Here is a 132617-nt window from a genome sequence, read left to right as displayed (position 1 = left end):
TTCTTATAATAATTGTACACCGATGAGACGCGGGTCTTTTCTGGCATTAGGACAGCAATGTAAAAAAGGCAGGTACATAAAACAATGTGCCAGACTTAAAGGAACAGTTCACCAAAAATGAAAGCTCGGTCATCATTTACTCATCTCAACAGATTGACGGTAGCTGTTGACTTCCATAGCATTTTTTTCAAGTCAGTGGCTACCGTCAATTATTTGGTGACTAACGTTCTTCAAAATATCTTCTTTTGTGTTTAACATAAGAAAGAAACTCATACAGGTTTGAATGTGAGTGAATGATTTTTGGGTGAACTGTCCCTTTAAGAAGGGCGGTAAGGAAAGATATTGTTCAGGCTCATTTCTCTCTCTGCAGCCATACTGTTTGTTCAGAACCATTAGGGATTGACCGCAGGCGTGCAAACAGCTCCTGATCTTTAACCTGTCAGCCTCTCTCTCTTCCGTTTTATTCTCGCTTCGCTCTGCCCTTCCTCTTTCTCCTGCCGGTCTCGGCCGCTGCCGGTTTGTCGTCCATCTTGCCGGCGTTTCCGTTACTGGAGGTCAGGGCTCCATTAGAGACTCCGTTATGCAGGGCTTTGCCGGTTTTGGCCGTGGTCTCGCGGCGGGGCTGGCGACGGTACGTCTGGTAATAGAAATTCCCGAAGAGGATGATGAAGGTGAGGGCGTATCCGATCAGACACCAGTGCATCCACTTAGGGAACGGGCAGTCGGAGTACAGCGACAGGGCCGTGTGGCCGATGGTGACGTGAAACTGAATCTGTGGAAGACAATACAAGATAATTGATGATCTCTCAGAAGCTGGTCATTAGTTCAGTCGTTTTTACGACTGATTTTTCAATTAGGGGCACTTTTACCTACATAGAGTATTAAAAAATTAAACAAGTTTGGAACTGGTACATATTTTTTAATGCTCATCAAAAATACAGTATAAACAGTAATATTGTGAAATATTATTACAGTTTAAAATATCTGTTTTCTATGTGAATATTTGTTAAACTGTAATTGATTGCTGTGATCAGAGTTGAATTTTCAGCATCATTACTCCAGTTTTCAGTGTCACACGATCCTTCAGAAATCGTTCTAATATGCTGATTTGCTGCTTAATATTTTTGTGGAAACTGTGAAACAGTTGCTTTTTCAGGATTTACAGATGAATAGAAAGTTAGCATTAATTATATCTTTTTTGTTACATTATAAATGCCCTTATTATAATTTTTGATCAATTTAATGCATGCTTGCTGAATGAAAGTATTCATTTCTTTGAAAAAATCTTACTGATCCCAAACTTTTAAACAGAACAGTATGCCTTATTCATATTAAAATATTTGTATTTTAAATATTATATTAAATAAAATATTAGTCAGTCTTCTGAATTGAGTGATTAGTAACATGTCAGACATAATCAAGCTATTATGGTTAAATTCAATTACATTTCTGATGTTTAAAGTGTCACTCTGCATAAATGTTTCTGGAAAAACTGAATTGTTGCATAAAATGTTTTGTAGTATGATGGTAATGACACTAGTATTGAAGACAGCAGTTTTTTTTTATTATAAATTGTATGCAAACTGTAAATACCAAATAAATGGAAAATATGTATTTTATGTTGTGCAAAGAAGATTTTTTTTATAAATATATTGCAAAAGGACAAGTTATCTGGTTTGGAAAAACACAAAAATAGAGACATTTCTGGAAATTGAACCAAACAATTGCATAAAGCAATTCAAGAGACACTTTGATATAAAATGTTACTATAATCTGTATTTTACACCTGGAATGATATTTTTTCGGAGGTTCCCCTAACTGAAGAATCACCCTTGTATTCCACATCAATCTCAAATTTTCCTCAAATTTTTTTTCACACATGCTTGTAAAAAGTCGCCATTTACCATTTGGATGATGGTCAGATACTTCTTCCACCACAGATATTTCTGTATTTTCGGACCGAACGCGGCCAGCCCGTAATACAAGTACATCAGGACGTGGATGGCTGCATTCATATGAGCCCCGAAGAAAGCTGTGAAAGAGAGAAATAAAGTGGAAGATTCTCAGTAGATGTTACATTACAATCTGTCATTCACACATTTGTTGTATGAGAATGCATGAGTCATACGGTATTGACTACTCATGATGATGTTGTTCTTTTTTGGGGCTTGACAGATGTGATCTATCGGAATTGTGGTGTGGAAAACAGCTAGGTAAAGATACTTCTCATTTGCATAAAAGGCACAGTATGTTTTTCTAACGATTTGAGGATGTCTGTATCATTGTTCTATGTACGCTGCTTATGTATTTGATACTTACACTGTCCGCCCGCGACCCATTTGATGCCGATCCACCACAGAGTGAACATGGTGCAGTGGTGATAGACGTGCAGGAAGCTGATTTGGTTGAACTTCTTGCGTAAGATGAAGAACACAGTGTCGAGGTACTCCACACCTTTAGAAATAAAGTACCACCACAGAGCTGCTGCCACCTGCCAAACAAGAGGAGAACACGTGCATATCAGAAAAGAATTGAATTAATATTATTTAAACACTCAAAATGTTGTGTTTATGAAAACATCGTGATGGTTAATTCATACTGAGAAAGTACATCTTTCAAATTCAAATTACAATTCTGCCTCCTAACTTATTTCAAATTCAGTTCAAAATCAGGAATTGTAAACGCTGCTCAGTCTAGCTGTAATGAATCCGCTAGTATTTGAGTGTGAAAGTCAGATGGTGTGTGTGAGTGTGTTAAAGTGATGTCACAGAATGAAACCCAACTCCGTGGTTTTCCCGCTCTAATAACATGCTTTGGGCCAGTAACTGGAGAGCAGAATTACGGGTCTGGTTTCAGCGCACAGTCTGAGACAGAGACTCGGTGAGACTGTGATCGAATGCGGAAAGCACACTCACCCTCACTTCGTTGGGATCGTCTGAGTAGTCCACAGGCTGGCAGATGTAGCTGTAGTTGGCCGCTCGTGCTGCGAGGAAGAGCTGAAATACAACAGACGTTTGGATACGTTCATGTGTCTGGCATAAAGGACAATTCTTCATGATTAATTTACACCTTATGTATAGAAGAGACAGCAACTCTAGCAAGGTTACTATCACTAACAAATCAACTGCTGTATGAAAAAGACAAAAACTAGCACTGAATACTGTAGTTCACCTTTTACCTACATAGAGTATTAAAAAATTAAACTTCTTCAACATAGTTTGGAACTGGTACACATTTTTTAATGCTCATCAAAAATACAGTATAAACAGTAACACTGTGAAATATTATTACAGTTTAAAATATCTGTTTTCTATGTGAATATTTGTTAAACTGTAATTGATTGCTGTGATCAGAGTTGAATTTTCAGCATCATTACTCCAGTCTTCAGTGTCACATGATCCTTCAGAAATCATTCTAATATGCTGATTTGCTGCTTAATATTTTTGTGGAAACTGTGAAACAGTTGTTTTTTTCAGGATTTACAGATTAATAGAAAGTTAGCATTAATTATATATTTTTTTGTTACATTATAAATGCCCTTATTATAATTTTTGATCAATTTAATGCATCCTTACTGAATGAAAGTATTAGTTTCTTTGAAAAAATCTAACTGATCCCAAACTTTTGAACAGAACAGAAGAGAAAGCAGAATCATAGAAGAGAAAGCAACTCTAGCAAGGTTACTATCACTAACAAATCAACTGCTGTATGAAAAAGACAAAAACTACCATTGAATACTGTAGTTCACCCAAAAATGAAAATTTGCTGAAAATGTGCTCACCCTTAGGCCATCTGATATGTAGTTGAGTTTGTTTCTTCATCATATTTGTAGAAATGTGTCATTCTTTTACTTGCTCACCAATGGATCCTCTGTAGTGAATGGGTGCCGGCAGAATGAGAGTCCAAACAGCTGATAAAAATAATCCACAAGTAATCCACACCACTCCAGTCCATGGAGTTCCCAACATCTTGAGAAGCCTTGTGAAGGCACACAGTAAAAGTTGTGTGTTTGTAAGAAACAAACCCATCATTAGGGAACTTCATTTTTGCTTCTGTTACTGTTGCTTCCGGCAAAAATGTCCACAATCCATAATAACGCTTCCTCCAGTGACAAAGTACATCTCTTGTTGTCTCTCACATCAAAATCCAGCCATGTTTTTGTTTCAAGCTGTTTTGGCTTGTAAACGGTGCTTCATCTGTGCAGATTTCTCTCCTGATTCAGACCAAACATCTTTTTCACTGGAGGAAGCGGCATCATAGATTATAGATTTGTATTTAGCAACGATTTGAAGTTTAAATTGTCTTGATGGATTTGTTTCAGCTTTTGTCTTCTCAAGACATTAACTGATGGACTGGAGTGGTGTGGATTACTTGTGGATTATTCTGATGTTTTTATCAGTTGTTTGGACTCTCATTCTGACGGCACCCATTCACTGCAGAGGATCCAGTGAAGGAATGACACATTTCTACAAATATGATGAAGAAACAAACTCATCTACCCCTTGGAAGGATGAATACTTTTTCAGCAAATTATAATTTTTGGGCAAACTCTTCCTTTAATGAAAATAAAAATGTGAGTTTTCAAAGGAATGAGCAAAAAAAAAAAAAAAACTATGAATGTGCATCTGTGTTTCTGTCCAAATAAAGTTGATGTTGCTGAATCATAAATACCCGGAGTGGTAGCTACAATTTACTGCTAAATATAGCAGCAGCGGTACATTTATAGCACATTTAATGGACAGCACTGTACTGTGGTTATCTGCTCTTGATCAATATGTAGTTTCTAATTAAAGGCAGCTGTTTTGATTATAGGCATATATAAGAAATGAAAACATAAAAGCTACACTGAAAAAATGGTAACAACTAAATTAACTGGTTTATTCATATTGTTTAATATTGTTAAATAAACAAAACAAAACAAAAACATTCATTTATACCACCAAAAAAGTACTTTGTATGGGCTGAACCAAGTAGAAATATCCCTTTAAAGCAATAATTGCAGGTTACCACTTTTTGACTTTTTGCAGTGTATTGAAATGTAACAAGATTCTAAGTAATAATTTTTAAATATTTATGAAAAACCAAAATAAACAAACAAACAAAAAATACAAGAACCTTTACAAGACATTTTCTGGGAACCTGGTTTGGGTGAGCTCACCTCTTTGAATATGAAGAAGTTAAGGATGACCATGCTGAAGTTGTAGACGATGAGGGTCTTCCTCAGCTGGAAGGGCTCTCGGCCCTGCATGTACTTCGGCCCCAGCCAAAGGAACAGCAGGTATGAGGAGCTGATGGCCAGCGTGGGGAGCGGAGAATCCATCAACGGCCATTTCTCCACACGCTTGTCTACAAACACACATCAAAGCCCATCATTATGGATTCATTTAGCATCTCTAAATGTCCATTAATTGCACTGGGATCAGTATTTCCTGTTTCTTGGCAAAACATTTTAGATTTTTTTTTTTCTCAAGTAGGCGTAAACAACACAATTCTTGTTACATTTACATTGTAAGTTAATTTTTAAATGAGAAAAAAAAAAGCATAACCTTTCTATTTATTTAGAGACAAAACCAAAAAAGTCGCCCTTTCATATGTTGGAAGGAATAGGGGATCATTTAGCCTTTACTATAAAATTTGAATAATCGTTCTAATTCTAAAATCCCCAAATTTTTTGCTAGTGGTGCACAATAATAAAAAATAAATTAATAATTCATAACTGAAAAAAGACACTTTTGTCCAAAATGGAGTGTTCGGTAGTGTGAATTGTTTCCCCAGAATATTCTTTTTTGTGTTTACATTTCGAAAGTGCAACTATTGTGGTGTCACTGATTGTAAACTGTGCGTAGGATAAACAGCATTTAGATATTGGTCACACTTTATTTGAGGGTCCAATTCTCACTATTAACTAACTATTACGTATGACTTGTGCCTCAATAAACTCATATTTTGCAGCTTATAGTTACACTCTCAGAAATAAAGGTACAAAAGCTGTCACTGGGGCTGCACCTTTTCAAAAGGACACAATTTTTTGTACCTACACTCTTACAAATAAAGGTGTACAAATAAAGAACCTTTTTTTGTGTAAATAGTTTCATAAAGAACATTTAGCATTTGAAGAACCTTTGTTAGGTTCTAAAATGTACACTTTAAGTACTAATGTGTACATTTATACTAGTGTTGTCATGATACCAAAATTTTGACTTTGATACGATACCTGACTAAAATATCACGATACCACTACTGAACCGATACTGCTGAAATAAAACATAGATCAGGAAAAGTAATTGAATAATAGACGATCCAAATGGAGATCATAGTTATTTTATCTATTAAAACAAAAAAAAAGATAAATTAAAAAATAATAATCACATGCCAGTGCCACTACACAGGATTATGGTGAACAATTACCAAGCCAACAGGTATGTAGAGATCTTTGCTATATTGGTAAGTTTGCTTAAAAGATAAAGCCAAATCTTATTTCATAATTTAGTAATTTTATTTCACAACAACAACTTATATCATGACATAGTCATTTCTTGTTATCTTTATCTTTTATCTTTATAAAACAAAGACACAAATTAAAAAAAAAAAAAAAGGATCCTGTGAAATGTGTTTAATTTTTTCCTAAATTCCATTTTAATTTTAATGGTTACATTAAAAAAAATATATTAGAAAGCATGTCTAATTAATTGAAATCATGAAACTTGCAGAATTTAACAGCAATTTATTAAAAGTTTAACAAAAATTACATGTTTTTATGAAATACATTTTAATAATTTTTCTCAAATTCAGTTTTGTTCATGAATCTCAGTTTTCCATTAATTTTCTGGATTTTATCATTTTATTACATTTTAATAATCAAAAGAATGTCTAATGAATTCATAAAGGATAATTAGATTTGATAAACAGTTAATTTATTATAGGGTTTTTTTTTGTTTTTTGTTTTTTTTCCAGAAATACTATGTTGTGTATTTACAATTTTCTGGTAAATAAATTCTGGTAAATATTTTTTTCTGGTAAATATTCCTTAAAACATTGTTTTAATAATATTTTTATTAGTAGTAGTAGTACTGTCTTTACATTAAGTAATGTATTAATATATTTCTGACTGTCAAGAGAAACCAAACTTTTATTTTGACAGGTTGCTGTGAAGACCTTTAGGGTCTGCAAAAGAAACGGTAAAAGAGCGTCACCGTATGTGTGTTGTAAACAAAACACAGAAAAGCAGAAATACGGCTCTTATTAAAATGCATTCTTAAAGTACCGCTACTTGTAAAATGCGGAATTGTATCATTTTTAAAAGCAGGGTATCACGATACTTTTCATGTACCGGTTTATCGTGCAACACTATTAGGTACAAGCATATACCTTTTGAAAAGGTACCGCCCTAGTGACACCTTTTGTACCATTATTTTTGAGAGTTCTTACGTTTTAAGGGATCTAAAATATGGTCATGCAGAATAAGAAATTAATATGCGCTTTATAAGTACTAACAAACAGCCAACATTCTAGTAATTTACATGCTACACTGCAAAAAAATGCTTTTCTTACTTAGATATTTAGTCTTGTTTCCAGCCAAAATATCTAAAAATTCTAAAATCAAGAAGGATTTTCTAGACAAGCAAAAATTATTGTCTTGTTTTCAGAAAAAAACAAGCCAAAATGAAGTGAGTTTTTGCTTAAACAAGCGGAATAATCCGCCAATGGCGTAAGCAAAATAAGCTTGAAAAAAAGATTATTTTGCTTACCCCATTGGCAGATTATTTTGCTTGTTCTAAGCAAAAACTCACTTAAATTTGGTGTCTTTTTTCTGAAAACAAGACAATAATTTTTGCTTGTCTAGAAAATCCTTCTTGGTTTAAAAATGTTTAGATATTTTGCAGTGTAATAAGCATCTAATTAATAATGAGACCCGGTCCCTAAAGTGTTACCAAATATCTATTCTACTTACACAATTTAAAATTAAAGCTTGCGAATGTTTTTTTTTTTTTTTTGCAGTGATGTCATAGAATAACCTTTTGGGTTTTTTTTCAAAGAACCAGTTGTTAAAACAACCATTTTTTTAGTGTGAAGAAGATATTACTCATCTAAAGATCATTTTTTCCATTATAAAGAAAATTTTGTGGACAGAAAAGGTTAAATGGATGTTAAAGGTTCTTCACAGAACCATCAATGTCAATACAGTATTCAAATCAGTAATTGCCAGTGTTGTATAGTTTCTAACATTTACATTCGTTTGAATAGTCTGGTGAGTGAAAATCTGCTCTTGTTCACCAAAAGTGAAGCCTGCAGTATCTGTCTCAAGGGAAAATCTAATAACACGCCAGAGCTGGAGACTTTTCTGCTCCCGGCTTTATTTAATCGGAGCGCTGCCATGGATATCGCGTATCACATTCAGGTCACAGAGTCAAGACCAGTTACCTGCGATGGTGAGACTCCATTTGTAGAACTCGACTGTGTCGTTGATTATATGCTTTATGATATCCATCGCTGAGACTCAAATCCTAATTGTCTGAGGACAAAAAAAGAGAGATAAGTTGGTGCAGTGTTGAAACACAGTGGAAGGCCATGTGGCGATGCTTTAATACCATGATGGTGGGGATGAGGAGGTGGGGTTGGGAAAGGGTTTATTATGATGGGGAGGCTGGGGAGGTGGGGGTGTAATTCAGCACAAAGACCAGAACAGCACGTGTCAGCACATATCTGCTAAACACCATCTGAATTATAATGGTAATCAGCAAATTATTGATGAAGAGATGCGCTTGCATCAACTGAAGTGCAACTATGACAGATTCGGTCAAATATCAAACGCCATACATGACCATCCCTATTTGGCAGACCCCCATCACAGCCTCTCCCAAACCCACCACTGGAAAAACCGAAAAGGCTTTTATTAGTTCAACTAAATGACGCCAGAACTGATGCGATGCAACAATCAGGGATCAATCGCGCAAACGAGCCGATGCGGCAAAATATTCCTGCGCGCACAGTCTTTCTTCTCTAATAGCCCTGAAACACATACAATCAAGACAATATCACAGATGCAGCCTTGAACTGACATTTAGTGTCGTAACCCCATGCGTTAACGATGATTTCCGTTCTTACCGTAGCGAGATTAAAACCCTTTTCTAATGACATTCAGCGCAAGGTCGTGCGCTCCCGTTATTCCGTGCTGTGGAAAACACCTTCGTCCCAGATTTGACCGGATCCGCTTAAAGGCCTGTGGCTGAAACAGACGGTAATAAAACCATCCGTGTGTCGAGCATCCTAGAGGGTTACTGGCATCACTGCGGCTCTCGGGTCGCTCCCCTACACTCAGACGGCGATGAATGAGGAACGATCGACTGCGCATGCGCCAAAACAGGTGCAATTCGCTTCGTTCGCAAACCTTGAGGAATCAAGTGAATTGCGTCTCTACGCAGCTGCAATGGGATGCTTTGATACAATGCTCGTTTATTTATTTATTTTTTCAATTATCATTTTATATTTTGATATTTATATTTTTTAATGTTTTAAAGTCTCTTCTGCTCACCAAGCCTGCAAAAATATTTAATATGAAATATTTAAAATAGCTATTTTCTATGTGGTTATCTTTTTTGTAACTGTAATTTATTTCTGTGATCAAAGCTGAATTTTCAGCATCTTTACTCCAGTCTTCAGTGTCACATGATCCTTCAGAAATCATTCTATGCTGATTTGCTGTTTAAGAAACATTTCTGATTATTATTATTATTATTATTATTTTAATCAATATTTAAAACAGTTGAGTACATTTTTCAGGATTCTGAATAAAAAGATCTAGAGATCAGCATTTATCTGAAAATACACTTTAGCATTCAAAAGCTTGGAGTCAGTATTTATTTTTTATTTGATTTGATTTGATTTTTTTTAAAGAAATTCTAGAAATTAATACTTTTATTTAGCAACGATGCTTTAAATTGATTAAAAGTGATGATAAAGACATTTGTAATGTAATATATATATATATATATATATATATATAATATTCTGATTTGCTGCTCATATATATATATAAGCAGCAAATCAGAATATTAGAATGATTTCTGAAGGATCATGTGACTGGAACTGGAGTAATGATGTTATTTTAAATAGTAAAAACTTCCCCAGTTTTACTGTTTTTGCTGTAATTTGGATAAAATAAATGCAGGATTGGTGAGCAGAAGAGACTTCATTAAAAAAAAGAAAAAAACATAAAAAATCAAGCATAACATACCCACATAAAACACACAAAAAAGTAGTTATTAGTAGTTATGCATTTTAAAATATTAGTATAACATTTAAAATAATTATTTATTTGTACTTTAAAAATCACTTCCCCAAAATGTAAAAGGAACCCTGTTCATAGAATAATTTTTCATTTGTTTCATTCATTCATTCATTCAACTTTAGCCACCAATTTCCTAATTTAGTTGAAAAATTAGTTGGTAGCAAGGCTGTAACCAAATATTTAGGATTGGAATAAGTAGCTATTACATAAGCAATGACTTAATAAATTCAAGGAAAGATTTTGTAGTTTCTGTAAAGGTGAGTCAGAAATTATTTTTATATTATTAGATTGTTTTCCACTCAATTAAAGATTCTTTCATTTCTATAAAGCTAAGAACAGTAAAGCTAAGAAGACATCTCTGTTACGGAGAAAGATTATTATGGCTGATTTTCGTCATAAGACGTGAGAGGCATATCTGTTACATGGATGTAGGACCTATATGTTGTTTTTTTTTTTTTTTGTAACTGTTCTCACTTTTGAAAACTCAATAAAAAGACTCATTCACTGAATTTTACCCTTACTGAAAAAAATAAAAACAAAAAAACATTCCTTTTGTGTACTTTCCTAACTTTTCACAGTATATTTATTTGCAGTAGGCTATTTTTAACAGTATATTTGATTGCAATTAGGTAATGTTACAATAAAACTTTTTAGAAACCACACCTAAAATGAAAAATTTACCAACCTGCATGCTAATCTGCACGTTAGAATAAGACGTTTAAAAAACGTTATAACAACACAAAAATACTACCAGGATAAATTTTCTGTGGCACCTTCTGTTTGTGTAGATAGATAGATAGATAGATAGATAGATAGATAGATAGATAGATAGACAGATGCATTGTCTCTCAACTATTTTAAGACAGTATTTACAATACTGTCACCATATTGGTCAAGCAGGTTGAGCTGGAGGACGGTGGCGGTGGCAGCAGTGGCGGCAAACGGCGTCGTGACCGCTGCTGGTGAAGCGCCGAAGAAGACGCTCTCCGAAGGCTCATTTCCGGTTTGGAGAAACGCAACCGGACAACAAAATGGAAGGGAAAAATAATGTTGACGACTTGGACGCTCGCCTTCAGGTTCTCGAAAAACGCGTTTATGGCGAAAGAGGAGGAAAAACCAATAAACCAGTGAAGGTGATTGGCCTCAGACACGAGTAAACCTTCTAACCGCTCTCTGTGTCAGCTGCAGCCGTACAGTGTTTATGGATGTGGATTTGACAGATGATATTTAGATCATAATATCAGTCATTCTTGTTGATGATAACACTGCTTTAGTATATGCATTAGTTGTGTCAGAAACTGAATTCTGGCATTTGGTAGATGTTTTGCTGCAGTAGTGAGAGCGGTTATGTCGCGGGTGTGGCAGCAGGACTCATGACATAAACAGGGCGGATTCTGCGTGATTACTCTGATCTAAAACACAGACTAGTGCACTTTAAACGTGTTCGAGTACCTTTAAAATCTCTCTATGAATCAAATATATTCGTATAAATGCGCAGTTCGCATGCCATGTGATTTCGTCATGTAAACAAGACTGTCAATAGTTATTGAGTGTTGTGGAGTGGTTCATAATTCAGTATTTGAAATTAAAATGTTAAACAGCTGGAGGTAAATCAGACATATGCAAGCTTGTAAACTGAATTTAATGCTTGTGTGCAACAACTTACTTCTGTGAATGAGAGTGTCAAAATAGAACAGTGTACCTAATAATACTTAATATTAATACAGTACCTATAAATTAGTATTGATTAATTATGCATTACATAAATACATTATTTTATTATTAAGTACAAAGTAATTGCAAATTAGAAATTGTAACTGTATGCACGATAATTTTCATGAGTTCATGCTAATTTAGAGATTACATGGAATTTTTGTGCTTAAAATAAAAATTGATTAAAAGTGGTATACTTAGAAATGGCTTAGAAACACTTCAGACTCATCCTGTTAAAATCCATAAAACTGTATACTAAATCTCTATTTTAGGAAATTGCATGTCCATTTGTAACTAATTTCTAATCTGTCTTTTCTTCCTTCAGTGTGCTGAATCACTCACAAGGATCAGTGCTGCGCTGGCAAACACAGCAAACAAGAGAGAGCGTGTCAAGATCCTTCACAAGAAAAGTGCGAACCTCCCAACTGAGATCAACATGTTTAAGTTGTTTTAATGTTTTAATATGTTGCATCATCTTTTTCTTCAATGTATCTTTCTATCAGTTGAAGATTTGCTGAAGTATCTGGACCCCCAGTTCACAGACTTCATTGCTGTGCCAGATGCAATGAAATTAGAGTTTATTCTGGCAGGTTAGTGCTATGATTTTTACATGTGATCACTGATTCCCAGCTGGTTTTGCTTCAGGACCCTGATTTTCAGAGGCCGTTGTTGTAACAGTATTACAGTTGCGAAATGTGTCAGCACAAATCAGATTAGTCCTTGTGATCAAATATCGACATTTAATAGCATTAGCGTTGACATTTAATAATAAATTCAATCATGCGTTCGATCAGCAAAAACATTATATATTTGGCACAAACTATGTGTATTCTACCATTATCTAATGTAGTCTGAATTGTATGTTTTCTTAAGTTGGGTAGTTTTGTTCATGGTTTGTAAGAATAAAAGCAAAGCTGGCTAATTTGACTAAATTCCACCAAGTAGCAGATGAATCTGCAAAAAAAATACAATTGCAATGTTTTATTTCACAATTCAGAGTTTTTCTTGCAATTACAAACTAGTTGTGAGTTTACATTTGACAATTCACATTTGTTTTTTTGTTTCTGTCACAGTATTAAAAGGTATTCTGAGCTAAGAGTTGCAAGATATTAATTTAGAATTGTGAGATAAATAGTCAAACAAATCAGAATAACATGTCTAGTAAAGAATTGCATGCAACCCATTATTTATTAATTAATTTATTTTTTGGTGAGTTGTGGTTCACCAGTTGAGAACCACTAAAATATATCACCTTTTTGAATGGACTGATCTAAACGGTCTGAACAGTGCATAAAGCTCCTCATTCTTTACCTACAGAGGAAGAGTTTTTGCGTTCCCAGGCCACATTATTGGAGCAGGTGCACAATCTGCAGCCTCTTCTGGACAGCAACCACATTAAAGGTCAAACACTGACTATTATTCAGTATTTGTCAGATATGTAAACAAATCTTTTCTTTAAATGTGGCTAAGGACATCTCGATTAATTAATAACACTGTTTTTTTTTCCTTTATATTTTTCTCTCTCACATCATGATATCACAGCGGTTCCAGAGCTGACCACGAAAGTGCAGCGTTTGTCACAAATTCACATTCAACAGCAGGTAACAATGTTTTTTTATTTTTGTTTTTTTCTTAAAAAAGGAACATGTCCTGAAACGTTGTGATTTATCTTTGTATGTAAACAAACATATATTATCCCTGATTGACTTCCACAGGACCAGAATGAAGTAGTATCTGCTGAAGTGAAGAAGCTGTTTGAAGAATACAACAAAATGGTATCCTTACTTGCGGTGAAAGACTCATGTTTGTACTGTTTGCTATGTGTTGAGAACTCCCTGCAGCTAAGGACAGCACACAATAAGCTCCTTCTTGTTTGAATTCTTTCGCACGAATGTCTTACAGTCCTTAACTTCTTCCACAGATGTTTCTTTTATCAAAACAGTTTTCACAGTGGGATGAAACTCTTCGGAAGCTGGAAGGACCCAAGCAAGTCCAACAGATAGACTAGGATGCTTATGCTTAGATTAATGGTTCATTGTAAAATGTTGCATTTTTTCCACACTTCATCACAGATATGATTACTAGAACAGCACTGTCATTCCTAAACATAACGTGTTGTAAGTGTTGTTTAAGGTCTTAGACCTACCCTTATCTAAATCTTGAGTCGTTATGCACGCATATGGTCATCTTACTGTATTATAAATAATTATATGCTCATTACATTTGTGTTTACAGAAACATTTCTCTGCTTGGAAAATGTATTCCAACCATTCTCCTCTATGTAAACTCGTTCTGCTCTTTATTTATTCTAGCAATTATAAGGAATGATGTGTGTATAAAGGCTGTTTTTTATGCTCACTACCTGAAATAATCATAAATAAAAGAAAGTGTCGCTGTAGTATTTCTGTTGTATTAGTTGTTTAAAAAATACATCTGGTTTTTACATCTTTACGAGTGGCTGCTAAACACAAACACACTTTCTTTAACAATATCACATATACAGTATTATTGGTGGTTGAAACAAAGAAACAAGTGAATGGACAATGATGTAATGAATGAACATTTAGCACTAGATTAGGTATTAAATCATTCTGTCAACTTCCACAAACGATAGCGGAGCTGAGTGATGTTTTGAATAACTTTATATTAATATACATTAATTACATAAATAACTTTTTAATAGCATTTATTAACATAAATTGTAATTTGCTCTAAACTAAATGTGACCCTGGACCACAAAACCATTCATAAGTGTCAATTTTTCAAAACTGAGCTTTATACATCATCTGAAAGCTGAATAAATATGCTTTCCATCGATGTATGGTTTGTTAGGATAGGACAATATTTGGCTGAGATACAACTATTTCAGTATATGGAATCTGAGGGTGCAAAAAATTCAAAATATTGAGAAAATCTTCTTTAATTTTCCAAATTAAGTTCTTAGCAATGCATATTACTAATCAAAAATTAAGTTTTGATATATTTACAGTAGGAAATTTACAAAATATCTTCATTGAACATGATCTTTACTTAATTTCCTAATGATTTTTGGCATAAAAGAAAAATCTATAATTTTGACCCATACAATGTATTTTTGGCTATTGCTACAAATAAACCCCAGCGACTTAAGACTGGTTTTGTGGTCCAGGGTCACAAATGTATCTTTTTGTGTGTTGCAGAAACTTTTTGCTTTTAAAAACACTAAAGAAATTAAGTGTTCATTCTGAACACCATTTTTTGCTAAGTTCTTATGGTAAATAATAAAATAAGTTTCATTTTATCAGTGTTTAAAACGGTTTTGTAATAAACACTATCCGCCGGTCTCAAATCTCCCCAAATCTCCCCAGAAGGAATGAAGAGTGAAAGTATGAAGCCGCAGAGAAGCCACGCCCCTTAGATGCGAACTGGTCACGTGAAATACAAACGGACCAATTGGAACGCGCGTTTTGGGGGACGTCGCGAATTTTGAAACGGTTGTTGAACAAAACATTTGATCAATCCTACCGTCAAATTTACCTCCTTACTCCGTCTCAGTGTAAGTAAACTGATTTAAAATACTATATAGTGTCGTCAGAAACGCAAACAGTGCGATTTAGTGCGTTAAGATGTTGATTGTCAATAACTGAAACGGTAATACACGATTGTCAACGAGAAATGTTCTGTTGTGAAGTGAGTTTATCAGGATGGCTAGTGAGCTAGTAAGCACCCGGAGCATTAATCTGTTAGTCAGCATTAATTTGTTAGGTTAGTAATCACGGCAAAGAATTCTGTCAAATAATACATCTGATGGCAGTTAAGATCTAACGTTAGTTAGATGGATAAAGAACTATCCCGGATGCTGAAAGGGCCCCAGACGTGGATGACGAACTTTATGTGTTGCTTTTAGTGGAATATCATCGAAACAAGCTTTGGATATTGTCTTAGTTATTTAGGTTTGTGCACTTTAAGATCCATTAAACATTAAGGATGGGATGAGACGTGATTGGAATGACACACATGCAGACATAGACTGAAGTATAGTGCCATCTTCCTGAATATGTCACTGCATCAGCCATTGTGTTGTATTAATGCGTTTTGTGTTGTTTAGTGTGCAGAGATGGATGAAGATGAGAGCACAGAGCGACAGAGACAGATGCAGATGCTGTGTCAACGGCTGGCCATGATGAAGAAGTTATACAATGATGGTAATACCTTTCAGATTTGGGTAATAAATTGCTAACTCATATCCCACACTTTAAAACATGGATATATCAGGGAATTCCAGGTCTGGAGGTGTTATGGAAATAAATACAATCCTAAAAGTCATGAACATTCTTGTAATTCCAATGTAAATGTTTGTAATTATGCTAGGGTCTGAAATATTTAATCTTTCAGAGAGCGATCTCTGAAATGTTGAACAATCCTGATCCAGTAATCTTGAAAGAATGCTAACGTCAAGGAAATTCATTGGCCAAAACATGAATCCTGGTTTGTAGTCAGAACATTTACAGCTTTTCTTCCATACAGATGACACAGATTACATCAACCAGGCCATCAGTTCAAACTCACCCGACACCTGCCGGACTCTTCTGACCAATCTGGAGAGGAAAGGCAATCCTCAAACAGATCCCAGCCTGCTCACTAAACTCATCGACTGCTACACGCGTGTGTTTTCCAGCATGCCGTTGGGCAAGTACAGTCAGATCGAGAGCTATGCCAAGATGCTGGTCAGATTTGCAGAGTTAAAAGCGTAAGTCGTCTCCCGTTAAAATGATAAATTATTGAAAACAACCTTTTATTATTGTAGAAATTCTTTACCTAATGATCTGTTTGATTAGAATAGTTCATCCAGATATATAAATTCATTATTTACTTGAATATTTTGTTCTGATCTATGAATTTCTTCATGTGTAACACAAAAAAGAATAAAGAACACTGATAATAGAGAACTGGATTGCTCATGACGTCATAGAAGTGAAGCCACTGCGCCGCCATATTGCTATTCCCTAGTACTCGCAAACATTCTATTGAATGAAAAGGGTATTATACGATATTAATGAGAAAACATCACCTAACAAGTCAGTGTTTTCATATCTGACGTCTCGCTGTACATTTTCACAACACAAACGTCCTAAGCATGTGAACGTTTATTTGTTTAATGTCGGGACTTCCCTCTGCTTATTAAAAAGTTACATACATATACATTACAGGAGCGAACATCGGATGAACATGATAAACATCAGACGTTCACCATGTTTACAAATGACAAAATGCTCATTCTGAAATCTGAATAAAAATGTATGCTTTGTATACATATACAGTACTGTGCAAAAGTTTTAGGCCACTAGTATTTTCACCAGCTTAAAAATGGTTTAAAATAAGTTATTTCTATCTTTTGCTGTAGTGTGTCAGTAAAAAATATCTGTTTACATTTCCAAACATTCTGTTTGCCATTAATTATAATCATCTAGTGAGATTTTTGTTTGCACAAAGAGTCTGACAACAGCCAGTGCTCCACACTGATCTGATCTCATCATCATCCAGTCTTCCTGGAATGACATGAAGACACAGAACAAACTCAGACAGACTAAATCCAGAAGAACTGTGACAAAGTCTCCAGGATGCTTCAAGAAACCTAGCTGCAAAGCTGCCTGAAAAATTTTGCGCAAGTGCACCTAGGGCAAAAGCTGCTGTAAACGCAAAGAATGGTCGCACCAAATGTTGATTTCATTTAGTTAATAGAAGGTAATTGATAAAGAAAATCTATTTATGACAGCATCCTCATTTTACAGCATTTTTACACAAGTGCCTACAACTTTTAACAGTGCTGCAGCTTTGCAGGTAGGTTTCTTGAAGCATCCTGGAGACTTTGTCACAGTTCTTCTGGATTTAGTCTGTCTGAGTTTGTTCTGTTTCTTCATGTCATTCCAGACAGGCTGGATGATGACGAAATCAGATCTCTGTGCAGAGCACTCGCTGTTGTCAGACTCCTTGTGCAAACAAAAATCTCACTGGATTATTACGGTTAATGGCAAAATGAATGTTTGGAAATGTAATCTGATATATCCTACTGACACACTACAGCAAAACACAGACTTTAACTGACTTTAAACCATTTTTTAGCTGATGAAAATGCTAGCGGCCTAAGACTTTTGCACAATACTGTAATTTGCCTTACAATCACGGTTTATGCTGTTCTGTTATAGTGTTTTTATTCATACAGGCTAAATGCATGTTTCAACAGTTATTTTGTTAACATTATTTTGAAGCAGGTAATGATTTAAACATTTGTTAATTCAGCCTACGTAACATTTGTGTTGAGATAAATGTTAATAATAAACGTTAATAATACAACAATGCCAAATATAGTATTCTGAATATAGAAATATCAAATTATTTAAATAAAATAAAAGATAAAATGAAAATGAAACTAAAACTGTCAGCAGATGGTGGTAAGTCACTGATTTTATCACTGAATCATTCAGTCAGGAATGAAGCAAGCGACTCTCTTAACAAATGTGTAATTGAATCAATGACTCAGATTCGTTTAAAAGCGCACGTTCATTTATAAACGGAACACAGCTGTGTTTGAATAGAGATGCGGCTCAGCTGTGACTTTGTTTCAGACTATTTTCATTGATGAAATTTAGCAAAATCAGGTAGTGTTATAGTCAGATAATGTAAGGCACTTAATATAATGGAATTTGCATGATCTTAAAGAGAAATTGATGTTGCTCAATTAGGGACATTAAAATATACACATCATAACTTGGAGAAATAATGCTGACTAATTACATATGGTACGGATTTAAATACATAAAGCTTTCCAAGATTTGAATTTCAATACAGCAGAGAGCAATATAGTAACAGAGGTGTCAGACACCAATACCAGATATATGTTCATGTTTAATATTTCCTGCATAATTCCTTGCGTAAAGAAATATATTTTGTGTTGGATCAGTTAACTGTGTCGGCAAGTGCGCAGCTGACACGCACCTGAACGACTTTAAAACTTTGCTTATCCTGCCCAAAAAGATGATAAACATCGCAGATAACATTTTAAGTAAAATTAATTTACATACACATATTATAAAAACTAGTCCTGTGATTTTTAGGTCAGTGGTTTGGCTGTGAGTCAATGATGCTCTCTGTCGGTAGGGAATAGTAAGATGGTGTATCGAACACCTCGGTTGGCTTCACTGCTTAACGACAGTTTAGAACGCAATGAACAATCCAGTCATTATATATAGATCAGCGTTAAAGAATTTTCACACAGCTTTTTTTTTATCATAACGCAATACTTCATATGATTCTAAAGTTTGCGTGGGTTAGAAAATAAAAACGGAATTTAAATTTTGGGTGAACTATTTTTATTTTTTTATTTTTTTTAATTAAATCAACAACAGCTTTGAACTGCCAGTATTTTAAGGCATTATTTAACTGAGTCTCTCTTTGTCAACAGCATCCAAGATGTAAATGATGCACAGGCTAGTTTTGACATAGCAAGATCGCACTGTAAGGATTTTGCCTTTGTTCACATTGCTTATGCTCAGTTTGAGCTTTTACAAGGTAAGTAGACTTTAAAAAAATATGAGGAAAGTAGTGAGCTTCTGCCTCTGTCTGAAATGTTTGCTAGTTGAGAAGAACATATGGTCATTAAGCTGCTTTCATTCTCCCCAGGCAACGTTAAGAAATGCACTTTGATTCTTCAGAAGGCTTTTGAAATGAATGCTAAACCCAGGCGCGTTCTGGAGGCTGCTGTGAAGAATCTAAACGCAGGCAAACGCCAGCTCCTGTCGCATGAAGATAAGGAGAACATATCAGGTTAGTTTGCATGAAGCCAGTTTTGACCATGAATAAAAACGTAAAGGCTGAAATACACTAGTTCAGTTCAAAATATGAAACATGCTTGATATCCTCTGACTGGATGGAATCATAATCTGAAGCTAAAAATCAGAGTCTGTGACTATCACACACTATGCGATAGTGTATTGCAGTCTTAATATAACCGTGTGTTTTTATCTCACAATTCTGGGAAACAGCCTTCCATACTTTTGTGTTCAGTTGTGAAATATTAAAAATTGGACAGAAGAAAGTCAGTAATTCAGGTTGGAACAACATGAGGGTGCTTAAATGATGAGAGAATTTTGAAGTTTATTTAAAGAAACGTTTATTTAAGTACTCACTTAAATCCTGTAATGTGTACTTTTGCTTTTTATGAATCAAGCATATCTTGTGAAATATCTGTAGTGTCTGCACATGACGATGCACATGAGTCTGTGAGAAGCAGCTCCAGAAGATCAGACGGAACATGTGACCTGCAGACCAGCAGCATGTTTCACCAGGGGTATGATATGTTCTGTTCTTTCATAGGAGATTCATCACAATTTTGCTGGCCATATTTAAAAAAAAAAAACGACATATTGAATATCATTAAAATGCTAAGAATAGCTACACATGGCTTTAAAAAAAAGTTTTACATAATGATAATACATACACTGATGCTTCAGAAATAAACACGATGCATTAAGAGTCCGGGGGTGAAAACTTTTTGAATTTGAAGATCAGATCTGGGTAAATTTAACTTATTTTGTCTTCTGGGAAACATGTAAGTATCTTCTAAAGGGCAGTACTAAATGGAAAAAATAGAAATAATATTTAAATAATATAAGAAAAATGAAAAAGAAATCTTCATTCTTTTCAAAAGTTTACACTTACAGGCTCTTAATGCGTTGTTTCCTTTCTGGAGCATCAGTGAGTGTTTGAACCTTCTGTAATAGTTGCATATGAGTCCCTCAGTTGTCCTCGGTGTGAAAAGATGCATCGCAAAATTATACAGTCATTGTTGGAAAGGGTTCAAATACACAAAAATGCTGAGAATCCACAGGATCGGTGGGAGCTGAAGGATTTTTCTGAAGAACAACGGGTGGGTTAACTGTTCAAGGGACTCATGAACAACTATCACTAAACAAAAACACACAGCTGTGGATCATTCAGGAAACAACACAGTATTAAAAATCAAAGGGATGTAAACTGTTGAAACGGGGTCATTGTTTTTTTGTTTTTTTTTTATAAATTCAATTTTTTTTTGCTTTTGTGGACTATGTAAACGTCTCTTATGTGAAATGTGTTATTCAAATCAGTACTAAATAAAAATATCATGCATTTTATATGATCCCTCTTATTTTGGTAAAATAATTAAGATTTTGCAGATTCTGCAAGGTTTATGTAGACTTTTGACGTCAACAGTATTGCTCAGGATGTGACAGTAAAGACATTTGTAATGTTACAAATGATTTCTGTTTCAAATAAATGTTCTTTTAAACTTCTTTTCATTAGAGAATCCTTAAAAACAAAGTGTATTACATTTTCACCAAAAATATTCAACAGCTCTTTTCACATTGATAATCAAAAATGTTTCTTGAGCAGCAAATCCTCGTATTAGAATGATTTCTGAAGGATCTGGAGTAATGATGCTGAAAATTCAGCTTTGATCACAGCAATAAATACATTTTAACATGTATTCACACAGAATACAGTAAAAAAAAAAAAATACTGTATTTTTGCTCAAATAATCCCAGGCAGAATCATTATATATAGCCCTAATGTACAAAATTCCAGCCTGTTGTGGTTAAGAAATATCTATTTCCTGTGACAGAATTTTTACTGTGAAAGATTTAATGTTGTTATTAAACATTCTGCATTCCAGGAGTGATCAGAAGTTTAGTCCACAAGATGAGAACATACCTGTGTGGAGAGCAGGGTCACAACAAAGAAGAATAGCCATGGTAAGATATGAGAGGATGTTATGCCATCAGCAAACAACACTTGAAAGTGAAAATGCATGTTCTTACCTTCTTTCCTTCCTATATGTTCCTTCCTACAGGCACAAAGAGTTCCCATGGTGCCTCTCTCTATCCCTGAAAACGATAGCAGTGATTCTGACAGTGCTCAGAAACCAGAAGCTCCTGCTGCGCACATCAGTGGTTTCTCCAGGTGAGAAATGTGAATCTGTGCAGTTGTGGTGGAAAAAAAAGCTGTACTGGGTTAGGCTAGCTGAGACTTGACATAGCACTTGCATATCATTGCTCTTTTGTTGATTTTGATTGCTTCCATTGTCCTCATTTGTAAGTCACTTTGGATAAAAGCATCTGCTAAATGTAAATGTGAAAGTAAATGTTTTGCTTTCAGATGTAAATAGCAAAATCTCTTCACATTTGTCATCACTGGTGTGTAGCATCACACTGCCAAGCCCTACTGTAAAAGTGTTAAACTGTCTCGTTTTACAGTCTCACTGGTTTAAATTTCTTTGATCTGCGTCAAGTTTAATGTTTGATTTTTCTGCAGGCAAACAAGCGGTTCAAATGTCCGCTCCGCATTCCCCATGTGTTCCTCAAAGAAAGGCACTCCAGATGGGGATTCCTACAGTTTATTAAACCTGAAGGTATAAGAGGCTTCGGGCCTTAAAGTAGACATAAACTTGCCAGTGCTGAGAGTTATGACTCACAGCAAGACAATTGAGAAAATAAATGTTTAGTATGCTGAATAGTGTTGTTCTGTTTTGTGCAGCCTCCTGTTATTAGTCCAGATCATCTGAGGGAAGACATTGAAGAGGGTGACACCATCACAGCGCTCCTGCAAAGAGCAGAAAGAAAAGAAACTGCTAGAATGGAAGGTAATGCTTACCAAATGTTATATCAATTTTACTTTGACTCATTGTTGACCCAGAATACTCCAATTGTAACCTGTTTCAAGTATCATAGTAGTGCTTAAGTTTTTCTTGCAGTGCACTCTTTTCATTTATATTTCTTCAACTGTCTTTCATTCATAGAAACAACTGACATCAACCAGCTCATCAGCACAAACTCTCCTGAAAGTTGTCAGATCTTCCTGAAAAACCTGGAGAAGAGAGGAGACCCTCATTCAGACCCGGCATTTCTCTCCAAACTCCTAGACTGCTATTCTAAAGTGTTTTCCAGGTTTCCTTTGGCAAAGCATTGCAAAACCGAAAGCTACGCTCGAATGTTGGTGCGATATGCAGAGCTGAAAGGGTGAGTCAGTGGTGGATTGCACTCATCATGTCTCATCATTTTAGCAGCTGATATCTTAATTTTTTTTCTTTGCCACCTCTACAGAATTGAAGATCCAGAAGATGCTCCAGATCATTTCAGTATTGCCAGATCGCACTCTAAAGCTTTTGCTTTCGTGCATATCGCACATGCTCAGTTTGAGCTCTCACAAGGTAAAACATTTCTTGGTTTAGAAAGAATATGGTGCTTTAAAAACCCTCTGCAATTAAAAATGGACTTCTGTAGCTTTTTGTCTAAATTCATTAGCTTTGAGGTCATTCATATGCAAGTGTTTGTCTAGAATAATCGCTTTCTGCAGGTACATGTTAAATGTAGCATCAGAGAAGATGGACCAAATATATTGATGACATCTTGTGCATTTAAGAGTTTATCTAAATTCTTATTTAGTCAAATGGCGTCTATTCTTTCCAACCACAAAACATGAATGTGACATGCTCAAAATGATGTCCTCAGAGGTGGAAAGGTACATGGTACTGCAATATGTTTAAAACCTGAATAATAACTTGTTCTTAAAATCTCTCAGGCAATTCTAGGAAGAGTAATTTGATTCTTCAGAAAGCACTGAGCTCAAACGCACAGCCGGCTGAACTGCTGCAGACTGCCATCAAAAATCTGAAGTCTGGTAAAACTCATCTGCTTTCTGCTGAGCGTGAGGAAAACGCTGCAGGTTAGTCTCATACTTTGTTGATGGACAGTGTTGTTCACACAAGACTCAGTGTTTGACACACAATGTTTTTATTCTGTCGTTAGGGGTCCAAGCACCAGAGGTTTGCATAGAAATCTGTGAGCTCCAAAATACTTGAAGATATATATGTGAATGCATTGCTGTTGAGTTCAAATGAAGAGAAAACATGATTAGTGTGTTTTAAAATAATGTATAAAATAATACTTCCATAACTTCCAAATTCACTGAAATCATGTTGTGTTGGAATAATAATTTGCAATTGTATTACAATATTGTCTACATGGTGCTTGGACTATGGTAATCACTGTTAGTGGCTACATATAAAAGTTCATTATTATGATTATTTATTATTATTATTATTTTTATTTTTTTTTTTTTTTTTTAAGTTGAATCTTCGTTTTTACATTTTTGTCTTAATCCAGTGGGAATTATTCTTTTTCTTTTTGTATAAAGTTAATTATAATTGTTACACATTGATGCAACCCTAATCCTGCATTTTCACAATATTAATTTCCTATTGAGTGTGTTCTATCTAGGGTTAATGTGGAAAAAACTTGTTAAAAAAACAATGATGCTAATGTTTTGGTTTTGCAGAAAATGTGGAAGCACTAAGTAACAGAAAGGAAGAAGAAAATCTGACAAAGGTTCCTGAGGAACAGCCGAAGTCTCATGCCAAGGAGACTTCATCAGAATGGAAGATTCCTGCTGTCATCAAACACACGTCTCCAGAGGTCTGATTACAGCTCACGCTTTTGTGTTTAATATTTGAGCTCAGAATGATTAGAGTGGACTCAGCTGGAACTGGTTCATGATCAATCTGTTTTGTGGCTGTATTTAGGATCGTAAACCTCCCGCATACTCCGTTTCCTCTTCATCCTCACTTCATGCTTTGAGAACACCTGCGCCCCCCAGATTACAGCCCTCTTTCAGCTGTCAGACTCCCAACCACAAAGACCCAAACGCAAACAGGTAAAAACACAACAGAACTCATGGATTTGACGTGGCCCTTATGTCTTTACCCTTACCATCTTTCCATCTCTTCCTTAATAGTTTTGTCACTCCTGTGGTGAAGCAGCGGCCAGTGGTTGTGTCAGTTCCGTCGACGGCTCAGAAAATGGGTCACACTCAGTTGCCCTGCACGCCTCAGAGCCGGGTGTCCTGCGCCCCACAGCCCTCACAGGTGAAGAGATCATCACTTACATCAGAAACATGAGCCAGACAGAGAAATGTATGATAGAGGGAACTAAAAAGAGAGAAGCCTTATTTTTATTTTGAATAGAAATAATGCAAAGTAGATTAGGGAGTATTTTATGTTTGTTTCTTTCTTTATGTATGTTCAAATATTTTTTTTCTTTCCTCAAAGCAGGGTTATTTTTAACTAAAACCATAAAAACATTTGGTCCCACTTTATATTAGGCGGCCTTAACTAATATGTACTTGCATCTAAAAATAAGTACAATGTACTTATTGTGTTCATATTGTTTTGCAAAACACTTTTGCTCCTATTGAGATGGGATACAGGTAAGGTTAGGGACAGGTTTGGTGGTATGGGTAGTTTTAAGGGTGGGTTAAGGTGAAAGGGATGGGTCAACAGTGTAATTGTAAATGTAATTGCAGAAATTAGTTACAGATGTAATTACATCCAGGTATTTTTTTTTAAATATAAGTACAATGTAAAAACATGTATGTACATAATAAGTGCACTGTGCAAAATTATTAAACGTAAGTACATAGTAGTTGAGGCCACCTAATCTAAAGTGGGACCAAACAGTTTCATTACAAAAAAACAAAAAACAAAAACAAGAACTGAATTGATATTAAATGTGAAAAACTTAAACTTATTTAAATTAGAATTTCTTAATTTAGTTTAATTTGATGTACTAAAACTAAATTTGTAAAACAACGAAAAATACTAAAACTTTAATTGAAATTAAACAAGAGAAAACAGAAAAAATGAATTAAAATCTAATTCAAAATATAAACAAAAACTAGTAGTTTATTCTTAATATCTCTAATAGCATCTTCACAAGTAAAATTTTGCAGTGATGTCATACATTTTTAAGATGATTGAATTTGCCTGCTCATTTGTCCGGATGTTAGTTTTTACTATCAGCAGTTCTGTTCTGTTTCATTTGGTAAAAATGGCTAATTCTTGAGATCAGAAATAGAATTTGCTTGTAATTTTTTACTTGCATGGATAAAATGAGCTTGTTAATACTGACAGAAACAATGACAGATATCAAAACTTGATGAGAACTGAAAAATTAGCATTTTCTCTCATAATTCTAGACTAAGAAATCTTGAGACTAGTAACTCGTAAGAAATGATAGTAATGCTTGTAATTGCATTTGAGTGGCAAATCTTTGATATTTAACTGGCAAAAACACAATTACAGGTATCAAAAATGACACTTTACTGTTTCAAATTTAGTTTTTGATAAAGAATTAATATTTCTGAGAAAGATTTGTATTTTTGATGTCAAGAATCCACATTTTTATTAGTGAAACTGCCATTTCTGATGCACAAAAATCATATTCTGGGAGTGATTAAAAATCAAATCTGACTTGATCCATCAAGAATTGATTTGATTATGAGAAGTGTGTACTTAATGTCAGTATAGAATGGATAAAGGGCTTGTGTGGTGTGTCATGTTGCTTTCTGCTTCATTTCTGCCTACAACAACAATCTGCTATCTTTCTCTCTCTCAGACCCCTGCCTCAGCTTTCTCAAATGAATCCATCACAATCAAGGGCAAACAGTTTTTCATTTTCAAGATGATCGGCCGAGGAGGCTCCAGTAAGGTATGAGGAGAAAGACGTCTTCTCTGTATCATTTTTCATTTATATATGATCCATTGTGTGTAAAAAAAAAAAAAAAAAAAAAAAAAAAAATTCTGTTTATTTCCAGGTCTATCAGGTGTTTGACCATAAGAAGCACGTGTACGCTTTAAAGTATGTGAATCTAGAAGAGGCAGATGCTCAGGCTGTGGAAAGCTATAAGAATGAAATTGAGCACTTGAATCATCTTCAACAGTACAGTGACCAGATCATTAAACTCTATGACTAGTAAGTGTACTGAGTTAACAGTGTACTAGCTGTAAATGGCTAGAGTTCTGGTGTGCTCCTGATCACATGACTGATGAGCTGATTCCTGTTTGCTTGCAGTGAGATCACCAACAGCTACATCTACATGCTGATGGAGTGTGGGCATCTGGATCTCAACACCTGGCTGCGCAACCGGAAATCTGTCAACCCGCTGGACAGAAAGTGTTACTGGAGGAACATGCTGGAGGCTGTGCACACCATCCACAAACACGGTGACTCTCTATTCATCATACATTTGAACATAGTGTTCAGGGTTATTCATGCAGAATGTCTTCTTTCGAAAAGGAAAAGAGCACAGGCTCTTGAGAAGATGAACTACTTTAACTTAAAACGCCATCTAAACATGAAAGATGTTTACAACTGTATTTTTAGTGTAGACAGTTTTATTGATTTTATAATAGGATATTTGTGTGAACTAGTTTTTCCGCCAGACTTTGTTTTTTGGTAACATCTAAAATAGAGACTTGTGTGTGCTTGGGCCCTAGCGTGTTCACACTCCAATATTCAACATTTTTTAGCTTGTACAAATATGTAAAAAATTGTAAGTCAAGTTACATTTATTTAAGACGCAAAATGACTAAGTCTTGCTTTCTGAGAGAGACAAAATATAAAAAATTAAGGGAGTTACTCTTAAAACAAGAAAAAAAAAAAATCTAGGGTAAGAAAAATTACCTTGTCCTCATCCTTTTGAATGAAGCTTTATTTTTCTTATCCCACTGTTTTATTTATTTATTTATTGTCCTTCTTTTTAAGCATAAACTTGCTTTTGATACATTTTAAATTTTGATCAATAAGGATGTTTAGATATTTGTACTGGAAAACAGGACTAAAATACTGAATAAGAAAATATTGCAGTGTGAAAAACTCACTGCACTACACTATAAAAAAATACATGTTTTTGTCTTGTTCACAAGTAAAAATATCTAAACACTCTTAAATCAAGATACATTCACTTAAGAAGCAAAATAACAAGATATGAAGTCTTGTTTTCTGAAAAAATATATAATTGAGTTTGTTTTTCTTTCCCCATTGGCAGACTTTTTTTTTTTTCCTCTTGTTTTAAGCATGAACTCACTTAAAGGAGAAGTCCACTTCCAGAACAACATTTCACAAATAATTTACTCACCCCCTTGTCTTCCAAGATGTTCATGTCTTTCTGTCTTCAGTCGTGAAGAAATTATGGTTTTTGAGGAAAACATTTCAGGATTTAGGAACCACAGACCCAGTGTTTGCGAACATGCAAACACTAAGAAAGTGCAAGTAAGTCAAACGCTGTTTACAAACAAAAAGGTACAACGATGTCAAACGATTCTGAAGTTGTAGGAGAAAATAACATGGGAGTTTTTCAACATACTCTACCTTTTTGAGCCGGAGTATACAGACGATGAACTTATGGTGATTCGAGGACGTGATTTGTAGTAGTGATGGGAAGTTTGGATCATTTTACCGACTCTGACCTTTGAGTCTCGTTCAGCAAAATGAACAAATCTTTTTTTGAGTCATTTCGTTCATTTTAGCAAAATCAGCATCACGTGACAGCCCCATAAGATGAACGAACGACTCGAAAAACCCGAAGACTCGAAACAGGTGAACTAATTCCTGTACACTCCCCGAGACGACTCGTTCTTCCCGAGTAATCAAAGATTCCTTCAAGAACAATCTGTGGACGCGCATCCCAGAGCCTGTGCTACATGAGGTTTTGTGCTTTAAAAGTTTTTTGAAAACAATGACCGACCGTTTCGCTAGATAAGACCCTTCTTCCTCGGCTGGGATCATTTAGAGCCTTTGAAGCTGCATTTAAACTACATTTTGGAAGTTCAAATTCGGGGCACCGATGAAGTCCATTATATGCAGAAAAATCCTGAAATGCTTTTCTCAAAAACCATCATTTCTTTACGACTGAAGACAGAAAGACATGAACATCTTGGATGACAAGGGGGTGAGAAGATTATTTGTAAATTGTTGTTGCAAGTGGACTTCTCTTTTAATTTTATTTAATTTTATTTATTTTATTTTTTTTTCAGAAAACAAGACTTAACATCATATGCCATTGTCCTTCTCCAGTTACATTTCTTGATTTAAGAGTTTTTTTTTTTATATTTTTAATGAAAAACAAGACAAAAATACTAAGTTAAGAACTTTTTTTGCAGTGTATAACGCTAAGTCTCTACACAGTCTGGGAAAACTATGAAAGTTATATCAGTTTATTTTTTGCAAAGAATGTTTAGATATTTGTACTGAAAAACCAAAAATAAAGTTGTTTTTGTAACACTTAACAATAAGGTTCATTAGTTAACTACATTAGTTAGTTGGGTACAAAACTTCTACAGCATTTATTAATCTTAGTTAATGGTAATTTTATCATTTACTAATGCATTATTAAAATCACAAGTTGTGTTTGTTAAAGTTAGTGTACTATGAGCTATGAATATTTTTATTGTAACATTAACAAAGATTAATAACTTGTCTAATAAATGTATTGTTCATTGTTCATTCGTGTTGTTTAATGCATGAAGTAATGTTAACAAATGACACCTTATTGTAAAATGTTACTTTTTTTGTATGTTTGTATTGTTTTGTGGTGTGTAGAAAAACACCAATTATATTTTCTGTTAAAGTAAAAAAAAAATCCAGTGTCTTTATGTACTTCTCCGTTTAATTAATTTCTTTGCATTTTTCATTTGAAGGTATCGTCCACAGTGATTTAAAGCCAGCTAATTTTGTGATTGTGGATGCTTCACTGAAACTGATAGACTTTGGAATCGCCAACCGTATTCAGCCCGACGTGACCAGCATCATGAAGGACTCGCAGGTTAGACCAAAACCGATCTAATATTATACAAGTCACATTTCTAGACTGTTCTGCGCTGATTTACGCATTCTTATAACGTCCGTTAGGTGGGGACTCTAAACTACATGCCACCGGAGGCCATTAAAGACACATCCTCCAATGGGAAGCCAGGGTCAAAGGTGAGAAAACTTCATTTTTTAGTGCCTGAAAAAAATGGCTCTCATGTTAATATATTCCTTGCAGGAAGCTTGTATGACGGTAGATTGCACAGTATGATCCCATCATTCTCTGCTGTCTTCAGATCAGTGCTAAAGGTGACGTGTGGTCTCTGGGGTGCATCCTGTACTGCATGACTTATGGGAAGACTCCATTCCAGAATATCACCAATCAGATCAGCAAAATCCACGCCATCATAGACCCGTCCCATGAGATCGACTTCCCCGATATTTCAGAGAAGGACCTGCTTGATGTGCTGAAGGTGCGCAGAATGTTTGGTTGTGCTGATCAGTTGTGTAATGACCCCTACTGTTTCATAGTTAGTGCTCACTGTCTGTCTGTGTGTCTGTTGTCCGTTTCAGAGGTGTTTAGTTCGCAATCCTAGAGAGAGGATTTCCATAGCAGAACTGCTCGATCATCCGTACCTGCAGCTGCAACCTGCACCAGAGCCAGGTACAAACAACAGTCTGCCTTTACTGAAAGCAATCACATATCTAAAGGTGTATGGAATCATTTTTGGTTTGTTTTTTGATACAACAGTGATCTTGAATTTCTCTGACATCATTTTTTTTTATTCAGAAAGCCCTTACATAATTTAATACACAACTTAAATCATAGCAGAAATTCTTACATTCCTAAAGTAATGACAAAAAAATGAATATCTTCCTCAGTATTTTTGTTTTCCAATACAAATATCAAGATACTTTTCTTTGAAATGCAGAATGAGGACTATGAGTCTTGCTTTCTGAGAAATTGAACAGAATTAAGTGATTTTATGCTTAAAACAAGAACAAACACTGTCAGTGGGGGCAGTAAAAACTTGTTTTCCCTTTGAATGACGTTGATTTTTCTGAGCCTGCTGACTGATATTTTTTTCTTGTTTATTCATAAATCACTTTATTTTGATCAGTTTCACTTTTCATTCATAAAACCTACAGAACCTTTTAATGTAATTAAATGTTTGTCATTTTAAGTGTGGATTGCATTACTTTTTTTGACGGAATATATTAATTTCAAACAATTTTCTTAAGAATGCTGTTAATTTCTTTATATATAAAACTTTTGACAGTGTTAAACACAGTGTTGGGAGTAACGCATTACAAAAATAATAATATTACAGTAGTATATTACTTTTTGCTGTAACGCAGTAATATAACGCATTACTAATCAAATTTGGGTAATAATATTACTCGTTACAATCTCAGTAACGCAAGTTACAACAACATATTTTAACTCAAAATTAAGTGGTGAGTTTACCAACACCGCAAAACAGCACCAGAGCAAAAAATCTGGGTGTAAAATAGTTTGTTTATTTCCTGTTGCTGGAATTCGATGTTTAAGATGACTGCTGAGACGGATTCTACATGCGTGAGATGGACACACTCCCATTTCATTCATTTCATCAGAGAAAAGAATAAGAATGCATAATCAGGTGTAATCTATGTGCGACACCAAACTCTCAACAAGGAGAAACGGCACGAATAACTCCTGGAAACACCTGGACTGGTGCCAGTAACACTAAACTAACGGAGAGAGAGAGATGCGGAGCCGGAGAAGAGAAAGAATGCGGCGGACGAGCGTAGACAAGCTACAAAAAATAAGTTAAACTAAAAATAACAAAATCTGTTTTATCAATTCATAGTCTGTATATAAAATGAACGAATACGCAAAATATATTGAACTTAAATAGCCTAATTAACAGATTAACAAAACAAAAGGAAAAGACTGAGTGACATGCTGCTGAGTTTGGTTCATGTTTGTGTGGCGCGGCGCTCTACGAAAGTTCACGGAAAGAAAAACGAGATGACAGAAATAAAAGTGAACACACTGCAGTTTCCAGTGATCTGTATGACCAAAAATGACTGTTGTTTGTTTTCGCTGTTCGATTGCGCTGGCGCCTCAAGCCACACAGTGTTGCAAACGTTGCAGCCTGTTCATTATCAGAATAAAATAGTCCACCAAACACATACACTGATTAATTAAAATAGTGCGTACTGTGTAGTACAACCCGTGCCGTTCAGCCTGAGGTCGGGCCAAACACATATTTGCTCATGTGAGGATGTTTTTACGTGCGTTAAATACAAAGCTTGGTTTGCTAATAAATAATAGTTATTTATTTACCGTATATTGAACAGCAATAAACTACATTTTGGTATTTTATAATGCCTAATCATGCTTCTGTGGAAATTTTGGTGAAAGTAACTCAAAAGTAGTCTAATGCATTACAGTTCAGAGACGGTAATATTGTAATGTAACTAATTACTTTTAAAAGACAGTAACTAGTAATATATAATGTCATACGTTTTGGAAGTAACTTGCCCAGCACTGGTTAAACATTACTTGGTGTACCTTTAAAAATGCATTTTTTAAAGCGATATTATATACTTTTTGCTAAATTTCTTAAAGTAATATATCTGAATACTCAACATGCTTAAAGCAAATTCTGTCTGTTTTAATGTGTTGATGATTGTTATATCACTGTCACTTACAGCAGAACCTAGTGCTGGTGATTTGAAGAAGATCCTCAATGAACTGGCGGCTCTTCAGTCTCCCAACAGCATCGCGAGAGCTGCTAGTGTAAGTGACGCTCAGGCCATCATTCATACTGAAACACCATCATACAGCATTGTAGGGCTGCACAATTAATCAAATTTATAATCGTGATTACAATTACAGATGCCACAATTATGTAATCGTTCAAAGGCACAATTACCAAAAAAAATCCACTAACATTATGTGTGTGTGTGTGTGTGTGAGAGAGAGCCCTACAGCATTGTGTGTGTGGTACTGCTGGACAATTTAAAAACAGAAGTAATTTTAAAATTAAAACAAAATAAAACACTAAAGAAGTATAGCAGATACTTACATAAAATGATCTAAATATCGGTGGTCACTCTGTATCTTCAATAATATGTCTTAGTAAGATGAGACTTGAGTGATCAAAACATAATGCAATGCAATCCAATGATGATTGAGAGATGAACAAATGCACGTTCCTCAAAAGATCCTGATGATCTGATTTGAGATTCACTAATTTTTCTAAAAAATGATTCTTAGAGAATCAAGTAAAACCAAGCTGCTTCAGTCCAATAAGTGTTCATCTCAAAATATTACTAACAAGATCAAAGTTACATTTATGGTATACAAATCAGTAAAGATTTGACAGCAAAAAAAACCTGTGATTATAAAAAAAAAAAAAAAAAAAATTGTATTTTTTTTTTTTTTATCTATATTACCGCTGCAGAACCTGGCCAAGATGTGCAACAGCGGGAGGAAGTTAGATGTTTCTGAATGTGTGAAAACGTCCAGTCAGACGCTGTGGAAATGAGGATGGAGATGATGAAGCCTGCAGGACTCAAAACCACTGTTCATAAACGCTCAGGAGCCGCTGAGACAAATGTCTCTCACATTAAACAGGCTGTTAGTCAACAGCTTTCACTAGCTGCCATCTGCACCACTTCTTTGTAGATGCGTTACACAAATGCATGTTTGTTGTCCATTTCTTCCAAACTGTTTCTGATTTTATTTGACTACATGACGTAATCTAAGAAAGTGTACATGACAGATAAACATACCTTGTCCGATATATTCCAAATGCACTTTTCTTTTGTAACATATAATGCTGTTTCCTTGGAAGTAAGTCTACTCTAATTTTGCAATATGATAAACGTTTTAAAGGTCATTTCATTCTTCTGTGCATTTATTGTCTTGACACCATTTTGTCAGAATGCATGATTACTTTTCTGTGTTCCTCAATAGATGAAATGCTTTCTACACTTTGCATTTCCCCTGGAATATTCCACCAAAAGAAATCACAACAAATGATGTCACTTCCTGTGTGAAGTCAACAAGGAATTGACTTTGGATTAAGATACTACTAAATAAATAAAAAGGAAAGGGAAATTGTAGTCACCAAAACCATATTCTCTCCCAAAATTGTGCAGTTTGAAACATTTTAGTTTGTGATATTATAATTAAAGAACACTTACAAATATGTTTGCATGTGTTATATTTTATAATATTTTAACACATATGTGACCCTGGACCACAAAACCAGTCGCTGGGGTATATTTGTAGCAATAGCCAAAACTAGATAGTATGGGTCAAAATTATTGATTTGCCAAAAATCATTAGGAAATTATGTAAAAATCATGTTCCATGAAGATATTTTGTAAAATTCCTGCTGTAAATATATCAAAACTTAATTTTTGATTAGTAATATCCATTATTAGGAACTTCATTTGCACAACTTTAAAGGCAATTTTCTCAATATTTTGATTTTTTTGCACCCTCAGATTCCACATATTCAAATATTTGTATCTCGACCAAATATTGTCCTATCTTAAGAAACCATACATCAATGGAAAGCTTATTTATTCAGCTTTCAGAATGTATGAATCGAAATATTGACCCTTATGACTGGTTTTGTGGTCCAGGGTCTTTAGTTCACCCAAAAGCATACAAGTTTCTTTCTTCTGTTGAACACAAAAGAAGATATTTTGAAGAATGTTGACGGTAGCCATTGACTCCCATAGTAGTCAATGAAAGAAATTCATACATGTTTGGAACAAGTGGAAGGCGCGTAAATGATAACAAAATTGAATTTTTAGGTGAACTGTCGCTTTAAGGGGTTAAAAAGTACTTACTAACATGAATGACCCAGGCATCGAATAAACGTAAGTTTTAGATAAAGACAAATATTCTTGATTTACTTATCAGGTAATTTCGAGAACTGTAATATTCCAAGCTCAAATTATGTTTAATAAACTGTAACGATAAAACAAATGGTTGTGTCTCAAAACCTAGTGAGAGGCCTACCTAGTCAGCATTCTTGTGCTAAAATAACGTTTGTTATGGCCACAAATGCGGTCTAGGTTGAAACACGGCCCGAACTTTACGTACGGTGTCAATCAAAACTCCTCCCACGCGTCCAGCCAATCAGAGCAGCGCTAGCCCATGTGAGCGCTGACGTCAGAGCGATTTTCCTGCTGGAGTTTCTTCGCAATGGCGGCGACGCGGCTCTTTCTGAGAAGTTCAAACGTTAAGACTTCGTTAACCGGGTTAACCGGTGGCGTGCACAGCAGTTTGGGCTTGACTCTGCTTAAACTGTCTCCTGACTGCACAGCCAAGCCGAAAACACAGAAGAGACATGCAGCGCACTTCACCTATCATCCTGACCCTGTGCCTACTCAGTATGGTAAATGCCCTTGTTTACACTTTACGATGGAGCTGCAGTACAGACGAGAGTGAGATATTCACGCGATTCATCTTTAAAATGATCAATCTTTAATACCATTCGTAATACGTAAGCCTGTCTTTGCTGTGGTGTTGTACACACCAAAAATAAATCTAAAAATATTACCGGCTGACGTGACATCTGTCACTCTTGTTTACAGTTGCTTGAAGACTTGCTGTCAAATACACTGAGGCTAAGTTCTGTCATTATGAACTTGAAAACTGTTATTGTATGAACTTGTGTTAGGATTCATCAATTTCATTTAAATCTGACTGGATGAAATGATTAGGTAAAATGGTCCAGATTAATATGTGATAACAGAAGGTAATATCTAATAGCTTTAAATCATTTTAAAAAGTGACCACAATAGTACTTGTTTGTTAAGGTGGAATGACCACATCTTTTCTTAGAGGCTGGATGGGAGAAAGAAAGAAACTAGGTTTACTGAGCAATTGTATCATGAATGTGTTTTGAGTAAAGTATCATTAATGTTCTGCATAAGAAAAGGTTATAAGATTTAATAACCTGAATAACAAACACAGCAAACAAAAAAGTTATTGAGTTATTTAAAAGTTATTTAGAAGTCTTTAAAGTTGAAGCTGTTTTACAAATAAGCAGTACACAGTACATAGTAAACAAGCTATGTGTGTATGAGTGCTGGGAATCAGCTGGGAAATATAAATGTTAAATGTTCTGAAATGTAAATGTTCAAAATTTAAAAGCAATTTTGTTTCAGTAGTTCTATTTTTGTGAGAATTATCCAGTAATGAGTCAAAAGAGAGCTGTAAAAATGTGCCCGAAAGAGGGTTGTTTATTGATAAATGTATTTATTTATAAATAAAACTACAACTCAAACCGTAAACATCATTTCTGTTACCTGAAATCAGGGTTGGGGCCATTCATGAATTGAATTGAGAATGAATGGTAAATTCCAATTCACTTCCTGGAATGGAATTGGAATTGCATGCAGCTGACAGGAAATGGAATTGGAATTGAATTGGAATGTCAGGAAACAGAACTGAAATCAAATAAATTCCACTAAATTTCACTTGAGATATTTAGCGATGCCAAATTTCAGGAAATGATGATAATTTGATGCAATAAAAAGTGAATGAAATATATGAATGAACATGACTCATTTTTTTTGTGAGTTGAAACATATACTATGTGGTAATCATATATTGAATGTATAGTACATCCAGAAACTTATCACCACTGTCATTCAATTATTAATTCATAATGTACAGTTTTATTTTTATTTACTTGCGTTTGATCAACTCTATTTCATAAATTTTCTTGGTATTTGTAAAGCATGATAAATAAAGTTCAAATGTATGTCTCTAAAAGCAATCACAAATAAATGCTCAGAAACAGCAATAAACGGAATTCAATGGAATTTCCCTGAATTGAATTCCACTTCCTGTAATTCCAATTCAATTCCAACTCTGTTTCCTGTCATTTTTGTTGAATTCCAATTCCAATTCCATTTCCTTCTTTGAATTGGAATTGTTGAGTTCATTCCTGAATTGACCCCAACCCTGCCTGAAATAAAATAAACATTAATTTAAATAAAATGTAAAAAAATAAAACATTTTTTTTTTTTCCTGCTAGTTGCCAAGGCAACATTTCTCATTTTAGTTTAGTATTTGAAGTACTAAGATATTTAAGACTAAATGTGTTATTATAAACGATGTAAACATATTTGAAAATAAACTAATGATGTAGTTGTATTAAAAGTTATTTAGAAGCCTTTAAAGTTGAAATGTTCTGTTTTAATAGGGGAACTATTAAATAATAATAATAAAAAAAGCGTAAAACTGTTATTTTTTTTGGCAGTTCGCTTTATTAAAACAGTTAAAATAATATGAAAAGAATCTATATTCATACTTGTATGTCATATTAGTATTATTTAGGTGCAGTATGCATAGACACATAATTGCTGCATATTATTATGACAGAAGTAGTTGAATTTTGTTACATGTTTTCAACATTAAATGACATTGACAAGAACTTCAGTGCATTTTTAAGCTTCTGTTCTACTTTTTTCATTCATTTTTAAATAATAGTTTAATAAAGAAAGGTGTTACAGTTAGTCAGGCTAAAATGTCCAAGTTAAAATAATCTCAAATGTCTAAATTATGCAAATAATCGTAATCAGAAAGCACACATTTGCATGTTATGCTGTTTAAATTCTGATATTGATCAAAATAACACAATTAGCATTTCTGTGATTGGTAATTTTCAGACCTTTCTGCTGTAAGATTATTTATTTATACAGGTCATCATGAACTGACTTATGTTGCTTAGTGTTTATATGTTTCTTGAGGTTCACTCGTTTTTCAGTGCCGTATATGCAGAAAAAGCAAGACAAAAAACTCTCCTCTGACATTTATAGCTGTTCTAGCTGAATTGTGAGACTACTGTATGATTGACATGAATGTCTCTGCAGGTCCAACACAGAAGATGAATTTATTCCAGTCTGTGACCAGTGCCTTGGACAACATGCTCGCCAGTGATCCCACCGCAGGTACGAGTGGATTTTAACCTCTCGTTTCATCTAACTAGTGCTTCAACCGGTGCAATATTAACATGTATTTCTTTCGCAGTGATTTTTGGTGAGGATGTGGCGTTTGGTGGAGTGTTTCGATGCACAGTCGGCCTCAGAGATAAATACGGTGAGTTTTCATGCTCGTAGGTCGTTTGAGGTGAAGTGTCCCAGTCTGTGTGTTCTGTGTGCTCACACTAGATGGCAGTACTGTCACACCTGCTATTCCTGCCTGAGGACCGACTTTACAGTACCTGCTTGCTATTCACTGTGTACTGCATACTTCAAAAATGTGACCCTGGAACACAAAACCAGTTTTAAGACTTAGCACAGGTATATTTGTAGCAATAGCCAAAAATGCATTGTATGGGTGGAAATGATCGATTTTTCTTTTATGCCAAAAATCATTAGGATTAAGTAAAGATCATGTTCCATAAAGATATTATGTATGTTTCCTACCGTAAATATATCAAAACTTTATTTTTGATTAGCAATATGCATTGCTAGGAACTTAATTCAGACAACATTAAAGATGATTTTTCCAGTATTTGGATTTTTTTGCATCCACAGATTCCAGATTTCAAATAATTGTGTCTTGGCCAAATATTGTCCTATCCTAACAAACCAAATGCAAATACATCAGTGGAAAGCTTATTTATTCAGCTCTTAAATCTAAATGTAAAAAAATTGACCCTTATGACTGGTTTTGCGGTCCAGGGTTACAAATAAGCAGTACACAGTAAACAGTAAACAAGCTATGTGTGTATAAGTGCTGGGAATCAGCTGGGAAATATAAATGTTAAATGTTCTGAAATGTAAATGTTCAAAATTTAAAAGCAGTTTTGTTTAAATAATTCTATTTTTGTGAGAATTATCCAGTAATGAGTCAAAAGAGAGCTGTAAAAAATGTGCCCAAAAGAGGGTTGTGTATTAATAAATGTATTTATTTATTAATAAAACTACAACTCAAACCGTAAACATCATTTATGTTACCTGAAATAAAATAATGTAAAATGTAAAATGTAAAAAAAAAAAAAAAACAACAACACTTTTTTATTCCTGCTAGTTGCCAAGGCAACATTTCTCATTTTAGTTTAGTATTTGAAGTACTAAGATATTTAAAACTAAATATGTTATTATAAACAATGTAAACATATTTTAAAATAAACTAATGAAAATGACAAACAGAGTTAATAAACCTCTAATTTTAATGAAAACGACAACAAAAAATGTAAAAATAAAATCTAATTCAAAATATTAACAAAAACGAGTAGTACATCTGATACTAAAATAACCGTGCTCACTGTGCTCGTCACACTTGAAGTGTAAAGTCAGGTTGAGTGCATTGCATTGTGGGATGCAGTAATTCATGCAGCGTATCTGTTGTATTCTGCACATTTGGCCATTCAATGTCTGTCTTGATGGTAATTAGTTGCTTTTATGTTAATCGGTCATATTAAGAGGTGTTCAGTGTGTTCGCATTTGCAACTAAAATGTTAAAGCTGCATAAATCAGCATAAACATAACCTACTTTGAGGTCAGGTCTTCATTTAAGTGCTGTATCTAAATAAAGGAACTAAATTAAAACAAATAACACAAAACTTGTAGATTTTCTTGTAGAATTTGTATATTAATAGTTTAAGCAGTCAATCAAGAACGAATGTCTTTGCTGAAAAAAGCATGTGACACTTTGCCTTGTTTATGTTTTGACTAACTTGAGTTTTTAAGCACAAATAACTATGATAAAAGATAAAAAAGATACAAATTTATAATGTCAGAAACGATTTCTGTTTTCTAGATTTTTATTCTACTTAATGTATGTTTTGCAAGATTCCCCTTTCTATCAAACATATTTTTTGGACTGTCCTGCTTTTAATGTATGTGGAAAACTCTTTTATGAATGAAGACACTTAAAGAGTTTTTTAGTATAATTTTGCTAGAAAAAGTTTTAGAATCTTTATCATATTCAAACAAACATCTTGTTTGTTTGCTGATTTTTATTGTTTTTGTAATACTTGTTTGTTTGAATTGTTTTTGCCATGAAAATAGCCTAAGATGCTGACAAGGCATTAAATAAAATATATACTACTAGTCTAGATTTTTATTTCTATCAAATAAATGCTGTTCTTTTCAACTTTCTAGCCATCAAAGAATTTTGATAATAATAATGGTTTCTCAAACATCAGAGTATTAACAAACCATAAATCAATGGAAGTAAAACTGGACTAATGATGCTGAAAAATTCATATATATATATATATATATATATATATATACAGTGCCCTCCACTAATATTGGCACCCTTGGTAAATATGAGCAAAGGTGGCTGTAAGAATAAATCTGCATTGTTTATCCTTTTAATCTTTCATTCAAAAAATTCAACAATATTCTAACCTATCATTTAAGTAAAACCATGGAAAGCAGGGGGAAAATCTCTTTATGAAATAAATGTTTTTTTGTAGTTCATGTTGACCACAATTATTGGCACCCAATTATTGCAATGTCCTTTATTCAAGATAACAGCTCTGAGTTTTCTTCTTTAATGCCTGAAGAGTTTGGAGAACACCTGACAAGAGATCAGAGACCATTCCTTCATACAGAAACTCTTCAGATCCTTTAGTTTCCCAGCTCTATGCTGGTGCTTCTTCTCTTCAGTTCACCTCACGCATTTTCTGTAGGGTTCAGGTCAGGCAACTGGGACGGCCGTGGCAGAAGCTTCATTTTATGCTCAGTGACACATTTTTGTGTTGATTTTGATGTTTGATTTGGATCATTGTCCTGATGGAGGATCCAACCACAGCTCATTATAGAACTTCTAACAGATGCAGTCAGGTTTACGTTTTTTATCTGTTGGTATTTGCTAGAATCCATGATGCCATGTATCTGAACAAGATGTCCAGGACCTCTGGCAGGAAAATAAGCCCACAACATTAAAGATCCAGCAGTATATTTAACCGTGGGCATGGGGTACTTTTTGTACCAAACCTATCTTGAGTGTTTGCTGTTGTGTCTGACAACTGAATATGCTGGAGTTTGTTTTTGGGTGAGCAAGGAGGAGTTTTCTTAAAACCTTCCTGAACACCATGTGGTGATGTAGGGGCTGTTTGAATTTTTTTTTTTTTAGTCTTTTGGTCCCCAAGACTCAACTAATCTCTGCAATTCTCCTGCTGTGATACTTGGAGAGTCTTTGGACACTTAAACTCTCCTCCTCACCATGCATTAGGACGATATAGACACACATCCTTTTCCAGGCAGATTTGTAACATCTTTAGTTGATTGGAATTCTTAATTATTGTCCTAATGATGGAAATTGGGATTTTCAATGCTTCGGCTTATTTCTTACAGCCACTTTCTATTTTGTGAAGCTCAACAATCTTGTTCTGCACATCAGAACTATATTATTTGGTTTTATTCCTTGTGATGGATGATTAAGGGAATTTGGCCTTTGTGCTCCTCATATTTATATTCCTGTGAAACAGGAAGTTATTGCTGGACAATATCATACTACTAGTCATTCTAGTGTGCTAAATAAATGCAAATATGAATGGGAATATACTTCAGAGATATTTTACTCATTATAATTTCTAAGGGTGCCAATAATTGTGCCCACCATGCATATGAGAAAAACATTTATTTCATAACGTAAGTTTCCCCCCACTTATAATTGTTTTACTTCAATGAAAGGTTAGCATTTTGTGAATTTTTTGAATGTAAGATCATAAAGATAAACAAAGCAGATTTATTTTCATAGCCGTCTTTGCTCATATTTACCAAGGGTGCCAATATTAGTGGAGGGCACTGTATATATACATACACTTTAAATATTAGATAATATTAGATAAGTTATTTTTAAACTGTACCAATATTTATTTGGTCAATTATAAATCCAGCCTTGGTGAGCAGAAGAGAGACTTTCAAAAACATTTAAAAATCTTTGAGAAAAAAAAAAAATAAATATAAAAATAAATAAATAAATAAATGATTAAATTTGTGTTTCCCTTTATCAGTATATTCACCAAAGGATTAATGAGATCATTCTGATAACATGTCTATAAATACGTTTACTGTATACAGTATTCACCATTTGAAGTGGATCAAAACGTTTCATCAAAGTTGTTCTGAAACCAAAACAATACCAGTTCTTGTCTTATTGGACAACTTCATAAACTTTTTTTGATCCACTTCAAATGTTGACTACTATGTACTGTTTAAATATTAAGCTGTTGTCTTGCATTTTGAGTCCTGGCAGTTTTAATGTTTTATCTAAAAATAAATCTGACTTGTTTAATATATAAACAACACTGAAACAGGTTCTTTTCATTGTTGTAACTAACTTGTTTTCTAGCAACATTTGACATTTTGATTTGCGTTTTCCTCTGTATGAATGCTCTGTTAAAGCTCCTCTAAACCAAATTTAAAATGCGCTTTCAGTAGAGCATCATAATGTTTGTGCATTTGAGCTCTTTGTCATTCATTTTGTTGCACTTCATCAATTATGCAAGAGTAAATGAAGTAGATTCAGATTGAACAGAACACCCTCTACAGGTTTCACAAGCCATAAATAGTTAAATTATGCTTCTGCAGAGAGGCAAAGAGGAGGAAAACAGACATTATGGTAATGATAAAAAAAAAACCCACATCTGCTGTTTGCCGCTCGTTTTGAACAGAAGCGCTATATATAGCGGCACTCTGTGATGTTTTGAAATAAACACAGATCCACGACTCCAATATGCCTCCCGCCGCGTGGGTGCCTTTTGTTTGTTATTGACGTCAGAGGTGTTGACCTTTGAGAGGGATCATTATTTTCCATGCCGTCTCGTTAGACGGGGAACAGGGTTTTCATGGCACTCATTTAAGAGAGCCTCTGCCCTCTTTCCCGCGCGGTGCCGATAAACCGCGCGCAGGTCAACGCGTGGAAGCGGCGTGCGAAAGGCTGACGCACACGCGGCCGTAATGCAGAGCTTCCGCTGACCGTCTGAACACGCAGCCCCTTCTGTCTGCAATCTGCTTTAAATTGCTTTCTGTGAAGTGGATTACGGACTTCAGCTGGTAAACACTGTATTATCTCTGAAATGCCCATCAGCAGCCTGTTGAATGCATACCTTATTCAACAAAGAAGCTTTTTCGTTTCAAGGACAGCGAGCGATTTCTGAGTCGACCAGAACTTTGAAATAACCTGCAAATTCCTCTTCTTTTGCATCATTTCTTAAAGAAGCATTTCAGGTTTAAAATAAGAAAAGCTTGATGGACCGCATCGATTACCACATAGAGTCATTTTGACTTGTTTCTAAGTAGAAACAAGCAAATAGTGCTTGCGATGTAGGTTTGTGGGTCAAGATGTTCTGGAGGGTTTAAAAGCAGAAATGTGCACCTTGAATTTTTGTTTAAGTGCTTATTTTATATGCAGATCTGTTATTTTGCAGTTGTTAAGTCTAAATCGTCCTTCTATTCCTTTTTTGATCATTGTATGAATATCTGAACATGCAATAAGTCAAAATACAGAACAAAGCCTCATCTTTTTTTTTTTTTAACTTATTCTAGCTTTGAGCATTCTTTTTTTATTAAATGTGGGTAAGATGTGGGTAAGATGTTTTTTCTGATCAAATCACATTTTTGTCAAACATCCAGGATTTTGAACAATTAACAAAACACTGATGCGTTAGATCGCTTCCATCTACACATCCAAAGTTTCACGATCCTAAAGCACTTACAGCTTTGACGTTTCATCCGGTAATGTTAGGCTGTTTGATCGCATTATTTTACTTATGCAATCGCTTTTTTCTTCAGTACTTCAGACATTCACTACTTTTTCAGAAGATAGTAATAGTGTAATAGCGCCTCCTAATTGTACACCGGTGAAAACATGGAAAGCTTAAAAATTGTCAGAGGTGGGCAAAGAGTTAATAATGAATTAAAACAATTGTGTTAAGAATTATAACCAGCTAAATATAGCTTCAAAACATACAAACTAATATAAACTATATATTACTGATAACATCACAGACAGCAGCAGGTCTAATAGGCTGCACTGACGTTAATGCACTGATCTGTTTTAACATATCAGATGTTTTGTCCTGTCCTTAAGACATGAGTGACTCTGTTTACATTAATTTTGCATCACAAAGGCATTTAAAAATGACAGTGCATTTTACTACTTACAAAGTCATGCAGAGTTGAGTGAGCACCTTTTACACAAAAATGCTGATGTCTGTCAGTAAGTTGGTTTTGTGCATCAAATTGATTTGCACTCCTAACAGCATAAATGATGCTTTCTTCGAGCATTTGGAAAGGAAAATACTGAAATACTGGCGGGTGAAAGTGCACATTGTCTATCAAACCACACATTTCTCACAGCGCATATAGTGTCAAAGAAGCATGCTGTTGTCCTTGTATTTCGCTTCAACCATGAAACCTTTTGTAAGTTTATATACTTATTCAGTGTTGAGTGTGTAATTGGCAGTAAGCAGAATAGCGCTGTTTTTAGTGCACAAAAGGGCGTATATGGATAAAAAACTAAGCTTAGAATCGATTCTAAATTTCTCAGAATCGCTGAAGAGAGAATCGCAATGCATCAGAGAATCTTTTTTTTTTCCACCCTTTGTGGATGAGTCATTCTGTATTAATGTTCTGAAGTTTAAGATGGCTGTCCAAAACAGTGAATCTAATCACCATACACACCAAAGTTCACTTCTAGAATGAACAAAGTAGTGTTGATGGATTTGAGTTTAGGTGTTTAAAAAAACAGTGCAGTCTGTATGATTGTTTCTCTCTATATAAAGCATAGACTTTATTCAAGCCTCCAAGGAACAAATGTGCTTAAAAATGCACAGCCTTCCAGCCTGGGTCGTTATAGGGATAGTAAGATTCACTGATTCGCATCAGTGCTTCGGCATTAAAAATTAATGATGTGATGCATTGATTTAAAGTGTCATCAGATAGTTGCCATTTTTATCATGATGCATAGTTTTTAACATTTTTGCACTGGTAAAAAACAGTTGATGTATAATTTTTAGTAGATGCACTATATTTTTATTATTTAGAAAGTGCACAATAATTTGTAACCAATATTTTATAGTGATTTTTTCCTCTCTAAGCTGTTTCTTAAGCGCGTTCTTTCATCCCCACTGCTGCTATGTGCGTATGATGTATCATTACGGAGACCGAAGCGTGACCTGAGAATCACATAGAATGTAGATTATCATGGCAGAGGTAAAGCTCCATCTTCCACCAAAGAAATAAATGTGAACTATCTGTACCATACTGAATTGCGTAGCATCATATTTTTTCCATTGCACCGTATTGCGTTGAATCACGTTGTGTTGAATCAAATCAAAATCAAATTACACTGCATCGTAATAGGGTTGAAACATATCACATTGCAATGATAGCTGCTTCATATGTATTTTTAATGTATAGTATCGTTGGCTATGCATCGAGATGCATATTGTATCTGCCTCAGTTATGGACATGCACATCCCTAGTACATTAAAAACAATTTATAATTTAGAGAAAGGGATGCATGATATTGGATTTTGCCGATATCCAATATGCAGTTATTTTTCAGCTCATGTTTCCTGGTAGCCGAAGATGATACAGATTATATTTTTATTTTAATTCATGTAAACTATAGCTTCTGACCATACTTATGGTTTTATGACAACAAATACTGCTTTATTTTAGTCAGAAATACAGTCTAAATGTTATTTGTGTGTTTTACTTTCATTTTATTATAAGTAGGCCAACAGCACCACCTACAGAATTGAAACTCCTTACTGAATTAGGACCAGGGTGAGGCTGCCGCTGCTGTTTACTCTATCACACACTGAATGCGTCATTTTGTATGTGCATTCTCAGATTAAATGCAGAGATCCAAAACAGTGAGTCTAATCATCATTCAGGCAAAACTTTGCTTCAAGAATGAGCCACATTGCTGACGATCTAATTGCTAGTACACCTTGAGCACATGAGTAGTTCTATGGGAGTGTGACACTGCCCGAACTTTGACTAAGAGTCGTCACAAAGACCATTAATTTACTGAGAAAGTGTCACACTATGCTATCACAAGACTCACAGTTTTATCCTATGACAACCAAAATCTTTTACCCTCTCAGAAATTAAGCTTCCAAAAGGGTGTTTCCACAGTGAGTCCATAGAACAACTATTTTGGGTTCCTCAAAGAACATTCCAGTCATCATTTCTTAAAACTGGGATGTCTAAACCTGCTCCTGGAGGACCAGTGTCCTGTAGACTTTAGCTCCAACTCCAAACAAACATAATCAAGTCTATTTTTTACCACTGTTTTGTGTTACAAATTATGTAGGAAAAGTAATAGATTAATTTATGACAAGAGAGCACCTCAAAAATCTACATCGTAACAGGAGTTCTGACCTGTCACAAAAAGACTTTCTTTGTTGCCTTTTTCCTTATCGCGCTTTAGATATTATCAGAAATTATATATCAGTTGAAAACTTAAAATCTCAAAATTCATCCATTGAAAACCTTTTTAAAATCAGACACTGCATTACCATGGAAAATGTACATCAAAATCTTATTGCAAAATGTTTTCGTTCATGAATTATAAAAAATTAAAGGGGGAAAGTCCACTTCCAGAACAACAATTTACAAATAATTTACTCACCCCCTTGTCATCCAAGATGTTCATGTCTTTCTGTCTTCCGTCATAAAGAAATGATGGTTTTTGAGAAAAGCATTTCAGGAATTTTCTTCATATAATGGACTTCAATTGTGCCCCGATTTTGAGCTTTCAAAATGTAGTTTAAATGCAGCTTCAAAGGCTCTAAATGATCCCAGCCGCATGCGCAACATCCTATTAGGTTCTGTACTGGAATTAGTTCACCTGTTTCGAGTCTTCGGGTTTTTCGAGTCGTTCATTAATCTTATGGGGCTGTCACGTGATGCTGATTTTGCTAAAATAAACGAAATGACTCTCAAAAAGATTTTGCTGAACGAGACTCAAAGATCCAAGTTGGTAAAATGATCCGAACTTCCCATCACTACTACGAATCACGTGTAAGTTCATCGTCTGTGTACTCCGGCTAAAAATGGTAGAGTATGGTGAAAAACTCCATCTTATTTTCTCCTACAACTTCAGAATCATCCGACATTGTTGTACCTTTTTGTTTGTAAACAGCGTTTGACTTTTGAATCATGTCGAATGGTCACGCCGAATGTAGGCAGAACCACAGACCCAGTGTTTACAAAGCGAACGCTTTGTAAACGCTTTGTGTTCGCTTTGTAAACACTGGGTCTGTGGTTCTGCCTACATTCGGCGTGACCTTTCGACATGATTCAATAGTACGTAGTGACGCGAACGTGCATGCCAGAACCTGTGCTACACCAGCTTTTGTGCTTAAAAAGTATACAAATTTTTATTTTCCGAAAAAAATGACCGATCATTTCACTAGATAAGACCCTTCTTCCTCGGCTGGAATCATTTAGAGCCCTAGAGCTCAAAATCGGGGGCGCAATTAAAGTTCATTATATGAAGAAAAATCCTGAAATGCTTTCCTCAAAAAACATATTTTCTCTAAGAATGAAGACAGAAAGACATGAACATCTTGGATGACAAGGGGGTAAGTAAGTTATTTGCGAATTGTTGTTCTGAAAGTGGACTTCTCCTTTAAGTTTGGATAGTGCATTTTCACGCACGTCTGTTTGAAAATGAGAATGACAGTTAAAGGGTCAAAAGAACCATTACTACCTGGTGTAAAGAACATTTTAATAATCTAAAGACAGAACCTTTTGTGGAATTCAAATGGAAAGATTCCATGGATGTTAAAGGTTCTTCATGGAATCATCAATGCCAGTAAAGGACATTTATTTTTGAAAGTAAAGGTCTCCAGAAATTTGTCTCAGATGGTGAAATTGTGTCCGGAATCGTACATTGTGCACTGAATCACGAAAGCTTGCCATTTTGACATTGTAACTTTATTACTGTGAAATTCAATTTTGTCTTGTTTTCATAAACTGAGAAAGGAGTGAGTGATTTTGTGGAAATCAGCAGCATGTGTCCATAGAGATGAACCTGAACTGAACCCAGAGCAATCCGTTAACTGCTCTTACTCTGTGCTGTATAGAAACGGTTTCATGCATAGTTTCAAAGAAGCATCAAGTTTTTAGATATTTCTCACGTTTTAGTGAAAGTTCAGCGGAGGAGACATGCATGTGCTCTGGTATGAATGAAAATAACTTTCCGCTCTAAATATAGTCTATTTCATGTGGTTCTTTACTGCATTAAAGGGGAGGTGGAAAACAGGCTTTGTTTTTGTGTTTCTCTGATCTTGTGTATGTTTATCCTGTTATGCTGTATAATTTGTTTATAAAAAAAAGGTTTTATGCAGCAGTTTTTTATGGTTTGAGGGTAACACTTCCTATAATATAAAAAACATAAAAAATCTATATATTAGAAACACGTGGTCTGTTGAAGCATCGTGGCAGTCATCAAAACTTCAGCTGCAGCTGCATCATGGCCCATGTCAGTGTTTGTGTGGAGAAATGACTTGTAGCTAACATCCTGTCACGTATGCCCTTGTTTTTCGGATGAACGTGTCAGAATTGATACCTGTTGTGAAGATGCTGATTAAAACCATGCTCATTTAGACTGATTTGAGTGCAGAGTAGGTTGACATTTTCTGGTTTTCTCCTCAGGTAAGGACCGTGTATTTAACACTCCGCTGTGCGAGCAAGGCATTGTGGGTTTTGGGATCGGCGCAGCTGCAGCTGGAGCCACCGCTATTGCAGAAATTCAGTTTTCTGACTACATTTACCCAGCTTTTGATCAGGTGAGCTTGTTTTCAAGAGTTTTTCTTTATAAGCATCTCCATGGACTTTTTTAAAATTATGTTTTTAACCTGTATTTTTGTAGTGTTGGATCACCCAAAAAAAAAAAAAAAAAATCCAAACTTGTATTTCCAAATCCATAATATTTTCATTTATCTTAAACACAAATTAAGATATTAAGATTAAGACTAGTCCTCCATTGAAGGACTAGTCTGCTACACCAAAAATGTAATGTTTCAGAAAGTTCACGAAGGCATTGTGAAGGTAATCCATGTGAATCAAGAGGTTTAATCCAAGTCTTTAATCCAAATCCTGCCACATTCTCATGAACGGCATTTTTCTTTTACAGATCATGTTTCATACCTGTTGAATGTGCGGTTTTAAATGAGTTCGACTGATAAACACTCTTACGAAAATTAACCATGGATTTACTATAGTGAGAGTGCCATGTTTTTTTTTCATTTTTACATATGTATAACAACACTTTTACTACAAATAGCTTACCATCGTTAAACTATGGTTAGTGTAGTAAAACCTGTGGTAATTTGTAGTTAAAATTGCAATTTTTTGGTTTTATTTTTATTTTATTTTTTATTTGTTTGTGTGCGTTTATTCCGAGCCCCCTACTCTTTGTTCCATTGTTTAAAATGTCTGAATGAATGTGCGGTAACTGCCTTATTTAACATTTAAACAGTTAAACATTTAAATAATTTGTATAAATAATTTGGCATTAGGCTACATACTTTGAAATGATGACAGAATATGACACAGAATAGAAGGTTCATTATGATCATATTCATCAGATCTCACAAACACTGCAGCTTTGCGATTAGGCCACTGTCGTAGGACACCCTGTGGTGAACAATCATGTATGATTACCAGCCACCACTTTCACAGATGAGTTTATGTTGGATTAAAACTTCACGTTCCGTTGAGTTTAGAAAATTCTGTACTCAGTAATCATCAGAATATGTCTTCTCCTGTCTCTGAAAATGTCCGTAATTTGAAATCATCCCCTGAACTCATTTTATTAGGTGTTTAAGTCAACTACATGATTGCAACAAACTGAAAATGTACATAACTGGAAATAACTGAGCCGTATCATTTCGAAACGGAAGTGCGTCATGAGGCTCAGTGCAAGTAGTCCATTGTTCTGTGAATATTGTTTTTTTTAATTACTTAATTAGGGTAAACTAAAGGGTTAAGTGGGCCACTTTTTGTAAAACGTGTAATTTAGATACCTAGATGTGTTTTTCTTTTCTTCTCTATTACTTTTGTTAACTTTAAGGTCCAGCTATAATATTTCAATTTTAATACAGTTCATATAAACTGTTATTTGCGAGATATATACAAATAAACATAAGCTATAAACATACTCAAGGCAAATTTCTTTTCAGGTAAAGTGGGTCATCCTTTATCAAAATGATTCTGCATCTTAATTAAAAACACATGATTTATTAACACATATTATCAGGCAAACATATTTAACAACCCCCAAAAATATTTAACCTACAGGTTAGGATTACAATAAATTCTGTAAATCCACATCTCAATTCATTTGTGGAATTCCAAACAACTGAAAGAACATCAGAAAATTCATAAATCAGAATACTGAGGGGGAAAATGAATTCTACAACATTTTGAACATGTGACTACAACACAAACAACAACCACTAGGCTACTAAATAATAATAGGAGGAAACTTTAACATGGCAACTACAAGTAAAAAAATTTTTTTGTATGCTCTCTAAGTGCTTTACACTATTTGTAATTATTCAATTTTTAAAGATTTATGTTCTGCATCTATATTTTTCTCCTCTCATCCTACGCTCCACAGATGAAACTTCATGCCTTGACCTCCTTTCTATTTTCTCTTTCCTTTTTTCCATCTCTGACTTAAATTCCTGACTACAGTCTCATTTTAAGTTAATTTTACATGTCAACTATAAAATAACCAGTGAATGTCAGTTTATTTAATAAATTTGGGTATAATTACTGAAGGTTAAAGATCACTTAACCTCAATCCCACTGGCCCACCTTATCTAACAAATTCAGCCAAAGTGGGCCGGCAATATTTAAACACTTTACAAGAAAACAAAACCAAAAACAAAGCAAAACAAACAAAAAAAAAAGTAAAAAAAAAAAAAATATATATATATATATATATATGTGTGTGTGTATATATATATATATATATATATATATATATATATATATATATACACACACACACACGCGCGACAAAATTGTTGCTATCCTTCGGTCAATTAAAGAAAAACTCACAATGGTCACAGAAATAACTTTAATCTGACAAAAGTAATAATAAATAAAAATTCTATGAATGTTAACCAATGAAAGTCAGACATTGCTTTTCAACCATGCTTCAACGGAATTATTTAAAAAAATAAACTCATGGAACAGGCCTAGACAAAAATGATGGTACCCCTAGAAAAGACTGAAAATAATGTGACCAAAGGGACGTGTTAATTTAAGGTGTGTCCACTAATTAGCATCACAGGTGTCTACAATCTTGTAATCAGTCAGTGGGCCTATATATAGGGCTCCAGGTCACTGTAGTCACTGTGTTGTTTGGTGACATGGTGTGTACCACACTCAACATGGACCAGAGGAAAGATTTGTCTCAGGAGATTAGAAAGAAAATTGTAGACAAGCATGTTAAAGGTAAAGGCTATAAGACCATCTCCAAGCAGCTTGATGTTCCTGTGACTACAGTTGCACATATTATTCAGAAATTTAAGATCCATGGGACTGTAGCCAACCTCCCTGGACGTGGCTGCAGGAGTAAATTTGATGACAAATCAAAGAGACGGATAATCCGAATGGTAACAAAAGAGCCCAGAAAGACTTCTAAAGAGATCCAAGGTGAACTTCATGCTCAAGGAACATCAGTGTCAGATCGCACCATCCGCCGTTGTTCGAGCCAAAGTGGACTACATGGGAGACGACCAAGGAGGACACCATTGTTGAAAACAAATCATAAAAAAGCCAGACTGAAATATGCCAAACTACATGTTGACAAGCCACAAAGCTTCTGGGAGAATGTCCTATGGACACATGAGACAAAAATGGAACTTTTTGCCAAGGCACATCAGCTCTATGTTCACAGACGGAAAAATGAAGCATATCAAGAAAAGAACACTGTCCCTACTGTGAAACATGGAGGAGGCTCGGTTATGTTCTGGGGCTGCTTTGCTGCATCTGGCACAGGGTGTCTTGAATCTGTGCAGGGTACAATGAAATCTCAAGACTATTAAGGGATTCTAGAGAGAAATGTGCTGGCCAGTGTCAGAAAGCTTGGTCTCAGTCGCAGGTCATGGGTCTTGCAACAGGACAATGACCCAAAACACACAGCTAAAAACACCCAAGAATGGCTAAGAGGAAAACATTGGACTATTCTAAAGTGGCCTTCTATGAGCCCTGACCTCAATCCTATTGAGCATCTTTGGAAGGAGCTGAAACATGCCGTCTGGAAAAGGCACCCTTCAAATCGGAAACAACTGGAGCAGTTTGCTCATGAGGAGTGGGCCAAAATACCTGCTGAGAGGTGCAGAAGTCTCATTGACAGTTACAGGAATCGTTTGATTGCAGTGGTTGCCTCAAAAGGTTGTGCAACAAAATATAAAGTTAGGGGTACCATCATATTTGTCTAGGCCTGTTTCATGAGTTTATTTTTTAAAATAATTCCGTTGAAGCATGGTTGAAAAGCAATGTCTGACTTTCATTGGTTAACATTCATAGAATTTTTATTTATTATTACTTCTGTCAGATTAAAGTTATTTCTGTGACCATTGAGAGTTTTTCTTTAATTGACCGAAGGGTACCAACAATTTTGTCCGTGTGTGTGTGTGTATATATATATATATATATATATATATATCACCAGGGGCGTCGCTAGGGCTAATCATTCGGCTCGAGCCCCGAAAGATACCTTTTTAAAGGTATTCACGACAACCCGTCAAAATAAAAGTTCGGTTTAGCTTGTAGACATTGTGCCAGAAATATATTATATTCAGCAGAATGTACGTGCCTACAGTACTACTACTACTGTTGAAAAATCAATAAAACTTTGTTACACAATATTTCTTCCATCTTTTAAATTTTAATAGTACATCCCCTTTATTTGCCAAAAATAAAGTTTAATTTTCAGTCATTAAAAGATAAATTAATATGTTAAGCCTTTCATAAGGCTGTTGTAGAAAACAAATAAAAGTTGTTGTATGCAGTCAAATAAACAGACATGCTAAAACAAATTTGGTAACAATAAAACATAAGGTCGAAAGCACAATATGACTTTGCTCACACGATCAGTTCATGATCCGATGTTTTCAGGTTCGATGTCATCAGAAGAGGGGTGAGTCAGGTCATCGACCTTTTTTCTTTGTTCAGTTTGCACACTGAACATGGGTTAACTTGGAGCTCTTTTTGAACTCTCAAAGTGCACCAGATTAATGAATTTAACTTTAAAACATATAAAATTTTCTCCCTAGAAGGATCCAGGTTTACCCACTATCCTCTGATGTTTTCAAATCCTAAAAACACCCCTGCCTTTCACCATGATATAGTCCTTCTTTGAGGTGCCAAAGTCAACCAAAATTACTTTATCATTTGGAGAAACAGTGTCCCTTTAGTTAAGAACCATTGTTATGCTCTGAAAGTGTAAACCCTTTGAGTACAGTGCAATCAAGCTTAAACTGCCCACTTTACCTGAATTCAGCCTAATTCTTTTTTAATCCAGGTTTGTTATGCTTCTGGAGCTACACAACTTGGCTAAAACTTTTCAATATGGCTACTTAATAATAATAACAATATTGCTAAATAAACAAAAATATATGAAAAAAATAGTATTAGTATTGTAATATTTCACTGTGAAATTTAAATATATAATTATTTATTTTTAATGGCAAACCTTATTAAAGCAGCTTGCATGATTAATTGATATACTCTCCTCCCATAATTGTTGCATCTGAAAGCTTTTTTGTTAGCTGTTAGTAAATCTGGCCCTGAATGTATATTTGTGGACTGGGGAGGAAACCTTGCTATATGACTTATATGCTATGACTCTTAATAATTTCTCCATTTAATGTATTTTCACATTAAGATACATTGATGTCAGTGTGAGGTTTGTTTGTCTGCAGTTTTGGGGTTTTTGTGAGACGCTGGCTGACTTTAAGACAAATGTAGGACGAACCATCCAGCTTCTTTCTTTCTGTCAGTCCACCGCTGTTGTTCTCTGGGTGTCCTTGCCTTGCTGAAGATGGATGAGCTTCCTTCCATTGTCAAGGCAACCGAATGCCAGACACAATAATAGGGGCATATTTTACAGGAACAGTTTGCACCATTATGAGTCACTCTGTCACTCTCTACATCCAAAACTGACCGTCCGGTGAGCAGAGGATTTGAGCCTTGATAATCTCTGATATTTCTGGAAGCTCTTTCACAAGTCTGCGCTTGGTTCTCTTCATTATCATACAATTATGCTGCCGTTAGAGTCTCTAAAACCCCATTTTACATAGTTCCTGCCAAGCAGTTGTTGTCAAGCGTTGTAAGAGAGTTTCCAGGCTCCACGTTTTGTTTATTTTAAAAAGCTTTGGCGACAATGGCAGGAAAAATCGCCTTTTAAACTAAAGGGCGTTTTATGAGAGGAGTTTTGGACGTGACCGCGTTAGCGTCGCGGAGTCCATCTTTTCTTGTACGCAGATGTGAGTTGTAAATGTTAAGTTCTTTTTCTGTTTCTAACTCTGATGCTGTTGAAGATCGTAAACGAAGCCGCCAAGTACCGGTACCGTTCGGGGAACATGTTCGACTGCGGGAAGCTGACCATCAGATCGCCGTGGGGCTGCGTGGGTCACGGCTCGCTCTATCACTCCCAGAGTCCAGAGGCCTTCTTCGTACACTGTCCTGGAATTAAGGTGAATCTCAACATGTTTAACTCACTTTTCAAAGAAAAAAATAATTAGAGGTCACACTTTAGTTTGGGGACCAATTCTCACTGTTACCTATGACTTTTTCTTTAATAAACTCCTAATTTTCTGTCTACTTCCAAAACAAAGATTTACAGATAATGTACTCACCTCCTTGTCATCCAAGATGTTCATGTCTTTTTCTGCAGTTGTTAAGAAATTGCTTTTTGAGGAAACCTTTCAGGATTTTTCTCCACATAATGGACTGATATGGTGCCCCGATTTTGAACTTGCAAAATGCAGTTTAAATGCGGCTTCAAACAACCACAAATGCGGTTGTAAACGATCCCAGCCGAGGAAGAAGGGTCTTATCTAGCAAAACTATTGGTTATTTTCATTAAAAAAATACAATTTATATACCTTTTAATGTCAAACCCTCGACTTGTCTTGCTCTGCCTGGACTGTTTTTGTTTCGGTTCATGACAGTTAGTGTATGTTGAAAAACTCCCATCTCATGTTCTCCCTCAACTTCAAAATCGTCCTATATCGCTGTTTTACTTTTTTTTTTTTTAAGGGTGTTTGTTCTTCTTTGCATGTTCACTTTGCAAAGACTGGGTCGGTACTTCTGCAGTGATTTAGGATGTATTTTAAAATGATTTTTATAGTTGAGGAAGAAAATACGATTGGAGTTTTTTAACATACCCTAACTGTCTTGAGCCAGAATACACAGAGTTCACGGAGAGCAAAGGAAGACAAGTGTTTGAGATTAAAAAGTATTTCAGTTGTATTATTTTTATGAAAATAGCCGATCGTTTCGCTAGATAAGACCCTTCTTCCTCGGCTGGGATCATTTACAACCACATTTGTGGTCGTTTGAAGCCGCATTTAAACTGCATTTTGGAAGTTCAAAATCGGGGCACCATATCAGTCCATTATATGGAGAAAAATCCTGAAACGTTTTCCTCAAAAAACAATTCCTTTACGACTGAAGAAAGACAGACAGACATTAACATCTTGGATGACAAGGGGCTGAGTACATTATCTGTAAAATGTTGTTCTGGAAGTGGACTTCTCCTTTAATGCCTAGTATGTAGTTATTAAATTTAGGTATAGGATTTAAGGATTAAGGGATTTAAAATATGTGACCCTGGACCACAAAACCAGTCATAAGGGTCAATTTATCATCTGAAAGTTGAATAAATAAGCTTTCCATTGATGTATGGTTTGTTAGTATAGGCCAATATTTGCCCAAGATACAACTCTTTAAAAATCTGGAATCTGAGGGTGCAAAAGAAATCAAAATATGGATAAAATCGCCTTTAAAATTGTCCAAATGAAGTTCTTAGCAATGCATATTACTAGTCAACAATTAAGTTTTGATATATTTACAGTAGGACATTTACAAAATATCTTCATGGAACATGATCTTTACTTAATGATCTTTATTTTTGGGATAAAAGAAAAATCGATAATTTTGACCCATCCATTTTTTTGGCTTTTGCTACAAATACAGGGTCACATATGGTTATCCATATAAACTGTTAATATGTGCTTTTTAATACTAATAAACAGCCGATATTCTAGTAATATACATGCTAATAAGCTACTAGTTAATAGTGATAATTGGTCCCTAAACTAAAGTGTTGACAAATAAGAAATTATATTTTGATGACAGAAAATGAAGCCTGTTTTTGGAAAATTGAGGTATTTTGCATTATTTGACTTTTAAATGATATTTTCATAACCAGTTCCTCCTCTTCCTCCAGAGTTCCTTATAAATATGATTTTAGACATTGGACATTTGTTTTTATTGAAGGAATATTCAACCAAGCCACTGAAATTAGTGTATTCAGTCAGTAATTGGGTTCAAAAGCACCGTGCAGATCGACTTTGCCAAATTGTATTTGTTAAAACTATGCTACTGTTCATAAGTTTGGAGTCTGTAACATGTTTAACATTTTGTTTTTGAAGGAAGTCTTCTGCTCATTTGTTTGATTAAAAATGAATAAAAAAACTGTAACTTAATGAACTATTATTGTGACTTATAATAACGGTTTTATATTTTAATACACTTTTAAAAATATTATTTATTTCTGTGGTCAAAGCTGAATTTTCAGCATCATTACTCCAGTCTTCAGTGTCACATGATCCTTCAGAAATCATTCTAATATGCTGATTTGCTGCTCAAAAAACATTTCTGATTATTATCAATGTCGAAAACAGTTGTGCTGCCCAATATTTTTTGTGGAAACGGTCATACATTTTATTTATTTATTTATTTAATTGGATTCTTTGCTATATAGAGAGTCTGATAACACTTTAGATTAGGGACCAGTTCTCACTATTAACTGTTAACTTGCTACAATTAACTTGCTTATTAACATGCATATTGCTGCCATATTGGCTATTCATTAGTACCTAGAAAGCACATATTAATACCTTATTCTACTTGACCATATTTTGGATGCACAATCATTAAACATATGATTATACCCCAACGTAACAACCACCTTACTAATCAGCAGCAAATTAGGAGTTTATTGAGGGAAAACGTTAAGTGAATATTTGTTCAATAATCTAAAGTATTACCGAAAGTTGAAAAAAAACAACAACAAAAAAAAAGCATTTATTTGAAATTTTGTAAGATTGTAAATGTCTTTGCTGTCACTTTTTGAGTAGTAATATGCATTGCTAAGAACTTCATTTGGACAACTTTAAAGGTGATTATCTTAATATTATGATTTTTTTGCACCCTCAGATTTCAGATTTTTAAACAGTTATATCTCGGCCAAATATTGTCCTATTCTAACAAACCATACATCATGATATATAAATCTCAATTTAAAAAAGTTTTGTGGTCCTGAGTCACGTACATGCACTAAAAACAATAAATGCAGCAGTGTGAGGTTGATTAAGCAGCACCTCTTTACTCGTCTCACTTGCACTACAGCACATATTTCTCAAGCTGCATCAAAACGCAGAGAAAAATTGGAGTTTGCATCAAATTTGAAGCAGATGGATGTTTGACTGTCTATGAAGTGACCTGCACCAGCTCTCGTCTGGATCAGTCTGTTGACTGCCGGCTTGACATTTAATGAGCCGACATACAGAGTGACTGAGCTGATTTAACCTCAGCGCCGCTTTTCACTCTTTACCGTCTGATTCTCTGTGCATCACCGGTCTTTGTTGTTGAGTGGCGGATCTTTTTTTCCCTCTTCATCTGTAATGGTCTATTCAGTTAGAATGGGTTGCTTCGAAAAATCAGTGTTCCTGCTGAGAACATGTGACTTTTGATAGTGAATCACTTTTTCCATCTCGAGGCATCTTTAAAATGAACCCAATGAGGAGACACAGCGTCACCTTTGGAGTCTTATGTATCCTTATAAATGTACAAACGACAAGTTTATTTGTTTTTTTTTTTACGAAACAAATAATAGCTTTCTTTCATCCTTTCTCTGGCTGTTAGATTGTTGTGCCGAGAGGTCCGGTCCAGGCCAAGGGTCTTCTTCTGTCCTGCATCACTGATCAAAACCCCTGTATCTTCTTTGAGCCCAAAATCCTTTACAGAGCAGCAGGTGAGTGATCATAAACAGTCACAATGGTATTATAAGTAGCTGGACCACAAAACCAGTCATAAGTAGCACGGGTATATTTGTTCCAATAGCCAAAATACATGGTATGGGTCAAAATGATCAATTTTTGTTTTATGACAAAAATCATTAGGATGTTAAAGGAGAAGTCCACTTCCAGAACAAAAATTTATAAATAATTTTGTCATCCAAGATGTTCATGTCTTTCTGTCTTCAGTCATAAGGAAATTATGGTTTTTGAGGAAAACATTTCAGGATTTTTTTTCCATATAATGGACTTCAATAGTGCCACGATTTTGAACTTCCAAATTGTAGTTTAAATGCAGCTTCAAAGGCTCTAAATGATCCCAGCCGAGGAAGAAGGGTCTTATCTAGTGAAACGATCAGCCGTTTTTTTTTGGAAAATAAAAATGAGTATACTTTTTAAGCACAAAAGCTTATGTAGCACGTCGAAAGGTCATGCGGAACGTAGGCGGAACTACAGACCCAGTGTTTACAAAGCGAACGCGCAAACACTAAGAAAGTGCAAGTAAGTCAAACGCTGTTTACAAACAAAAAGGTACAACGATGTCGGATGATTCTAAAGTTGTAGGAGAAAATGAGGAGTTTTTCGCCATACTCTACCTTTTTGAGCCGGAGCGCACAGACGATGAACTTAGACGTGATTCGTAGTGTCGTGGACTCAGCTTATAGATGATATGCACAAAAAAGTACCGTTATGACTGGTTTTGTGATCCAGGGTCACATATGAGCAGTTATGGACATCTTTTAAATTCATTAAACACACTTAAGCTAAAATAAATGGTGAGCTGGACATGCATTATTAGCCTAAATTCCTGATGTTGACTACAGAAGTCAGGGGACCTGTTATGTCACATACAGATATATTTTGAACGTCATCTGTGTTCTGATTACACTGAGCATATGATGCACTGAAATAAAAATATTAGTGAAAGCTTGAAAATTTTAACACAGTGGGATGAAACCCAAAACACAACAGTTTAAATGATCTTTCGTTTAAAATTACGAAAAAAAAAAAAAAGAAAAGAGCTTTTTAAGTGCTTACATTGGTTTACTTGGCTCTGCTAGAATAGACCAAAATAGAATACAAGTATATTGTATATTTAATGTTTTGGAACATAAGAAACCCTAGCGGACAAAATGCATGATGTTGCATTAAATAGCCTCACTGCAAGTGAAAATTGTTTATTAAAGCACTAATAACCAAAAGAGCAATCACTCCTGACAATGTGTTGTTGCAATTGATGCACAACTGGGAAATGCGTTTGATGATGAATTTCACGTTTTGAGATTGTGTGTGTCACATGAACACTGAATAGTTATTTTTATAGCATAGAATTATTTTCTGATGAAAATAAGTGGCTGAAATTTCAGTGCATCACTAGTTCTTGACAATTTATGTTCTGTATTATGACTTTTGCATTCCGCACTTTTAAATTGTGCTCAAAGAAAACTAGTGATAAACATACACACACACACAGGGAGACTGATCGGCCAATGTTGGTTTAGTCAGGCACAGTTGTTAGCCAAACTAGAAATACTTCTGCCTCGTGTCTGTTGAACTCTAGGGGAGTTGGACAATGAGCCTATTTTCAAAAAAAGCGGGGTGTTCCTTTAAACTGTAATGAATATTTGTCTTATGCTTGCCTCTGGAGACTACTCTCTATTTATATAAGCGTCATCGTTGGCCTTTAAAAATCTCAAATATTTCATCCGCTAATGAAAACATACTAATGAAAACTTTAAACAAAAATGAGATGCGATGTATAACACGAACAGCTACAGAGCTGTCAAATATGAAAATGAAGAATGAGCTGCAACTGATATTAACCAGAAAGATCTGGACTTTTTATACTGAAGAAATGTGCCATTTAAGAAAAACATTGTTAGTAGTATCGAATTACTTGTTCAGTCAGTCAGTCAGTGGTATTTATTCATCTCCTGAATGATCGATTCAGCTCCCATTTTACCTGCTCATAAATCAGTGTGGTCTGTTGAGTGTTTTGATCTTTCAGACAGATCATTGAGTATCTTGAATGAATGGTCTTAATATTGCTTGATGCTTTGCAGCTGTTGAATGAAGACATGCTGTTTCTCATTTCTCTCTCGTTCCTTACACTGTACATGTTTCACTGAGGTATGGCTCCGTTTCAGTCAAACAGTTTAGCACAGAATGGTTCTCCAGTTCAATCACAAGTCACACAAAAGGGGTTCATTAAAGTCAGTGCTTTGACCTCGTAATGTTTAATCATCCGATGAATGACAGACTTTTCCATTCATTAAGTCATCTTAAACTCCACCTCTTCAATCTCATCTTCATTTGCATACACTTTGGAGTGCCACACCCACATCTTAACATCCAATCAGTAACCAATGCGTAGACCCAAGTCCTGCCCTGCACCTTTTCTCTTTTTTGGTAATTCAATAGACTTAGAGGTACGTCACAGTATGGAAGAAAATATCTGACACTATTTTCACTGCATTATGACATTATCATCATTTTATTACCATAGTACAAGATATTACATTGGACTCAAGATGGTCTAACTGTAAATAAGTCAGATAAGACACCATCTCATTCTTATTCTCTTCAATGTATTCTTTTTTTTTAGTTGCTTTAAAAAAACGTTTTATTGTCTTTAAAATATGCATTTATGCAATTAAATTCCTCTTTTCTGTAGCTCAAACAGTGCATGGCATGAGCAAAATCAAGGTCATGGGTTTGATTCTCAGTGAATGCATGAACTGATTAAATGTTTAATGCAACAGAAGTTGCTTTGGATAAACATGTCTTCCAAATGCATAAGTGTAAACAGAGAAACACTCTTTTCTTTCATAAGTGGTGTAGTTGCAGCATCTCTCACCTGTGGCTAAACGGACCACTGCCAAAACTAACCAACCACACTTTGAGCTTTTGGTTATGAAAAGAATATTTGGTGCCGTTTAAAGCACGTGTTGAGCGCAATCCTTATAAAAGTGGTTTATTAATGAAATGAGTGAAGAATGGAAACGGAAATTTTAAGGAAGCCAATGCGAGTGTGGTTTTCCATGAGGATTAGCTGTGTTGGGCCGCTTTAGATCTCCTCTCTGTCTGTTGCTACTCTGACTTTTGTGTCTCAAGAATTTTGCTGAATGACTTTAATTTCCTGACTGAACATTGGAGCTTGTTTTAGGACCTTTGGCTCTTTATCGTTATTTGGTTTTAATTTTACAGTGGTGCTCTTCTTTTTTTATGAAATTATTCTTACAAGATGGGAATAAATCATTCAGCACTGAGTTTGTGTAATTCTTGATTTGGAAAACATTATACGTTTCTTTGATGGTAATGTGAAATTTTCCCATTTCCACTTTGTCTTTTTGGAATCTGCCATTGGAAGTATTGAAAGTCATGTCATAAATTATAAGGTTTAGTTGACCGTAAATATGGTGTTGATTTATTACATGGTATTTATAATGTTCACAGCACCTTCTTTGTGGAATTAGATTGAATTTTCTGAAGTACATGATGCAGCCTCTGCTGTGCTGGCATTTTGTTGGAAGTTGCTAAGGTGTTCTTAAAAGGACAGTAAGTGATTTTTGAGAAACGCAGTTGAAAGTGGATCAGACCGAGTAACAGAACACACTTCTAACCAATCATATGGAGATAAAATAATGCCGTAAAGATTTGCATGTGAAGAGTATGTGTTGTGCAAGTGTACAAGACTGTAAGCATAAATTAAATTTGCATGCGCAAGAGAAGCTTTGTAAAAGTAAGAAAAAATTATTTGCAGCATTTTACTGTTACTCGTAAGTGTAATTCATGTATTGTGAAACTGCAGCTTCATGCTTTCACAAAATAAATACGATCTGCATTCTTCCGACTTCCATTTCTCCGCGCTTACACTTTGGGAACGTTGTTTTCGCTAAAATACAGTCAAAAGTACTGCAAGCCTGTGAACAGTGATTTGCACACGAAAACAACAGTTTAAAGATCTGCAAAACGGATTGACTGCGTAGGACCAATCTGTATGTATAAAAAAAAAAAAAAAAAAATCTGTTGCAAATGTCTAAATGACTTGTTGTGTATGTAGGGCACAAAGTTGGCGAAATAATCCGATATGTACAGTTCCGTCTTTCTTTTATTTGCGCTTACACTTTTGTCACAATTCTCTCACTCACTGAGTTTGCGAGCGTGAGGGGGAGGGCGGGTCCACCACCTTTTTGTAGCCAATCAAATGAGACTCTCACAGACTCCATTTACTCTTATCTGATTGGTTCAATAAACACATCACATGCCAAAACATTTATCTTCATTTAGTTCTCGCTGCCGGTGGAATGGTACTTTTAATGTAGACATACATTAAAAATAAAATAAAATAAAAACACAATATAAGTTGTGTACCAGGCTATGTGTTCATACTGAGTTTCGAGCGGTGTCCTTTTCCTCCTCAACAGGCAGTATGTGATAGTTTATTGTAATATTGTAATGTTGATGATACTTAACACTAAAACTGCCACGGGGTATATTTTACCTGTGGCTGTTTTTTAAATGTAGCCTGCATAACAGACTTTGAATAAAACATTCAAGTCTCCCAGTCACTGACTTTTACCAAAATGGTGTAATTTACAATCCCCTAAAAAATGGTTTCGATAAAAAAAGATAAAAAAATGTGGCATTTATATTATGCCTGTATTTTCGTGCTGTCATTATCCTGCTACTTATGTTTTAACTGTAACTACATTGCTAGGCGGCACCTTTTGCTCACTGAATTAGCAGTTGAGGTTCATAAATAAAGTCAAAATTAGTAAAAGAAGATGATTTATGGATGCTGAAGAGGTTTGAAGCACTAAATGCCATTAGTGTGAGTCAGCATCTGACGGCTCATCTGACTGTGATCTCATATTTAAATGTTTTAGCCTAACATTACTTATATTTTTCAAACTTTAAAGTAATTATTTCATTTTTGTTTTGCCATTTCTATTGTTTATTGTTCGCTACTGTGCAGCTAGTCTGCTGTTTCCTGAAAAAAATAAATAAAAAGTAAATAAATAAAAATGGTTTAATAAATAAAACTTTTTTTTTTTTGATTACCCAAAGTTTATTTGGTGTTGTTCTCTTATTTAAATAATAAATTATATAATTTAAATAAATATATTTAAATTAGTAACTAATTAGGTGAAGCACTGCTTGAATTTATCATCGCATCATGAAGTGTTGAATCATTATCGCACATTATTGTCTATAGGCTATTTTAGTTATTTAAATAACATAAGTTATCTTATTATATTGATTAATGACACTGAATTATAATATTACTATAATATGTTGTTACTTCCTTTTAATTGTCTTTGTCAGTGCAGGCTTGTTTAGCTTATATTGACTGTTATGAAAAGTGACTGTAGCCGCATAAACAGCCTTGAACATAAAACAGGACCAAAATATAGTTGATGACTATACATAATTTTTATGACTCTAGACACTTCTTTATGAAAAGAGTGGCATAATACAGTGAAATTAAAATGTTTTTAGGCGTATCAAAAGGGTGGTCATGTGCTTGGGTAAAATTTACCCGCTGGAGGTTTTAGGTATACAGGCGACCCCTGGCGGTTCTAGTGTTAAAGATGGATATAATTTTTTTTTTTTTTTTTTTTTTTTTTTTCACTTTTTACAAAATATTTTCAAAATCTTCAAAAATTTTAAAGTATACAGCTGAGTGTTAAATACAATAAACAGAGACATGGTCTGGAAAATTGTCAAATTCAGATTTATGTAGCTTTATAGTTGTGAATTTCACGTTGAGCCATTCAGTTGGATTATTTCTCCAGCTAAAGGAAAGTAAGGCAAAAGGAGCACTGACACAGACCAATAAAATGTAGTTTCTCAGTATATCTCCTCCTTTCAGGTCTACATAGGGTGGTGAAATAATCCTTTGACATGGTTAAAAAATTATTGTTTCCTGTCCCTGATTGTTTCCCTCCAGTGGGAGTAGTTCTCATAGTAATATGACACGTTGCGCATTAATTTTGTGTCCTTATACACTCGTTTTTTGGGTCAACAGCTTATAAAAATGTAGTTCTGGGTTTTTTAGCTTGTTTACTGTACACCTTGTCACATAGCAGCTTTTAGACATTGTTCTGTTTTTTGTTCAGAAATGATGAGGAGGCAGCTTCCCGCAGTACAAAGACTGTAGAATAACCAAGACTTGTCACTCGTATAGCTTTGAATGGGGAAGATGCAACACTCATTATGGCCGCGAAGCCCCGCCTTCTTAATGAAGGAGCCAGTCGTTGATCGGTAAAGTCAGCGCGTCACTGCAGCTGCCATTAGAAGTGCCGGATGCTGTAGAAACAGTCAGCGTTCTGAGACGTGCACTCAGTACTGCGCATTGGCTGATCTAGCCTGAAAAATAAGAGGGTTTTTTATGCTATTGGAGCATAAGGAACAGTAATTATGAGGCAGTTCTTATCAGATTTACTTGGTGATTTAAAATCTGAAATTTAATCGTAAGCTTGGTGAACAGTTTTGGAGAATTTGATGTTTCCCCATTCAGAGATAGGAGCTGCACTTGTCTGCTCGAGAGGCGTTTCAAAGATGGCCGCTGAGTGAAATGACGCGTGTCAATCTGTCTCTATAGCATGTTCATGAATTTGGGGGGTGGGGCTATCAGGAAAAATGTGGGTGTGTTTGTTTTGGTGATTTCAAATATCAACAGTGTTTCTCAAATTGCTTACTGCACCTTTAAGGCTTTCAGCAAATCGCTACTGTGACAAGAGTCAAACACCAAGACTCCAGTAAGTTGATTAGTTGTCTGTAAAAACTCGCACCCGTTATAGTCAACACTATTATCTACACTGCATCAGATGTTGATAAATATGTTGTCAGTGTGAGGAATCTTTCATGTCTTTAGCAAAAACATGTAGAGGGACTGTCAAACACTAATAGGGATTGCATCTGAACAGCACAGAACTGCTGCGCATGTCAGTATCCACCTTGAAGATCCTGTTTTTCTACAAAAACCGAGCACAGAGAACTTCACAAAGCAGCATCCCTGAAAGCTAGAATAGCTAAAACGTCAATCACAGACATAACTGCTAAAATGAGAAAAAGATGGAGTCATGATTATAAAATCTGGACAGTTGGAGCACCAAGTTGTACTTCATCATCTGCCCTGGCAGACAAAACACATGACCTGAATATTATCAAACCACTGTGGACAGTTTTGGAGAGAAAAGTACGGAGCAGATTCCTGTCCTCTTCAACAATCTTTGAAACGACAAGCAGATGATGGATGACGTTCAGCTGGAGACTATTCAGAAGTTGTGTCAATTTGTTCTAAGAAGGCTGGAGGTTGTATTAAATGCAAATGGTGTTGAAACCCTTTAATTAAGAAAAACTGCCTTTTTCCCAGGTGCTTCTCAGGTTTTGTCCCACCCCTGCTTGTTTCCCCATCTCTGAATTAGCTGTGGTTTTATCATTAGATAAAGCAGTATTTTTAAATGACGGAGTGCATGTCAGCTGAAAACACACATCAGGCATCCAGCAATCTACCACTAGCAAAAGTCTGGACCATTAGTGATGCGTTTTTACTAGACTTCATCAATCACTCGAACCCTCGGGTGAAATCTCTGAACCGCAAACCAGTGAGCTCAGCCTGACCGCTTTCCATTATTATTTTTGTTTTTTGGCTGCAAGAATCTTTCTGGTGTTGGGATCTAAAAACGGGCTGTAAATGAACATTTGGTCACTGTGAGTAGAAAGAGTTCATTTGTTCTTTGCAGCTGAGCATCGACCTTAGATTGGACTGAGGTAGTTTTACTAGCGCTGCCCTCAAAATAGTAAACTAAATGTGTTAGTCCATGAGAAGAGGCCTAGGCTACCAAAATTGTAGTAGTTAGTCACAGATGATTAAAAAAAAAAAAAAAAAAAAAAAAAAAAAGAAGCTCTGTCCGTGTCCATTCTGTTCGGATCGTTAACGGCTGGTCCTTACAGGTAATTACAGTATACTGGGTAGGAAATCCAAACGTCTGCCTATCATTCGTGCACCTCAAATATAGGCTTATCATTTGAAAGTGAAATATGTAAGCATTGTCAGCTCAAAAATAAAATACCTCCTTGTTATTTTCGATACATTCATAGTCATTGCTTTTCCCAGTGCTTTGCGGCAAGCTTTGTGTCCACCTGAGTGCAAAATAGGCTATATATTAAAAGCTCATTTTGGTGTATATATTTAAGTAATTTAATACAAGCATGCAATTAGTTGACTAGTGGCTTAAATGAATGACTACTAGTTGACTAGAAAAATCTTTAGTTGGGGGCAACCCTATATTTTACACTCTAGATTTGTTGATGGCTGTAATGTTTTGTGCTGTGCAGGTTTGAGTCAGATGTTGTAGTAATTGAGCGCAGTAGTGAAGTTTAAGCAGACCTTTTAGTCTCCTCAATCATCTTGACAGTGTTTCACATCTGTTTAACTTCTTGATCTTGACCGGCATGTAAACTGTCTTATTTCTTTACTGGTTTTGTTATGTGGAGGTTATTATTATCAGATGTGCTGCAGACAGACTACAGCACCGAAATCCTGGAGCAGTTTGCTGTATGTATAGCTGATAAACGTTACTTCAGGGTTCAAAGTATTTGATGGTTTTCATGTGGGCCAAAATCCTATCCTAAGATTCAGTAAAAAACTCTAACCACAACACTATTATGACATTTTGAACTGAACTGCTGTTGAAGCAATGTGAAGAATAATTGTAAGGTAAATTGTTAAAATATTGCCCAAAAAAACCCACCTTTAATACTTTTCCAAAAAATTTCTTGACACTTTTATAGTTTTTATACATTTTTTTTTGTAGTTAGCTTTTTTCATGTTTTGTATTATTATTTTATTATTTTTTGTAATTGTTTATTTTATTTTTTATTTTATTTTATTAGTTAGTAATTTTCACGTTCATCTTAACCCCTATTTTTGAACTCTTGACTCTTTTTGCAGAAGACAATCTACAGATTATTGCAGAAGTGGAATCATTTCAAAATATTAAAGTAACTAAATATTTTTTAATTTAAAATTGCTATAAAATGAAAGCCTTATGTCTAAATAAGTCATGTTCCAAATTTGAAGTTTGAAAACACAAACAGCCACCGGGTGCCATTAAAAATCCATATAATTTATTTATTTATTTACTTTTAATGCATTTTTCTATCACAAATGTATAAATTTCTCAATATAGATATGGAATCTTGAGACTTTCTGACAATATGCATTTTGTCAAGATTATAAATAGTTTTGATTGTAATACATTTTGTAATGTGACACTTAAAAGATTTTAAAGTTTTATGTTTCCATGGCAACGCAACCCAATTTCAAAATGTTTTTCACAGGGTGAATTTTGAGTTTTTAAGCTTTCAAATGATCAATAATTTCTGTTGATTACGCCGACACTTAAGGGGTTAAACTAAATGAAAGTTAAAATCTTCCCTTGGCAATTAACTGAAGTAAATTTAATTTAATTCATCTAATCTTTGCATTTTATTTCAGCTTTTTGAATTAACAGTTTAAATGTAGTTAACGATAATAACCCTGCTATTACAAGTGCCAAAAAACAAATGTAACTGTTAGGATCATAAGATGCATTCAAAACTTTCTCAAGAAAACTGTGACCATCTGTATCTGATCTAGATGAGCTTTAGTTAAATATTTTTAGGAAAAACCAGCAGTTTTTATTTATTCAGATATGCTTTCAACAAATATCAAATATAACAAACAAACACTCAGTCTCGGCTCTTCCTTGTTTTCCGAAGAAAGTTTTTACTTAAAGTACAGGCAAATAATAAATGCGTACTGGTACAGAAAAGAATTTTTTTTTACAAGCTTCTGTTTCTAATTCTAAGCAAAAGTACATTCCTAACATCAACTTCAGTAATTTTCAGCTAAATGACTTAAACCTCATTGTCAGAACCGCAAGATTTCCCAGAAGACGGCAAAGACAATGACTTCACTGAGCGTCTAAAGTGGGATAAGGAAAATGGCTCTAATTAAACATAATTTAACCATAAAGATAATTCGGCTTTTCGAATCAAAAACAAAGACATGAGATACGACAGCTGTAAAAAGTTCTTTCTGTCCTCGTGCTGCAAAATGGGACGAAACCTTTCTGTAGCTAGTTTCTTTATCTTGTTTCTTCCAGCCATGCAAAACTCCTCCCGATGCACGCTTGCTGTTCATTACTTCTCAGTGCTGGGGAAGGGTTTCAACTGACTTATCACAAAAACATCATGCGTTCATTTGGTTTCATGTCCTTCAAGATATTCTCACCAGTATCAAACTACACAAGCCATAAAATCCTGATGTTCTCGACATAAAATGTTTTTATGTCTTTATAGGCTGAAGTGTGATGTGTGGTTTTGTTTTGCAGTGGAGCAGGTGCCCACAGAAGCCTATCAGATCCCGCTCTCACAGGCCGAGGTGCTGCAGGAGGGCAGCGATCTCACGCTGGTGGCCTGGGGAACACAGGTACGTCTGTGAGAACAACTACTCATCCTGTGTTCATCATCGGATTATGATTTCAAAAGCTCTCTGGGTGTCCTGAAGCTCAGCTCAGACACTCCACAGGTTTATCCTGCTGAATGGCTGATGGACCCTTTGACAGAGAGCAGAGATGAGTTTTACAGGTCAGGGGAAAACAAGGACTGTGCCAGCCATTCACAGATAGACAGTGCTCTCTTTTTTCTTTTCATTCATACTACTGAGACTCCTTACATGAGCGACACAAACCAGGCCTTCGGGATAAAGGAAATGTATGCTGTAATAAAGAAATGAGTACTTTTATTAATCATGGATGCATTAAATTGATCAAAAGTGACAGTGAAGACATTTATAATGTGACAAGATTTCTAGTTCAAGTAAATGCTGTTCTTTTGCACTTTCTAGCCATCTGTGAATCCTTAAAAATAAAATGCATCACAGTTTCCGCAAAAATGTTTATCAGCACAACTGTTTTCAACACCGGTCAGCATATTAGAATGATTTAGAATTAGAATGATTTCTGAAGGATCACTCGAGACTGGAGTAATGATGCTAAAAAATTCAGCTTTGATCACAGAAATAAATTACATTTTACAATATATTCACATAGACAACAGCTATTTTAAATTGTAATAATATTTAGCATTTTTACTGTTTTTACTATATTTTTGATCAAATAAATGCAGCCTTCAAAAAGCATAAATTCTTACCGACCCCAAACGTTTGAATGGTAGTGTATACACGCCATTATTGTTTTGCTATAAAATTTAATCCGTTCAAACATTGAGAAATGATACAACGAAGCAAACTGTTGAATCAAATGTTCATGGAAAAATGTACAACTAAATATTGTTTATTACTGATTGTTATATTTATGCATAGAAATTATGAATTTTATCTAGAGTTAGAAATAGTGTGGAAAATTATATCTTGGTATTTAATTGTATGTCATTTTAAACCATTTCATTCTACCTAATAATGAAAAATAACATTACAGGATCATATTAAGCCATGTTTGTTAGTCTGATCTGAATATCATCTCAAAACTCCAGACTGTGACTAAAACAAAAACGTTTTGGCTGAGGTCGCCACTGACAGCTATATTACTGTGTATGTTATGACTTAAAAAAAAAATTCCTGCTCCGATGCGCATCGGTGTTTTAGTGAAAAAAAGACTTTCAAGCAGTCCTCATCTTTGCCAGACAGCAGTGTTCACGGCATATGCAGCTCCAGCAGCATGAGAGAGATTGAAAATGGAGATGTGTGAAGTAAAAGTGCACAAAAACAATGTCGATTTCATGCACAGTTTGAACAAACTGCAAGAGGCAAAGCTGTCAGCTGTGTGGATACTGGCAGCATTGTTAACAATTCTCGTTTATAATCGATACTATAACTTCTTGTTATCAAGATCTTAGTCTAAATGCTGTGTTCCGTTAATGCGTGAACTTCATGTTATTTGTAGCGCACTTGCTGCCCAGTAATCGTAATACAATTTGTGCTTTGTTACTTTTTAATAAAGTATCAGCTTTAAAATTATGTCCAATTCATGATGAAATTTAAAAAATAAATACGGTTTTGGCACTCTTTAATGCGGCAGGAGCGTTCAGTTTAAATGACAGAAATAACACTTTCATTTAGCAAGGATTATTTAAATTGATCAAAAGTGATGATAAAGACATTTATAATGTTACAAAAGATTTCTGTTTCATCTAAATGCTGGTTTTCTGAACTTTTTATTCATCAAAGAAACCTGAAAAAAATCTTTCAAAAAATCTTTTTCAAATAATAATAACAATAATGATAGATGTTTTGAGCAGCAAATCAGAATATCAGAATGATTCCTGAAGGATAATGTGACTGGAGAAATTATGCTAAACATTCAGCTTTGAAATCATAGGATTAAATAAAAAAATAAACATTTTAAAATGTATTCAGATAGAAACCTTTTTTTATAGTAAAAATATTTCAAAATGGCACTGTTTTTTTGCGGTACTTTGGATCAAATAAATGCAGGCTTCTTTAAAAAACATTGCAAATCTTACTGTTCAAAAACTTTTGACTGATAGTGTATATATCTGTATATTTTTCATAACCTTTTGTTTACATGGTCAGAAAGAACGCATGGAGCTAAATATAAAATTCAACACCTACAAAATGTAATTTTACTAACAAAGAAAAACCGACTGGATGTGTGAAAGACGTATGACAACTTTTAACAGGATACATTGAGAAGGGAACCCAAACTACACTCATTGGCCAAGTGATGCTTGTGGTCAGATGGTCCGTAAAAAACAATTCTCTGTGACTGTATATAGTTTTCAAATTGAGAAAGATGTGTAGTTCCCACTTTTAGTAAAACTTAGTTCCCAGGACATAGACAAGGTGAATTAAAATGCTAATAAGTCAAGAAAATAATGTCATAACTTGGTCTTTACCTGTGAGTTGACCTTTGACCTTTGGCTTGCAGGTACATGTGCTGAGAGAAGTGGCTGCCATGGCACAGGAAAAGCTGGGTGTCTCCTGTGAGCTCATCGATCTACGGACCATTTTGCCTTGGGACAAAGAGACGGTTTGCAAGGTATGATGTGAACACACATGTTTGCTGGGTTATTTCAAACCGAAGAGATAGTTCAGACCAAAATATTATAGTAGTTTTCTTGTTGTACAAAAGTACGGCCTTCTTTCATGAAGCACGGAAGGAAATTTTCACTGGCTGCTCTTTTCTACACAATGGAAGTAAAAGATTATTCAGGCTCTTGAATTTTAAGAACTCTCATTCCTATTTATATTCAATATAGAAGAATACTTTTAGCTACTAATGACTAAAATAGTGTTTGTCCATTTTGTTAGTAATTTTAGTGTGCAGACATTTTCGGACAAGTAAACAATCAGTTTTATTTGTGTGAAAGACAAGCACTTTGTTAAAGAGATTAAGAGTTTGAGAATTTGCTGTTCATTTATGCACGCTCAGGACATCCAAGATGTGGATGAGTGTTTTTGTTCAGTGTAACAGTAAAGAAGATTTTTAGATGAAATCATGGTCCTTGGTGATTCATAAAGTGCAAGTGAGCAGCTGCTGGCACTTGAGAGTCAAAAAAGCATATACAGGCAAGCAAAAATGAGTACCCTTTGCTCCTGATGATATATTGAGGTCTTATGAAGCTAAACGGTCAGTTTGTGCAAGAAACTGAACAAGATTGTTCCCTGTAATCCAGAACCTCAGGTAAACGGTCTGGAGTGATGTCTGGTTCATGAATAAATTGTTGTTTTGAACTGGTTCTTTTTAGTGAATTAGTTGAACCAGTTGACCAACCAAAACTTGAAATGTCTTGAAATGAGACCAAATAGCTGTGTTTCTGATCCTATGATGAATGAACTGATACATCGCTCCAGTTTCACAGCAGTCACTGAACTGAGGAAATAGTTCGACTCGGACATGAAGACTAATGAGCCACTGATATGTGCATGCGTGAACCGAACGCTTAAATGAAGGAGCCAAATGAAAGTTTTTATGGTTTCTCATGGTCTATATAAAACGGTGAGTTGATGAAAACTAGTTTATTCACTTTATAAACTAGTTTATAGTTTTATAGTTTATAGGTTTTTTTCACATGCAAAACATCCATGTTCAACATCATTATTGGGTGCTTTAATAATATAATTGCGTATGCATTATGCCGTTGCGTGATTACATAAACTTGTGAATCAGTTGTTTGAACCATAAATGAACTGTCTGAAAGAGCCAGTTTGTGGAAAAGAATTGTATTTTCACGTTTGCCTGAGGCTCTCGTATTGTAAATAATGTTCTGTTTCTTGCACAAACCGATTGTTTCGCTTCATAAGAGGGAATATATCAATATATTGTTAGGAGCCATGGGTATTAATATTGTGTTGTCTGTATATGCTTTTTTGACTCTGAAAGTGTCAGTAGTCGTTTTTTAATTCACCAAGGACCACGTTTTGAGCTAAAAATCCTATTTGCTTTTCTGTTCAAGAAAATAAATCACGTTTCAGATGGCCTGAGGATGAGAGAGTCAATGACAAGTTTTTATTTTTGGGTGAACTATCCCTTTAAAGCCATGGCATGCAGAGCCCTACAAACTAGTGTTATGTCAGGAAATGTATTTATAAGTTGGCGTGTAATAGCGCTTTATAGTGGTGCTTTTCATTGTATGGTAATTTCCCAGATAGATCTGGTGATACAGACAGTAATTGTAGTGACAGGAGCAATGTAATAGAGTAACTGATCTTAGTCTTTGCCGTAGCTGATTGTTTTGGCAGTGTGTTCAGGGAGGAGATGTAGATTCTCATGGGTTGTTTGTTGGAAAGCAGCTTCTTAAATAAACATGAAAGCTATTAAACCGCCTGCATGAAACTCAATAGTGTGTTTACAGTAAAGCACTATGCAGTGTTCACCGGGCAGCTGGGAAACCACATGCTAGAAATTCACCCTTGTGAACCTTATCTCCTTCATTCACTCCACGCATGTGCGTCTGTGCATTTACATTCCTTGGAAATACGTTACGTGTAATATCTGAACGTCATTGCATTAGATTTACACTATGAATCGGTCTCAAATGCAGGATCTTTTAACTTTTACACTCTTATTAATTTTCAATTTGTACTTTCGTGGGGGGGGGTTATGGATGTATAAACTACATGTGTAAATCATCACATTAACTATACACATGATCTTCTAACAACAAACAAATGCAAAGTCACATGATACTGATCTCATTACAAACTGTTCCAACTTTGTTTAAAAGTCTGCTTTTTTATATGTTTGGTTTGCTTATCTAATGCAATGGTATTCATATGTGGCTTAACAAATGCATCCAAATGCAAATGACGCTGTATATCACACACACGTGTGCCATTATTAGGTAGCGGTGTAGAGTTACTTTGTAATTAAGCAATTTGCCCTGAACTGAAACGACTTAAACAATTGAGGAATATGGCGTTTGTTCACGACCCAAGAAAATGCAGTTGTGTTCTATTAACTTCTATAAAATCAGTATCAAAGTGCAGAGCAGAAACATTTTGGATCCAGATGTGTGTTGAGCTTTGGTGAACGAAGCAAACAAACATGCAGATCTCTGGATGCTCATAGAGTTTGTTGTTGTTGTTATGGGACCAAAAGATGAACACATTGACCATTTCAGTAAATAACAGGAGACATAAAACTCAGAGCAGCATTTGAAGATTGACGAGAAATTTAAAATGCACTTATAAAAGCAAAAAGGCACAAACAAAGCTTGTTTTGTACCATGTTTGTTCATTTGCTGTGTATGTCTGTGCACATAATGTGTCTGTGAATAGGATTAAAAAGGAAAAACGTTGTGAAATTGTTTACAAGCAATTCACTTAAGCTTTTTTCTCTGTTTTCTATTTTTTCCCCCTCTAGTCTTGTTATATCAGCTTAAATGCATTTAGTTTTGCCTTCTAGATGCTTTGTCATCTTTCCTCCCATGTCAAGATTGTCAGTAAACGGCAAATTAAAGACCTAAGACTTTTTACTTTCTGTCTGTTCCTGACACAAAGCTGATATGTTTTCAGACGACTTGAAATATGGCACATGTATTGACCAGTTTTATGATATTTTGTCATGTTGGTGTTTTGCAACCTATGTCCTCAATCACTGTCATTATACATTATACATTATACTTATACAAAATGTCCTTTAGTGAACAGAGGTCATGTGGCTTTGGAGCAAATAACTGTTCATTGAAGACCATTTAAATGAATTCCTACATTATGCTACCTCATAATATTATTGCAATAAATGCCTGTAGTTTTTTGCAGGAAGTAAAGGAAAAAGCCACATTTTATTTTAGTGGAGCACTAAATCAAATGCACTATGTGTGCTGATATAGTAGCAATAACGCTCAAATCAGTTTCCAACATGCATGTTTTTCTGTATATCCAGTTGTGGCCAATGAGAATCATTCATGCAATCTCAGAATAAAGTAAACTTCCTTTTTACTACATTGCCGTTTAAAAGTTGGGATCAGTAAGATTTTTTATGTTTTTTTATTGGAATCTCTTCTGCGGACCAAGACTGTATTTGTTTGAACAAAAGTACAGAAAAACTGATATATTGTTAAATATTGTTGCAATATTGGTTTCCTATTTTAATATACTTTATTTCTGTGATCAAAGCTAAATTTTCAGCAACATTGCTCCAGTCTTCAGTGTCACATGATCCTTCAGAAATCATTCTAATATGCTGATTGATTATCAGTGTTGAAACTGTTGTGCTGCTTAACATTTATTGGGACCTGATACTTTTTCTTTGATTCTTTGATGAATAAAAAGATAAAAAGAGCAGCATTTATTCAAAATCTTTTTATCCTTTTAACACATCCTTACTGGATGAAAGTATTAATTTCTTATACTTTTGAATAGTAGTGTATATTGTAACACATTTTTTGAAACTGCATTTATTACATCAGAAGTACACCAAAAACTGTAACATTCTAAAAACATTTTATTTCAGAATTTAAATTCACTGTTTTCTGTTTAAATATATTGTAAAATCTAATTTATTTCTGTGATCAAAACCGAATTTTTTCAGTTTTCAGTGTCACATGATCCTTCAGAAATCATTCTAATATGCTGATCTGATTCTTATCCATGTTGACAACAGTAGTTTTGTGCAAACTGTCATAAATTTTATATTTCATGATTCACAGACGATTCGAACGTTTAAAAGAAGATTGTTTATTTCAACTGGAAATCTTTTGTAACATTACAAATGTCTTTACTGTCACTTTTGATTAATTTAATGCATCCTTGCCGAACAAAAGTAGTAATTTCTTTCAAAAGAAAAAGAACAGACATAAAACTTTTGAACGGTTGTGTATATGACACAGATACCCATCAATACCACTAGATGTCCTAATAAGAGTTTCAGGTTTAAGTTTAGGACACGTAATAAGCTTTAGAAATCAGTGAAAGAGTCCAGAGCCTTTGGAATTGCTCTTGAATTGTGATTTATGTGTTGTTACTTCATGGTTAATGATGATCGATGCGCACTGTTTAGGTGAATCTCAGGAATAAGTACTTGGGTCTTATTTCAACTGACAAAAAAAAAAAATTCATTCTCTGTGCTGAAATGCAGTAATAAACTGGTTACGTTTAGAAGCAGTGGTTTAAAAAAAAATATATATATATATATATATATATATATATATATATATATGTATGTATGTATATATATATATATATATATATATATGTATATGTATATATATATATATATATATATATATATATATATATATATATATATATATATATATAATCAGCATCTTGACACATTCATTTAACGCAGACATAATGTGACACGTATTTTGTCTGTCCACACTGAGCATAAAACAGCTGTGTGACGTGACAGCCGCAGCCAATCATGTGTGATGTTTAACATATAGCTGTTTGATATTGATTTGAGACCAATCAGATTTCACGGTGGGTGGAGCTACCCAGCACGCTGGCCTCCTGTCACTTGTTTTTTCAGATGCAACTAGTTTGAACAAAGCATTTATAATGAAGAAAGTTTAGGCCTGATTATGATGATGATAAAAAAAGAAAAAGAAAATAAGAAAAAGAATGACTTGCCTAAAATAGGCTTTGTTTTCTTTGTGCAAAACTAATGTGCAGTGTGGGTGAATGTGTGGATTTAGCATGTTTTCCTAAAGTATTTGCTGTGATAACAGAGCATTGAGATGATAAAGTGGTAAGTGTGAGGTTTCTGTTTTGAGAGTAGATATCTGAGCTTTAATTTCATCTTGAACGCTCCTCCAGAGAGGAGCTCCATAAATCCTGTCACATTATAAACACTATTTTAAAAATGGAAATTGTAGCTTATTTCCTCCATTCCTGAAGCTTTGGTCCCGGTTTTCTTTCTCTGTGATCGCTGTTCTTGCATTCTTTCTTTCATTTGGGTCTGAAGTTGTTGTGAATGCTCTGTTTTGGACTCCTACATGCAGACAGACTATACAAACTATATGCTGTTTGAAGTTTTACTGACGGCTCTCACTTGATGTATGTCGTCTCAGAAAGGCCTAAATAAGAGGTCTAATTTCAGCTTGTCGGGAGTCTAGACTGGGCTGAAGCAGTCGCTCTCATAGAAGTCATACAGAACAGTTTCCCATAATGTGTGAACGATGAATTTCTTTGGATTGCAAATTAATTTTTAAAAATCATTATCTAGACAGCTATATTTAGGCAATAAAATATACATCTTATGTGACTTTATTCATTTGGATGACACCCAGGTCTGGAAATGACAGTTTTACATTCCTTTAATATACATTTCATAAATCCGTACATTTAGGATTTGTGTAATTGAATAGTAAATAAATTTTGCTTTCATTTGGAATACACAGTTAAACAAACTAATAGACTTTAAAAGGATGAATAAATGAAACGGGTAAGATTGCTGAACTAAAAAAAAAAAAAAAAAGGAATGGCATAGTTTCATGAGTTATTAATTAGATGATTATTAATTATTTGCATCTGTACTGTAAAAATGATTTTCCTAAAAGTTGTAAATAAAAGTATTTTTCTTCACACACACACAAACATTTCAGCTGTTCTACATAAAAATGTGACATTTAATTTAACTTGTAATTTGCCATTTCTTTGTAATTGTTTTTTACATTTATTTGCATTTTCTCAGTGAAAATGGTTTCACTACCAATTTGTTTTTCATTATTGCTTAGTATTGCACGAATCTGTTAAACTGTAAAAACAAGTACATTTTATCAGTTAAATGTATGAATATGATTATGGTTAAATGAATTTGGCTGGCTATGAAACTATGTTCAGTTCGCTAAACTGTATGGGAAATGTATGCTTCACATTGTTTATTAGTTTATGTTAAAACTGCTTAATCCAGGCGAATGGAAATTGTACATGCAATTCCAATTCATAAATCTTGAATTTAGACTAAAATAGAATTGGCTGCGTGTGTCTCATACATATTCATCACGGCTCTTGTCTGTGGTCATTAAAATAACACGTATCTGGAACATGTTGTTTTCGGTTTCCTGTTACTTTCTCTGGATGATCCGCAGCGCTGCTAATCAACAGCTCTGAGGTCTATATATACGCACGGTGCTTGTTGACAGAAAATCGGCTGAAATTGCAGTTAAACTGGAAGCTGTGTGTGTATATTTTTATTTTTATATATGTATTTTTTTATTTTTTTTTTTTATTCCTTTCTGGGGTCTGGAACTGTTCAGTAAATGTAATAGACATTCATTTAAAGGATAAACAAAATGGCCAGTTTGCCCCTGCCAGACCAGCGGCCTAGATGATATAATGTGGAAAGTGTTTTTTCCTTCTGTTCCTTCAAATTTATGCGGCCGGGATATGTTTTTAAAATATCAAAATGTGTGTCCTACAGTGTACACAAACCATTACAATAGTAAAATTGTGATTGAGTTTCCTTCTTGGCTGTAAAGGAATAACTTCACATTTACTTTCATAAAATGTGAGGTTTCAAACCTCTGAAGATTCAAAGTGGAAGAATCTTCATGCAGCTCTTTTCCATACAAGGACAGATTAGATAAATAGATGGCTGTCAAGCTCCAAAAATGGCTAAAATTAAAATTAAATTAAATTAAATTAAAAGACAGTTATAATATTTATATTGTTATCAAAGATTTCTGTTTCAAATAAATGCTGTTCTTTTGAACTTTCTATTCATCTGTGAATCCTGAAAAATGAAATGCATCACGGTTTCCACAAAAATATTTGGCAATTGTTCTCATCACTGATAATAATCATAAATGTTTCTTGCGCAGCATATTAGAATGATAGCTGAAGGATCATGTGACTGAAGACTGGAGTAATAATGCTGAAAATTCAGCTTTGATCACAGAAATAAATTACATTTGAACATGTATTCACATAGAAAAGTTACTTGAAATTGTAATAATATCTCACATTTTTTGCTGTTTTTACTGTATTTTTATGCAATAAACCCAGCCTTATAGAACATAAGAGACTTCTTTTGAAAACATCTTACTGACCCCAAACTTTTGAATCGTAGTGCATAATAACTTTGATATTTGGCGAACCCTTGATCTTGCAGATCTGTGAACAGCGCAGATTCACTTTCATTTAAATTCAGCTCATAAATCATACATGTCCAGAGGTGCCCTACACGTTGGATGAGGCGGTGTTTCTCATCCCTGGTTCTTATCCTAAATCGGAGTTGACATGCCGGGTCACTTAAAGCCACTCAGAGTTGCCCAGGTCTCAGGCTTCAGTCTAGATTCAGATGCATGTTCCTTTGGTACGCTTTTGTCTTGACTCTTGATGTGTATGTGACCCAGTCTGTGGTCCGCTCTTCTTCACGAGCTGAGATTGGAGATGGCACTTCCCTCCATATGTGAAGGCCAGTGGTCAGCAGACCGTGGAAAGGCCGAGTCCTCATTACAATGGGAGTCTTGTTTCCATATGGGTTCAGCTCTGCATTTAAAGGATATTTTGATTTGCTCCGCTCTCTGGCCGTCTCGGCAGCACAGCTGATGTTCCAAAGCAAACGGCACTGCCTCGTCTGGTTAACGTGATCAAGATGTGCCCTAAACCCTGCGGTTCGCTGCTCCTGCATTTGCACCTAGTTAAATGCATGTTGAGATGTGCTGCGTGTTTGCACAGCATTGTTACTTTTAATGTGAAATTGGACTTCCTGGATCTCCTCGACCTCAGCGGTGGTCCTGAACATTGACTTTCCACATTTTTTCCAATGTTTCGAAGGATGGTAATCTTAGGAAAGATGCTGATGCAACACAAGCAAATGATCGAGTGCAGATGATCCACAGAATCGGGCCTGACGTGATTTGAATGCTGTCAGTAAACACACATTCATGACAAAGGCCGTGGTTTCCCGAAAACAAGCCATGCATCACAAAGAGCCTGGCAAACCTGAATATTGAGGGTCGCCATTTTATTTTTCTGCACTATTTTGTGATTTTTCAACTCTGAAACTGGTTTCATCAAAGAAACTATAAAGAAAATCATAAAGCATGAGAGTTTATTAACTTAAATGGACCAAAAAAGTTGGCTTCAGTTCTCTTTCAGATTCAACGTGAATGCAAAGCAAACTGGGTTTTCTAAGACTTTTGTTGTAGTTTCTCTGTTTAACTTTGCTAAGAATTTATTTTCTTTACTCTGTAGCTTCAAAATAGAACGCTCTTGTCTTTCTCTTCTAGCAAAATAGACCAAAAATATTTACGACTCTTGCAATAAACAGATTTTTGTTTACCGAATGCTCTTTAGATGAAGTCATTATTGTGTTAAATTGGAAGGATACCTTTAGAAAGAAAATAGTTTGATTCAATGTAGAATTTCTTGCACATTTTAAGGCTACAGTGGCCATAACAATAGTTTTGATAAGCTGCATCTGAAATGACATTTACAGTATCTCACAATAGTGAGTACACCCCTAACATTTCAGCAATCATTTTAGTGCATCTTCTCAAGGGACAATACTATAGAAATGAAACTTGGATATATTTTAGTAGTCAATGTGCAGCTTGTATAGCAGTGTATATTTACTGTCCCCTAAAAATAACTCAACATACAGCCATTATTGTCAAAACACCTGGCAACAAAAGTGAGTAAACCCTAAGTGAACTTGTCAAAACTGTCTCCAGAGTGTCAGTATTTTGTGTTAGCACCATTGTTATCTAGCACAAAATCATTCTGTGCATGGAACTCACCAGAGCTGCACAGGTTGTTGTTGGGATCCTCTTCAAATCCTCTATAATGACATCATGGAGCTGCTGGATATTAGACGCATGGTGCTTCTCCACCTTCCGCTTGAGGATGCCCCATAGGTGCTCAAAAGGGTTTGAGTCAGATCACTTTCACCTGCACCTTCCTCAGCAAGCCAGTTGTCATCTTGGTGATGTGTTTGGGGTCATTATCATGTTGGAAAACAGCCGTTCGGCCCAGTTTCTGAAGGGAAGGCATCATGTTCTGCTTTAGAAATGTACAGTACATAATGGAATTCATGTTTCCCTCAATGAAGCGCAGCTCCCCAGTACCAGCAGCACTCATGCAGCCCCAGACCATGATGCTACCACCACCACGCTTGACTGTAGGAGAGACAATTTTCTTGGTACTCCTCACCAGGGCATCACCACACATGCTGGACAAACATCTGAGTCAAACAAGTTTATCTTAGTTTCATCAGACCATAGGATATGGTTCCAGTAATTCATGTTCTTGGACAGGTTGTCTTCAGCAAACTGTTTGCGGGCTTTCTTGTAAGCCAGCTTCAGAAGAGACTTCCATCTCGGATGACACCAATGCAAACCGACTTGTTGCAGTGTGCGGCGTATTGTCTGAGCACTAACAAGCAGACCTTCTACTTCTGCAACCTCTAAAGCAATGCTGGCAGCACTCATGCATCTGTTTTTTGAAGCCAGGTTCTGCCGCATAGAACAAGTACTCAACCTGATCGACCCTTGCGAGGCCTATTCCGAATGGAACCCGTCTTGGAAAACCTCTGTATGACCCTGGCCACAATATTGTAACTCAGTTTCAGGTTGTTACTGAACCTCTTATAGCCTAGGCCATCTTTGTGGAGAGCAACAATTATAATTCTGAAATCTTCAAAGAGTTCTTTGCCATGAGGTGCCTTGTTGAACATCCAGTGGTCAGAATGAGAGAATTGCACTCAAAGCACCAAATTTTAACTGTTCTAATACAAGATACACAACTTTGTATGGTCCTGTCAAGCAGACAAAAACATAAACATGATGAATAGGAGCTTTGCATGGTTAAATGACATAGTGCTGTTATCACTGAGGGTGGACTCACTTTTGTTGCCAGCTGTTTTGACAATAATGACTGTATGTTGAGTCATTTTTAGGGGACAGTAAATATACACTGCTATACAAGCTGCACATTGACTACTCTAAAATATTTCCAAGTTTAATTTATATAGTATTGTCCCTTGAGAAGATGGACTAAAATTATTGCTGAAATGTAAGGGGTGTACTCACTATTGTGAGATACTGTAGGTGCGTTTACGCAGACTGTTCAGAGGTGGCATGAATGCATTTACACTGCAATTTAAAATTGCATAAATAATGCTCTGGGTATATTGAAATATGAAATAGGGTGGGGTGTGTTAAATGCATTAATAATTTTGTGTTATTTTTTTTCGCATAATTAATCAAACCAAACTGTGTTAAATCGTCAGCCCTGTTTATGTGCAGTCATGTGAACAGAAAGAACATCCTATTGAATTTATGGTTTTCTGTATCATTACAGCATAAAAATAGATCTTAAAATTTGGAAAATAAAACCTCAGATGAACAACACCACATGACGTACCACACCGTGTCATTATTTGTTTAGCAAAAATAAAGCCAATATGGAAAAGACAAACTAAGGGTACCCTATGATTCAACTGCTTGTAGATCCACTTTTAGCAGCAATTACTTGAAGTAATGATTTTCTGCATGACTTGGGTCTCTCACATCGTTCTGGAGACATTTTGGGCCACTCTTCTTTACAACGTTGCTCCAGTTTATTGAGGTTTGTGGGCATTTGTTTATGCACAGCTCTCGCCACAGCATTTGAGTCAGGATGAGGTCTGAACTTTGACCAGGCCACTGCAATACCATGATTCTGTTCTTTTTCAGCTGTTTGCTGGTGTAATTGGGATCTGGTGTAATTGGGATGTCCTGTTGCATGACCCAGTCTTGGCCAAGCTTTAGCTGTTGGACAGAAGGCTTCACATTTGATTCTAGAATACTCTGGTATAAAGAGGAGTTCACGGTCGACTCGATGACTGTGAGGTGCCCAGGTCCTGTGGCTACAAAACAAGCCCAAAATCATCAGCCCTTCACCAGCATGCATGACTTTTGGTATGAAATGTTCTTTTGGCTTTCACCAAGCATGGCGCTGTGCATTTATGGCCAAACGCTTTGGTCTTATGTGTTCAAAGGACATTATTATGGAAGTCTTATGGTTTGTCCAGATGCAACTTTGAAATCCTAAGCTATCCTGAAATGGTTTTCTTCTGTCAGCCCCTTCAAACATGCCATACTTGTCTGGCCTTTTTCTAACAGTGCTGTCAAAAACTTTCTATCATTTAACATGTTAACTGAGGCCTAAGTCTTAGGTTTAGTTCTGTAATTTGAGGGTATTGTACAGTCTGCCCATGGGGTGAATTTCATAGGACATCCACTCCTGGTGTCAGTCTTAAATGTCTTCCACTTGTGAATAATCTTCCTCACTGTGGAATGATGGACTTCAGATTGTTTGGAAATGGCCATATTACTCTTCCCAGATTGATGGCAGCAACAATTCCTTTTTTAAGATCATTGCTTGGTGTCTTTCCTCTTTTGCATCCAGGCTCCAGACCAGCAAACTGCCCAAACGCCTGCTTTTATAGAGGTGCTTACTCTTCCCGATAATCAGTTAATCAAAGGCATTTGATCAGCAGTGCCTGACTGTTATTTACCCTTTTAATTCCTGTGCTAACAGTAAGGGTGTCCTTAGTTTGTCACCTATGGCTTTTCCATTTTTGCTTAGTTTTTATTAAATAATGACGACATGTGATATGTATTTCCAGATTTTAAGATCTGCCAAGGACCAGATGATTTGTTTTATAGTGTCTTGATACGGAAAACCATGAAATTAAATGGGATGTCCTTTCTTTTTTACTTGACTGTTGGTGTTTTTGTTTGTATTTGACCATTTAAGTGCAAAAAGCAACAATAGCTCAAAAATGGAAACCAAAAATAGTTCCTCAGTCAATTAAATGTTTAACAATCAACACTCAATCAACTCAAAACTAAGCTGTATATAAACATTTAAATTACAAATAATGTAGTTTCTATATTATCTCTTTAATAATTACTAAAAAAAAAAAAAACAAACAAAAAAAACCCTTAATACTCAGGCATGGTCTTTTTTTTTCTGCTTAAGTTATTTTAAATTGCTTAAAAAATGTAAAGGTGCTGTCATTTTTTTGACTGTACTAAAGCATAAAAATATGTTTGCATATATTTAGAAAACATGCTAAGTTTACATACTGTACATGTTGTTTTTTTTGTTTGTTTTGTTTTTTGCAAAAACATATTTTGAAATATTTGTTCTGTATCGGGATGTCTGTATGATTTCTGCTGCCATTTTACCCAATAGTATTTCTTCACCACGGGTTGCCAGTTGCCAAACACGCAGTGTATCGCAGCCATGGAAGCCAACAAATGAACTGGGTATATTCGACCTAAAAAGCCCCGGTATCCATCTAAAATGCTCTGTGCAGCTAAAACACAGCTAAATCAATTCATCCACATCAGCTTTTTACTTTCCACTATTAATTGCACTTGTGTGTCCTCAATCTGGCAACCCACATAAGAGTCCAAGGTGTTGCAGGGCTCTAGACTCATTCTTTCAAATGGCCTGTTTTTTGCAGCTAACTTTCTCAGTTGGTCGCACAAGCACATAATTTGATCACAATTATTTATTTATTCTTGCTACAACATGGGATTAATCAGTGCTTGCTGATGAACTTGAGTGAACGAAAGTGGTTAACATTCAGCTTGTTTTTTTTCATCAGTGGTATTATGTGATTTGAATTTTGTGAACGGGAGTTCCTCTTTTGCTGCAATGCTACAATGACAAACTAGCTTGCATAACGTTAAAAGAAATGTAAAAAAGCCTCTATAGCATAATGTGAGGTAAACAGCAAAGATAACAAGCTTTTCGAAATGGAAAAAAAGGAAAAGCGCTTGCACTAAAAGCACCTCTCTTCATGTGATCAGTAAAATCTGACTGCTGCTACAATGTGCTGCGGCTCTGCAAAGTGCACTCGCACAAATGCGACCAAATTTTAACACCCACATTCTCAAAAAATTGTCGCAAATGCAACCATTTTGGTTGCAGTCTACAGCCCTGTGTTGGAAGAAACAATTCTCTCCAGTATCTTGATTTCATTGATCTCATTTCAGTCACTAGCTGTCAATGTAACATTCTGTACCTTTAAGCTGGCAAGGCTTAAAAATGCATTTAAATGATAAACCTTGATGCCGCAGCACTCCCAACGTCATAAGTGCAACTGCGATATTTAGTATGCATGTTCCCTAAAAACAAACTCATAACCTTGGTGTTCTTAGTTACAGGAACACTTCTGCAGTTTAATAATTACACAAGGTCATATCACGACCTCACTATGGAAATATCGTCATAGAGTTTTGTAAGGCACAGCAGTTAATAAAACTCAATTCTCGTTTCCACTATTCACAAACGCTCGCATTCAGGAGCACAGAAAGAGACTGAAGTGTTAAAAGAGAAGTCCAGTTCCAGAGCAAACATTGACAGATAATGTACTCACCCCTTGTCATCCAAGATGTTCATGTCTTTCTTTCTTCAGTCGCAAAGAAATTATGTTTTTTGAGTTAAGCATTTCAGGATTTTTCTCTTTCTGAGTTTGAACTTCCAAAATGCAGTTTAAAGGGGTGCTATTATGCTTTTTCACTTTAGTCAGTGTGTGGTTTGTATCTTTGGGCATAAAAAAAAGATCTACAAAGTTACAAATCTCAAAGTCCACTCCAAAGGGAGATATTTCGTTTTTAAAAAATCTCTTTCCAAGCACTACAACTTTTGTTTTCTGCATGCAACGATGTCACAATGCTGTCCATTAGAATATCATTAAATTAAATTCCGCCCACGGAAATTCGAAATGTTGGAGGGTGGGTAGAGACGAGGTGGGGGATTAGCCAAACTTTAGCGATGCAGCGCAGAGAACCGCTTCAACGAGCCGCAGCGCGGTGGGTATAAACACAAGCATTGACTAGAGTGGCCGCTTCAGAGCAGTAACGCGCCGCAGACGTGTGAAGTGTGTGCTAAGAGATTTTTTTTTCATCATGCGGTGTAGATAGCTTCACTTATAACGCGAGTGTTTTTTTAAAATGCATAAATTTGCACTACAGTAGTCTAGGCTGATCAGTGATGATGTTCTTTAATAATGTTAGGCTGCTTTTAGCCTTATGCTAATTGCCTCACACAGCTCCCAGGGGTCTCCTGTAGCGAATCGACGTGTTTTTGTAAGAAAAATATCCATATTTAAAATGTAAGATTCACTATTAATCTAGCTTGCGCTAACTGCTTTGACAAGGGTTGTGGCAGTACTGAAACACCGTCTAAGCTGTTTCCTTTTTTCGGAAGGCGGCCTTCATCAAACCCGGAACTAATCGAGCCATTAGTGCCAGGCTGGGGAGAAAAGTATTGTAATAATGTAAATTATGTGAAAAGTAATGCGTTTTTCGAACCACCGAGCATGAAAGCGTGTTCTAGTACACCCCCAAAACAACAAGACTTTGAAAAAGAGCATAATAAGACCCCTTTAACTGCAGATTCAAACGATCCCAAATGTGATTTGTAAATGATCCCACCTGAGGAAGAAGGGTCTTATCTAGCGAAACGATTGGTTATTTTAATAAAAATAATACAATTTCTATACTTTGTAATGTCAAAGGCTCATCTTGTCTTGCTCTGCCTGAACTCTGTCTTTGGTTTCTGGTTCATGTCAGTTAGTGTATGTCGAAAAAAAACTCCCATCTCATGTTCTCCCTCAACTTCAAAATCGTCCTATATCGCTGTTTTAGCTTTTTTGTTAAAGGTGTTTGATCTTCTTTGCATGTTCACTTTGCAAAGACTGGGTCGGTACTTCTGCAGTGATGTAGGATGATGTTGAAATGATTTATGAAGTTGAGGGAGAAAATATGATTGGAGTTTTTCGACATACCCTAACTGTCTTGAGTCAGAATACACAGAGCTCAGGGAGAGACAAGACAAGATGAGCGTTTAAGGTTAAAAAGTGTTAAATTGTATTTTTAATAAATAACCAACTATTTCGCTAGATAAGACCCTTCTTCCTCAGCTGGGATCATTTGCAACTGCATTTGGGATCGTTTGAAAACGCATTTAAACAAAGTTCAAAATCGGGGCACCATATCAGTCCATTATATGGAAAAATCCTGAAATGTTTAACTCAAAACATGATTTCTTTACGACAGAAGAAAAAAAGACATGAACATCTTGGATGGTGAGTACATTATCTGTAAATTTTTGTTCTGGAAGTGGACTCCTCCTTTAAAGCTGTCTATCTTTGGAGGGTTTGTGCAGTGTTTGTGTTGGTTCTGCTGTTAAAGACTGTTTGGAACACAACTGTTCCCTTTTGCTTCAGAGAATGAGTTTCCCGATAAAGGCTGCTTGACGAGATGATGCTGTTCATCTGAGGTCATGCATCATCTGCGCTCTCGCTGACCCGAGGCCTGCGGAGCCGCGCCGATACCTGATGGATCCGTGCGCAGATGAATAGAGGAGTGACCTGGCTGGTCTTAATGGGATTGTTTGCTCTGTAAAGCGAGACGGCGCATGCGTGCCATGGAATTCCGGAGCGTATTCCGTGTGGAGACGGAGCGCTGTTGGCTGAACCTGTTGAACCCCACCGTGAAAGTGCACGTCATTACATGTCTCATTTCACAGCAAACATGGGCTTGACTATGTTGCTGCAATGACTCCGGCACTCTAAAGATAATGAATCGGCTCGGATACGGCATGTTTTTGACTTTGGATGTGGAATTGCGTGCTTGTGTGCTCGACGTGGTGTGATGATTACTGGAAGAGTGTTGGAGCCGCAAGCCTGACTTTCTTTCATCTGCTGGAGAGAAACACTCCAGATGAATCAGTCGGCCTCATTTGCTAAGTGCCACGCTCTCTAATGCAGATCTAATTCAAAAACCTCATGATTCAGACCGGTGTGTTTGTCTGAAAGCCGGATGAATGTGCTGTATCAATTATTTATTCATTTAGATGCAGCTGTACAACGAAACGCAGCGCTTCTCGTAAGTCTAAAGGGGTTAGTTCAGAAAAAAAGGACAACTGTTTTGTTTAATCATTTCGTTCCAAACCCATAACTGTTTTTCTTATTGATGCACTGAAAAGATTTTTTTAAATACATTTATGTGGTCTAAAACCTGAAGTTTAATAATTAATTAACTAATCTGATTTATTAAATAATAAATTATTCAAATGTATTAAATAATTATCACTCAAATACTAAAACTAAGCATTTAAATGGCACACAAAGCTGTAATTCTTTCAACTTTTAAAGTAGCAGTTGTATTGTTTGTACTAGTTGAGATATAAACATCATTAACATAGTGTCTCCATGACTGATTTCATCAACATAAAACATTAAATAATGAAGACAACAGGTTAAATTAAAATATAATGAATATGTAAGTGCATATGTTTATCAAAATCATATTTTTTTACTCTAGCTAACTAAGGTATTTATGGACATTGAATGTGACATCACGAGTTTCCAAGCTATTTTATTGACATCTTTCCATGGTTGAAAGCTCATTAATTGATTACATGAGACATTTTAGATACATCCGGCATTGATGAGGTGCTAATTAAGCATCACCATATCCGTTAATGATGTGGACCCTCCAAACGTGTCAGGTGCTTCTCCAATAATGTGTTTTGAAATTTCCACGCATCATTGCACCAAAGGAAATGCATTGGAGAATGTTCTTGATGCTGTTTTCCATACAATGAAAGAAAAAGATTTTGGATGCTCGAAACATGAGAATAGCAGCATAAAGACATTTTATATGATGTATGCGTTATATTTCATGTGTTCCAAGACCGTTTCAAGAGAGCCAATCCTCCCTCCATTGTAAGCTTTCAAACCTATAAAAGTCCTTTCACACTTTTAGCAAAGTTATGACATAAAAAGTTGAGTTAATTTTTAATGTCGTAATTTAACTTCTTGGATGTTTTGTCTCATAATTGGTCTTTTTATATTATAATTAGACTTTTTATGCCATAATTATGATTTACCAAAACACATTTTTTCCGTACGTGCTAGAAATGGGCTTGCATGCAATTCTCATTTCCATACTTCTGCATATTTAAATATTCTGTTGTTTTTTCCTTACCAGTGAATGATGACTTGTGATTTTGGGATTCTCTGAAATTATAAAATGTTGCTCTGAAGCCTACGGATCCACTTTATTATAGGGTAGCCTGACTTTTGGTATTATTCAGTATTTTGGATTTCCCCTATTAGAACATTTGATCTAGCCAGTCAGGATGGAAAACTGAAGATATGTTCTGCCAAGACTGCCTTGTTATGCAACCAGAAAGTGGCCCAGTGTATTTCAGCAGCTTCCAGTGTCATTTAATGGTGCCACTTAGCTTGAACCCACAGTTCCTGTTGGAGTTCTGATGGACAAGTGAATAGGTTAATGGATCTCTGATCCCATCCGGAAGCAGTTTTCAGTGGACTGCTAAACTCGTCTGTGTGGTGTAAGGCCTGCAGGGTTATCTAATACTCTGCAGACCTTGATCTTTCAAGCTGAGTTCGTTGAGCTTAGAAATCATACTGTAATGTTCAGAACTTTCTGCTCAGTCTGAAAAGGCATTTACTGAAATGGCAGGAACGACGTGTTCTGAACTTTCTGATTTCAGACAGATGGGTGCATTATGACCGTCCATGTGTTTGTGTCCACAACACCTGTTCAGTGTTTAACCATCTCAACATAAATTAATGCCGCAGAGAACCTTGTCTGACATTATAAGTGACCCATAATTCATAGTTAAATGAAGCCAGTTAGTGATTACAAACTCTTTCATATATGAATAGTGAGCAGGCTGAAAATTTCACAGAATCCACAGAAGTATGTTTAGAATTTCATGTATGCAGCGTTGCCACTTATGAAACTACAGTTAGCAGACACATTGGCGTCTTATGCTCAGCATGGCTGCAGTTATTTGATGAGTAAAAACAGTAATGTTATTACACTTTAAAATAATTTTCTATTGTAAAATATTGTAAAATGCAATATTGTAAAATGTATTCCTGTGATGCAAAGTTGAATTTTCATCTGACTTTACTAGAATAGAATCAATCAATTTAATATGCTGATTTGCTGCTCAAGAAACATGAGAAAAAACATATATATCTAGTCTATACACTACACATTTATTGTGGTGTTGTTCTCCATTCAAACAAAGCAATATGCATTGTTTTGTGACTTACGCTAAGAAACAAATAAAACAATACATAAATGCAGTTTTTAAAATAGGTATAGAAATTACTGTAAAAAATCCTAAAAAATGTCCTTTTCATGTTAGCATACAATGTTTGTTTGTTTGTTTGTTTGTTTGTTTGACTGTTGATTATTTAATCTAAAAATTAATAGTTTACACTCTGATGTTAATTGTAACCTTTAATATTATAGTAAGGTGCAGTAATAGGGCTCCCTACATAAATAAAAAAATATTTATGATTTGACAACTGTTTCATAAAAAAAAAAAGCAATTACATATTTAGTTTTTTCCCCCCTCATACTGTATTGAATACATATTGAACAGTGACTTCAAACCTGAGGTGTGTACCGAACAGCCCAATAATCTCACAGCGGAGCTACAGGAACACTAAAGCAGTCAGATGTCTTGAACAGGAAGTGGTGCAGCGCTGTGCTTCACAGGGCTAAGGACTGTTTGATGACGACCACAGCACAAGAATATTATTGGCAGGTTGCGTTTGCAAGTCTCTGTTGGAGATGGCAGAGGAAAAAAGGCTGGTGGCTTGGTTTACGTCCTGCATATTTATGACCGACTCTTACGCATATAATTACATTATTAACAGGCATCACTTTGGTTTGGAGCCGCTGGATGTTCTGAGACTCAGTGGTTCGCACATAATGGTCAGGAGATGGTGTCGTAACTCTGTCATGTGTGGCCATTGTTTCAGTGCTTTATTTGTGAAATAGCAGTGGAAAGTTACTCACGACTGATCCGGATCCAGCGCTTTATGCTTCCCTTCAGGTTGGACCGAGGCCTAACCCGACACCCATCAGGCCCTGGATCCGCTCTGCTCTCATGTGGCCCGCAGACCTTTCTGTCTATTTTTCAAGGTTTTGCCTGGGGTTCAAAGGAGAGGGTTAGCGTAGCATAATGCTGCGCAGCGAGTGTTCTGATTAACATGCTGTATGAGCACATGTGACAGCCGTCCTCAGGGGTCCGTATTAATGAACTACAAATACTCTACTGCTACCGTGTCAGTAGTTGTTTTGGAGCAGTGCTGCTTTTGCATAAATACATGTTTCTTTTTACTTCATCATGCTTCTTGGAGTGCTGGAATTTTAGACACGTAGATTTAAGAACTGGCAAGTCCTTGACAGTGCTTGAATATTAATACATTTTAGGGATGTTTTTTGCCATGCCTTTATGCCTTTATCCATATTAGAGATTTCCTGGCTGGAACATCATCGGTGTTATCACTTTGACGCATATGTGGATTTTCTGCACAAGGGCGCCCTCTGGCGTCCAGTATGAATGAAACCCATCCTATTTTGCGTAAAAATAAAAAAAATAATATCTCTCTCAAAGGAAATATTAAGCAGACATATAATAATCCACGCTTTTGCCGGTGCACAGAGGTTTACAGGAGTATTTTGTTGTTAATTAGATGCCCAAAAAACACTGATGTGGCAAGCTATCAGAACCGAACCAAAAACTGTGCTTAACCATGTTGAACTGTCGACTAACTGTATTGTTGCATCTCTAGTATCTGTCAAGTTCATACTTGCTCTCGAGCAGCAGCATGCATGGCAGATATAGTCTGCCAAGACCAAATACATTAACAGTGTCATATCAGTGAACATGTTAAAGCTGTTATGATTGAAATGAATTATCAGTCTAAATCAGTTGAACTCAAGAAATTGCTCAGCTGGCACATGCAACCTGTGATGCACACATCAGCCAATATTAGACTTTGTTTTTTAATTTATCAACTAAAATTCGCAAAAAATTCGCAAAATTCGTGCCTAAATTTACTTGTGGGATTTAAAACCATTGATTTTTTAGTGATTAGTGTTTTTTCATTTTAGTGCAGCTTTAGAATTGTAATATCAAGCATTTATCAGTAACCTGAATATAATTATTAGCTCATTGTAATTTTCATATTCTTGAGGCAATTATTCATTTATTCAGCCAATTAAAGTTAGGAGCAAAAATATACATTTTCAATAATTTCATAAAGATGGCATGGTCACCAAGTTTGGCAGGTACCCTTAGTTTATAGTGGTAATAAAGCATGCCAAGTTATGTTTCAGTAGATTCATTAGTTGCTGAGATCTAGCCTTTGATCCAATTTCTAGTCTTGTGACTAATGATTCTAGAGCTGCAAGAAATGATGTCATGACACCACCTATTTCACCACACAAGCCTGTAAATGGCTTGTGAAATGTTCCATCTGGATGTGATTTATAAATAAATGACCTGTAAACATGATCTTTACTTCTAAATGGAAGTTTGAGTTGAGTATTTTTCTCGTGAGTTCATTAGTTCCATACAGGTGCATTTCTGTAAGACTATTGGCTGGAGTCCTGACGTGTCATTGGCTTCCGGCCTGCAGATTACAGAGGATTTGCTGTGGTTGGTTATGTGCTCCTCTAGTTGTCTGTGCAGTCACCACCCTCCTTTATTTACGAGTATCTTACTGTTCTCTCTTTCTTCTCCTTTTGAATCACGCTCCATTTACTGCCCTCATCACATCTGATTTTCCGTTCATTCCTGCAGAGTTTGCATTCCTCTGCTCGGCACTCGTGAGATTTCTAGAATTCCTTTCTGTCTCTGTGTCATTGCTTGGACGAGAGCAGGAGAAATCCACACGGGCTCATAAAAAGAGAAAGAGGGATAAGTGGCTTTTTAATTCACTCAGAGCTGTTGTTTTTTCCCCTCACTTATTCTTTAGAGTGTCTCCAGCCAGTGACTTAATCGTTTATTATGTAGTGACGTCACTTTTTACGGCAGTCCTGAGACGTTACTGTTTTTTTCTAAAACACAAATTAAATATTTTGCAGCTTATGTGCACATTTTAGCTTCTCTTTGTGTAGGTGGTGATTCGGAATGAACGTGAAATTAAAATCTAATTTGCCAATTTGTCTTTGAAACAAATGTGAAACAAATAACCAAGCTTTTTGGGCATTTTTAGCATTCTCAAATCATATTTTTACCATCCAGTCCATTGCTAATGAATAACATCAAGTCACACCAAGTTTGTTTCATTGTTAAGTTTTCAGTTTCACTCAAATGCATCACATCATGGAAGTAAAATGGGATGCAATTCCCATTTCATGTTTATTTTAAAGGCATAATTATACAATAGGTTATATGATAGATAGATAGATAGTTATATAATAAAAGAATAGTATATAAATTAAAATTCTGCAGCTTGTGTTGCTCTTGTTGACAGCTGACTCTCAAAATGTTGATATTCTTCATTCGTTCCTTGTGGTTTTTCATTAAGGGCTGACATTCATTACCTTAAATTGTTTTCCAGGGTCATAGCAGCAATTTTTTTTCTAACCTTATTAGATGAAGAGATTTATAGATTTATAGATTTATTATCCACAAAATCCATTGTTGCACTACAGTACTTCTAAAGCAGGATTTAAATTTAGCGATTACAGTTGCATAAATAATACTGGGTTATATAATAATGAAATTTTTAGATTACCTGTGCATCATATTTTTACCATCCAGTCAGTTTCTAGCGGGTAAAATTAAGTCACCATGTTTGTTTGATTGTTACGTTTTCAGTTTCACTCAAACGCATCACATAATGGAAGTGATATTTGTTACCTTAAACTGATTTCCAGGGTCATAACAGCATTTTTTCTAATCTTATTAGATGAAGGTCATGTGTCAAATTTCTAATTTTGATCAATACATTTAATTAGATCAAATTAGTGTCCACAAAATCCATTGTTGCATTACAATGCTTCGAAAGCAGCATTTAGATTTAGCAATTACAGCTGCATAAATACTGGTTTATATAATAATGAAATTTGGGCATATCAGTTAATAATGTATGTTTATTTGTACATAATTTCTCCTATTTTAAGATATTCTGTGCAACATTCGCACACTTAGTTAAACACTAATAATTTTGAAAGACTATACAATATATTGTTGTGGTGCGTAAGTTTACTTGTAGTTTTTAAACTTATTTATTTTATTATTTAGTGTTTTTTGTTGTTGTTTTTTTATTTTTAATATAGGCCATTTGTCAGTAACCGTATAACTTAAAAATAATTGTTGACTTATTGGAATCAGCCATAGAATTTTAATGTTCGTGAGACGATTTTAGCCAATCAAAAATAAGTTAGTTGCTTATACTTGTATCAACAGATTTGGCATGACTCATTTCATAGGAACCAGGAACACACATTTTTCATATTTTATTACCCGTAGGATTGATGCTGTAATGAGATTATTGCTTGAGTACTGAAATATGACTTTCAATGTATGGAGAAGTCAGCGGGGTCTAATATTGTTCGGACCTTATCGCTCTTCACTATGGCTTGCACAGAATTGCGGATATTGATTGTTCAGCGTCTCTGAGCGCTGATGGAGAAAATGAGCTGCTCATGGTCTAGCAGCGCTCCAGTGGCGGCATTATGCAACTGAATGGAGGTTTTGGTCTCCTGAGTGGACTGGAGTTAGTTATGGTTAGTGCAGTGAGGCCTGGGTTGGCTCTGCTCGAGTGTAATCATGTGGCTCAGCGATTTGAAGTCCAGGGCACGCAGACTCCAGAGCTAAATGTGTTCCACAGGGCCACTGTCCAAGTCTGTAGGAGATGTTTTGTTTAAGTTTTATAGTTCGAGAATGTGTATGGCTGATGTCTCCGTTCACACCAGCAGATTAACTGCAGAATGGCAGCAAACTCAGAAACGTTGAGGGTCGTTTAGTGATGCTGTCGCAGAAGGAAACTTTGAGAGAGGGTTCACCCATAAATTAAATCATCAGTTCTTCAATGAAACTAAACAGCTTCTCTTTTTCATATAATGAAAGTACAAATGAGGTTTATATGGTCAGACGGTCAGACTTGTGAACAACAAAAGCAGTCCAAGAATTGACGCTATTTTCCAAGTATTGGTTGTTGTTTTTCTACATTGGGAATTGTCTGAATATTCTGTTGAATGTAAAAAAAAAAAAAGTAATAATAATAATTGTAGAATTTTTTTGTACAATTAGGTGGTAATATTGTTGTTATATATATATATATATATATATATATATATATATATATATAATATAATTATTATTATTATTATTATTATTATTATTCTTATTATTATTTTTAGGAATATATAAACACCTTGATTATACTGTACTAAAGTAGTACAAGTCTAACACATTTCTGTTACATGTTAAACCATAGGGCCCTATGAAATCTGTTTTATTTTCTTCCAAATTCCATTTTTTCCATTTGATTTTTTTTCTTTTTCTTTTCTTTTTTTTTATTTTATTTTATTAATCAAAAGGTCTTATGAAATGTTTTTTTTTTCCTCATCTTCTGTTTGATTGTTACCAAATTCTGTTTAAGCATGTCTAATTATTTCAATTCATAAAAACAACTTAATTTATTAAAGTTTATTTTTACAATAGCCGAATGTTTTTGTTTTTTTTTTTCTCTAAGAAAATCTGTGTTTTGTATTTAAATTGCTCTGGTTATCAAATGAAGGCATAATATATTAATTAAATTAAGCTTTTGATCAAACAAACTTACGTTACTATTAAAATTAACATATTACATGATATTCCGTGTTATACAGTAAATTCTGTTTTTATGACTGGATTCCATGGTTCTGTCTGTGTTTTTCTTCACAGGCCACTATGTTTGTGTGTTTTAAACATTAATTTACCAAGTGAATATTGGACTGAATGAATGAAGTGAGGATTTAACCTGTTTTTTGACATGCCTTAAGCATTCTGCCTGAAGCGTTTTTTTTTTTTTTTTTTTTTTTGACCGTGTGCTTTTGATTTCTCTTCCTTCAGCTCTTAAGTGGGAGAAACTGTAGGTGTGTATGGTGTGCTTTTGATCTTTATGTTGCTCTGGCTTGCTGGCTTGTTTTGAGGGATAAAGGCAGGTCACATCAGGCCTTCCTGAGTTGGCAGAATTGGCTTTAATTGGGCTTTCTGGCTTGTTGGGAGCTATTTCGATCTGAGGTCTCCCCTGGCGTCCCGGGCTTCATGTTGGGCAGCTCTGAGTGAGTGCCTGTCGCTCTGATATGCGTGTGCATGAATTGCGCTCCAGCTTTCAGTTTCCCATGCACGTTAATAACCCACTGACATGTTAAAGCACTGATTAGGAAATCAGGCTGTGCTTGAAGCTCATTCGTCATGGTGTTTGTGACTTATGTCCATGTGGTAGCCTCCGATTAAAGGTTTACGAGCCATTTTAAAAACTAACAACATCTGTATTGTGGGCAGGATGTGTAAGTGTTCTCTTCCTGTAATATCTTAAAAGACTAGATATTTGCTTAGGCAGCTTGCGGGCAGCTATTTTCATCCCGCTTTCGCCATTTATAGAACAAGTGCAGCTGAAGACTAGTGGCAGGACTAATCGACTAGTCTCCTGCTTTCTCGCTGGAACCCATTGACCTCAAACGCAGTGATTGTCCAGCGGGACCCCTGGCACAGCGCAGGCCTCATTATGCAGGGTGTGTATGGGAACAGCAGTAAACATGACATTTCCCTCCAGCGAGCGGCCCGTCCTAATCACAGCCCTGCTGCACAATATGTAGTAAAGGAGCCGCCACCGTCGCCACCGCGGGACACTGAGACCAGGGCAGGAAGGACGTTAACCCCTCATTCCCTCCGTCTATATCCGTCCTTTATTGTGCTTTTTGTGCAATATTGCATGCAGTGTTGGGGAAAGTTACTTTTAAAAGTACTCCATAAAAAGTAACTAATTGCATGACTTTATATAGAACGTAATGCATTGTTACTTTTGGTCACCTGGGTTGGGCTGGGCTGGGCTTGCTTATTTGTATTTTTAATAACAAAAAACCCAAAAGTTGCATTAAAGGCCCTTTCACACCAAAAGTGAAGTTAATGAGCCTCAGGCTGAAGGAAGTGCCTCCTCATTCCTGATTTTTCTCAACATGGAACAGGAAGGCTGTCAGTGAATTGTGTAAATTGGAAAAAGTAACTTTGATATTTCATTTTAAATGAATGTTACTTAACTAGCTACTTGAAAAAGCAATCTGATTACGTTACTAGTGTTACTTGTAATGCATCACCCGCCCACACTGATTGCGTGTTTATTGAACAGATAGTTGAGACTCTAAAATCTGATGGATGGTAAAATAGCCATTATACTGTCATTTCTACATTTACGTCATGTGGAAAATAGAATCATGATATGGACTGGTGTTCGTGATTTATTAAAGGATTAAAAAATGTTCTTTAGCATATATCGAATACACACACAAACTCAAAGGTCTTCACTGCAGCCTGTCAATATAAAAGTTTGGTTTAACTTGAAGAAATTGTAACTCATATATTATTCTTGTGCAGTAGGATAGTGCTGTGCAACGATTAATCGCATCCAAAATAAAAGGTTTTGTTGCATAATATGTGTGTGTACTGTGTATATTTATTATGCATTTATAAATACACACACATACAGTTTGTATTGAAAATATTTTCATGGATTTACATGTATATATTTTAATTGATATAATTAATATTATATATAAATATATTTCATATATAAACATAACAAATGTTTCTTAAATATGTCCATGCACTTGTGTGTATTTATTTATATATACATAATATACACAGCACACACACATAAATTATGTTAACAAAAACTTTTATTTTGGATGCGATTAATAATGATTAATCATTGCCCAGAACTACAGTAGAATATACTTCTAAAAATAAATAAGAATACAATTATTAAAAAAATATCACAGCATGCTTCTTACTTTCATTTTAACATTAAACATCTGTTGTGTAGCTCAAAAGTGAAAAGATTTATTACATTTTCATTTGATGCTAAAAGATTACTTTTTAATAATTTATCAAATTCATTTTCACATTTCACACAGTCTTCAAATGCTTAAAACAGTATAAAGCCAGTATTTTATGTATTTGATATTTTAAATATTCGTTTAAAATAAAAATATAAAAAATGAATGCATTACAGCCTTTAATCACCATGTAATTTTCTGTTTTCACTTTAATTTTGGTTAAAGTTTTACTAGTTTTGTATGTTTTTATTAGTGTGTTTTTTTGTATGTTTATATAGTATTTATAATGTTTGTTCAATAGATGTAGTTTTAGTTAATATTAGTACTATACCTTTAAATGCAAAATGTGAAATGTTGCCTTTGCAACTAGCTGAAATAGTTTCTTTTATGAAATATTTTCTATTTGTTTTTATTTCAGTGAATGATATTTTAAGTAACTTTTTTGTTATGGTTTTAGTTAGTAACTCTGGACACATGATGGAAATAAAAATGTGCTGTGAATGTGGTTTCATGTTGACTTTTATTACATGACAGACAAAAGTGAAAGAATACAGTACCAGTGTATAATAGTCTCTAATGGAAAATCTTCAGTGTGAACTGAAATGCCTTTTTCTAGTGCTTTTAGACTGTGTTTAATGTCAGAAGATTCTCTGATCTTTCTGTCGCTGTGTAATATGCTTTTCAAATGCACTGCTAATAAAAAACATGTCATCATTATGATCCCTTGTGCGGTGAGAGAGCTCTGTTACGGCAAGGCTTTGACATAAAGACCTCAGATGTTGTGTGTAATTTTTGCTCCCTGAGTAACATGTAATTATTTTGGGCTATTGTATGGCTTTTGTGCAGCTGCCTATATTTGAGTCCGTATTGCTGCCACTGCGGTCATTTTACATTATAGCGCACATTTAGGAGATGAAAATGATGAAAGGGATGCTAAAGAAATGGTTGTCAACTGGTTTCGCTTCAGGACCCAGAACAATCTTGGGTGTTCAAATACAGTGACAGACTTGTTTATCATAGAAAAGTTCACAAAATAAATCAAACATGATTTTTTTAGGATTATCATGAACTGTAAAGCTGCAACAATATACAAAACTATCAGCATGACATGAAACGGTATATCCAAAAATTGAAAATTTGCTGAAGTTTACTCACCCTCAGGCCTTCCAAGATGCTGACGAGTTTATTTCTTCGTCAGGTTTGGGGAAATGCAGCGTCCGATCACTTGCTCACCAGTGGATCCTCTGCAGTTGAATGGGTGCCGTCAGAATGAGAGTCGAAACAGCTGATAAAAACATCACAGTAATCCACAAGTAATCCACACCGCTTCAGTCCATCAGTTAACATCTTGAGAAGACAAAAGCTGCATGTTTGTAAGAAACAAATCCATCATTAATGCATTTAGTAACTTTAAACCGTTGCTCCTGGCAAAAATATGAGTCCATAATCCATAATAATGCTTCCTCTAGTGAAAAATTTCTTATCTGAATCTGGAGAGGAATATCGACAGGTCAAGTGCCGTTTACAAGCCAAAACAGCTCTAAACAAATACATATGTGTCTGGATTTTGATGTGAGAGACAGCAGGAGACTTTTTCACTGAAGGAAGAGTTATTATGGATTATGGACTCAACTTTTAGCTGGAAGCAATGGTTTGAAGTTAAAACATCTTAATGATGAATGTGTTTCTTAAAAACACAGCTTTCCACTTCTCAAGATAATAACTTGTGTTGTGGATTACTTGTGTATTTTTGTGATGTTTTTATCAGTTGTTTGGACTCTCATTCTGATGGCACCCATTCACTGCAGAGGATCCACTGGTGAGACAGTGATGCAATGCTACATTTCTCCAAACCTGATGAAGAAACAAACTTATCTACATCTTGGAAGGCCTGAGGGAGATCACATTTTCAGCAAATTTACATTATTGTGTAAACTATACTTTCAAAGTCTCGTATGAGAATGTAATGACTGGCGTGTCCAGTGTAAAGAGAGACTGTGAGCGTCCAAGAAAAGTATTCATTGTGTGTCGTGTTTCGGGTCAGTCAGTGTATGAAATGAGTGCGTCGAACTGCTGGTGTTGAGAGGTCAGCTGTAAATAAGCAGTTAGTTGACAGCGCTGACCGCTAGCTCAGTCCGTTTTAGAAGGACGCCGTTCTGAATCCGAGAGGCAATGGGAAACATTCATCTGTCTGGGATGCATAAGCACGGCACACTGGACAATAAAATCGTCATCCGCGCCGCAGGCCATAGTTAATGTCAACACATTAGCTTCTCATTAAGTTGTCTGTTCAGTTCGTGAAGACAGAGACATGTGTTTTAAAATGCCACTGGAACCTCATAAAGACAAAATAGAATGACTTCATTTTGGACCTCCGTTTGTACTCCTGGTTTTTCTTCGTTGGGTTGTTTTTCCTGGTCAATTGACAGACAGGGTTTGTGAGAGAGCAGGGAATTGAGTTTGGCAGGTGGCAGTGGGACACCAAAGGGTGTTTTGTTTTTATTCAAAGCATTGATGTATGCCTACAGAACAATCACTGGCTCTGCACCCCTTTACCTAAATCCACTGACATAACTGTTCCCTCCTGGTGGAATGACCTGCCCGACTCGATCCAAGCTGAGCCTTTATCCATCTTCAAGATACAGCTAAAAACACATCTCTTCCATCTGTACTTGACCCTCTAGCACTAGAGCCCTCTGTTCTATTCTATCTACCATTTATTACTTTAAAAAAATGTTTGAGCAGCAAATCAGCATATTAGAATGATTTCTGAAGGATCATGTGACACTTAAGACTGGAGTAATGATGCTGAAAATACAGCTTTGATCACAGCAATCAATTACATTTTAACAGATATTCAAATAGAAATCAGGTCTTTTAAATTGCAATAATTTTTCACAATATTACTGTACTTTTGTTTAAAGGGGTCCTATTATGCTCTTTTACAAAGTCTTTGTACTAGAACATGCTCTCATGCTTATTGGTTCAAAAAAACACTTTACTTACATAACTTACATTATTACAATACCTATCTCCCAGCCTGGCACAAATGGCTCGATTAGTTCCGGGTTTAATGAAGGCCCGCCTTCCAAAAAACGGAATGTGTTGTGATTGGTTAGCTGTCCCAGTGCGTTGCAATTGGCGAACAGCTTAGATGGTGTTTCAGTACTGCCACAACCCTTGCCAAAGCAGCAAGTTTGTCCTATCGTCAGCCTGTGAGATCACGATACACAATGTTATTGTGCTAATTTATTTAATTATTTACTTAAGCCCTATTCGGACAGGATTAGTTTTCTGAACTGCGTTTCGATTCCTATCACTTGACTTCTGTGATTTTAATGTACCAGTTCTGACGGGACTAACATCTGTGTTTATTACAGAGGTGGGAGGGTCTGTTTTGTACATCTGGGCGTTGTACACTCTGTATGCATGCATTGCATATAGTCATTTGGATTGATTACCATAGTACAGCAATGCTTTTACTGCAAATATCATGATGAATCAATATGGCTACTAAAACATTATGTAATTGTGCAGAAGTGAGTCCAGAAATGAATGTTAGTAATCTTACCTGACGCTGATATTACAGTCAGTCCTAACAGTTTAAGTAATCTGACTCTTGATTTTATTATTGTTATTGTTTATTTCTTTTCCAGGAGGCAAACATATCAAAAATGTGTGCGGTAAGAGCATCTGTGGTAGTTCACCTTGGCCAAAACAAACAAGAAAACGTGTTGTGGAAAAACTATTGTCGGCACAGAGGAGGGCCGTTCCCCTCAAAACGAGTTACTGTGCCCCCCTTTTCCATCCTCTCCCCTCTTTGCTGAATGGGATCGATTTCGAAGTGAAAGTATAACCGGAAAAACAGCGCGCATAATAAAGCGATTGCACGTTTTCGTGAGAGAAACGAGATGCAGTGCAGCGCTAAAGATAGGCGCTTAGTCTATTTTTGACAAATAATAATAATAATTGTCTTGCTAATGTCAAAGACATCAGCAACAGGCGATATCTCTGACAATCGTTGATACACAATACACTTTTTATTATGGATGGATGCACTTTATTAGACTTGTTTTGGACTGATGAAAAGAAACACTATATGCTGTTCTAAAGCTTGGGAGTGCCAGGTTAATTTTTAATATGACTTTTGATTGCATTCGTCTGAAACAAGGAAGTCATATACACCTAGGATGCAATGGAGGGTAAGTAAATAATACGCTACAGTAGTGTTGGATCCTATCATCAGCCTACGAGATCGCCAATACATGATATTATCGTGCTAATTTATTTACATACTTGGTTTCATTGCCCGAAACCAGCTCCAGCATAAGGCTAAAAGCAGCCTAATGTTTTTAATATGACTTAATTTGTATTTAACATGACAACAATTGAATAAAATAATTGTAAGTTACTAATTATAATGCTTACTATTCCTTAGTTTTTCAAAAGCAGCTACAGAAAACAAGCAAAGAACATTAACATTATCAAAGAACATCATCACTGATCAGCCTAGTCTAGTGCAAGTTTATGCATTTTAAAAAACACTCGCGTTATAAGTGAAGCTATCTACACTGTATGATAAATAAATCTCTTTACCACACACTGCACACAACTGCTGTGCATTACGGCTCTGACGCGGCCACCGGAGCTGATCGCAGCCTCTCTAATCAGTGCTTGTGTTTATGTCCAAGAAGCGGCTGCATCGCTAAAGTTAGGCTAATCTCCCACCTTGTCTCTACCCACCATTCGAATTTGCGTAGGCAGAATTTAATTTAATAATATTCCAATGGACCGCGTTGTGACGTCATTGCATGCTGAAAACAAATGCTGTAGTCCAAAGGAGCCGTTCGTTGTTGTTCTTTAAAAGGGATTTTTTTTAATTGAAATCTCTCACTTTGGAGTGGACTTCGAGATTTGTAACTTTGTAGATCTTTTTTTTATACCCAAACATACACACCACACACTGACTAAATTTCAAAGAGTGGAAAAGCATAATAGCACCACAAAAAAAAAGAAATGAGACTAAGAAATTTCAAAAGCATTAAAAAAATTATTGACGTCAGACTTTTTAATGCTCCACTCATATTTTCTAAATGACCCTGTCAGATAAAATTGGTTGTTGTGTTGCTATTATTTGCTGTCTGTTTGCTCTGAGGCATCTACAGCAGACCTGAGAAGTATTTGGAGACCTTGCATAACATTTAAATGGGTCACGACACGCTTTTGTTGTATTATTTTACTTCTATTCCCTCAAGTCCAGTTTGAGTCATTTGAATCAATGCCACCGCTGTGATTTGCTAATATCATTGCAGTCGGAAAAACACCTCTGCCGTGACGCGTATTTTTCAACCTCATAGCATCCATTAATGGTGTCATTTGTCATTAGCATTTCCAGGTTGTCACGCTGGCATTTCTGGAGAACCTCCAGGCGTTTCTCTGGCCGGTCCCAGAGACTCTCAGTCCGGGGAAGTGACGTTCTGTCCCGGGATACAGTAATAACAGTCGGTTGTTTGTGTCTGAACTATCTGCGGTATTTGCTGTGCCTCTTCAGGATTTTCCTTGACGCTTTGTTAACTCTGCTGATGACCGTGTTGACTGGGTTAGGTAGTGCCACATGATTTTGACCTGACTCATTTAACTCAGGGGCCAGAGTATATACGGCTAAATTTCCTCCTGTGCTGCCTGGTGAACTTTCATTATGGAGTTTGACCTTTTTTACCTTCTCGACCTTATTTTGCCAAAATAACAGTTGGTGGTTTGAGATCTGCTAGCATCCAATCCAACATAACAAGAGAGTTAAATCAATAGCAAGAGTCTGATTCCCAAAACCATCGCAGCATCAGATAAGACCTTGCTTTATTATATGCTTGCATGTAATATGTAACATGAGTCTTGTTGATTTCATTGGATTTCATGATGTACACTTGCTATTCTAAAACTAAAATGATTGTACATTTTTATAAACTGAAGATTAAGTAACTAAAACCAAAACACTTATAGCTCATATGATCTAATTTGTTATATGAATATTATTTATATGCTATTACAGTTTTTAATATTTTGAATTGACTTGTACACTCTTAAAAAAAAAAAAGGTGCTTCACGATGCCATAGAAGAACCTTTTTTGTCTAAATGGTTATAAATGGCTATAAAGAACCTTCAACATCTGAAGAACCATTCTGTTTTACAAAAGGCTTTTTGTGGAGAAAGAAGGTTCTTTAGATTTTAAAAAAGTAAGAAAAAGATGGTTCTTTAAAGAACCTTTGACCGAATGGTTCTTTGTGGAACCAAAAATGGTTCTTCTGTGGCATCGCTGTAAAGAACCTTTCAAAGCACCTTTATTTTTAAGAGTGTACATTTATTTTCAGTTCTCATTTTAATTTTAGTTTTTACTTGTTGTTGTTGTTGTTGTTGTTGTTGTTGTTTTTGTAATTTTATGTTTATCATTTTTTAAATAGTAGTATTTAAGTTTAGTTTATTTTTACTTCAGCTTTAGTTTAGTTTAGTGTAGTTCAGCTTAGTTTCAGTTTTTGTAGTATTTTAAATAATTACATTTTAAAATATAGTACAATAGAAAAGTTATTTTAAATTGTATATGTTTTTTCTGTATATTTAATCAAATAAATGCAGCCTTGGTGAACAGAATAGACTTCTTTTAAAAACCTAAAACAGCTTTTGCTGTCTCCAAACTTTGTATACTACTTTATTTTAAGGTTTAAAACATTCTAGTATATAAACGCACAAAATCTGAAGTGGGGACAGACGGAGATAGGGCCCTATCAAATCTATTGTATTGTTTCGCAAATTCTGTTTTTTCCATTTTAATTTTCCTGGATTCCTTTTTTTTTTTTTTTTTTTTCAGTTTTAATTTTTCCTTTTTAATGGTTAAATTACATTTTATAAATCAAAAAGCATGTCTAATTAATTAAAATCATGAAACTTTAACAGCAGTTTATTAAAAGTTTAAATGTAAATTTTAAAATTTAAATTACATGTCTAGGGCCCAATGAAATGTTTTATTTTTGCCCACCTTATGTTTTATTGTTAGCATACTCTGTGTTCTAGCATTTCTAATTATTTGAATGTATAAAAACAAGTTTCATTTATTCTTACAATAGCCTTTGTTTATTTTTCTCAGAAATTCCGTTTTGTGTATTTGCATTTTTCTGGTTACCAAATGAAAGCATAAAGCAGTAATTTAGTTTAGTTATTGAAAATTAAACATTTTATTTTTTGGCAGAAAAAAGAGGATTTACTGTTACAATTAAAGCATTGAAGAAATATGTGATTATTCCTTAAAAATAAGATTTTAATAATTTTTGTAGTTGTAGTAGTATGTACATTTTGCTAAACAATAGTAATGTATTTCTACTTTTATTTTGACGGGTTGCTGTGAATACCTTTAAATTTCTGTGTATGATATAATGATAATTTTACTCGTGAACCGGTCAAATGCTCATGAAGTGATTCTCAGAGCAGTTCTGGAGATGTTATTCATTTATTTATGTCCTCATTTAGTGAGACATCAGATGCTAATACCACCGCAAGTGTCATGCACGCTTCAGTGCGAGTCGTAAACAAAACGGCTTGTCTGCCATTCATTAACACAGAGACATGCTGAATTCATATTTAAACAGTCGTTTTTCAGCTTAGTATTATCAAATGTTAGTCCATATCATGATTTGATTAAAGTGTAATGACCTGCATTTGATTAATTCAACTGTAAATTCCGTTTTTATGACTGGATTCTGCGATTCCTTCCATAGGGCCCTACTGAGATTTATAACACAACACAATGATCATTATCAGCCTTGCCGCAAGAGGCTGTATTGTAAACATTGTCATATTTTGTCCTTGTCTGTGGTCACTTTTCTTTTTCAGGTAAAGTATTCTCATGGCAGAGCAACAGTTTGAAGAATCTTGCTGAGTGAGACTGATAAACTGTTGGCATGTTTATATCTAGCTGCCTGAATAACATCTGGTTTAATACCACAGATATTTGAAGGAAAATCTATCACCCCCTTGAGTACTGAGATTTGTTACTGCCACACTAATGCAAGTTAAATATGTTCAGCAAGCTGATCACCTGCCGTGCGATGGCCAAGTGTAATGCATTAATATACTTCAGTCAGATATGTTCATGATCTAAAGATGTCTGAACTAGTCACTGTATTTCCTCGCCAGGTCTGTCTTAAAAATAATTTCATTCAGACAGACCTGGTTGTGTGGGACAGCTGTAAGAAAATGGCTCCAGTCACACCCTGCATACTTGCTGTCTTATCGAAATCTCACACCCTCGCTAGCACACAGTCTCAAGATTCTGCCGCTGTGCCCGTCTCAGTCCGCTGGCATCTGAGGCATCAGAAGCACTTTCAGCGACTCTGAGTTTCTGACATATGACCAACTTGGTTATGAGGTGTGGAATTGTTATTAAATCATTCATTATTCTTCGCTTAACTGTCAACTCCAAACTAACCACAGGCAAAGTGTTTTACTCAGCACTCAAATACAGGCTTCAAAAGGGCTTTTTTTGGATTTCCCAAAGAAGTCTTTTTTTTTTTTTTCTTCATTTGAGGAACGTTTTAAAAATGTAAAGACCTTTTTTTTCGCTATAAAGAACCTTTTGTGAAATGGACGGATTCCATTGATGTTAAAAGTTCTTCATGGAACCATTGATACCAATAAAGAGCTTTAATTTGAAGGAGTTAAGTACACAGTGGTGGTTGCACAAGCTTTAAACCTGCAACCTTTGGTTTACTACATATTTAAGAACTAAACCACACCAGCCCAAGGATGTTGGATTGGCAGTTCCGGTCCTATGGGCCCTAAGCAAAACAGGAGGCCCCTTTTAAGTGCGTTAATAAAAACCCTCAGCTCTATAATCTGTTCTTTCAGAGCGGTTTCACTGTCAACAAACAACAGTGAGAAGAAACAGTCAGTAACTCAATGAAAAACAAAATAGCACAAATACAATAGAAAAAAAAGATTGAAATGAAATGAAAAAAATGAAATAAATGATTTAACCTACTAACATAATAGCCTGTTATACCGAAATTGAACATAAAACTAAAACATAGTGCATAGTCTTTACCGTATTAACTGAATGTACATAGGTTTTGTTAAAGTTACTAAATTTGAGTGAACAGTACTGAATGATTGTCTCATTTTCTGTCGTTGTTTGAAAAGTGCAATGTGGCTGTGCAGACCGAATGCAGAAATTTAATATGCTGACAAACATTTGATTACTTTCCCTACTATTTATGTTCACTTGACTCTATCCCCACCAGCGTTCTTTTTAAAGTTGCGAGCCACCAACAACATCTTTGATCATTTTTTTGACAAAAGTTTAATGTCCCCCAGAATATTTTGTTTTATGAATATCTGAACGTGCAGTATGCAATAATTAAAAAATATATATATTCTAGCTTCATGCAATCTTTTTTCTTAAAACTTGAATGTGGGTAAGTTTTGAGGAAAATAATATTTTGAACAAAAAGATGAGAAGAGGGCTTCCACGGGTCTTAAAATGTCTTAATTCGCTTTTCTGTGAATTGTGCAGTGTATCAAACGACAGTCGCATCACAGATCAGATTTTCCATTATCACGTGAAGAGAGTGAGTCAAGCTGACTGACGAGAAGAGAGAGGTCAGAAAGACGAGACTATGGCGGAAGAGTTGTGAAAGTGCCTGTTTTAAAATAACAGAAGTTTCATATTTATTTATGATGCATATGTATATGTATGTGTGTGTGTGTGTGTGTGTGTGTATATATATATATGTATGTATGTGTGTGTATATATATGATCCAATTAATAAATATTCTTTCAGAACTGAAAAGACACCAAGACTGACACTTAGACATATTTGTGTGCACACTCCGTCTTTGATCATGCACAAAGAAATCCTGAGGAATGACATTTCTTTTGTAGCTCTTTTAACTATATAACTTATAATGAAACTAAAATTCTATTAATTGCACAGCCCTAGTCATTAAATCATCTTTGAGAGCAAAGGGGCCCCATGGTGGTTCGGTGGTCCAATGCAAGTGTGTACTTTGCATATAGAGAGGACCGCCACTGTGTCAAATTAAGAGAAGATTTGTGTAGCTGAATGTTAAAGAAAGGAGCAGGTGTAGTCAAACATACTGGCCACTGGCCTCATTCATCGTCCACTGGGAAAGTATTTTGTTTGCAGCTTGTTGCTTTTACAGTGAGAACTTCAAAGGAAGAATAATCGGAATTGAGGTTCATGAGGTTCATGGCGTCTCATCTTTAATAGATATTCTGTGAAGTAGTCTGAGCTTATGTGCAGCCTGTTTGTTCACTCGAAGTACTCAACAGATCAATCACACATACCAATGATGCATGGAATTAACATTTTAATTGTAACAGTCAGCACACATGGCTCACACATTGAAGGAAGTGGATGTTGCAGGTGTATTTTTTTCTGTCTTTGTGGAGTTCCGGAGAAACATCCAACCGCAACATCCAAACCGCATCACATTCTTCTCAGCAGATGTGTAACAATGAAATGCCAAACATTTAAGTCTTTTTCATCTCAACAAAGATTGAATTTTTTTTTGTAACTACTCTAATTACGAAAGCGAACCAAAACCTTTCTGTAGGAAATGCCTGATCACCAGCGCATGGACGAGTCCTATTATGTTGTGCTGTTTTGCACCTGTTTATCTCTTTTGAAGAACTCACTTTGCAGCAAGATCTGTCTGTTTTATATCTCACAGTGTCTGATGATTAGTCAGTGCTCTGCAGATGAGACCTGCAGTTTATTTGATCAGGCTAACAGAAACAGTGCTTGGCTAAAGTCATAATGACCATTGACAGTGAAGTATGAACATCAAACAAAATTCATCATCAGCAGCAAATGGTGTTTTCTTTCTGTACTAATTATTAAACTCAGTACCACGTGTTCAGATACATCTGTGGTGCTCGTATGGCAATAGGTTTGTGGTCATGCACAAATTTTTATCAGTCCCAATAAATCCAAACCGAGATTCTGAAAGTGCTGTTTTTTATGAACCCTGAACAATCCGATTCACGTACTCGTTTTCATGTGCAATTTTGTATTCTGAGCAAAACATCTGCAAATTCTTAGTACATATTCACTGACCAGTTTATAAGATGGCAATAAACATGAGCGTGTTGGTAGAAAGTAAACAGAGATTTTCTAATAAAGAAGGGTTTGGTAAACATGCATCATGGGGAATCTACTATTTTTAAATCTCATTGACGAGATATTGTATTCAAGTGTTTGCATGTGTAGTTTTTCCTACTAACTGAATGATTTCACATCTACACCACCCCTTTCAATCCAGTCTAAATTTCATTTGGATTGAGCTCAGTCAGAATGATTGAGGTCTTTACATTTAGCGGTTATAATCCAGTCGAGGCATTGAATGCCAGTGGATTATTTGGGTGGATGAAAATGTAGCTAATCTGTCTTGCAACTATCCAGATTTCTCAGACAGGAAAGTTTTTGCCTTCACTCTGAGGACCTTACCTTTGACTGGGATTGGAAATGTCCTGAGCTGGATTTACACTCTGGATGCTTAAACTATAAGAAACCAATGTTTTGTGAATGTGGTAAATTAATGTGCTGCAATCCAGCACCATTCAGGTTGTTTGGTATGAAATGTAAAAGCAAAGTTAAGAGTAAAGGGTGCAAAAATGCATCTGTGCCTAATTTTGACAATGTCTTTAAGTTTTGCTATCTTCATGGGTTTGATTTCCAGGTAAAGCTAAAACTGATGAAATTTGTACTTCAGTAAGTTCCTTTGAATAAAAGCATCAACGTAAATGTACATTTTGATTTCACATTTAGATTTTGGTTTCAGAGGCTGGAATTCAGACCCAGAATTACTATATTGCACAACAAAAACAAAATATGAAGGCTTGTGCATGTTTCCTCATCTCTTTTTGACTGAAAATAGACTAATAAATGGCTTATGTTCTCTCTCTTCCAGTCGGTGGTGAAGACCGGTCGGCTGCTCGTCAGTCATGAGGCTCCGGTGACCGGAGGATTCGCAGCTGAGATCAGCACTACGGTTCAGGTAAGAATCAGATGGGATCTTACGGATGTCATGATTTATAGATTGACCAGTAATGATCATTTTTATATTCAAGTGTTCAAGAACTGTGATGGAGAAGCATTTCATTACTGCTCATTTTCTGCTTCTTGACACTGTAATTAAATAATCTTTAGACTTTAACAATTCAAATAGTTGTTACACAGTATGTGTTCTTAAGCAATCATGTGTTGAGTTGACGTCGTCAACTTCAAAGCTCAGTTCCAGTTCTCATGAATGCTAGTGCAGACATATGAAAGTATCTGGATGTATTTTTGATATCAAAGATGCATCAGATGCAGACTTGAGAGAATCAATTCGTTAGAAAGTCCAGAAATCTTTTCTAGTATTACAGATGTACTGTCACTTTTGATCAATTTAATGCATCCATGTTGAGTTCAAGTATGTGCTGACCTCAAGCTTCTGAACCGTGGTGTTCACATTCATGAGTTTCTCAGGCCTCAGCGAGCTTGTGGAAATTTTATCAAGAGATTCGTCCGTGCATAGATGCAGGGCTTTTCAACACAAACATAAGTCACGTTTCCATTGACGTCAAAGTTTGTTAAAGCACCTGCGAGCGAGGTGGACACACTGGGCACTGATGAGTCAGCCGTATGTGCACAGATAATGGCATTGAACAGAAAAGATGCTAAAAAAGGCTGTTAGTTGCACCGAGGTTAACCGGAGCTGTGGTCAAGCTACTGACGTCTGCGATAATGGCGGCTAGTGTATCTGCCCTCCACTTAAACGGCCAGAACACAACACGCATGCCATTTCTGCAGACCTTTCGGTAGTCAGTGCTAATACAAATAAGATTTCACAGTTCTCTGTGCCAATTTCAGTTCCATAGCAAAAACTATTGTAGCTATTTAATTTTGATGATGTTTTCTTACGTAACTGTTTATTAAAAGAAAATTAAATAAATGAAATTAGTGGTAATGCTTTTAGGGCCAAGTTGCTTATACTACTAGCATACTGGCTGTTTATTAGTACTTATAAAGCACATATTAATGCTTTAAGAGATTAAAGGTCCACTGAAGTGCCTTGACACAAGCAGCGTGATTCTATGCGGTGACGCAGTTTTAACTGAAACAGGGAAAACTCGCATCTCTGCCTGCGAGTAGACTGTGCGCACTGCCGTGATTCACGTGATACAACGTGAAATCAGACCTCATTTGCCCCAATGGAAATCATATTTACACTGTCTGAATCGTTCCCTTTTGCCTACATTGTGCACTACATGCCATTCACCATACAGTAAACACTAACACTGTGATCAAGTGACTGATCTTAGCTGCAGCTTCAACGTCTACTTATAGTGTAGTGGGCGGGACGCTACGGATTCTAGAGAGCATTTGATTGGACAGAGGTTTTGATGAGAAGCTGAAGTGTAGGGTGATGTCATCAAAATCGTTGATCCATATTGGCGGAAGTGAGAGACTGTAAGTTTTGAATGCTTATATCTTGTAAATGTGAATTGCTGTTGTTTTGGAGCACACTAGCTTATAGATAACCTTAAGTCGAACATATTCATACTAAAAGCCAAAAAACTTTAATTTTGATTTCATGGAGACTTTAAAGGGAATCTTTGCAAAGATACACGTTTTTTACATTTTTTTTACAATACAGTATTATGGTATTTTGCATCATTTCTGAGTGTAATAAAATGCAGCCTATACACTGATACAAAAATGCAATTTTCAGTTACATTTTAGCATCAGGTAAGGTGGTAAAAATCACCCTAAACACACTAGGAAAGTTAAAGCCATAGTAACATCCTGCCAGATGCCCTCAACAGCTTATCATTGTGATGACAGACTTTTCAGAGGCAAACACCACTCACAGTGTCTGCAGAAATGTCTAGTTGTGGTATTGTATCACAGTAGAGACACAGTCATACAGCAGTGATGCTGAAGTCATTGAGCAGAGGATCTTACAGAAGCTGAGACTGCGACAGCGAACTGTTATTCCTGGACCAGGACCTGGAACAGGGATATTTTTCACATTGATCTGTGTGCCTGGACAACTGCATGGAATAGTTGGAATAATATTTAATATCATCTGTCTTGCTCTCTTTCTCTCTCTCTCTCTCTCTGAGTGCGTGTTTGAATGAAGAAGCCAGATTCCTCTGGAATATAAGCGTCTCTGTGTGTGTGAGGTGTGAAGGGGTTTGTGGGTAGTGTTCTCCTCTAGTGTCGTGTGTATTTATGATGCAAGCGTGTTTTAGACAGCATATGATCATGTGTTTCTGCAGAAGAGTTGAATTGGCTGCATTTTAGTTCATGAATTTGAATTCATTTGAAAATGAATCAGCGCACAGGATTTTGAATTGGAATGACAGGAAGAATCTCCTGATTTGCAATTCAAACAACAGATCCGTTTTATCATCTGTGCTTAAGTTAAATTTTTAAAAATTCCTTGAGCTCGTAATGTTTAATACAAATGTCATAACTGGATTTTCCACTGAATGTAGGACTTTTGTGACGCATAAAAGTAGGACTGGGGGCGATATTGATTTTACCTCAATTACGATTATTAAAAGATAATTTTTTTGTTTCTGTTTATTTATTTTTGCTCTCATAGTTCATTAAAGGTTTTTACTGTAAATTATTACAACTATTAAAGGTGGGATTTTTTTTTTCTAATGAAAGAGTGCATTTCTTTGTGATTTTAAAATAATTTAAGAAAACAAACTATTTAAACATTTTGAACAATTAAAATCAAAGCTTGCGTGAAATGAAGATGTCTTCTGAAAAAGTCACATTTTAGTTTTATTGTAAAAAGCAAGTTTCCTAAAAAATAGAAATAAGCTTCCAAAAAAAAAAAAAAAAGATTAATGCCATGTTATTATTATTTTAAATAATGCAATGTAAAAAAGCAAACAAATGTTTTAAATACTGAATTTAAATAAAACACTGCTGATAAAGAGAAAGAGCATGGCACCATCTCAGTGATCTTGGTCTTTCTAGGTTCTTCTAGGTTCTTACTACTGGCCAATTCACACAGAACACGTGTTTGCATCTAGGCCGTGTGTCCACCAAAGTGTTTTTTCCCGAGGCTGGCGTATTTTTTCATTTGTTCTCAATAGGAGTGGCCAGTGTTGGGCAGCAATGCGTTACTTTGTAACACGTTACTGTAATTTTATTATTTTTTTAGTAACGGAGTAATTTAACGCGTTATAATTTCCAAATTAATAATTAGAGTATAGTTACAAGCATGTGTTACCGCTGCATTACGTCATTGCCGACAGAGTGTCTTTTATCATCTACATTGTAAAAAAGGATGTTGGCTAGCACACGCAACATCCTCTACCTGAGACCTACTTTGACTGGTAAGCGCCTATGAGGCGGATACTACCAATGAAAACAAAGTCAGCATGGAGAGAGGAAAGTACGCATTCTGTAGCTGAAAATACAGTCATTATTTTTAGTTTATTTCTGTCAAAGGCAAGAACATTATTGTGTGTAGAGGGGAAGAAAACCTTTTCAACCGTGAAAAACTCCATATCTAATTTAAAACACCTGAAAGGGCAGTGTGGCACACTAACTCATTGAGAATGTACCGGGTGCACTCGCCTATCAAGTTTTGTCCCACGCCGCTGGACAAGACTTGATAGGCGAGTGCGGGTGCGGGCGGGCAGAGACTTTTGTGTGCGGGAGGCGATAGAATAAAATGATTTGCGGGACTCCCGCAAAATAGAAATATCTAAACATAAAATATCTAAAACAAATAAACGGCTATTCATGCGTTGCACAAAAGCAACAAGAACAACTAATACAGTCAGGTCCATAAATATTGGGACATTGACACAATTCTAACATTTTTGGCTCTATACATTTTGGCTCTCTATTGTGGTGAATGGATTTGAAATTAAACGAACAAGATGTGCTTTAACTGCAGACTGTCAGCTTTAATTTGATCCAAAATTAAAATCCAAATCAGGTGAACGGTATAGGAATTACAACAGTTTGCATATGTGCCTCCCACTTGTTAAGGGACCAAAAGTAATGGGACAATTGGCTTCTCAGCTGTTCCATGGCCAGGTGTGTGTTATTCCCTCATTATCCCAATTACAATGTGCAGATAAAAGGTCCAGAGTTCATTTCAAGTGTGCTATTTGCATTTGGAATCTGTTGCTGTCAACTCTCAAGATGAGATCCAAAGAGCTGTCACTATCAGTGAAGCAAGCCATCATTAGGCTGAAAAAACAAAACAAACCCATCAGAGAGATAGCAAAAACATTAGGCGTGGCCAAAACAACTGTTTGGAACATTCTTAAAAAGAAGGAACGCACCGGTGAGCTCAGCAACACCAAAAGACCCGGAAGACCACGGAAAATAACTGTGGTGGATGACCGAAGAATTCTTTCCCTGGTGAGGAAAACACCCTTCACAACAGTTGGCCAGATCAAGAACACTCTCCAGGAGGTAGGTGTATGTGTGTCAAAGTCAACAATCAAAAGAAGACTTCACCAGAGTGAATACAGAGGGTTCACCACAAGATGTAAACCACTGGTGAGCCTCAAAAACAGGAAGGCCAGATTAGAGTTTGCCAAACGACATCTAAAAAAAGCCTTCACAGTTCTGAAACAACATCCTATGGACAGATGAGACCAAGATCAACTTGTACCAGAGTGATGGGAAGAGAAGAGTATGGAGAAGGAAAGGAACTGCTCATGATCCTAAGCATACCACCTCATCAGTGAAGCGTGGTGGTAGTGTCATGGCGTGGGCATATATGGCTGCCAATGGAACTGGTTCTCTTGTATTTATTGATGATGTGACTGCTGACAAAAGCAGCAGGATGAATTCTGAAGTGTTTCGGGCAATATTAACCGCTCATATTCAGCCAAATGCTTCAGAACTCATTGGACGGCGCTTCACAGTGCAGATGGACAATGACCCAAAGCATACTGCAAAAGCAACCAAAGAGTTTTTCAAAGAAAAAAAGTGGAATGTTATGCAATGGCCAAGTCAATCACCTGACCTGAATCCGATTGAGCATGCATTTCACTTGCTGAAGACAAAACTGAAGGGAAAATGCCCCAAGAACAAGCAAGAACTGAAGACATTTGCAGTAGAGGCCTGGCAGAGCATCACCAGGGATGAAACCCAGCGTCTGGTGATGTCTATGCGTTCCAGACTTCAGGCTGTAATTGACTGCAAAGGATTTGCAACCAAGTATTAAAAAAGTGAAAGTTTGATTTATGATTATTATTCTGTCCCATTACTTTTGGTCCCTTAACAAGTGGGAGGCACATATGCAAACTGTTGTAATTCCTACACCGTTCACCTGATTTGGATGTAAATACCCTCAAATTAAAGCTGACAGTCTGCAGTTAAAGCACATCTTGTTCGTTTAATTTCAAATCCATTGTGGTGGTGTATAGAGCCAAAAATGTTAGAATTGTGTTGATGTCCCAATATTTATGGACCTGACTGTATAAAACAAAAACGATTAACACACGTAAGCATAGGCAGAGTTTCTATTTATAACACGTGTTTGCAGCATTAAACAATGTTGATTTCTGAAATGCAATGGACAGTCAGAAAATCCACTCACTCAACCACGCACACAGCAGCCTGTTGCTTTTAGTGAAATAACAGTGGTTTGTGAATGTTGATGCTTTAATAACAAATATTTTACCGGGAGCGTTAATGCTGGGTCTGGGATGTTAGGCAACGCACAAATGTAGTAATCAGAACAGTAATTTGATTACTTTTAAAAGGAGTAATCAGTAATTTAATTACAGTTTCAGAGTAACTTGCCCAACACTGGGAGCGGCACGTTTTTTAAAAACACCAGGAGCACGCTGAGCTTTCGAGCGTTTTTTTATTTTTATTTTTTATTTTTTTGTTTTTTTCTCCTCGGCTCCGAGAGTTGAAGAATGTTCAGCTTTGAGTAAAACGCAGCACTCATCACTGTTGCTTTCTAGTCAACTAACCAATCAGAGTGGAGGAGAGGCGGGACTAAAACCAATCACCCTGCTTTTTACTACGACAACACTGGAGAAGTTAATATTGCTTGTCTCCGAGTATTTATGTCTTTACCAAATGGAAATGCCAGACTGCCATAATATTATGAAAAATAATGCTTGGAGAAACGTTTCATTTGCAACGCATCTGCCATATTACTAAAGTGAATTTCATATCATAGCAGCCACAGCATCTCGATGGAAAAAAAAATTGCAGCGTTCTCAAGCGCTCACAGCTGGGCGTTTTCAGCAGAGCACCTGGCATTTTCAACCAGCTAAAAATGTGTATTTTCTATGACTGGAAGCTATTCGCCATCTGTCCACGGTGCCCAGCTACGTCGTGTTGTACTTGTTGTACGAGGTCTTCTAGATGCAGCACAGCGCTGTGCTTCTCGTCCAGTGTGTGCGATCGGCTTTTATAACGCGAGACACAGTGCTCAGGAATGTGTTTTTTTTTTTTTTGTTTGTTTTTTTTACAACAACAAAAAAAAAGTGCTGTGCGTAATGCCTACTCCACCATGTTGCCGTCAAATACAAAAGTTGCCATACCAACCTGCTACTGTAAACGAAAGCTCGCAACGCTTGCCCTGCCTCCGTGCTCTTCTGATTGGTCCACTGTTTTGGAACTGTCATTGAGTGGCGGTGCGTGTAAAAACTGTAAATTCTTTTAACGCATCACTCACGCTGCAAAAAAACTAAAGCGCAACGGTCATACACGTCCGTGTAAACCTTTTTCCTGAGTAAACAATGAGCACCGCCATTACAAATTCTCTTGGATGCTCTTCTGTTCCAGTCTCCATAGGAACCCATTCAAATAGCACCCATCTGTTTTTAATGTAGATAACGTCGGCAGCTTTGTGTCATCATTAAACTTTGAGGAGCGAGACGCTGACAAAAAATTGCAAAGTGATGGTGCTATGGAGCCATTTGCTTTTTAAAAACATTTGAATAAGTTTATCATTAGATTATCAACTCGGAATATACTCTAATTTGACTAGAAACTCTGGAGATCGGAAATGCAAAGCATTCTTCAGGTTAAAAGTCAGGCTGACTTCCACGTTCAAGAAAAACGTCTATAGCACCAACTTCACACATGATAGTATGTTTTAAGGGTGAACTATTAATAGGATTAAAAAAATGAAATAACCGACATGGGAAAATTACGTCGGTTAGAGGTTCTGACTTTCGGTTTTGATTTCTTTTCAGTCAGTCGTCCAGCCTATTCATACAAGACTTCTCCGGTTATTTAGTTTGCTTAAACACTGTCCCCGAGAGCCGTGCCCAAAGCTCAACAGCCAGTCAACAACAGATATGGATGAAAACATCTGTCACTACTTCCATTGCATTGTGACTTTAACACAAGTTTTTTAATGCCTATTTATTCTGTTATATTGAATGTCACATTTTTTTTCAAATAAACTAATACTATTAAATAATTACCATTAGAAGCAGATGTTAATTTTATAAAACATCTTCCACATGAATACAGCAAAGCACATTGACAGCAAAACTCTTCTGCCAATTGAAGGTTAATGAAATAAATATTTGTGGGTGAATGTTTATGTATATATAATGAAATTGTATTTTTTTTTTTTTTTTTTTTTTTTTTTTACATCATTCTATTTTTAATTCAGCTTTGTTGAATTCAAATTGCAATTCTGTGTTCTGTTTGCTGCTTCAGTTCATATTCAGGAATTGTGATTTAAAAGACATAAATTTCTGAATGTCACACAGCTCTGATTTGCAGAAGCTCTTGGTTAAAAAAACATGCAGAATATCCAGTTCCTGTGCTGAGATGATTTGATGGCTGTTCTCTCAGCGACAGTCAAGTCTTCCGACATGCACTAACACTGACCGGGTTATCAAGCAAAAAATAGCATGAAGTTCAGAATGATTGTCTAAAAATGGCCTCTGAGATCAGCGTTTCAAATTGATGTGTCATGTACGGTTTCTAAAGGGAACCAAAGGATCTGAGTGACTCAGAGGAGCTTCTATAACAACATCCATGAATTTAAGTGACTTCTGGAGAACATTTACTGCTTTTAGTTCTTCCGTTAACAGTCTTATAGTTTGTGTCCCAGAACTAAATGATTTCCATACTTATTTTTTCTCCACTAATGACAGGTCATAAACACCCTCATTAATACTGATTTTGGATTTCATGTGGTAACATGTGGGAAACATAATAAATTCATTCGCGGTGAATCTCATGTCAGCGGATTTTCTGCTTTTCTTAAATCTAAATCTCTGAATGTTTTATCTTATTTCAGAGTATGTGAGTGTTTCAGAGCGCCTGTCCTCATATAGCTTTGGGCTCAAATGCACAGTTCACAATTGTCTTTTTTGGCTCTCACGGTCGGTAATATTGGCATTTCCGTGTCACGCTAGTCTTTCAGTACTCTCTAATCTGCTGCTGATGCTGTTTCCACTCTGAAAGCCAAAAGTTTTTTTTTTTTTTTAATCCTTTTGCCCATCAAGGATGCAATAAATTGATTACAAGTGACAGTAAAGACATTTATAGTAAAGATACACAGATGTATTAGGCAATATTTATCTGCATATTTTTGATTGATTTAAAGCCATCGGCATATCGGAAATGACATGAAAAGGGCTGATACCAATGTTTTATCAATTAACTGCTTGGAGACAATGAGTTGCATGTCTGTTGCATAATCCAAAATTTTTCTCTGGGCAAAATAAATACTTGTCAAAACAATATAAATTCTGTACAAAATGTGAAATGCCACTCTCAGCTGTAAATTCATCATGGGTAAGTCACAACGGCAATGCTCCGGCTGCCAAGCACATTTAAGTGAAAATGATTGGCAGGTAATATGGAGCTTTTTGTGTGTTTGACACCAGCAAAAATGTCAAGGAGTCACACAATGTCACATCGCACACATGCAATGCTTTTGTGAACGGAGAAAACATGGAATATATTTCACTTAAATCATTAACTGATTAACAAAACGAAAGAAGAAATTGTGTTGAGTTTCAAGTCATGGTAACGTCCTTTCCATGAACTTCAGAGCACTTTATTTTGTGAAAAAGCTGTAGAGTTTTGAATGATGTTTTGCCTCTATCTGTATGAACAACCAGCGTTGGTATAAATTATGGAGTAATGGTTGTGAAATCAATGCAGTGATCGCAGCGTCTCTCACACACAACATATTTTTGCTAACTTGACATCGCAGCCTGTTCGTTATCAAAATAAAATACAGTTAAAGAAACATAAAAAGTTACACTGCTCAATTTCAGTAGTTCATAGTACAGTCTGTGTCGTTCAGCATGACCAGAGACTTTAACATTGTCCGTCATTTTGACAGACAGGGTCGTAAAAATTCTGTCATAATCTATTATTACCCGTCATTTTAATTGTCATATTTTAATTAGAATAAAACATTTTAATTTTTAATCATAAACCTACAGGACCACAGCGCAGTGTTTAAAAACAAAATATGCTAGGGCTGGGTAAACAAAACAAAAAAAATTGATTTCTCGATTTTAATAGATTCTCATTTTAATGAACCAATATCGATTCTTAAATCACAATCAGTCTTTTGGTCATGTTGTTTTCAGTTGATGAAAGAACAGTACATTATGCGTTTTTTTCTTCCAATAAATAGCAATAGGCTATAGTTACTTTTGATATGAAATTCATATCATTTCAAATTCTGTCCATTTCATTCGGAAATTCAAGCAATAAATACCGTTTTGTCGCTCTTTAATGTGACGTGATAAATTGTTGTAGCTTCTGTGTACTCGCCTGTGCGTAATCAAATGCCTAGGAAAACATTCGTGACAGTTTCGTTTTTGTTCTGGATCCCCTGCTCTGCTGCCAGACTGAAGCGCACTCGCCACCAACTGGACAGGGGTGGGAATTACAGCTACAATTTACAATAATCACTCTCGGTGTAATCTGTCAAAATGATGGACGGCCTTCAGAATTTTCCTTCACTGATAAAATAAAATTCCGTAAACGACGGACAATTTTCGGTTAACGCGACCTCTGATTGCAAGTGAAGAACAAAGCCTATAATGTATGTACTAACATTTTAACATCCAGATACGTCGTGAATATGGAAACATTTGCATTTGTGCAGACAGAGAGGTAGGCTTCAGTTTTGCTTTTAAATTAATTTGTTTTGGCTTTGACATTTATATTTAGCCTAAATAGGCTTCAACTTTAGGATTTGTTTTGGGGAGAAGGGAGCTAAAGTAGCCTAATTGTGTTTGTAATGTTTTTAAACATTTTATTTACCGTTGATAATTTATTTACCGTTATTTTAGCCTATATTATGTTTGATTGTAATAATAAAATGCGACATAGCCTCCTAATTTAGGCAGTTTTTTTCCTCTCAAAACGCGTGTACGAGTAGCTTTTTTTTTTTTTTTTTTTTTTTTTTTTTTTTTTTTTATCCATGCAAACTTTTTTTTAAATAGCTTGAAATAAATGTATTATTATTATTATTTTTTTTTTAATACATTTGGACAAAATCTAGAAAAGATGATGCTGAATTGGCTGTGACTAAGCACAAGATAAGCTACCAGATCAAGACTTCCTCTCTTTTTTTTTCTTTTTGAGTAAAGAAAACGCAGTACTCTATTATTATTATTATTATTATTATTATTATTATTGTTGTTGTTGTTGTTGTTGTTGTTGTTATAGGCAAAGTAAAAGAATATATATATATATATATATATATATATATATTAACTGGTATTTTTTTCTACTCAAAGCAGTTTCAGAACTGTAATAATACAGAGGAACGCAGGAACAGAAACTTTGATTCTGCTTGGAGTGAACCCATTTATTTCTTTTTTTTTTTTTTTTTAAAAAAAAAAAAGCTTTATGCAACTGACCAGAAACGGTATCAGAATCAGCCAATAGTTGTTTGTTAAAATCGGTATCGGCAAAAAAAAAAATCCTATCAGTGCATCCCTAATTTATAGTGTTACAAAAGATTTCTATATGAAATAAATGCTGTTCTTTTGAACTTTCTATTCTAAAAAACAAATGTATTAGTTTCCACAAAAATATTGGGCAGCACAACTGTTTTCAACATTAATAATAGTCAGAAATGTTTCTTGAGCAGCAAATCAGCATAATTGGAATGATTTCTGAAGGACCGTGTGACACTGAAGACTGGAGTAATGAGGCTAAAAATTCAGCTTTGATCGCAGCAGTCAGTTACATTTTAACACATTCACACAGTGGCACGCAGTTATTTTAACCTGTAGCAATATTTCACAATATTACTGCTTTTACTGTATTTTTGATTGAATAAATGATATCCGTATATGTGTGCAGTGGCCCTAATACGTATTTTGACACGTAAGCCACGTGTACAAATATATGAATCACCACATTATATAACAAATCAGTAAAGAAAGTAGCATTTAAATCATATTTTTAATTTAAACTCATCAGTTATCATTAAACTGACAAGTTAATGGTATAATGATGCCCTTCTCATATGTTGGTGAAACTGAAGTAATTCAGTCCTGTTTTCAGTCCACACGTATTGGCTTGACTGCACGTCTCGGTTCTCCTGCTTTTCCAGTAAAACTATTTAGAGGTTTCTACTCTTCTCGTGATCCAGGTTGGCAGGTGTACTCCTCCACTTTGGGAATAAAACATGAATGACCCAAAATTACCCCTGGCTATAAAACTGAAGGCAATTTACTAAATATGTATTGCGGTGATTCAGGCCCCCAAATCTGTTTTTCCCCCTAAAGCATAACACACAGTGTAATGTTTTGCTGTAGCTCATGTTAGATTGGTTTGCTGCATGTTTATATTTGTAAACTACGACTAAACTACTTCCATGCTGCTTTTTCAGTGACAGCCACCATTATCCTAGCCGTGAAGGTAGAAGAGCAGAGAGAAAACATGGATGGACAAGCATAAATGCCAAAAACATCAAAAGAGAACACAGAGAATGTGAAGCATTGTTTTCCAGCATTGCACAAACATGTTGAACTGAAGCAAACAAACGTATTGCAGCTAATTTTAACTCCCATCTATCAGCCGACGTCCTGATGTGTCCTTTCCTGGAGTCCATTTCCAGTCATTACAAACCGCACGCTTCAGATTCAGATGCATCCCATGTAGATAAAACTATTTCTGAGCAGCAGAAGTACTAGGTTAGTCGTGCCACATCAAATCCCAAAGCGGTGATTATGTGTAGCCGAGCAGCAGGATGCCAGGCTCGTTCTGACCGCTGAGCGGCGGCCCGACTGCAGCTGCGGGATGGACTCGAGCATCCAGGACCTGCAGAGCCTTTCCTGACATCTCTCCTCAGAGCTGGAACTGCCTCCTGATGCAAATCTGAAACACATTTTTGTGTTTATACAGGCCATCATGTAAGGCAGGCATAAAGCCTTTTTAATGAAGCTTGACGCTCTTTTGTAGCCACTTCAGAAAACGCCAGCAGACTAAGGAGTTCGCCCAAAGTGCGGCATGTTTCACGCTTAGCTCATGAGCTTTCCGCATTCGGTTTTGGACAGGGAGCGTCCATGAAGAGTTGGAGGTGTCTTCACAGACAATAGATTTCAGCGTTGGCTTTGTATAAGTGGAAACGTTAGACGCTTTTAATGTTTTGTTTTTTTGTTTTTTTTCTGATGCACAAGTTTTGATGGTTCCGTGAAAATAAGTGTAGTGTTTTTAGCGTTTTTGTCATTTGGCAATTGGGTTTGTTCAGCTTCCATTTGGGGCTTGATACCTTATAATATAATCCTCCAAAAGCTGCACTAGAAGCTTAAATAGAAACCAACTGCTCGTTGGAGTCACAACTGAGAACAAAAACTTTTTTCCATTTGTTGCTGTTGATCATGTTGCTCTTGCTTTGGACACTGTAATACTTTTCTTGTTCCTCCATATTCAGGTCATGTTCTTTAGTTCAACATTGGTTTATTATGTCTGGTTAAATCTTCACTCAACAAAAACCCAGTAGGATTTTTCCATTGGCTTTTTGCAGCAAATAAACACTGTGACCAACAGATGTCAATGATTACTGCATGTTTTGTTCATCATGATAATCTTCACAAATGGACACAATGCTGGTTCTGAGGCATAAATAAAGTCAGAAGTAAAAAGCTGAACATAGTCTATAAACAAGTCACATGACTTCAGTCTCACCACCATCAAGCTTCTCACAATATTTTCAGTACACAAATGAAGACATTATTAATAAAACCTTCTGTCACTCCATTGAAGATCTGTATACAAAAACTACAGCTTCACATCAAGCAAGCATGTTTGAGCTTCAGTTTACCATACATGACCCTGGACCACAAAACCTTAAGTAGCACGGGTATATTTGTAGCAATAGCCAACAATACATAGTATGGTTCGAAATAATTGATTTTTCTTTTACGCCAAAAATCATTAGGATATTAAGATCATGTTCCATGGAGATATTTTGTAAATTTCCTACCGTAAATGTATCAAAACTTAATTTTTGATTAGTAATATGCATTGCTAAGAACTTTTTTTTTTTGCACCCTCAGATTGCAGATTTTCAAAATATTTGCATCTCAGCCAAACATTGTCCTGTCCTAACAAAAGCTTATTTATTCTGCTTTCAGATAATCTATGAATCTCAATTTCAAAAAATGGACCCTTATGGCTGGTTTTGTGGTCCAGGGTCACATATTTGATGAGCTGTACACGTATTGGTCAAGGTTTATATGAGAATAAAAGCCTAAATTGAATCTCTCCATCTTGATTGTTTTGATTGTTTGACTTACAGCTTTTTGAAGTATTGGCATTTCTGGTCATTTCTGGTGATTGCTTTATTGACACATTTTTGTCTAGGTTCATTTGTATGCTACAAACCATTAATGGAGCTGAATGTGTTTTCTGCAGGAGGAGTGTTTCCTCAACTTGGAGGCTCCCATCAGCAGGGTTTGTGGGTATGATACACCCTTTCCTCACATCTTCGAGCCCTTCTACATCCCTGACAAGTGGAAGTGCTTTGAGGCTGTCAAGCGTATGATCAACTACTAAAGCACAGGTACGTTTTATTTTTTCTTTCTGTAAGATGTATTGTTATTTTTTTAAGCCTGTAGAGACTGACATATGAAGTACTTTTTTTTTTTGTAATATATAAAATGGAATATTTAAACTGTATTGAATCTTAACACTTTTATGGCTTTTATGGCTCATAGTATGATATAGTGAAAATATGGAGCTCGTACTCATACAAACTGAGCAAAAATATGCAATTTGGTGCAGATATTAGTTATGAAATTATAGTGCTTGTAATATAAGTCAGTAGGATTTATGTAGGATACTTACATAAAATAATAGATGTAGCAGTATTCAGTCTATATCTCCAATAATATGTCTTAGTAAGATGAGATTTAAATGATCAAAACATTTAATGCAATGCAATCCAGTGATGATTGATTGAGAGATGAACAAAAAAACATTCCTCAAAATCCTGATGGTCATATTTGATTTTTCTAAAAAATTATGTCTGGATAATCAAGTAAAGCCAAGCAGCTTCAGTCCAGTAAGTGTTCATCTTAAAAAAGTATTGCCATATAAATTTATTCTTATGTTAATTTTATTAAAATCAGTAAAGATTTCACAGGAAAAAGACACATGAAGCACAAGCTGAATAATTCTTTTAAAATAGCTTTTAATTAATGAAAAGTCTAAATTGTCAATCAGAAGACAGAAGGCATAGATTGTGTGTAACCGGTTTAACAGCAATGTTTTGATCAAGTTGATCATGCACATATGCATATTAAATATGGCACACCAGTCTTTATAGTATTATACTGAATCATCGCCAAGTACAGATTGACACATGCTCTTATAACTCAAATGTGATGCAGTCTGGAAAAATACGTCGGATGTCACGCTGGGACATTTTCAGGAAATTGAAAAATAGGTAGAATGGTAGAATTTTTTTTTTTTTTTTTTTTTTGGTCAAAATTAGGTTTTCATTAAATAATTATTCTGTAACATCTTGTTTATCATCTTTGAAAATATCTTGACAAAATTGACTTGTTTAGTGCAGAAAAATAGCGATTTATTGCAGCAAGCAGAAATTACTGTCTTGCTCTTATATTATAAGAACTGGCTGTGGAGGTGCTTTTTCTTAACACCACGGAAAACAGTTAACCCATCGAAATAAACCCACAAGACTGTGCTACACAAGCTTTTGTGCTTAAAGTATACAAATTTGTATTTTTCAAAAAAAATGACAGATAGGTAAGACCCTTCTTCCTCGGCTGGGATCGTTTAGAGCCTTTGAAGCTGCATTTAAACTACATTTTGGAAGTTTGAAATCGGGGCACCAGTGAAGTCCATTATATGGAGAAAAATCCTGAAATGCTTTCCTCAAAAACCATAATTTCTTAACGACTGAAGACAGAAAGACATGAAAATTATTATACTGTCAGAAAGACAGTAAATTATTTGTAAATTGTTGTTCTGGAAGAGGAGTTCACCTTTAAACCTGTTTTTCTCAAAATTCCATTCCTGAAATTCGTAGCTATCAGCCAGCTTAAGATAGCCATAACTTTTATTATGTAGCTACAAAATAAAAACAGTTTTGGAAAGGGCTTGAACCTAGCTTTCATATGGTATCAAAACCTAAAAAAGGTAAAATTTCACCATGTGTTGGGTTTTCCTAAATCAAATCACAAATGTGTTCAAAAATGCAGTGCAGCATCAGCTTTAGTCTTTACTGTTTCTACTAAGACCAGCACTGTGTTGACAGCGGTGCTCCATTGCCAGATTCATGCGGCTTGCGTTCATGCTCCAGGATCGGTTTATATTTGGCTGTTACAGGTCATTACACAGTTGGGACACAGTTTGTACATGCTGTTGCCATATAGAACAAGCAAACCTTAAGTTGTGCGATCCACAACTACTGCACACAGAACTAGAACTCAACCTATTAACATTTGAACTAGCTTTTGCTTTTTTGTTCACAGACGACACCGATCAAGAACTCGTCGTCCTCAACATCAGTGAACAAACCAGTCGTTAACACCACCATCACAGCTAACTCTATTTCTACCTGTAGATGGGACCATGTTACCGGACAGGCCGTCATTTTTGGGGAAACGTCCTTGATCATGTGTCCAGAGGATGAAACGTGGTTTCTAAACACTAAAGTGGACGTCACATGTTTGCTGTGATCTTCCATCTGTATTCTCACTGTTACCTCGATGTCACCATCTTCCATTTAGTTTTTTTGTTATTAAACTTAATTGAGGCTGGCTCTTGTGTGTTACTGTTTTATTGCTGGGTTGCTGAAGGTACCATCCTGTTTGTAAAATCTTTGATTGAATAAATCATCTCTGTTCTAAATTCTGGTGAGCTGCTTTGCTGTTTTTTGTCGACACAGATGCCAAACAAGGCTTGAACCACAAACCGTGGACAGAATATGGCGATAAATCGGCGTCTTTCATTTTGGTGGTGTGTGACCGCAGTGGCTCAGTGCTGGGCGCGGCGCTCAGATGACCTCAGGTTGAGTGTATTCTAGCGTCCATCGCGCTCACACACTGTCATTACTCACTTAAGCATATTAAATCCGGCCCCAGTTATCTTCACACAGACGCTCTGCTGAGATCAGCCTGTTTTGGCCGGATCTACAGTCCTCTCTGAGCTTTGTGTGAGGCGTTCTTCCTTGACAGAGGAACGCGCAAAACGTCAGATACGTAGATGACTGACATTCTTGAATGAAACTGTCAGCAATGTCTGTCCCAGATTGACAGATATAATTAAGATCCATATGCAATAGAAAAACAATGTCAAGATGTTTAAAGCACTGTATGTGGTCTTGCTTTTTACATGGTTGCTTACCAAATAAATACAGTTAGTTAATAAATACTCAATAAATTGATCTCTGTTCTGATTTAAAAAAAAAAACATGTTTGCAAGACATAAGTGATTAAATTGACAATTTTCATATTTAGGTAAACTAAAAATCATGTATTTAACTTAAGTCTCTAAACACACTAGTATTAAAAACAATGCAAACAAACCAAAAGGTTATGTAGTCAAATAAGGCAAGGACAGCCTTATTCAAGCATATTCAGCCTCGCCATGTAAATTGCATTTTCTTTCCATCTAATCCAAGACTGAGGTTTTTGAAGTTCTTTTAAGCCATTTTATGGCATCTGTAAACATCAGATATCTGAGGTGCAGTAATGCATTTGTACAGATGGATTAATACTGATTTCATCCATAGAATACATACATATAGATGTGTAGTGTGTGTGTGTGTGTGTGTGTATATATATATATAGAGAGAGAGAGAGAGAGTTTAGATGCAAAACCAGCCAAAAGCCATCTCGGTCAAAAATGAGATAATGATACTGAGTGAATGCTCCTGACACATAGTATACGTCCATCAAATACTTGTTCTAAATACTAAATTCCAGCCTCAGCCCAATCAGAAGTACTAGCACTTAGGATGTCAGTAGGATGACAATTAGGTGTCAGTTTATGCCCTGGTTTATTTAAAGAGCAGGGATCTATTAAAGTCTGATCATGTTTGTGGAAGTGAATCATGGCACTAACAAAGAAGATCTCTGAGGACCTCAGAAAAAGAGTTGTTGCTCATCAGGCTGGAAAAGGTTACAAAACCATCTCTAAAGAGTTTGGACTTCACAAATCCACAGTCAGACAGATTGTGTACAAATGGAGGAAATTCTAGACCACAGTTACCCTCCCCAGAAGTGGTTGACCAACAAAGATCACTCCAAAACAAGATATATAATAGTTTCCGAGGTTGCAAAGAACCCCAGGATAACACTTAAGCAACTAAAAGCTCACATTGGTTAATGTTGAAGTTCATGAGTCAGTCATCAGGAGAACAATTAACAACCATGGTGTGCATGGCAGGGTTGCAATGAGAAAGCCACAAATCTCCAAAAAACACTGCTGTCGGTCTGCAGTTTGATAAAGATCATGTGGACAAGTCAGAAGGCTATTGGAGAAATGTTTTGTGGACGGATAAAACCACAATATAATTTTTGGTTTAAATAAAAAATATGTTTGAAGAAAGAAAAATTCTGCATTCTATTACAAGAAGAACCTTATCTCATCTGTGAAACATGGTGGTGGTAGTATCATGGTTTGGCCCTGTTTTGCTGCATCTGGGCCAGGACGACTTGCCATCATTGATGGAACAATAAATTCTGAATTATACCAGCAAATTCTAAAAGAAAATGTCAGGACATGAACTAAAATCTAAAGAGAAAGCGGGTGATGCAGCAAGACAATGACCCCAAGTGCACAAGGCATTCTACCAATAAATGGTTAAACAAGAACAAAGGTAATATTTTGGCACGGTCAAGTCAAAGTCTGGACCTTAATCCAAATAAAATGTTGTGGAAGTTCCTGAAGCAGCAGTTCTAAGGAGAAAACCTACCAACATCACAGGGTTCAAGTGTTTCTGTACTAAAGAATGGGCTAAAATTCCTACAAGTCATTGTGCAGGACTGATCAGCGGTTACCAAAAACTTTACCTGCAGTTGTTGCTTCAAAAAAGGGTCACATCAGATACTGAAAGCAAAGATTCACATACTTTTGCACCTCACAAATATTTAACACTGGATCATTTTTCTCAATAACTAAATGACAAAGTATATATTTTTTGTCTTGTTTGTTTGGATTCTCTTTGTAAACTTTAAGGACTTGAAAATCTGATGATGTTTTGCGTTATATTCATGAAAATTCTAAAGGGTTCACAAACTTTCAAGCAGCACTATATATGATCTGTGTATATGTGTGTGTGTGTATATATATATATATATATATATATATAGAATATGTATGTATGTATGTGTGTGTGTATATATGTATATATATAATGTACATATATATAATGTATGTGTGTATATGTATATATATATATATATATATATATATATATATGTGTGTATATATATATGTATATGTGTATGCGTATGTGTGTGCGTGTGTGTCAGAAGGTTTCATTCTGTGTATTAAAAATAGATTCTTGTGACAAACTAAAGTTTGTTAAAGTTGAACTATTTGTTAGCATTTGTTATTAGTAATGAAACCTGTTTGTTTAACCCGTGTGCTGGTGTTCTTGGTCAAAAATGACTGAATGAATTAAGTGTTTTTGTCAACTTGTTTCCTTTCAGTTAGCACAGGTTTTGTATTTCTTTTGGAACTTTATTTTTGAATTCTTTTTCAAATAAAATACAACTATATACAAAAACCCATATATATGCAATCCATTAGAAAAGAAGCACTAAATTAAAGGACAGTGGTTTCCCTCATCAAGTCATATAGACAGGTTATTATTTTATTGTTCCCATATGGGAAAGTGTAGAACATTAGTATCTGGCCAACACCCACACTGTAAAATGCATGATGCATTACAATGAATTTATTATAGAGGATTTATTAGGGAATGTACTGTAATAAACACAATGATCTGAACATAAGGCCACAATTATGGATGGAGTTAAAAGTCATTGATTTGTTGTATTTGGCTACTAAAGAAGCATCTTCTATTTTGCTGAAGATCTTTGAAAAGTATGAAAAGTTGTAATTTATTGCTTAAATGCTTAAAAATTTGGCATCCATGCACAATATTACAGTGGAAAAAGAAGTGTTGACTATTACAGTCTATTGAAATTGTGATTAATTAATAGAGGTTTTAACATTTTTACAGAGATAATAAGAAAAGGTCATAAAAATAAAGCACACAGTTCTTGCAATCAGTTTGGTTACTATTTTGAGAAATAGTAAATGGATTAAATAGATTAGATTGCTTCTGACAAGTAGTTAGTTCATGCGACGAATCTGAATTATAAATGAAGTGTGGTTTGTAATGACTAGAATTACTCCTCTGCTGGTTGACAAGAGCTAAATCAGACATGATGTGTGATGTAAATCTGATGTATTTCGGAAGGAAACAGGATATTCAATGAGAAGAATGACAATTTTATCCATCAGTAATTGATTGGAAGGTTAAGTGTCTCTGTATGACAGAAGGTTGGAGGAGAGGGGTTAGAAATGTAAGAAGAATTCATGACATGAGCCAGAAAAGAAATCCATATCAAAGGTGGATTTTGATGTCAAAGGCAAACATATTTTATAGCATAAAAAGTACCAACAGCATGTTAAAATATGTCTTAAACCGTGTTGTGCAACATTTTGAATTGAATTTAAAAGTTTTGATAAAGCTTTTTAGGACAGATAAATCACCAGGGTGAAAGAGCACGTCATTTCCCACAATACAGTACTTGATTCTTACAGATTCTGTCATTCGATAATTTATGGCCAAATCAATTCAGATTCACACTCATGAACTGAAAGAGAGTCCATTCCTCAAATAAATTATTACTAGAAGGTAAATGGGTGCAGATAAAGATGAGGGGAAATGGGATGTAGCCAGACGTTTTTGAGACTGATTTACTGTAAGTTATGATTGTGTTTAAACTTTTATCAGTTTTATTTTTATATGCACAAAAAGACAATTTGTTTTCTCATCCCCCTCAATCTCATTAAGGAACAGGGCTAAGGGGTGAGCTAAGGGGGCTTAAGCCCTGAATGTTTTTATTACCATGCCCTGTACACATCATCACTGACTTCATGCTAATTAAAATTATTTCTATTAGAACCACAGATTTGCTCTCTGCACATGTGCACAGTGTCTACTTACATCATTCACTCCTGACAAGATCTGCCCAGTGAGTATAGTACTAGTACTTCCGACCAACCGTCAATAAGAAATTATATGGTTTATACGATCCAGCCAATGAGCTTAGATCTTTTGGAAACAGGCAGTTTGTTTGGTGTGTACCTTACTAGATCAATTGATTTGGAAATTATTTTAAAAATATTTAATGTTTAAAAAATCAAAGATTTTTAAAATTAAAATCACATATAAAAATCTTTCTTGATATTTATTAAAGGGGTCATCGGATGCTAAGTTGACTTTTACATGTTGAAGTGAGCAGAAGTGAGTATAAGCATAATTTTTTTATGAATCTTTGTGATCATCTTTTCTAATACTGTGCTAGTTAACAAGTTTAGCAGCTAAAGTAAACAGGCTTGTCGCTCCACAGAGAGAAGAGAGGGGCGGGGCGAGCAGAGCTCATTTGCATTTATAGCAGCCTCGACCAGAATGATGATTTTTGAAGAGCTGATTTTGGCAAGGTAAAAAGGGTGTTGTTTTACACAACCATTGAGAATTTTTAACCAAAGTATTTTATAGACTTTCATTAAGAATCATATCAACTTCAAAAATGGGCATCTGATGACCCCTTTAAGAATCCCAGGGTTCATAAATGGGAGATAAGCGTTTGTTTGCAACACTGCTTGTTCCCTGCTGTCAGCAGCCAGGAGTGGGTCGTCCAAATAGGCAAACTCTCCCATGCCCTGATGACATAATGGAGCCAACGCCACTTCTGCATATTATGTAAATATGCGCGGTGCTAAGGACAGCCCGAACAGCAGGAAATTCATATGCAGTCTCCTTGAAGGAGAAACTCAAAGGAGGAATGATGCATTGGTTAAATCCACTGATGTAAACCAATCCCGGGATGCAGGGAGCACAGTAAGTGACGTACTATAAGCATTTTGAACTTGTTATGTCTGTGATGCCTGTTCTGCTGTCACAAATCCAGGATAAGCCGTAAACCCCCAATTTTCTTTGGGAGGAGGATGTAACAGCTGTAAAACCCTTCCTCTGTTCTCCCTTGTGGGACCGCCTGAATTGCCTCTTTTTTGAGAAGAACACGGCCGGTTTGATTGTTTTGACAAATGAACACATGAGGCATTGGATACTGAACACGGAGTTTCTTTATGGACAACAAACTCTTGCAGGATCCTTTCTTCACAGAAAGAAGAAAATGGCTGCCTCTGGACTGACATTCTTCCCTCTCCTGTGGGCTAGGGACCAAACTGCCTCTTTTTTCCTTCAGAGAAATATTCTCCTTTTGGAGGGGACCGATCGTGCTTTCCCAACCCTGCCTGCTGCTTAGGCTGTGTGTACGTGTCCACCCAGCTTCCCAAGCCCTGGGCCTCGGCACTATTGCTGCAGCCGGCTTCTTGGCTGGTGGCGGTCAGGAGAATAACCTGCTGAATTTCTTTGGCATTGAACCCCTCAGAGACTCTGCCTTTTTCTTAGTCTTCAAACTGTGCTTGAAACGCATTGAGGCCCTCTCCGAAGAGTTTGGATGGGGGGATGAGTACGCTGAGGAAACAATTCCGATCTTGTTCAGGCCGGTTTGCCAGGGTCAACCAGAGATGGTGTTGTGCCACCACAGTACTGGCCAATGCATGATCCAATGACCCAATGACACCTGCGTACAACGGGTTGCAGTACGTTGTCAGGTGTACTACAGTAGTGGGAGTACCCACAATACCATTGTGAGTGGCCACCAGGTATGCACCAAGCTTTCCCCACTCCTTCGAACTCTATAAACTGCTTCGGCAACGAAGATGTGAGTGTCGGACACAATCTGGATAAAGTGGTAGGCATGTCCTTACTACTGTTTGCACCAGAGACAGATAGAACCCGCCAAAACACAATCTTCTCAGTATCGGAGGGGCAGGCCACTCCACCGACAACTTCACTGCCAATCTCTAAAACAGATCAACAAAGAGATTCCTCCGCTGCCTCACTTCCACCCATCGCATTGGAGGGCAAGGGGGAAGCCAGGATTTGCCCTGGTTGGAAAATGTCGCCAGATAACTCCTCCCTTGCATCAAGTGAGATGGAGTCATCCACATGAACACCCAAAATCCTGAATAAGCTCAGGAGCAATCCCAGGAACATCCTCCCAACTCCCTGTGGCCTTTCAGATAGTAAATAGCCACATTACATAGGACAGGGGTGAGAACCTTCCTTGTGCTTGGACATTTGGCTTGAAAAGAGTTTATTAGCCCTTAGTTAGCAAAGCTAGACTTGAACTAAAAACCTTCTCTTATTCTGCCTTAGCTTCAACAAGAATCACCACTGTGGGCTCTTTCTTGTGAAAATGTGGCATGATGGTGTTCTAGCAGCACAGTGAACTCAAGAACAAAGGTATTGACGGGATTCATTCATTGCCCTTTCAGGCGTAAATAAAGGTGTCTTCAGAGAAAAGTGTGAGCGCGATATCTTCTAGTTAAATGTAAGTGAACCGATTGAATAAGAACAGTTTCCTACTTTTCTCCTGAATGAATTATCCATTTTGAATGAAT

General features: G+C 35.7%; 4 protein-coding genes across 6 annotated transcripts in view; 3 read left to right on the top strand and 1 right to left on the bottom strand.

The window, feature by feature from the left end:
- Positions 1-9363, bottom strand: part of elovl4a (ELOVL fatty acid elongase 4a) — a 10354-nt gene extending 991 nt beyond the window's left edge. Inside the window, exons 1-7 of the mRNA XM_051132036.1 lie at positions 9106-9363; positions 8422-8512; positions 5159-5346; positions 2916-2996; positions 2320-2491; positions 1905-2032; positions 1-772 (exon numbers count right to left, since the gene is read on the bottom strand). The exon at positions 1-772 is cut by the window's left edge and continues 991 nt beyond it. Of these exons, the coding sequence (XP_050987993.1) occupies positions 461-772; positions 1905-2032; positions 2320-2491; positions 2916-2996; positions 5159-5346; positions 8422-8488 (948 nt within the window). The 5' untranslated portion in view covers positions 8489-8512; positions 9106-9363 and the 3' untranslated portion in view covers positions 1-460. The remainder of the gene's footprint in view (positions 773-1904; positions 2033-2319; positions 2492-2915; positions 2997-5158; positions 5347-8421; positions 8513-9105) is intronic.
- Positions 9364-11239: 1876 nt separating this feature from the next.
- On the top strand, positions 11240-14402 carry dctn3 (dynactin 3 (p22)). The gene is made up of 7 exons (XM_051130484.1): positions 11240-11421; positions 12327-12411; positions 12505-12591; positions 13319-13402; positions 13544-13602; positions 13717-13776; positions 13923-14402. Exons 1-7 carry the CDS (start codon positions 11320-11322, stop codon positions 14007-14009), a joined length of 564 nt encoding a protein of 187 aa, XP_050986441.1. The 5' UTR covers positions 11240-11319; the 3' UTR covers positions 14010-14402.
- A 991-nt stretch (positions 14403-15393) lies between these two features.
- Positions 15394-33840, top strand: ttk (ttk protein kinase). 3 transcript variants are annotated; one of them, XM_051130423.1, is made up of 25 exons: positions 15394-15536; positions 16089-16185; positions 16508-16730; positions 19443-19549; positions 19661-19804; positions 20231-20327; positions 21690-21768; positions 21867-21976; positions 22328-22424; positions 22550-22655; positions 22812-23031; positions 23116-23222; positions 23594-23737; positions 24350-24486; positions 24594-24724; positions 24806-24935; positions 26464-26556; positions 26663-26820; positions 26920-27071; positions 29547-29671; positions 29758-29829; positions 29952-30128; positions 30229-30319; positions 32361-32443; positions 33111-33840. In XM_051130423.1, the coding sequence occupies exons 2-25, from the start codon at positions 16098-16100 to the stop codon at positions 33192-33194; spliced, it is 2955 nt and encodes a 984-aa protein (XP_050986380.1). In that variant the 5' UTR covers positions 15394-15536; positions 16089-16097; the 3' UTR covers positions 33195-33840. The 3 variants fall into 3 exon arrangements, with proteins under 3 accessions (XP_050986380.1, XP_050986378.1, XP_050986379.1); XM_051130421.1 differs by having other exon boundaries at positions 32358-32443; XM_051130422.1 differs by lacking the exon at positions 15394-15536 and adding an exon at positions 15668-15933 and having other exon boundaries at positions 32358-32443.
- Positions 33841-34831: 991 nt separating this feature from the next.
- Positions 34832-125753, top strand: bckdhb (branched chain keto acid dehydrogenase E1 subunit beta). The gene is made up of 11 exons (XM_051131988.1): positions 34832-35063; positions 37552-37629; positions 37709-37777; positions 48316-48449; positions 54222-54377; positions 57835-57943; positions 68372-68469; positions 70949-71059; positions 109345-109431; positions 123291-123438; positions 125375-125753. The coding sequence occupies exons 1-10, from the start codon at positions 34871-34873 to the stop codon at positions 123429-123431; spliced, it is 1176 nt and encodes a 391-aa protein (XP_050987945.1). The 5' UTR covers positions 34832-34870; the 3' UTR covers positions 123432-123438; positions 125375-125753.
- The last annotated feature ends 6864 nt before the right edge of the window (positions 125754-132617 follow it).

This window comes from Labeo rohita, chromosome 16 (genome assembly GCF_022985175.1).
Source record: "Labeo rohita strain BAU-BD-2019 chromosome 16, IGBB_LRoh.1.0, whole genome shotgun sequence".
Classification (NCBI taxonomy): domain Eukaryota; kingdom Metazoa; phylum Chordata; class Actinopteri; order Cypriniformes; family Cyprinidae; genus Labeo; species Labeo rohita.
The sequence above is the reverse complement of the archived record's forward strand: the minus strand, read 5'-3'. Positions and strand labels throughout refer to the sequence as shown.

Coding starts and splice junctions, on each gene's coding strand:
- dctn3 (XM_051130484.1), top strand. CDS start 11,320: ATGGAAGGGAAAAATAATGTTGACGACTTGGACGCTCGCCTTCAGGTT. Junction 11,422..12,326: donor AAACCAATAAACCAGTGAAG/GTGATTGGCCTC, acceptor TTCTTCCTTCAG/TGTGCTGAATCACTCACAAG. Junction 12,412..12,504: donor CAAGATCCTTCACAAGAAAA/GTGCGAACCTCC, acceptor TCTTTCTATCAG/TTGAAGATTTGCTGAAGTAT.
- bckdhb (XM_051131988.1), top strand. CDS start 34,871: ATGGCGGCGACGCGGCTCTTTCTGAGAAGTTCAAACGTTAAGACTTCG. Junction 57,944..68,371: donor AATCCTTTACAGAGCAGCAG/GTGAGTGATCAT, acceptor TTTGTTTTGCAG/TGGAGCAGGTGCCCACAGAA. Junction 109,432..123,290: donor AGATCAGCACTACGGTTCAG/GTAAGAATCAGA, acceptor TGTTTTCTGCAG/GAGGAGTGTTTCCTCAACTT.
- ttk (XM_051130421.1), top strand. CDS start 16,098: ATGGATGAAGATGAGAGCACAGAGCGACAGAGACAGATGCAGATGCTG. Junction 22,656..22,811: donor AGAAACTGCTAGAATGGAAG/GTAATGCTTACC, acceptor TTTCATTCATAG/AAACAACTGACATCAACCAG. Junction 24,725..24,805: donor AAAGACCCAAACGCAAACAG/GTAAAAACACAA, acceptor CTTCCTTAATAG/TTTTGTCACTCCTGTGGTGA.